The 101,414-nt window shown below is 37.8% G+C and overlaps 2 protein-coding genes across 8 annotated transcripts; one reads left to right on the top strand and one right to left on the bottom strand.

Moving 5' to 3' along the window:
• The first annotated feature begins 2,750 nt into the window (after positions 1 to 2,750).
• On the top strand, positions 2,751 to 29,593 carry ZNF790 (zinc finger protein 790). Of its 7 annotated transcripts, none has more exons than XM_043600624.1 (8): positions 2,752 to 3,392; positions 11,292 to 11,373; positions 12,393 to 12,519; positions 12,816 to 12,911; positions 20,930 to 22,267; positions 25,448 to 25,535; positions 26,431 to 26,465; positions 29,546 to 29,593. In XM_043600624.1, the coding sequence occupies exons 2-7, from the start codon at positions 11,365 to 11,367 to the stop codon at positions 26,435 to 26,437; spliced, it is 1,665 nt and encodes a 554-aa protein (XP_043456559.1). In that variant the 5' UTR covers positions 2,752 to 3,392; positions 11,292 to 11,364; the 3' UTR covers positions 26,438 to 26,465; positions 29,546 to 29,593. The 7 variants fall into 7 exon arrangements, with proteins under 7 accessions (XP_043456554.1, XP_043456559.1, XP_043456558.1 ...); XM_043600623.1 differs by lacking the exon at positions 29,546 to 29,593 and adding an exon at positions 29,325 to 29,515; XM_043600625.1 differs by lacking the exon at positions 29,546 to 29,593 and having other exon boundaries at positions 2,753 to 3,392; positions 12,396 to 12,519; positions 26,431 to 28,025.
• A 16,401-nt stretch (positions 29,594 to 45,994) lies between these two features.
• LOC122494298 (zinc finger protein 729-like) lies at positions 45,995 to 94,576 on the bottom strand. The gene is made up of 8 exons (XM_043599364.1): positions 94,417 to 94,576; positions 93,338 to 93,436; positions 85,267 to 86,633; positions 64,987 to 65,062; positions 57,795 to 57,880; positions 55,392 to 55,518; positions 54,001 to 54,099; positions 45,995 to 48,238 (listed from the first exon to the last, which is right to left on the bottom strand). The coding sequence occupies exons 1-8, from the start codon at positions 94,559 to 94,561 to the stop codon at positions 46,545 to 46,547; spliced, it is 3,693 nt and encodes a 1,230-aa protein (XP_043455299.1). The 5' UTR covers positions 94,562 to 94,576; the 3' UTR covers positions 45,995 to 46,544.
• Positions 94,577 to 101,414: the final 6,838 nt, after the last annotated feature.

The following is a 101,414-nucleotide window of genomic DNA, read 5'->3' on the forward strand; positions in this document are numbered from 1 at the left end:
GCCCCACATGGGGTATAGAGATTACTTAAATAGCTAAAACTTTAAAAACAGAGAGAGAGACCAGGGTGCTGATTAGAGAATACAGTGTAGGGGAACCAAAAAAAAAAAAAAAAAAAAAAAAAGGAAGCAGGGAAACTAGCTAATGAGCTGTTGGAATAATCCAGGTAAGAGATGATGGTAACTTGGTCTTGGGTGATTGCACTGGTAGTCATGAGAGGAGTTGGATTTCAGATATATTTTGAAGATAGAGCTGAAAGAATCAGGTAACAGATTTGATGTTGGAAATGAAAGATAAGAACCTAGGCTCATGCGAGTATTTTCAGCTTGAGTAACTGAAAACCAGAATTGTTATTTACTGAAATAAAACTATGGAATGAGCAAATTTTGAGGGGTAGATGAAGAATTTTGTCTTTGCTCTCCTAAACCACTGAGTCCATGTTAAAGAGAAACATTTATTTGTTGTCAGTATCTAGATGTCATTTATAACAGTAAGAGGATGAGGGGTGCCTGGGTGGCTCAGTCTGTTAAACCTCTGACTCCTGATATTGGCTCAGGTCATGATCTCATGGTTCATGAGTGCGAGCCCCAACATCGGGCTCTCTGCTGTCAGTGCAGAGCCAGCTTCAGATGCTCTGTCTCCCTCTGTCTCTGCCTTCCCCACTCATACGTATGTGCATGTGTGCGCTCTCTCTCAAAAATAAATTAAAAAAAATAATAGTGGGAGGATGAGAATTCTAAGGAAATCTATTAGGGTAAGAATAAACATAGTAACAGATTGCAGTGGGTTAAATTGTGGCCCCCAGAGATATGTCCATATCCTAACCCTGAGACATGTGAATGTGACCTTACTTAGTAAAAGTAATTTTCTTCTCAGGCATAATTAAGAATCCCTAGGTGCGTTCATTCTAGATAATCTGGGTGGGACCTAAATCCAATGACAAGTGTCTTTATAATAGAAGATGAAAAGACATACAAGAGAAGGCCATGTGAAGACAGAGTATAGATTGAAGTTACACGGCAACAAGCTAAGGATACCTGAGTCTAGTTAGGATTTTTTTTTTAATCTCTTGGGAATATCTTGATTTTTTTTTTCCTTGTATTTTCATATGCCTTTTAATTTTTGTTGTTTTGAAAGTCAGACATTTTGTTTAGGACACTGGTGTGCAGAAAAGTCTTAGCATAGCAGACCTGAGAATTCTTATCCCTGGAAATGTCTGCTTGCACAGTTGGCCCTTGGCTTGCACCTAGAACTTAGATTTCCAGAGGGGATTCACACTATCCTATTTGACAAAAATGGCTCACTATGCCTGTTTGTGTAAATCATATAATTTGTTAAATATCTGCTTTCCTTCTGAAATTCTAGTATGTGCCTGGCAGAGGCTCCCTATGTGACCAGCACACAATAAAAACTCTAGGTACTGAGTCTCTAGTGAACTTCCCTGGTTGGCAACATTTCACATGTGTTGTCAAAACTTGTTGCAGGGGAAATTAATGTCCTCTTTGATTTCACTTGGAAAGGATCCTTGGAAACATGTGCTGGTTTTTCCTGGACTTTGTTCCATGCACCTTTTCTCTGCTAATTTCCCTTTGTATTGTTTCATTGTGAGTTCCTCTAGTGAATCGTTCAACCTTGGACAGAGTGTTGATCTTGGGGTCCCATGACACAACAGTAATGAGGAAAATAATTTTCACCCTGAGTGGGCATACATTTTCTTCTGCAAAGTCTTTAGCGTAGAGTTTTGAATTAATTCAGTTAGGATTTTAAGAACTAAGCAAGATAAATTCATACGATATGTGCTTATGTAAGTTTTAAAGATAGATAACTGACAAGCCAAGATATTTGTGGGGTCCCCTGATTCGATGGGAGCCACCAAATGTGGGGTGACAAGATCTGGTAGAAGCTGACAATGGGGATGGTGAAAGAATTCATCCAAGGCAGAACAAAGGAGATAGAAGTTTATCGAATATACCGCAAGAAAGCAGTGGGCACAAAGGCAAAGCAGAGACTGTCTGCAGTGCGGCAGGGGTGGGAAGCTGTAGTTAATTAAAGAGGGGAAGTGAGGAGGTGTGGTAACTAACTATGGCTTCCCACCCCTTAATTTTCCTTTTATGGTCCCCGTGTCCTGATGTAAGTAACCCATTGGTCAGCTGGGGCTTATGGATATTTTGAGGTGGGTCACCTAAAGAGCATGTTTATATTCTGCCAGGGGGTTACTATGGGCCCTTCTACCTTACTCAGGTTTCCATTGTTAAAGTTAATTGCCCAAAAGCAGCCTTCACAATATTATTACCCCACCAGCCAGGCAGGATAGTTAGTGATCAGCTGGGGCCTGGGGATCAGAAATATTATATGCATAGGCTGTTTCTTCTTGAGATACCAAATATACTCTTCATTACTATTGAGTTACACTGAACATACACATTCTATGCACTTGTCTTCAGGTCTTTCCTATTTCACAATAAAAATATTTTAAAGGCAATTATTTTTAAAGGTTGAATTTGAAAGTACTGAAAAAAGTCACTCCATCAGAAAGTTTAGACATACTGTCCATCTACATAATGAGCACAGAGAAAGGGAAGCAAATTTTAAAAGCCCGCAAGTATTAACTTCAGGGGAAAAAAAAGGCTAAGACATGAACAACATTTACAAAATACTAATGTAAGCTTGAATATTAATTTAAACCAAACTCTCTAAGGGTAACTGGAGGATGGGAATAAGGTATTTGAGGATGTAAGGGATACTACACCTCATTAAAGAAGCAGCTCCCATGACTTCGCGGATAGGGGACCCTCCTGGGGCCGGGCCCCTTCATCCTACCCCCAGGTCGAGCCTTGTGGGATAAGAGATATCCACCACACCTGGCCAATGCTCAGACGGAGATAGTAAGGACTCGCTGGTCACCGAACCATTCTGTCACACCATATCTATCAGATGCCCAGATAAAGAACTCAACCTGCAAAGAATTACATCCTTCCTCTGAGCGCTGAACTACGTTTCCCAGGGGCCATCGCGTCCAAAGCTACTTCCGGTGAGAGGCCGCGTTGGTTTATTGTCCAGGTTTCCAGACTGGAGCATCCATTTGTGGGGAAGCAGCGTGGAGGCCTGGGTTGAGTCTTGCATTCTAAACGCGGCCTGGAACTAATAGCTCCTGGCCACGGATGTGAACAACTGAAGGCGATGATTTTTGCCCAGGGAAAGGATGTGGGCCCGGGGCCAAGGCCTGTGAATTGAGATCGTGAGATCTCTGAAAGGCTGTCCATGCTCTGACTGCATTTTCCAATGTCCATCATAGCCGAAGCAGCTTCCTGTCCGCACACTGGCCCTTTCAGGACCATAGGAAGGCTTGCGCCCGAGTCCCTGCGGAACATTTTTGAAGGGACCGCAGGGTCAGGTAAGTCTAAGATCCGGAAGCGGAATGACCCTGAGGAGTGCAGTGAGGGCTTAAATGTTTTCGGAGTCTCAGGCCTTGCTAGCAAGAGAGTTTGGGAAGGCAGACGGTAGGGAGCTGTATTTGTGTGTGTCTGCTTCCGCGCCAGCGATCTCGATGGGATCTGTGGGTGCCTGTGTGAAATTGGTACGAGATCGGGATATGGGTAATCGCTCAGGAGCGGTAGGGGTGGGGTGTGTGTGTGTGTGTGTGTGTGTTTGCGTTTGCATGGGCACGATGGTGACGGGAGCTGTACCGGATAGTAATGACGTATTTACTAAATACGTATTTACACACGTATTTAGGTGTGACTGTGCATGTATATGATTGTGACTATATCACTCTGTGCGTGACCATGTGTGTAAGTGTAGTAACAGCAGCGGTGGAGCCAGAAACAGACTATTGTGTTTAGTAACAGTCATTCGTAAATGTGTGGAGAGCAGTTTCTGTGGTGGCCGTTAGGTGGATTGGGTAGGGTAGTGTAGAACGAGGGGAAAGTAATAGGAGACAGTGTAGAGAACACATTCCAAGAGTTTCTCTGTAAATATGAGCAGAGAAATGGAGCAGCAGCTGATGGGGGCAGAGACCGGGAAATAACGCCTCAGTATGCTGGTGGTAATGAGCCACGAGGGAGGGAAAAAGTTTTAAGGGCAAGTAAGAATGAGTGAGCCAAGCCCAAGAATAAAGCAGGGTACTGTAGGGTTGCAGAGAATGAGCCATGAGCTCACGTTTTCAAAAAACAAGGGGAAATATCCTGAGATGTGGTGAGTTACATGTAATCGCAAGGCGTGAAATTCCAACTTGGAGATTTTCTGGAGGAGGGAGAAAGGTCTGAAAGTAATAAAAGCAAGGAGGATACCTGCCCTGCTTCCATACCCAGTGGCAAGAGTCTGGGGGGGTGGGGGAAGGGGATGTTGAAAGCCTTCAGAGTCCTCTGGGGAGAGCCAGGTTTCCCTTAGACCCAAAGGTGAAGGGAATATTCAAAGTGGTTGGAGATAAAAGAGGAGTTTGTTATTAATGAATTATGAATTCCAGAGAGCTACTAGAAAGTGTCAAGAGTTAGAGAGGGATGGGAAGAGGGGACATTCAGCCAGTGGGAGTGCACTGTCTGAAAAGAGAGATTATCAGGGAATCTAGGGCTTCTTATGATGGACACAGGGACAACATGGACACAGGGGATATTGGTGCTGATATTCTGCTTGGATTCAAGACTGTTGGACAGGAATTGATGGGGTAGGAAGAGGTGGATTTTTGAGTATCCCTCAGAAAGAGGGGAGCCAAGGATAGAAGCTTTAAAGATGGTTGGGGTAGGCAGAGTAATGCCCCTGCATAGGGTATAATCCCTGGAACCTGTGAATACTTTGCTTTACAAGGCAACGAAATTAAGTTAAGAACCTTGAAATGAGGGAGTTATCCTAAATTATCCATGTATACATGATAATATAATCAAAACTGTACAGCTTAAGTGAATTACCACAAAGGGAACACCCATAAAATAAAAGCTCAGATGAAGAAGTAAAACATTACCTGCACCCCAGAAATCTCGCTTGTGTTTCTGTTCAGTCAGGAGCTCCCCAAAGTAACCACCATATATTGTCTGTTTTTTAACTTACACATATGTAGAATCATACAGTATGTAAACTTTTTTGTTGGCTTCCTTTGTTCAACATTTTGTCTGTGAGATTCATCCATATTGTGTGTTCACCTTTCTAGGTGCATGTTCCAGTGCATGAATACACCAACTGTATTTGTCTGTTCAATAATTGTCATAGTATTGATGCACATATGTTTTGTTTCATGAATAATGATGCTAGGAGCATTCTTACACTTGTCATTTGGGGTTCATATGTATCCATTCTTTTGAGTCTATTTCTAGGAGAAAAATTGCTGGGTCATAGTGTAAGCGAATCTATTTAAGCAGATAATCTCAGTTTTCCAAAATAACTGAACTCATCAACAGCGTGTGCAAGTTCCAACTGCTCCCCTTTCTCATTAACACATAGTATTGTCAGACTATAAAATTTTTGTCAGTATGGTGGCTATATACTGGCATTGCAGTGTGGTTTTCTTAGACTAATGAAGTTGAATGCTTTTGTTTTAATGTCCATGGACCATTTGGATATCTTGGGGAATGCTTGTTCATGTCCTTTGCCTTTCCTTTTGGGGAGCTCTTCAAATTTGGGGGAGCTTATCTGTCCTTTTATTGTCGATTCGTGCAAGTTCTTTATTTAGCTTGGATGTGAATCCTTTGTCAGCCATTGTATTGCAAATATCCTCTAATCCATGGTTTGATTTTCACTAGTTCTTTTCTGATTAACAGAAATTGCTTTTTAAAATGTAGTTTTATTTAAAAAATAAATAAATACAAATCAAGAAGTAAATTGTAGTTTTATTTATTATCTTTCCCTTTGTGGTTTGTACTCTCTGTACCCCATTTAAGAAATCTTTCCTGGGGCACCTGGGTGGCTCATTCGGTTAAGTGTCTGACTTCGGCTCAGGTCAGGATCTCACAGTTTGTGAGTTTGAGCTCTGCGTCATGCTCTGTGCTGACAGCTCAGAGCCTGGAACCTGCTTCAGATTCTGTGTCTCTTTCTGTCTCTGCCCTCCCCTGCTCATGGGCACTCTCTCTCTCAAAAATAAAATACACATTAAAAAAAAAAAAAAAAAGAAATCTTTGCCTATCCCAGAGGCATGAAGATATTTGTATCTTCTATATTAATATCTTTCACATTTAGGTGTACAAACCTTCTAGAATTGATTTTTGTGTATGTTGTAAGGTAAAGATCAATTCATTTCCCCCTTATAGATATTCAATTGACTTGGCATCATTTGTTGAAAAGTCTATCTTTCCTCCCTGATAATCTCTGCTCTGAAATCTACCTTGTCTCATATTAATGTAGCCACTCTAGCATCCTTTTGATTATGATTTCCATGGTATATCTTTTGCCATCCTTTTACTTTTAACCTTTTTATACCATTATATTGCAGATAAACTGACATCTTGAAAATAATCAGCCTTTCATCTCATAAATGTGATAAATTCCTCCACTCATTTAGATGTTCTGCAATTTCACTCTATTGTTTGTAGTAATTGATGCAGAGGCCTTGTACTTATTTTGTTAAATTTATAAGTATTTGAAAATGTTGTTGCTATTGTAAAAGCTGTTATTTAAAAAAAATTTTTTTTAATGTTTATTTATTTTTGAAGGAGAGAGAGCATGAGTGGGTGAGAGGCAGAGAGAGAGGGAGACAGAATCCAAGGCAGGCTCTAGGCTCTGAGCTGTCAGCACAGAGTCCAACGCGGGGTTTGAACCCATGAGCAATAAGATCATGGCCTGAGCTGAAGTCAGACACTCAACCGACTGAGCCACCCAGGTGCCCCAAAAACTGTCATTTTAAATCTAACTTTTAATTTCCTAATTTTTACTTGTAAGTTGAAATGTAGTTGACATTTTACTCTCTCTGACTTCATGTTTTTGTTCGTAAATATTTCTGTATTTCTACTAATGACTTGGCTGCTTTAAATGATATCCTTTCTCTCTCAGTTATTATAAATGAGGCAATCAGTGAACTTGTCTCTTTTCCATTTTGTAAGCTTTATCCCTATATTAGTTATTGCTGTAAAACATACTACCCTAAAAATCAATAAAACTGTATTATCTTAACACCATTTTTGCAGATCAGGAATTTCGGAGTGGCTTAGCGTGGAGTCTCTGGCTTAGTGTCTCACAAAGTTGCAGCCAAACTCTTGGCCAGGCCACAGTCATCTGAAAGCATGACTGGGGCTGGAGGATCACGTTCTAAGATGATTCCCTCACTTGGCTATTGGCAAAAGACCTCAGTTCCTCTCCATGTGGACCTCTGTAAGGCTGCTGTAGTGTCCTTGTGACATGTCATACAGCTTTCCCCAGAGCAGAAAGACAGCAAGAGTACGTACGGTTGAAGCCATAATGTCCTTTTTGACCTATCCTCCTCCATCGTTCCCACAATATCTTCTTGGTACATAAATCTGCTCTATTCAATGCAGGAGGCAACTACACAGTGTTAATACCAAGTAGTAGATACCGTTGGGGGCCATTCAGCATACTGGTACCATAATCTCCATCTTATTTTTTAATTTAGATTTGCTTTTATTTTAAAAAAAAATTTTTTTTCAACGTTTTTATTTATTTTTGGGACAGAGAGAGACAGAGCATGAACGGGGGAGGGGCAGAGAGAGAGGGAGACACAGAATCGGAAACAGGCTCCAGGCTCTGAGCCATCAGCCCAGAGCCTGACGCGGGGCTCGAACTCACTGACCGTGAGATCGTGACCTGGCTGAAGTCGGACGCTTAACCGACTGCGCCACCCAGGCGCCCCTAGATTTGCTTTTAAATGTGTTCGGCAGTAACGCCGAATATGTCCTCCAGTAATTTAGAAAGCACTCCTGGGAACAATATTCCCTAAGTTCATGCAGCATAAAACTTTTTATATCCTTTATACTTGAAGGACAGGTTGGCTGCATATAAAATCTTTGACTCTGGGGGCCCCTGGGTGACTCTGGAGGCACCTGGGTGGCTCAGTTGGTTAAACGTCCGTTTTTTTGCCTTGGGTCATGATCTCGCAGCTCCATGATCACGCAACTTGTGGGTTCTGGCCCCCTGTGGGGCTCTGTGCTGAGAGCTGGGTGCCTGGAGCCTGCTCCGGATTCTCTCTCTCTCTCTCTCTCTCTCTCTCTCTCTGTCTCCCTCTCTCCCTCTCTCCCTCTCCCCCCCCCCTGCCACTCCCAACTTGCACTCTGCCTTTCTCAAAAATATACATTAAAAAAATTTTTTTTAATTCTTTGATTTTATCATTTATTTTCCCACAAGTATACTGGAGAGACTAACCTCACTATATGGGGAACTGAATTTAGTGGAGAAATCTAATGACAACTGAATTTCCTTTTTCTCATGGGTAACTTGATATTTTTATCTTGATTTCCCATGGGTTTTAGCCTAATAATTTCATTAAGAAATGTTTATTAAGAAATGTTTATTAAGAAATTTTATTAAGACTCAAAATGAACATTTTGAGTCCTTTCTCTCTGCATATGGGGTGTCTTTTCATTATGTATATTCATGCTTTATTTCAGGAAATTATTTTTTAATGTTAAAAATGTAGTTTTTAATATTTGTTCTCTTCCTTGATTTGGATTTCATCTGTAGGGATCTGCTTAGTTACAGGTTGGATTGTCTCTGACTTTCATTGTTTTCTTCCAATAATTGTTATCTCTTTCTTTGTTTCATTTTGTTCCATTCACTAATTTCTGTATTCTTTGTCCATGCTACACTTTCTATATTTGTCATACCTTGTGCTTCTTGTAGTTTATTCTTTGTTCCTAAAGTGGTTTTGCCTGTGTTCTCTTTCATACTTGAATTCTACTAACTCTTGTATATAGTCTATTCATCATTTCTTCCCCATTCCTGAGATCATTGTAACATTTGTGCATGTAGTCTTGCCTCAGAGCTGTGATTGTATCATCAAATATTTTTTTACTCATAGTGGAATGTTAGGTAATACTTCTAATATTCTCTGATTTTTTTTAGGCAGTTTTCTTTATGCTAATGGGAATTCTGGCATTCATTTCAAACTTATATCTAACAATATCTTTGGACACAGTACTTCTAATTTTTTGTGTGTGTTTGTTTGTTTGTTGGAATGTGATAGATTACCTCAGAATAGCTGTCACTGGTACTTTCCCCTGAAAAGGTAGTTTTTAGGTTCTTCTGCTCAAGAGTTCCCTCCTCTGTTACTGCAGTAGAAGACAATTTCTTTAAAATATGGTTCCTCTGAACAACCAGGTTTTCTTTGTTGTTCAGAATGTAACCTGGTTCAGGAGGACTCCTACTATCAGTTCTGAGTTCCCCAGTGCCTTCTCTGCTGCAATTAAAGAATACAGCCAATCCCCCAACTTATTTGATGAGGCCAGTATTACCCAGATACCAAAACTAGGCAAAGCATATCTCATAAGAATGAGTTTAAAAATCCTCAACAAAATACTTGCAAACCAAATCCAGCAACATATAAATGCACTCATACAATATGACCAAGTGGAATATATCCCAGCATTGTCTGAACATCCAAAAATCAATTAATGTGATACATTAAATAAATAGAATAAAACCCAAAAATTACAGGGTCATTTTAATAGATACAGAAAAAACATTGGACAAAAGCCAGTACCTTTTCATTATAAAAATACTCTATAAACTAGGAATTAAAGGGAATTTCCTTGACTTGATATAGGGCACCTACAAAAATTCCATACTTAGTAGTGAGTATCTGAATGTTTTCCCCCTAAGATCAGGAATAAGAAAAAGAATGGCTGCTTTTGCCACTTCTATTCAATATTGTAGAGATTTTACAGGGCAGTTAGACAAGAAAAAAGAAATAAAAAGCATCTATATTGGGAAAGAAATAAAACTCTCTATTTACACATGACATGATTTTTTAAATATAGAAAATCTTAAGGAATCCATATACAGAAAAACCATGAGAACTAATAAAGGAGCTTAGAAAAGTTTTAGGATACAAAGGACGCCTGGGTGGCTCAGCTGGTTAAGCATTCGACTCCTGATTTCGGCTCAGGTCATGATATCACAGTTTCGAGATTGAGGGTCAGGCTCTGTGCTGGTTGCTAAGCCTGTTAAAGATTCTCTCTTTCCCTTAGGGGCGCCTGGGTGGCTCAGTCGGTTAAGCATCCCCCTTCAGCTGGGTCATGATCTCGCGGTTTGTGAGTTCAAGCCCCACGTGGGGCTCTGTGCTGACAGCTCAGAGCCTGGAGCCTGCTTCAGATTCTATGTCTCCCTCTCTCTCTGCCCCTCCCCCACTCATGCTCTGTCTCTCTCTGTCTCTCAATAATAAATAAACGTTAAAAATTAAAAAAAAAATAATTCACTCTTTCCGTCTTCCTCTGCCCCTCCCCTGCCCCTGGGGTAAAAAAAAGGTTTTGGATACAAGATCAATAGATAAAAATCAAGTGTGTATTTATAAACTCGCAATGAAGAATCCAAAAATGAAATTAAGAAAATAGTTCCATTCACAATAGCATCAAAAAGCATAAAATGTTTAGGAATAAATTTAATTGGTGAAGTGTAAATCTCATAGTCTGAAAACCATAAAACAGGCATTCAAACAAAAACTTGTACATGAAAGTTCAGAGCAGCATATTTATAATAGTCAAAAGGTGGAAACAGCCCAAATGTCCATTAACAGATGAATGGGTAAACAAAATGTGATCTAGGTCATACAATGGAATATATTTTTTTTTTAATTTTTTTTTTTCAACGTTTATTTATTTTTGGGACAGAGAGAGACAGAGCATGAACGGGGGAGGGGCAGAGAGAGAGGGAGACACAGAATCGGAAACAGGCTCCAGGCTCTGAGCCATCAGTCCAGAGCCCGACGCGGGGCTCGAACTCACGGACCGCGAGATCGTGACCTGGCTGAAGTCGGACGCTTAACCGACTGCGCCACCCAGGCGCCCCATACAATGGAATATTATTCAGCCACAGAAAGGAATGAAATACTGATACATGCTACAACTTGGATGAACCTTGAAAGCATTATGCTAAATGAAAGACACTAGTCATAGTAAGTTCACATATTATAAGATTCCATTCATATGAAAGTCCAGAATAGAGAAATCTACAGAGACAAAAAGTAGATTAGTGGTTATTTAGGACTGAGAGAGAGGAGGAGGGAGAATGAGGACTTGGATTTTGGTTTGGGCCAGGATTTCTGCAGACTCCCTCTGACCTTTCTTCAGGGAAGAAAATGGAATTCTGAGTCCATTTGAAAGCTCTGAGGAAAACCTGACCTCTCACGATTCCTTCCCTCTAGCTCTGCTTTCTCAAGACTGTGCTTCACCAGGAGAGGAATCTAGAAGACTGATTGAGTCTTAGAATTTTAAGTCATGGCCCATGTGAGTTGGAATTGCCTCTTTCCAAAAATTATAACCATCTATATCACATCATATGAGCATTTTTATTTCTTATCCTTAAACTGCTTGCTTAAGTCACTATTCAGTGTGGTAAGTGATAGCTGGGAAACAGTCCACTGCCTTCCCTAGGTGTCCCTCTTCTGTCCAACATGGCATTCGGCACCTCCTGCATCCTAATACTTTGACAGAGCACTGAAGGAGGAGAAATATTTTGCCTTAAAGGAAATAGTAGAGACTTTCTTTTCAAATCCGTGGCTTGACAAAGTGGAACTGAGTGGCTAAACAGGATACACTACATGAAAGCTTTTATTTACTCTGTAGAATGGGATATATCGATTATTAAAGGTGAGAGTTGGTAATGGTTGGTATTCATTTTAGTATGTGGCACTTTATCATGGCTTTTAAATAGAGGGTATGATGGAAGGTTAATAAGTTCAGAGAGATCAGGGATCTTGCCAGGAAATCAATGAGAGATTAATATTAATAAGACATGTGCTGATTGTCACTACTTAGCCTAGAGCCCAGAGATTTTATACATTCCCACAGAAAATGGTATTCTCCACAGAAAATGATACTCAGTTAGGGAGTGTATTTCTTCCAAGAATCCTTTCAATTTCAGCTAATAGAAAATTCAACTAAAAATAGCCTAAGGAGGAAGGGAAACTTGGCACATAATAAATCTGGAGTTAGTCATTTAAGCCTGGTGTGGCATCCCTGTGGTATCAACAAAGAACTCATGATTCTGGGCTGTCATCCTGTTGTCTGCTATTTGTCACGGAAAGGTCATAAGGATGTTGTGACTAAACAACAGGAGATTTTAAGAACATATAGGCATTCAGCTTCCGTGTCATTTCCCCCCGTCCCCCATACTACAGGCAGCCAACTCCAGTTTTTTGCTCAGTGAGTGTCCCACTTCCTACAGTGCCCTTTTTCATTTGTGTCCCTTCTACCTAAAAGATTTCTTTTAATTTCACCATTGGTGCTTGGGTTTGTTGTTTCAGCAGTTGATGATGTTCAGGGATATAGCTGTAGACTTCTCTCAAGAGGAGTGGGAGTGCCTGGACTTGGAACAGAGACATTTGTACAGAGATGTGATGTTGGAGAACTACAGCAACATGATCTCACTGGGTAAGATTCACAAACTGACCCCAGAACTTTCTGCTTTCTACATTGTGAATTTTTAAATTGTCTTTCAAGTGTCTAGGGGAATGTCTGACTTCTTTTTGGAAAAATGGCTTACACTTTGTAAATTTGGTTCTAGTGACCCTCAGTGGGAACATCCACCCTCTCCATCCTTTGGAAATACTTTATGCTTTTTTCTTGCTCTTCCTATAAATGTTTTTCTTCCTTCATAACTAAGGGACTAGATGCAAACTTTGAAACCTCTACCATTTGGTCATTTCTTGTTTCTTATCTCTAATCAGGACTTTGCATTTATCAGCCAGATGTGTTCTCTTTACTGGAGAAGGGAAAAGAGCCCTGGATATTTTTACAGGATGAGACAAGAGGACATTGCCCAGGTGAGTGATGGTTGAGCCAGCACAGGAACACCATCATTGCAGCTAAGAGCCCAGATGTTTATTGAGGCAGCACCATCTCTGAAATATTGGTCTCAGGTTTCTTCCTCAGGGAATAAAAACCCATGGACAAAAGCCTGAGACTTAGAGCCAAAAGTAACCTTTTCAGCATGAATTTCCAAATGACCCTTCTCTTCACCTCCAAATTCCACTCCCAATTCAGTCCTCTTCATTTTCTTTTCCTCATATTATAAAAAGGTGTCATTCTTTTTCTCCAGTAGTCAACTTATTAATGCTTTAATTGAATTTCTTTCTTTTTTTTTCATTTAGATATTTGTAAATGTCTTCATTTAGATATTTGTAAATTTCTAAAAAAAAAAATTTTTTTTTTAAATTTTCCCTACTCAATCTTGTATTTTTCTTACTCTGCCTAAATTCTCCTTGGTTCTGTATTTCTTGCACTCATTAATTCATTCTTCTAACTAACATCTATTAATTTTCCAGTTTCATTTTAGGATAAGAAAGGTTAACAAAGAGTATATAATCTGTTAAGAAATTTGTATTTTTTTTTTTGACTGGAATATGTCCATAAATTTAAGCAAAATAGGCTCTAAATTAAGAGAAGATGTAATAGGCTGCTTAGTTGAAAATCAGGAATGTAGGGGAAAATGGCTTCTGGCTATAGTGAATAGGAAGTGGCAGAAGAGAGGTTAAGGCTAATGGAGGACAACAAAGAGAATGCAATGTCATAAAAGTCCTAGCAGTCAAGAGGAAACAAGGGGTATATTTGACAAGTTGAGGTTAATTAATGAATTTTCTATTATGAGCAAGACTCAGATTGAAATAACATACTCTTGGAGCTTCTTTTTTATTTGAAATACCGAGGAAAGAAAATAAATTTTATTTCCTTACTGGACTCATGTTTGTAAATTCCAGAAACTATATTTTGTGTTTTAAAATTGTTCTTTTTCTGAACTATTGATACTGCAACAACTTGAATGAATCTCAAGGACATTGTGCTGAATGAAAAATGCCAACTCCAAAGGTCACCTGCCAAATGAATCCATTTATAGAACGTTCTGGAAATCACTAAATTATAACCATTGAAAACATATTAGTGGTTGCTAGTGGTTAGGGATGAGCATGGGAGAGTGATGGTGGTGATTATGGCTATAAAGAGGGAGCACAAGAGGTAAAATCGGTGTAGTAATGGTCTTGGTCTGTGTCTTGATTGTGGTGGTGTTTACAGGAATCCACATATGTGATGAAATGATATAACTATACATATGCGTTGTGCCAATATCAGTTTCATGGTTTTGATATTGTGCGTTATGTAAGATGTATTCGTTGGACAAAACTGGGTAAAGGGTACTCTTGCAACTTCTTGTGAACTTATAATTACAGTTGACCTTTAAACAACTCAGGGTGTTTCGGGGCACCGACCCTTGCACTGTCAAAAATTCATGTATAAATTTTGACTTTCCAAAAACTTAACTACTAGCAGCTTACTGTTGACTGGAAGTCTTACCAATAGCATAAATCAACACATACTTTATATGTTACATGTGTTATATAATGCTTCCTTAAAGTAAGCTAGAGAAAAGAATATGTTATTAAGAAAATCATATGCGGGGCGCCTGGGTGGCGCAGTCGGTTAAGCGTCCGACTTCAGCCAGGTCACGATTTCGCGGTCCGTGAGTTCGAGCCCCGCGTCAGGCTCTGGGCTGATGGCTCAGAGCCTGGAGCCTGTTTCCGATTCTGTGTCTCCCTCTCTCTCTGCCCCTCCCCTGTTCATGCTCTGTCTCTCTCTGTCCCAAAAATAAATAAAAAACGTTGAAAAAAAAAAAGTTAAAAAAAAAAAAAAAGAAAGTCATATGCAAGAAAAGTTAATTTAGAGTACTGGAAAAAAATCTACATATAAGTGGATCCATGCAGTTTAAACCTGCATTGTTCAAGGGTCAACCATATATCACAATAAAAGCTTTTGTAACATATTCTGGTCCCTAAGATCTATGCAATTTTATTTTATATTTTTATTTCCTAAACACTGTTATATGCTTTTAAAATTTTGGTTAAATTATAAAATTTTCCATACTATAAATGTAAAATTTTCACATACTATAAATGTACTATTATATATTAAGGTTATTCTGTATTTCTTGTTACTAAAGTTATAATTCTTAGTACACATCAATTATTCATGGGTTTTTTTCCACCTTGGATGATGGTTGTGTCTCAGATATGAAATTCCTTGGCCAAAGGATTTAAAGTTAGAATACAATGTGCTCAATTAATTTAAGATAGTTAATTGATTTGTCATTGAAAAAGTTACTTTAAATCATAGAAAATTATGTGAATACCTTAAACTATATTTATTTACAACCCATAACCATTTTACCCGTGTTTCATTATAGGGCCAGGGCATGCTCTCCCTAATTGGAGTTCTGCCTATTCTTATATTAACCACACTAGTAATTCATTCTCCTAATTTTTTGGTTTCTGTTTTGAATAAGAATTTAGTTAATCTGACTGTGGAATCTTTTCCCCCCAGTCTTTATAATTGACTCCAAACTACTAATATAAAATTTGTAGCCTTCTTAAATGAGTTTTTTTTAGAGTATTCACTTAATTTTCATAAAAAACAATCTTTCTTTCATATTTCTTTATATAATGATACTAACATATACAAGTTAAAATGTCAAAAACAGTTGGTATAAACAGGTTTGGAAACAAATAGCAGATTCATGGTAAACACATGGGTATCTGGGAGGTAGCTATGACTTGAATGTATTTGTATATTGTGGAAATTAATACTTACGTTTTCAGAAGGATCAGAGGGCATTGGTTCACATGAAGGTCAGGGATGGTATCAGTTTCAACAGTCTCCCTACAAATGAGCTATTTTTATTTTTTTTAATGTTTATTTATTTTTGAGAGAGGCAGAGTGCAAGCAGGGGTAGGGGCAGAGAGAGAGGGAGACACAGAATCTGAAGCAGGCTTCAGGCTCTGAGCTGTTGGCACAGAGCCCGATGTGGGACTCAAACTCACTAACTGTGAGATCATGACCTAAGCCACAGATGGATGCTCAACTGACTGAGCCACTCTGGTGCCTCCAAGTGAGTGATTTTTAAGTAGAGACTTCTAATAATTTAATAGTTTAAAGGCTATTGATTTCTAGGGAGGATGGATATTTCTTGTTTACTGAATTACTGGTTGTATTTATTTGATAAATGTCTGCTGTGTGCTTGATCTATCCTTACCATTTGTTGGCTTAATATTTTGTATTTTTGGTGTGAGTGGGCATTCACATAAAAGAAACACTAATACACTAATGCCTAGTTAGGGTGGCCAGAAGAATATTTATCTTTATTTTCTTTAAGACTTTAGTTTTATTTTGGTCCTAAAATTTTTGCTTTACAACTTAAGATAAAACTGAAAAATAATAAACTGCATATATTTGAAATCTGCAGTTTGGTCTATTCTGACATTATGTTATATACATGAAATAATCACCATAATCAAGAAAAATATATTTCAGTTATTGCCAGATTTTCCTTGTGCCCCTTTGCCATTCATTCCCCTTTCTACTCCCATCTTTGAGAGATCACTACCTGCTTTTTGTAACTCTAGATTAGTTTATATGCTCTAGAGTGTTACATAAATTGTTATACAATGTATACTTTTTTCCTTTTTGCTAGCCTTGTGTCCTTTGCTAGCATGATTTTGAAATTCATCTGTGTGGTTGCATGTATCAATAGCTTATTTGTTATTTCTCTGTAGTGTTCCATGTATGGTTATACTTTATTCATTCATTCACCTGTTCATGGAATTTGTTCTGAAAATTCTCAGCCATTATCTTTTCAAATATTGCTGCTTCTCCCATTCTTCCTCTCTTCTCCCTTTAAGCTTCCATTTACATTTACATTTAATCTTCTAACTGAATCTGTCATAATGCTTCTGTTAGGACTTTTCCAACCTTTTTCTCTTGGAGTTTTTCTTTTGACTTGTATTGGTTTCTTTTTTTTTTTTTTTTTTTTTTACTTGTATTGGTTTCTTGTTCTCTGCTAAAATGATTAATTTTGTTTTTAGCTTTTTGAGCATAGTTACTTTTAAACCCTGTCTCATAACTCCAATATCTAGAGTGCTTTTAGGTGTATTGTTTCTGTGGTCTGTTTACATTCATATTGTCTGGTTATTTATTTAATTTGGTGCCAGACTGTTTTCAAAATGGTAAAACTAATGCCCAGGATACCTTCCTTTATAGAGGATTTCTATTTGCTTCTCTCAAGTACCTAAAGGCATTAACATTTTGGTTGATATCTTAATCCATCACCCTCCTTAGATAGTTTGAAACTGAACTATAGTTCCTGTGTAGGTCTGCCTCTGTTTTACTCAAGTTTCTTATTTCTAGCCTTTCAGTTATAACAGCATGAGGAATGCAGACATACCCTGGATACTAATCTCTGCCACCTTAGCCCTGAGATGTCATAAATTCTATCAGTCTCTAAGCCAAATGCTAGTGCCAGTACAATCTGAATAGTAAAAATTGGCTGAGCCTTTTCAGTATATCATATAATGTCATAATATTTTCTTATTTTGTTCATCTAAAATATTTTACCAGTAAGTTTGACAACACATAGAGATTTGGTTAGAGATGTTTGTTTTCTTGTATAAGTTTTAAAGTTTTTTTTGCCATTGATGTCTTTAATTTACTTGTAGTTTTTGTTTGTATATAGTATAAAGAAGAGTTATAATTTTTTCCCCACACAGTTATAGTGAAACACCACTTGTGGAATAATCGTATTCCTTCTGTCATAATCTTAAGTTTCTGCGTTGTTTCTGAGTCCTTGATTGTCTTCCTCTGGGTTATATGTAGAGATACTATTTCACCAGAAATATGTAAAAATTCTTGACACGGCTGAGAACCTACTCATGGGTGGTTTTTTTTTTTTTTTCTTTTTTTTTTTCCAACGTTTATTTATTTTTTTTGGGACAGAGAGAGACAGAGCTTCAACGGGGGAGGGGCAGAGAGAGAGGGAGACACAGAATCGGAAACAGGTTCCAGGCTCTGAGCCATCAGCCCAGAGCCTGACGCGGGGCTCGAAATCACGGACCGCAAGATCGTGACCTGGCTGAAGTCAGACGCTTAACCGACTGCGCCACCCAGGCGCCCCCTTTTTTTTCTTTTTAATATAAATTAAAAGTGATTCTAGTAGGCACTATTTTATTTTTTCCAGCTATGTTCACTTGTTTAGTTCAGGCTCAGGATAAGCAGCAAGTTAGGTTTCACCAAGAAGAGATGTATAAAGAGTCATAATTAAGGACCTGGAATGTAAATGGAAGTGAGAAAAATCGGAGGGTGATACAGAGTAAAAATGTAGTAGGATCATTATTTCTAACTTTCATGTTTGTGCTGTGTTTGGGGTGTCCCATAGCTTGTTTATTAAATTAAGAATATGCAGATCGTGACCTGCTTAATGAGGAGGCACAAGCCACCCACACAGGGTTGGCAGGTAGCTCCCTCAGCATCCAAGCTTCTACTTTGGAGAAGTGAAAATGCTGGAGTCATTGTGATTGAAGGCACAGGTTTAATACATTTACACAAGGGAAGTTAAATCACAAGATTTATTACTTATGAATTGTAGAAATTGGGGCAGGGGCACACAGTGAGCTGTGGGAAGGACAGTCCTCCATCCCAGGTCATGAGCAAGTGGGAGATAAGAAAGCAGAGTAGCAAGCACCTTACTTAGAAGGTAGTTGGGGTAATTTCCCAACATTTCCCAACATTTCACTAACTTTTTGTGGGCTTAATGCTATGTGGCTATTTTTAAAGTGACTGGGAAAAACCACGCAGGAACTCATGGTGGGAATCCTAAACTCAGATCTTTATCTAAATGCTGAGGTTCTGGGTGTGGGCAGGATTGTCATACTGTAAGATGCCTAGGCAGCATCTCAGATCTTTATCTAAATGCTGAGGTTCTGGGTGTGGGCAGGGTTGTCATACTGTAAGATGCCTAGGCAGCATCTCAAAGTAACTTTTCTCATCACATTCTATTATGTGAGGAATTTATTTTAATGTCTTTGATTTATAATCATTTGATATTTCATTTATCTTAAATGCCTTGCCTGTAATAATTAACACAGTAATAATAATCATTTTCTAGTAGTTGTTTATGTGTGGGATACTGTTAAACCATTTCCAGTCCCCTCCGTTTTTCTTCTCTAATCGTTAATCATCATCATCATTGTCATCATCATCGTCATCATCATCATCATCATCATGTACTACTTGTGTGGTGCTTTTTCTGTGTTAGGCACTTTATAAAAATAGTATGTTTTCCCAACCCTCTCAATAAATCTCTTTTAAAAATATATTAATGTCCCTATTTATCATATGGAAAAATAAGAGCTCAGTGAAGCTCAGTAATTTTCTCATAACCTAAAGATGGTGTTAGTGAACAGAACTGAGCCTGAAACTGTGGTCTGTCCTTTTTCCACTACAATACACTACTACTTATACATGTAACTGAACTGCCTCTCAACTTCTTCAGTCACTGCTAGAGTACTTGCTCAGTTCTCACCTCTCTCCTCCCAAGAAAAATTTGTAGCATAACCACATGACAATTTCATCAAATCCTAGCACATATCAAAAATGAGTCACACAGGGGTCCTACTTATTCTTAGCTCATGCCAGACTCCTTGCCCTTGACAAAACTTCTCAAAGTATTTTCCTTTTTGAACTATTACCCATAATTCTGTCCTTTAACCTAAATACAACATACCTGTGTTACTGAGTTCCTGCTCTTCTGTTAACTCTAGACCAGACAACTTCCCACATATAAGACTGATACTCTTATTTCCCAACATTACTGTTTTTAAGCTCGGAATTATGTAAGCTATTCATTGTAGTATCTTGCATAGTATTTGAAATTTGTAAATATTTTGTGAAATATTTTCAGTGGCCTTGGATAGAAGGGAAAGGAAGAGAAGACCTGTTGGAAGGGCCTGAAAGCATAAAGCAGGATGGTTGAGCAATACTATAAACTCAAGAATAAAGAAAACAAAAGCACCTTGGTTGAAGTCATGTGACAAAAAGATGGCTTGGTTATATACAGTGGAGGAAATGAGCAGGGTGAAGTCTTTAAGTGTGCAAAGGCAAATTGAAGCATAATTAAGTAGCTGTAATTACATTTCTGCATATTTGTCTTTGAGTTAGTTTAGATATGCTCTTGTTTCATCCTATTTGTACAGAAAGTAATATGGAAGCAGGATATTCAGTAAACATGGAAGGGATTAGACAGTGCGATGTGTTATGTTGTTCTCACATGACTAAATGATCCCAGTTGTGCTTCCTGGTACCTGGTTTTTGTAATATTATCCTTTATTCCATCCTAAATTCCCCCTACTCAACTTTTTTTGTTTGTTTTATAGTGTATTTTTTACAGAATTATTTTTTTAATGCCTGACATATGCTGAGGGTTGATTTATCATACTGAGTGAAACAGTTTTATCTTTACATTGGCTTTCCATGATTGGGTGGTACCCGAATAATTATTTTCTTAAATTGAATTGCTCAGGTGAATTTGACCAAAACAAAGGTTTTGGTTTTGTTTTTGTTTTTTTTCCTTGAGAGAGAGAGTAGGGGAAGGACAGAGGGGGAGAGAATCTTAAGCAGGTTCCACCCCCATCATGGAGCCCAATGCAGGACTCAGTCTCACAACCATGAGATCATGACCTGAGCTGAAATCAAAAGTTGGAGGACGCTCAACCAAATGAACCACCCAGGTGCCCCTAAAACAAAGCTTTTATATATCAAAACACCCACCTCAACTTTTATTAGTTCTCTTAAATTTCAATTTTTTTCCACCTTTTTTTCATATCACCCAGAATTTGAGAATTTCTTAAGCCATTCACTTCTTGTGTGCTTTATGTATTTTAAGATTTACTTCTTATATCTACATTGGAGGTTTTATTTCTTTTTGAACAGTAAAACAGTAGGAATTTACCTTCTTATCTTTCAGACATGCCAGTCAGATGTCAAACCAAGGAGTTATCACAAAAAAGTGTTACTTTTGAGAGAGAATTATCTCAATTGGAAATCTGTAAAAAACACAACCTTGAATATTCATGTTTTAGGGCTGATTGGGAAAGCAAAGGTCAGTTTGAAACACAACAGGAAAATCAGGAAGAATGTTTAAAGCAAGTTATACTCACCAATGAAAAAATGTCCACTTTTAACCATCACACAGCTCACAGACTTGATACAGGAAAGAAACTGAATGAATTTAAAGAGTGTGCGAAAGCCTTTTGTTCTGGCTCGGACTGTGATCAACATCAATTAATTCACACTGGTGAGAGATTTTGTGAAGATAAAGAATATGAGAAGACCTTTCTTTCTGATTCAGAACTTACTCGATATCAGACAGTACACTCTGCCAAGAAAACATATGAATGTAAAGAATGTGGGAAGGCTTTTAGTTTGCGTTCAAGTCTTACTGGTCACAGGAGGATTCATACTGGTGAAAAACCTTTTAAATGTAAGGAATGTGGGAAGTCCTTTAGATTTCATTCACAACTTAGTGTTCATAAGCGTATTCATACTGGTGAGAAATCTTATGAATGTAAACAATGTGGGAAAGCCTTTAGTTGTGGCTCAGATCTTACACGACATCAGAGAATTCATACCGGTGAAAAACCTTATGAATGTAATGAATGTAGAAAGGCCTTTAGTCAGCGATCACATCTTACTAAACATCAGAGAATTCACACTGGTGAAAAACCTTATGAATGTAAGCAGTGTGGAAAAGCGTTTACTCGTGGTTCACACCTAACTCAACATCAGAGAACTCATACTAGTGAGAAATCTCATGAATGTAAGGAATGTGGAAAAGCCTTTATTCGTGGTTCAAATCTTGCTCAACATCAGAATGTTCATGTTGGTAGGAAACCCTATGAATGTGAGAAATGTGGAAAAGCCTATATCTGGAGTTCGCACCTTGCTAGACATCAACGAATTCATAATGGTAGGAAACCTTATGAATGTAAGCAATGTGGGAAGACATTTATTTGGGCCTCCTATCTTGCTCAACATGAGAAAATTCATAATGAGAGGAAACTCTATGAATGTAAGGAATGTAGAAAGACCTTTCGTCATGGCTCAGAGTTTAATCGGCATCAAAAAATTCATACTGGTGAAAGAAACTATGAATGTAAGCAATGTGGAAAGACCTTTTTTCGTGGTTCAGAACTTAATCGACATCAGAAAATCCACACTGGAAAGAGACCATATGAATGTGAAGAATGTGGAAAAGCCTTTCTCTGGGGTTCACAACTTACTCGACATCAGAGAATACATACTGGTGAGGAACCTTATGTATGTAAAGAATGTGGGAAATCTTTTATCTGGGGTTCACAGCTTACACGACATAAGAAAATTCATACTGATACAGAATCATATGAATGTAAAGAAAGTAGCCAGATCTTTAGTCCCCATCCATATTTTACTGAACAGAAAATTCACAATGGTGAGAATCTCTATCAATGGAAAGACTATAGGAACACCTTTAGTCAGGACTCAGACTTTGCTCAACATCAGGATATTTACACTTTTGAGAAATCCTATGAATGTAAAAATTTTGAGACATTTTCTCCAAGCTCTCATCTTATTTCACTCTTGTGAGGTCTTATAATATAAAAATATAGGAAGTCTTTATTCATAACTCCTTAATTGATGTCAGTTAATTCCTTCTTTTGAGGAACTCACAAGTATAAGTAATATTGGAAGAACATTTGACAGAGCACACAACACACTAAATAGCAGAGAATTCATAATGCAATCTATATTAATATAGGAAAGCATTTACTGATTGGTTTTCCATTTGGAATATCAGGGTAAAACCCTATGAAAAAGATGACGCTGTGATTCTCTTGAATCATTCTTAAAAGCATTCTCCACATCATTGATACTACTCTGCATAGAATTTAAATCTAACTCACATAGGGAAACCTTCCATTCCTATTAAATTTTGTTATAGTTCCACAAAATTATACCAAAGGTGAATTTCTGTTACGTAATTAATCTTGGAAAGCTTTGAGCTGTGTCATGCAGTTTATTTGGCATGTCTTAGTTTCAACACCTCTTATCTTTGTATTTTTTGGAAAGTAACTTGAATCTGTGTTTCCTTATTTGATTACAAGGGTTAAATGAACTTGATTACTTCAATGACTTAATAACCATCATTAATATTAGTGTTAGACAACTTCTATGAGAGGAAGACCTTAACAATATAATGAATGTAGACAAATATGCCATTTATATGTGTGTCTTATTGAATAGCAGGATGCTAATTCTGAAGAAAAACCAGTCAAACGGAAGGGAAGAAAGCTTTGAATCAGTATTAAATTCATTTGCTGCATAAAAAAATTCATACTATAAAGAAAGCCTTATGGTTTTAATGAAAGTGGAGTTGTTGAATGCTCACCAGTGGTTTTTTTTTTTTTTTTTGGTTTTGTTTTTAAAGGCATTTAGAAATGATTTGTCCCTAACAGATTTCTAAAGCCAAATATCACATCCATTTTATCACCACAATGACAATTTTTTTTTTTAAGTTTATTTCGAGAGAGAAAGCATGAGCAGGGTAGGGGCAGAGAGAGAGAGAGAGAGAGAGAGAGAGAGAATCTCAAGCAGGCTCCCCACTGTCAGCAAGAGCCCAATGTGGGGCTCAATCTCATGAACTGTGAGATCATGACCTGAGTGAAAATCAAGAGTCAGATGCTTAACTGACTAAGCCACCCAGGTGCCCCTGAAATTCAGAAATTAGAAAATAGCCAAATGAATTCTGATCTCTTGGAAATTTAACACTACATTTATAAATTATCAAAGTAACGAGCAAATCAAAAGTGAAATTACAGGCTTATTTAGATGTGAATGATAACAAAACTCCTATATGTCAAATCCTATGAACATGACCATGGCAGCTCTTGATGGAAATTACTCTTGTGTATATAACAAAGAAAATTGAGGGAAGTTTACTTCTTGTCACCACTGTATTTCCAGCACTTATAACAATGCCTGTCATATTGTAGAGTATAAGTATTTGTCAAATTAAATAATGATTACTTAACAAGCTAAAGTAAGAGCTGATGCCCCAATGGGCATTTGAATTGATAGAAATGTGTTTTTTTCTTATTTTTTTTAATGTTTATTTATTTTGAGAGAGTGTGTGTGAGCAGGGGAGGGGCAGAGAGAGTAGGAGAGAGAAAGAATCCCGAGCAGTCTCTGCACTGCCAGAGCAGAGCCTAAGGTGGGGCTTAAACTCACGAACCATGAGATCATGTCCTGAACCAAGATCAAGAGTCGGATGTTTAACCGACTGAGCCACCCAGGTGCCTATGATTTGATGGAAAGCTTTATTTAACAAAAATAAAGAAAAATTCATGGAATAAATAACAATACAGAAGGTTTTTTATTTTAAGTCAAAATGTTTCTTGGTAGCAATGCCTTAACATTATCATAAGAAAGGAGAAATGTGGTACATGTTTTAGAGGGTATTTTTAATGACAATATGAAGAGATATAAACCTTACTAGAAACAAATTTTAAATAGAATATAGTTTGTTTTCTAGGAAAATAAATTATTAAATTTCAAGAGTAACTAAAAGGGGCCAAAAAATTTAAGTTAGAAAAAAATAATCTTTATAACTCATGTAGGAGTACAGGCTGCTCCCTGAAGAAACAAAATCCTATGGAAAAATTGCTAGCAGATGCTAAAAGACTAACGTAATTCTGATAACAAACTTAGATGTGGGGTAGCCCTTGAACAACAAATTCCAGAAGAATTTTACTCATGAACATACATGACAAAAACTAATACAGGGGCACCTGGGTGGCTCAGTCAGTTAAGCATCTGTCTTTGGCTCAGGTCATGATCTCACAGTTCAGAAGTTCAAGCCCCACATCAAGCTCTGTGCAGAAAGTGCGATGCCTGTTTGGGATTCTCTTCTCCCTGTCTTTCTGCCTCTTCCCCACTTGTGCTCACTCCCTCTTTCTCTCTAAAAACAAAAAAAAAAACTAATACAATAGTCAAATGATGTTTACCCAGAATGTTTAAACTCTGACCTGGATAGGTGATAATTCTGTAGTTTATGCATAACAGCAAGGTATATCATTGATGAAGATGTACTTTACCAGTTCAGCACTTAATTTATTCTGAGAGTATTGTCTTGATACCTTTTAGTATTACATAAGTTAAAGAATATTGAGTTTATGTACATGTATGTAGCACATAATTCAGTTCTTTAACAGTAGTTAAACAGTATTAGGGAACATACTTCCCTCTGAAATTATTGTCTTCTGTGGAATTTCTCAACTCATGTGGGGAAAGTGAAATTTTTTTGTTACATTACTTTATTGTAATAAACCAGCCATTTTCATTCATGCTGACTATTTTTGTTAAGGTGATGATTACACTGAGAAATGTAACAGCTTTCTGGACGTCCATATACAGATAACTATGGCCATTCCTTTTTCTTTTGGCCTAGACTTCTGTGTTGAGTTTAGTATCAGTGTGCATATCTGGTGCTCTTGTCTCCTTCATTGTGAATTCCTGGATCTCCTTGAATGCCTGAGGTACGTGTTTCTTGCACCCCTTTCCATTGGTATGTTTGTGAATTTTGATAATGTCTTCTCTAGTCTACCATAGAGATAACAGAAATTCTTTAGTCATTCCCTAACCACCTTTCTTTGCAGGAACCATTCTGCTAGATTCATTTTGGGAAAGAATTTTTTAATCATTAGTATTAGCACAATTGGATGAAATTTATGGGAAAAAAAATCAGTTTCCTCTCTGACAGTGTAAAGTAGGATGAATTCCCAATAAATCCAGATATCTAAATGTAAAAACTAAAAATAAAACAGAAAGAAACTTTACAAATACTACATGGGTGAATTTCTTTATAACCCTGGAATGGAGATATTAAGAAGTATGACTCAAAAATCCAAGTAGAAATAAAGAAAAAAGTAAATAATTTTTATAGGACTCCATGTTAAAGATAAAGGACAATGAAAAATTGGAGATATTTGCAAGTATATCACAGACTAATATCCTTAAAGATTCTAAAATTTGAGATGAGAATGCAAGTTACACTACATTGAGATACCACTTCATCCCTACCAGATGCACAGAAATCCCAAAGGGTATTAATATACTTTATTGTCAAGACTGAAAAAACAAGAACTCTGAAATTGCTGATGAAAATGAAAAAATATAGTACAGTCCATATAGGAGGGAATTAAGCAATGTCCAGGTGTAGTCTCATGCATTTACCATAAGACCAGCACCCTTATTTCTATCCCAAAGATACACTCATAAAATTACAAAATATGGTATACACTAAGGAATTTTTTAAAAACATGATTTGTAAATGCAGCAAATTGGAAACAACCTTGATGTCCAGCAATAGACTGGGTGAATTAACTATCATATGAATGTACACTGGAGTATTGTGCATCTGTGTTTTTCTAGGGAGTGATCTTCAGAGTATCTTAAATGAAAAAGAGGTAAGTGCAGAATATGTTTATTATACTAATATTTGTGAAAGAAGAGGGGGATACTATATATACCTGTACTTTAAAAAAGAAATCTCGGGGCGCCTGGGTGGCTCAGTAGATTAAGTGTCCGACTTCAGCTCAGGTCATGATCTCATGGTTCATGAGTTTGAGCCCCACATCAGACTCTGTGCTGACAGCTCAGAGCCTGGAGCCTGCTTCAGATTCTGTGTCTCCCTCTCTCTTTGCCCCTCCCCTGTTCACACTCTGTCTCTGTCTCTCAAAAATAAATAAACATTGAGAAAAAAAAAAGGAATCTCAAGATGAAACAACAGGGGAGGGCAAGGATGAAAGGTTTATCTTTGGTTATACCTTGTTTTTTGTTTTGACTTTGGATCCATGTAGATATTTTACATATCAGCTTTTATTTTAAAAATTAAGTCAAAAAGGAAAATAAACCTATTTCAAAACCAGTAGATTTGATTCTACATCATGTTCTGGTATAACAACATAAAGAATAATAATTTCAAACGGTGTTAAAATATTTTGACTTACCATTAGGAGAATATCTCAAAGATATTCTGTATCTCAAGCACAAAGAGAAATATGAAGAAATCTAAACTGCCTTTATTAGTCTTTTGTTAGTGGTAATATTGGTATTATTTTTCTACCTAAGGGGTTTATTTATTTTTTTAAGTAGGCTCCATGCCCTATGTGGGGCTTGAACTCATGATCCTGAGATTGAGAGTTGCATGCTCTACCAACTTAGTCAGCCAGGCACCCCTACTAAGGGGTTTAAAAACATTAGTGACCTAGAAGCTATGAGTTGCCCATGTATCCAGACTGTAGTTTTCAAATTCCATTTTCTATAAAAAGAAAAAGTTCTCCTTAGAGAAATGGCATAAGACAGGTCAACAGTAGAAAATGTATATATAATTATCATAAAATGTCTTATTGTACCTAAAAGCAATAAAGCTATCAAAGACTACAGGATCATTAACCTAAAGGAACTGACCAAAGATAGGATCAGTTAAGCATCATAAACTATTGCAATTGGTTGAAACTGTGTAGGTAAAACTGCCTAAATTCAAAATGAAAAAAAAAGGGGGGGGGGCTTTATGGAGTTTACCAGAGTACTAGCATATTCTGAAATTTTGGTAAGGAACAGAACAGAATTTTGGTAAGGAACCAAATTTCCTTTGGTAAGGAACAGAACCAAGTATTTATCATGATTTTTCTGTACAAGCTGTAATCAAATAGTTGGCAAGAGGAGGTTCAGAAATGACAGACTTAGAAAGTTACATTTGGCATCATTTAATAAAATAATGGAATTGGCAACAATTCATCATAAATGGGTTATTGGGAATTTCAGAAGATAACAATAAGGTTGACAACACTTCAGTTGGCCAATCTTAACACTAAATTGGAACAACATGGTATTAATATGCCTCGTGTGATGCCATAGGAAGTAGGAAGTACTACCTAAGTTATATTTCCCAACACTGAATCTTAATCTAATTTAACCTCCAGATCTAATTACCAATTTATAGGAAATAAAATGAATAAAAACTTGTGAGTGGTATATGAAGGTCACGAATTGGCCAAATCAGAATGTGGAAAATTCTATGGGACAAATTACCAAGTTTCTTCAGTAAATGAGTGGCATGGTAAGGAGGGAGAAAAATGAACTGCCTTAGTTCAAAAGAGACTTAAAGGTAACTTATCAACCAGATTCAGAGTGTGGAACATTCTTGAGTCCAGACTTGGAACAAATAACTGAACAGATATTTTGAGGAAATCATGAAAAATTGAACATGGATTGGGTATTAGATACTAATTAATTTTGTTAATTTGGTTGGATGTGGTAAAGAGACTGCATATGTCCTGGTGCACATGCCTGGGGCGGGAGGGGGAGGGGAGCCAACCCCAGGCTTGGTAGCATTCTCAGGGGTGCGCTTTGAGAAAGCCCCCTCCCTTGAGCACTATGGGAAGAAGGTTTATTGCCCCTGCAAAGACAAAAGACCCTGAAGGCGCCAGCCAGAGGCCCTTTGTCAACTGAGCAGAGTGCTGTTTCAGAACTGGGTGTCCACATGGAGCAGGATCCTTTAAGACATTGGGTTTTGGATCCCAGTCGAGCACTGGGGAGTCAGGGGAGACTGTAGAGCAGGGCAAATCGGCCACTGAAGTCTGTGCTGCTCTGTCAGGGCAGCATAAACAGTGTGGTTTGGGACACCTGGTAGGAGGAGGAGAGATTGGGGTGTCGCCATTTTCCTCCCCATCACTAACACAGTGGGGCTTCAGGGAGCAGCACAGCCACCTCCAGTGGAGGTGGGACCCACTTACACCAAACGTTGCCCTTCCGAGGCCAGGAACTGCTTATTTACCAGGGTGAGATTGACATTCACTGAACTAGTTGGTCCCTCCTCCAGACCAGCACAACCACTGCTTCCAAGGCACCAACAGACAACTGTCCTGCAGTTTTGTATGTTAGTCTGGTTTTTTTTTCCTTTTTAAATTATTATTATTATTTCTTCTCTTTTCCCTGCATTACCTTTCTACTCTCCTTCCCCCCCATCCCTACCTTAGAATCAGCCTTATAGTTTCTGATTTGATTTTTGGTCAATACTTATATATTTTTCTTTTTTCCTTTTTTTATTTTTTAATTTCTGCTCTGGTTGTTTAATCCGGCATTTTTACTCTATCCTTTTTTTACCTTTTCTGTATCTCCTTTATTTTCCTCTCTGTCTTTCTGGATTAAGCCCAATAGTTTCTTTGATTCTCTCTGCCTGGTCTTCTTTCCCTCCCCTATCATTTTTCTCTTTGTTTAGGATAAGGTTCCCCACCCCCCCGCCAACTCCTCCTCTTTTCCAGGGTTACCTCAATGAACAAATCAAAGCACACCTGGTGGACAGTCCAATCCACCACTATGAGGAGTTAGATAAAGCAGCCAAGACACAATAATAGAGTGCATGTAACACACTCCAAAAACACCTCCTAAAGTGCCAGGCCCTGAACAGTGTATGACCCCCCCCCCTTTTTTTTTAAAGATTAAAAAAAAAAATTTTTTTAACATTTATTTATTTTTGAGACAGAGAGAGAGCATGAACAGGGGAGGGTCAGAGAAAGAAGGAGACACAGAATCGGAAGCAGGCTGCAGGCTCTGAGCTGTCAGCACAGAGCCCAACACGGGGCTCGAACCCACAGAGCGCGAGATCATGACCTGAGCCGAAGTCGGACACTTAACCAACTGAGCCACTCAGGCGCCCCACTCCTTTTTAATATAGTAGTACTTGCAGGTGCAGGACACATGACAAGCTATTAGAAGATGTAAAGGACAGAAAACTAGCCAAAATGATGCAACAGAAGAATTATCCTCGAAGGGAATCCCAGGAAGAAATGACAGAGAATTGCTCAGAACAGATATAAACAATATATCTGATCAGGAATTTAGAATAATAGTTATGAGACAAATAACTGGGCTTGAAAAATAGCATAGAAGACAGCAGAGAATCTGCAGAGATCAAGGACCTAAGAAATAGTCACAGTGAACTAATAAATGCTGTAAATGAGCTGCAAAATAAGCTAGATGCAATAACAGCAAAGATAGGTGAAATAGAAGATAAAGTATGGAAAATGATGAAGCTGAGAAAAGTAGAGAAAGGAAGTTACTAGATCATGAAGGAACAATTAGAGACTTAAGTGATTCAATGAAATAATATCCATATCATAGGAGTTCCAGAAGGGGGAAGAGAGAAAGGGGAAGAAGATTTATTTGAACAAATTATAGCGAGATGTTACCTAATCTGGGGTAGGAAACAGGCATCCAAGTCCAGGAGGCACAGAGAACTCCCAGATCAACAAAAATAGGTCAACACCATGACATATCATAGTGAAACTGGCAAAATACAAAGATAAAGAGAAAATTCTGAAAGCAGCTAGGGACAAATGGCCCTTAGCATACAAGAGTAGACAGATCTGTCCACTGAAATTTGTCAGGGCAGAAGGGAGCGGCAAGAAATATTCAATGTGCTGAATAGGGAAAATATGCAGCCAAGAATCCTATATCCAGCAAGGCTGTCATTTAGAGTAGAAGAAGAGATAAATGTTTTTCCCAGACAAAAACTAAAGGAGTTCATAAACCAGCCCTGCAGGAGATCTTAAGGGGGTCTGTGTGAATGGAAAGCAGAAAAGACTACAAAGGACCAGAGACATCACCACAAGCGTGAAACCTACAGATAACACAATGACGCTAAATCCTTATCTTTTAATAATCTGAATGTAAATGGACTAAATGCCCCAATCAAAAGACATGGGGTATCAGAATGAACAAAAAACCAAGATCCATCTATATGCTGCCTACAAGAGACTCATTTTAGACCTGAGGACACCGGCAGATTGAAAGTGAAGGGATAGAGAACCATCTATCATTCTATGGGATGTAAAAAGAAAGCCAGAGTAGCCATACTTCTATCAGACAAACTAGATTTTAACGAAAGACTGTAACAAAAGATGAAGAAGGTCATTATAATTGAGGGGTCTATCCATCAAGAAGCGCTAACAATGGGCACCTGGGTGGCGCAGTCGGTTAAGCTTCCGACTTCAGCCAGGTCACGATCTCGCGGTCTGTGAGTTCGAGCCCCGCGTCGGGCTCTGGGCTGATGGCTCAGAGCCTGGAGCCTGTTTCTGATTCTGTGTCTCCCTCTCTCTCTGCCCCTCCCCCGTTCATGCTCTGTCTCTCTCTGTCCCAAAAATAAATAAAGAATAAACGTTGGAAAAAAAATTAAAAAAAAAAAAAAAGAAGCGCTAACAATTATAAATGTTTATGCCCCAACTTGGAAGCACCCAAATATATATATCAGTTAATCACGAACATAAATAAATGTATAGATAAAAATACTGTGATTGTAGAGGACTTTAATACTCCACTTACAACAATAGACAGATCATCTAGGCAGAAAATCAGTAAAGAAACAATAGCTCTGAATGACACATTGGACCAGATGGGCTTAACAGATACATTCAGATCTTTTCATCCAAAAGCAGCAGAATGCACATTCTTCTCGAGTGCACATGGGACATTCTCAAAATGGGTCACAAAACAGACTTCAACAAATATAAAAGGATTGAAATCAGGCCATGCACCTATTTTCAGATCACAATGCTATGAAACTTGAAATCAACCACAAAAATAAATTTGGAAAGCCTCTAAATACATGGAGGTTAAAGAATATCCTAAGGAATGAATGGGTCAACCAGGAAATTAAGGAAGAACTTTAAAAGTATATGGAAGCAAATGAAAATGAAAACATAACAGTCCAAACCTTTTGGGATGCAGCAAAGGCAGTCCTAAGGTGAAAATACAGCGTGATCCAGGCTTATCTCAAGAAACAAGAAAAATCCCAAATACAGAATCTAACCTTACAGCTAAAGCAATTAGAAACAGAGCAGGAAAGAAGCCTCAAAACCAGCAGAAGAAAAGAAATAAAGATTAGAGTAGAAATAATATAAAATAATAATTTAAAAAAGAACAGAACAGTTCAGTGAGTCTAAGATCTGGTTTTTTGAAAGGATAAACAAAATTGGTAAACCCTTAGCCAGACTTCTCAAAAAGAAAAGAGAGAACCCAAAGAGATACAATCACAAATGAAAGAGATCACAACACCACAGAAATACAAACAATTATTATAGAAAACTATGAAAAATTATATGCCGACAAACTGGATAATCTGGAAGAAATGGACAAATTCCTAGATACCCATTCACTACCAAAACTCAAATGGGAAGAAATAGAAAACTTGAACAGACCCATAAGCAGTGAAGAAACTGAAGCAGTTATTTTAAAATCTCCCAACAAATAAGAGTCTTGGATCAGATGGCTTCCCAAGGGAATTTTATCAGACGTTTAAATCAGAAAGAGTTAATTCCTATTCTTCTCAAGCTGTTCCAAAAATAGAATGGAAGGAAGGCTTCCAGACTCATTCTATGAAGCCAGCATCACCTTGATTCCCAAACCAGACAAAGACCCCACTAAAAAGGAAAATTACAGGCCAGTATCTCTGATGAACATGGATGTGAGAAATCTCAACAGGACACTAGCAAATTGAATTCAACAGTATATTAAAAGAATTATTCACCATGATCAAGTGGGATTCATTCCTGGGTTGCAGGGCTGGTTCAATATCTGCAAATCAATCAACGTGATACATCACATTAATGGAAGAAAAGATAAGAACCATATGATCTTGTCAATAGATGTGGAAAAAGATTTTGACAAAATACAACATCTTTTCTTAATAAAAACCCTCAATAAAGTCGGAATAGAAGGAACATACCTTAACATCATAAAAGCCATATATGAAAGGCCCATAGCTAATATCACCCTCAATCAGGAAAAACTTTCCCCCTGATATCAGGAACATGACAGGGATGTCCACTCTCACCACTGTTGTTTAACATAGTGTTGGAAGTCCTAGCCTCAGCAATCAGACAACAAAACAAAATAAAAGGCATCCAAATCGACAAAGAAGTCAAACTTTCACTTTGATACTCTACATGGAAAACCTGAAAGACTCCCCCGCAAAAACCTGCTAGAGCTGATACATGAATTCAGCTCTGAGCCTGGAGCCTGCTTTGGATTTTGTGTGTCTCTCTGCGCCTCCCCCACTCACACTCTGTTGCTCTCTCAAAAATAAATACACATTAAAATTAAAAAAATATATATTACAAAGAAAGAATTGAAATCATACTGTGTTCTTTGATTGCAAAGGAATTAAACTAGAAATTGTTTAGCAGAAAGATAACATGAAACTAAACAATACACTTTAACTCTTGGGTCAAAGAGGAAATCTCAAGGGATGTTTTTTAAAAAGGTTACACTGAGTGAAAATGAAAATAGAACATAGGAAAACTTGTAGAATACAATTAAATCTGAATTTACAGAAAAATTTATAGTACTAAATGCTCATCAAAAATGGGGTAAAGTTTTCAAAAAAAAAATACCGCTCAAATTCCTTCCATAAGAAACTAGAAAAAGAGCAAAACAATGCAAAGTAAACAGAAGGAAGGAAATAAATATAAAGAGCTTAAAATCAATAAATTGTAAACAGAAAAACAATACAGAAAAATAAACCAAAATCTCATCTTTTGAAAAGATCAATGAAACTGATAAACTTCTAGCAAGATTGTCATCAGAAATGTAAGAGAATATTAGTAAAAATCCAGCAAACAATGATAGGATAATAAGGGAGCATTATGAGCAATTCTACTAGCAGAAACTCAACAACTTAGAAGAAATGGACCATTTCTTATAAACCATGAACTAACTAATGCATCCAAGATTAAATAAATAATATGAATAGTAAAGTACAACTACTTAAGTTAAATTCATAGTTCGTTTCTAACTTTGAAATAGCTTTATTGAGATATAATTTACATTCCACATACTTTACCCTTTTAAAATGTGTAATTTTGTGTAAATATTTATGTAAATAATTATGTAATAATTTTTGGTAGGTTACATTACCAACTTTTTACAAGTTGTAAAATATATACAACATAAGATTGCCATTTTCACCATTTTTAAATGTACAATTCAGCAACATTAGTTATATCACATTGTTGTGCAACTATCACTGCTATCTAATTCTAACCTTTTCGTCACCTCAAACAGAAACTGTAGCCATTAGGCAATAACTCCTAATAACTTCTAATCTACTTTCTATGAAAATCTATTAATTTGCCTATTCTTGATATTTCATATAAGTGGAAACATACAATACTTGTTCTTTTGTGTCTGGCTTATTTTACTTAATGTAATGTTTTCAACACTAATCCATGTTGTAGCATGTGCAAGAATTTCATTTCTTTTTGTGCCTGAATATTATTCCATTGTGCATATATGCCACATTTTGTTTATTCTGTTGATGGATACTTGAGTTGTTTCTACATTTTGGCTATTACGTATAATGCTGCAATAAACATTTGTATACAAGTATCTATTCAAGTCATTGCTTTCAATTCTTTTAATACCTGAGTGGAATTGTTGGGTCATATGGAAATTCTATATTTAGCTTTTGAGGAACCACCAAGTTATTTTTATAGGAACCGCACAATTTCTAGCAATATCTGAGCATCCCAATTGTTCCATATCCTCATCAACAGTTGTTATTTTTTAATTTTTAAAATAGGGATCCTAGGGGGCCCCTAAAAGCCTCCAACTTCAGCTCAGGTTGTGAGATTGAGTTTTGAGTTCATGAGTTCGAGCCCTGCATTGAGCTCTCTGCTGTCAGCACAGAGCCTGCTTTGGATTCTCTGTCTCCCATTCTTTCTGCCCTTTCCCCCCACCCCCTCAAACATAAATAAAAACATTTAAAAATAAATTTAAAATAGGCATCCTAGTAGGTGTTTAGTGTATTTTTCATTTCAGTTATTGTACTTTTAAGTTCCACAACTTCTTTCAGCTTTTTCAGCATATTTAGGACAGTTGATTTTGTTTCTTCATTCATCTGGTGATGGACATTTGGGATGTTGGCTCAGGTGCATATATCCTTATGATTGTTATGTCTTCTTGATGGATTAGCCCTTTTTGATGATAAAGTGTACCTCTTTGTCTCTGGTAATTTTGTCTTAATACCTGTTTGATCTGATAGTATAGCCACTCCATTTCTCTTATGATTGCAGTTTGCATGGTGTATCTTTTTCTGTCCTTTTGTTTTGAAATTTGATATTTGAATCTAAAACGTATATCCAGTATATAGTTGAATCATATTTTTAAATTCTCTGCCAATCTCCACCTTTCCCTGGGGACCTGTATATACTCTTTCTCACCTCCAGGATAAGTAGGCAGCCTCTTATTTTTGCTCACTCAGTCTGTGCTGAGCTGGGAATGGGGGATTGTGGCATCTATCAGTTGAAACCATTGGTTCTGTTTTCCCAAAGGTGGATAGACTGTGCCAGACCTCTCAGAGCTGTAAGACTAAGTCAAATGCCAAGTCGTTGAATGGCCCTAGCAACACTGGAGTGTTGGACACACAGATCAACTCTTTTCTTCCCCATGGGAAAGCTGAGGGCTGAGGGCTTGCTTTGTGTTGAATAGAGGTAAGGATTAATGGTATCTACCAGCCCAACCCACCATCTCTGTTATCTACCCAGTGGCTAGATTTTACTGGACCTGTCAGAACTCCACAACTGGCAAGACCTAAGTCAGTGTTCTGGGAGCTCCCAGGAAATTTAAGGTACAGAATATGTAAAATATCCCCTTCCCCACCCCACCCCACCCCCAGGTGAAGCTGGTAGCCAGGAGTCTCTCACTAATCATATGATGTTGTACCATGTGCCTGGACTCTGGCGGAAGGGTGTCCCATATCTCCCTGTGGGTTTTGATGAGTCTGGCTTTGCATTCTCCCTAGGTGCAGAGGCTTTCACTCATTTTTTGGATTTCTCACAAAGGGAATTTTTCCATGAATTGCTGTATCAGTGTGTTTGTTAGAGGAGAGAGGGCCTAGGACATCCAATTCTACCATCTTGCGGACATCTCATTTACACAGAACCTGCTTTAATTTGTCCACAGGTCATTGAGGCTCTTTTCTTTCAGTCTTTTTCTCTCTGTGCTTCATTTTTCCAAACATATTTTCAAGTTCACTGAATTTTTCCTTCCTCTATGTTTAATCTCCAATAAAACTTTCTTCTCAGATATTTTTCTTTTATAGAAGTTCCATTTGTATCCTCTATATCTGTCCTCATTATGTTGTGGATTTTAAAAAATTCTTAAGCAGAGGCACCTGGGTGGCTTGCTCAGTTAAGCATTTGACTTTGGCTCAGGTCATGTTCTCGTGGTTCATGGGTTTGAGCCCTGCACTGGGCTCTGTGCTGACAGCTCAGAGCCTGGAGCCTGCTTCAGATTCCGTGTCTCCCTCTCTCTACTCCTCCCCCATTTGTGCTCTGTCTCTCTCTCAAAAATAAACATTAAAAAAACTAAAAATTCTTAAACATATTAAGCATAATAGCTTCTTTAGTAATTTTGTACTGATACCATTTCCCCTGCCATTTTATTTGACCAACCAATTGATTTTTTTCTGGTTTTGTGTCACGTGGTGGAGGGCTTCTTTATACAGATAATGAACATTACGCAATTTACATTGTTGAATGTGGCTATTGTTACATTTATTTTAGAGGGTGAAGCTTTGCTCTGTAGGCAGCTGGGTTACTTGCTTGATTCTTTTAAAACTTTAAAACAGTTTAGGACAAGTCTAAAGTGCTTTAGAGATGGTTGACCTCTGTTCGTTATGTGTGACTCTTCTGGGCTATCTACTAAATGGTATGGGTGATCATCAGGGTCAGAATTAGAAACACCTCTGCCCTGTGTCAGCGCTGGGCATTTTACAACTTGCAGCTCTCTGATTACACTTTGCTCAGACTTGTAGCATCACAACCTACACATGTACTACTTAATGTTAGGAAAGACCGAAGAGGACCCTTTCACACATTTCTGAAATTCTCTGCACAGCTTCCTTCTCTCTGGAACTGCTCTGCAACTTCCAGGAACATCAGTCTCTTTGATCTCAATCTTCTCAACATAGACCAGCATGCTCAGTGTGCGATAAACCTTTTTCATTATCTAGAATGTATCTCCAGGTAGGAAGTTGGTGTGATCATACTGCTCACTTAATTTGTATCTTTCTTGTTGAGGATCACAGTTGCTGTTTAAACCTGTTATTCCATCATGGCTCCTTTTGGCTTTATTTTTTGTTCCTGGTGATGGTATAGGGAATGAGCACTCTCATACTTTAATGATGAGAATGTAAACTGGCTGTTTCAAAACAGCATAATCTATTAAAACAAATGTAAAATGTATACATATTTTGACTTAGCAGTCTAATCTGTAGGAATATATTCTGTAGAAATAAAAACACAAATATGCAAGAATAAGCATATAAAGACATTTATTGCCTGGTTTGCAGCAACAAAGAAATAACCTGAATATTCAATCTGGAGAAAATAGGGAGGATATATCATGGCATTGCTGTTACCATGTTTCTGTTTTGTTCTGTAGGCATTTTTAAAAAGACAAAAGCAAGTGTACAAGAGACACAGCAACCAAATGTAATGAGCAGATGTCTTTTAAATCCTGACTCAAATAATCCAACTATAATCAGTAATATCTCAAAAATTACTAGATATTAATTAAGTCCTTATCTGTTCAAGATACATACTGAAATATGTAGAGGGGAGATGATAAAATATACTTGTTTGGGTACAATAGGGAAGATGGTGGCATAGGAGGACGCTGGGCTCACCTCGTCCTGCTGATCACTTAGATACCACCCACACCTGCCTAAATAACCCAGAAAACCGCCAGAAGACTAGCTTGGCTCTGCGGAGCCAAACGTAGACAAGAGGCCCACGGAAGAGGGTAGGAAGGGCGGAGAGGCAGTGCATGCTACATGGACTGGCGGGAGGGAACCAGGGCAGAGGGGCAGCCTGCCGGCAAAGCAGAGCCCCCGAGTCTGGCTTGCAAAAGCAGAGGGGCTGGACGGAGTATATTCTGACAGCAAGCGGGACTTAATATCTGGGAGGTTATAAATTAACAGCTCTGCTCAGAGAGTGGGAGGGCTGGAGGACAACGCGAGGGAGAGTTGTTGAGCCCCGGATGACAGAGCACAACTTGGCAGGGAACAAAGGCGCTCACCAGCGCCATCTCCCTCGCCCATCCCCCAGCCAAAATCCCAAAGGGAACCAGTTCCTGTCAGGGAACTTGTGTGCACCGTGCAAACACCCAATGCTGTGTTTCTACAGACCCATCCCTCTGGCGGTGGGTCTGACTCCCTCCCGGTGCTGCAGGGCCCCTCCTGAAGCGGATCACCAAAGGATAAGCAAGCTGAGCCTACTCCTCCTGTCCCTGTGCACCTTGAGGATCCACCCCAGCAAATATGCCAGATCCCCAGCACCACAAGCCTGGCAGTGTGCAAGTAGCCCAGATGGGCCACCACCCCACAGTGAGTCCCGCCCCTAGGAGAGGGGAAGAGAAGGTACACACCAGTCCGAGTATGGCCCCAGCAGTGGGCTGGGGGCAGACATCAGGTCTGACTGCGGCCCGCCCACCAACGCAAGTTATTCAAGACAGCACAGGGGAAGTGCCCTGCAGTTCCACACCACTCCAGGGACTATCCAAAATGACGAAACAGAAGAATTGCCCTCAAAAGAATCTCCAGGAAATAGCGACAGCTAACGAACTGATCAAAAACGATTTAAAGAATATAACAGAAAGTGAATTTAGAATAATAGTCATAAAATTAATCGCTGGGCTTGAAAACAGTATAGAGAACAGCAGAGAATCTATTGCTACAGAGATCAAGACACTAAGGAACAGCCAGGAGGAGCTAAAAAATGCTATCAATGAGCTGCAAATAAAATGGAGTCGACCACAGCTCGGATTGAAGAGGCAGAGGAGAGAATAGGTGAACTAGAAGATAAAATTATGGAAAAAGAAGAAGCTGAGAAAAAGATTTAAAAAATCCAGGAGTATGAAGGGAAAATCAGAGAACTAAGTGATGCACTAAAGAGAAATAATCTATGCATAATTGGTATTCCAGAGGAGGAAGAGAGAGGGAAAGGTGCTGAAGGTGTATTTGGAGAAATAATGTCTGAGAACGTCCCTGATCTGGGGAAGGAAAAAGGCATTGAAATCCAAGAGGCACAGAGAACTCCCTTCAGACGTAACTTGAATCGATCATCTGCACAACATATCATAGGGAAACTGGCAAAATACAAGGATAAAGAGAAAATTCTGAAAGCAGCTAGGGATAAACGTGCTCTAACATATAAAGGGAGACCGATAAGACTCATAACCGATCTCTCTACTGAAACTTGGCAGGCCAGAAAGGAATGGCAGGAAATCTTCAATGTGATGAACAGAAAAAATATGCAGGCGAGAATCCTTTATCCAGCAAGTCTGTCATTTAGAATATAAGGAGAGATAAAGGTCTTCCCAAACAAACAAAAACTGAAGGAATTCGTCACCACTAAACCAGCCCTACAAGAGATCCTAAGGGGCATCCTGTGAGACAAAGTACCAGAGACATCGCTACAAGCATGAAACCTACAGACATCACAATGACTCTAAAGCCATATCTTTCTATAATAACACTGAATGTAAATGGACTAAATGCACCAACCAAAAGACATAGGGTATCAGAATGGGTTAAAAAACACAAGACCCGGGGCGCCTGGGTGGCGCAGTCGGTTAATCGTCCAACTTCAGCCAGGTCACGATCTCGCGGTCCGGGAGTTCGAGCCCCGCGTCAGGCTCTGGACGGATGGCTTGGAGCCTGGAGCCTGTTTCCAATTCTGTGTCTCCCTCTCTCTCTGCCCCGCCCCTGTTCATGCTCTGTCTCTCTCTGTCCCAAAAATAAATAAATGTTGAAAAAAAATTAAAAAAAAATTTTTTTTAAAAAAAACACAAGACCCATCTATTTGCTGTCTACAAGAGACTCATTTTAGACCTGAGGACACCTTCAGATTGAAAGTGAGGGGATGGAGAACTATTTATCACGCTACTGGAACTCAAAAGAAAGCTGGAGTAGCCATACTTATATCAGACAAAGTAGACTTTAAACTAAAGGCTGTAACAAGAGATGAAGAAGGACATTATATAATAATTACGGGGTCTATCCATCAAGAAGAACTAACAATTATAAATGTCTATGCGCTGAATACAGGAGCCCCCAAATATATAAAACAATTACTCACAAACATAGGCAACCTTATTGATAAGAATGTGGTAATTGCAGGGAACTTTAATAGCCCACTTACAACAATGGATAGATCATCTAGACACATGGTCAATAAAGAAACAAGGGCCCTGAATGATACATTGGATCAGATGGACTTGACAGATATATTTAGAACTATGCATCCCAAAGCAACAGAATATACTTTCTTCTCGAGTGCACATGGAACATTCTCCAAGATAGATCACAAACTGGGTCACAAAACAGCCCTTCATAAGTATACAAGAATTGAAATCATACTATGCATACTTTCAGACCACAATGCTATGAAGCTTGAAATCAACCACAGGAAAAAGTCTGGAAAACCTCCAAAAGCATGGAGGTTAAAGAATACCCTACTAAAGAACGAATGGGTCAACCAGGCAATTAGAGAAGAAATTAAAAAATATATGGAAACAAACGAAAATGAAAATACAACAATCCAAATGCTTTGGGATGCAGCGAAGGCAGTCCTGAGTGGAAAATATATTGCAATACTGGCCTATCTCAAGAAACAAGAAAAATCCCAAATACAAAATCTAACAGCACACCTAAAGGAAATAGAAGCAGAACAGCAAAGACACCCTAAACCCAGCAGAAGAAGAGAAATAATAAAGATCAGAGCAGAAATAAACAATATAGAATCTAAAAAAACTGTAGAGCAGATCAGTGAAACCAAGAGTTGGTTTTTTGAAAAAATAAACAAAATTGATAAACCTCTAGCCAGGCTTCTCAAAAAGAAAAGGGAGATGACCCAAATAGATAAAATCATGAATGAAAATGGAATTATTACGACCAATCCCTCAGAAATACAAGCAATTATCAGGGAATACTATGAAAAATTATATGCCAACAAACTGGACAACCTGGAAGAAATGGACAAATTTCTAAACACCCACACACTTCCAAAACTCAAACAGGAGGAAATAGAAAGCTTGAACAGACCCATAGCCAGCGAAGAAATTGAATCAGTTATCAAAAATCTCCCAACAAATAAGAGTCCAGGACCAGATGGCTTCCTAGGGGAGTTCTACCAGACGTTTAAAGCAGAAATAATACCTATCCTTCTCAAGCTATTCGAAAAAATAGAAAGGGAAGGAAAACTTCCAGACTCATTCTATGAAGCCAGTATTACTTTGATTCCTAAACCAGACAGAGACCCAGTAAAAAAAGAGAACTACAGGCCAATATCCCTGATGAATATGGATGCAAACATTCTCAATAAGATACTAGCAAATCGAATTCAACAGCATAGAAAAAGAATTACTCGCCATGATCAAGTGGGATTCATTCCTGGGATGCAGGGCTGGTTCAACATTCGCAAATCAATCAATGTGATACATCACATTAATAAAAGAAAATATAAGAACCATATGATCCTGTCAATTGATGCAGAAAAGGGATTTGACAAAATTCAGCAAGATTTCTTAATAAAAACCCTCGAGAAAGTAGGGACAGAAGGAACATACTTAAACATCATAAAAGCCATTTATGAAAAGCCCACAGCTAACATCATCCTCAATGGGGAAAAACTGAGAGCTTTTTCCCTGAGATCAGGAACACGACAGGGATGTCCACTCTCACCGCTGTTGTTTAACATAGTGTTGGAAGTTCTAGCATCAGCAATCAGACAACAAAAGGAAATCAAAGGCATCAAAATTGGCAAAGATGAAGTCAAGCTTTCACTTTTTGCAGATGACATGATAATATACATGGAAAATCCGATAGACGCCACCAAAAGTCTGCTAGAACTGATACATGAATTCAGCAAAGTTGCAGGATACAAAATCAATGTACAGAAATCAGTTGCATTCTTATACACTAATAATGAAGCAACACAAAGACAAATAAAGAAACTGATCCCATTCACAATTGCACCAAGAAGCATAAAATACCTAGGAATAAATCTAACCAAAGATGTCAAAGATCTGTATGCTGAAAACTATAGAAAGCTTATGAAGGAAATTGAAGAAGATATAAAGAAATGGAAAAACATTCCGTGCTCATGGGTTGGAAGAATAAATATTGTCAAAATGTCAATACTACCCAAAGCTATCTACACATTCAATGCAATCCCAATCAAAATTGCACCAGCATTCTTCTCGAAGCTAGAACAAGCAATCCTAAAATTTATATGGAACCACAAAAGGCCCCGAATCGCCAAAGTAATTTTGAAGAAGAAGACCAAAGCAGGAGGCATCACAATCCCAGACTTTAGCCTCTACTACAAAGCTGTCATCATCAAGACAGCATGGTATTGGCACAAAAACAGACACATAGACCAATGGAATAGAATAGAAACCCCAGAACTAGACCCACAAAAGTATGGCCAACCAATCTTTGACAAAGCAGGAAAGAATATCCAATAGAAAAAAGACAGTCTCTTTAACAAATGGTGCTGGGAGAACTGGACAGCAACATGCAGAAGGTTGGAACTAGACCACTTTCTCACACCATTCACAAAAATAAACTCAAAATGGATGAAGGACCTGAATGTGAGACAGGAAACCATCAAAACCCTCTAGGAGAAAGCAGGAAAAGACCTCTCTGACCTCAGCCGTAGCAATCTCTTACTCGACACATCCCCAAAGGCAAGGGAATTAAAAGCAAAATGAACTATTGGGACCTCATGAAGATAAAAAGCTTCTGCACAGCAAAGGAAACAATCAACAAAACTAAAAGGCAACCAACGGAATGGGAAAAGATATTTGCAAATGACATATCGGACAAAGGGCTAGTATCCAAAATCTATAAAGAGCTCACCAAACTCCACACCCGAAAAACAAATAATCCAGTGAAGAAATGGGCAGAAAACATGAAGAGACACTTCTCTAAAGAAGACATCTGGATGGCTAACAGGCACATTAAAAGATGCTCAATGTCGCTCCTCATCAGGGAAATACAAATCAAAACCACACTCAGATATCATCTCACGCCAGTCGGAGTGGCCAAAATGAGCAAATCAGGAAACTATAGATGCAGGAGAGGATGTGAAGAAACAGGAACCCTCTTGCACTGTTGGTGGGAATGCAAACTGGTGCAGCCACTCTGGAAAACAGTGTGGAGGTTCCTCAAAACATTAAAAATAGACCTACCCTATGACCCAGCAGTAGCACTGCTAGGAATTTACCCAAGGGATACAGGAGTACTGATGCATAGGGGCACTTGTACCCCAATGTTTATAGCAGGACTCTCAACAATAGCCAAATTATGGAAAGAGCCTAAATGTCCATCAACTGATGAGTGGATAAAGAAATTGTGGTTTATATACATGATGGAGTACTACGTGGCAATGAGAAAGGATGAAATATGGCCCTTTGTAGCAACGTGGATGGAACTGGAGAGTGTGATGCTAAGTGAAATAAGCCATACAGAGAAAGACAGATACCATATGTTTTCACTCTTATGTGGATCCTGAGAAACTTAACAGAAACCCATGGGGGAGGGAAGGAAAAAAAAAAAAAAAAAAGAGGTTAGAGTGGGAGAGAGCCAAAGCATAAGAGACTCTTAAAAACTGAGAACAAACTGAGGGTTGGTGGGGGGTGGGAGGGAGGAGAGGGTGGGTGATGGGTATTGAAGAGGGCATCTTTTGGGATGAGCACTGAGTGTTGTATGGAAACCAATTTGACAATAAATTTCATAAAAATAAAATAAAGTATCTTAAAAGATTAAAAATAATAATTATAAAATAAAATAAAATATACTGCTTGGCTTTAAAATATTCCAGCAAAAAATATTTGGAAGATTAACAAGAAAGGTAAAATAGAAGTGATTATTAAAAATATGTGATGCTTGGTGCCTGGATGGCTCAGTCAGTTAAGCGTGTGACTCTTGATTTCAGCTCAGGTCATGATCTCACAGTGTGAGATTGAGCCCTGTGTTGGGCTCTATTGCTAAGTGTGGAGCCTACTTGGGATTCTCTCTCTCTCTCTCTCTCTCTCTCTCCCTCTGCCCCTCCCTGCTCACTCACTCTCTCTCTCTCTCTCTCAAAATAAATAAACATTTAAAAAGCGATGTTGTATGTTATCTATACTTGAGTTAAAAAATAAAAATAAAAACGTAATGGGTACATGTCTGTTCATTTTACTATTCTATTTTTGTTACATTTGTTATGTTCTACAATAAAAAGTTAAAATAAAACAAGTTACAGATGAGTGGGTAGCTATCTCATTAAAACATACTTTTCTTAGACTCAAATGTGGACCATATTTGAGAACAGAAGGAAACATCACAAGATGAAAACCAAAGTTTTAACAGTAGATGGGTGAGCAATAGTGAATGTGATTCTTTTTAATTTACACTGTAACTTTGGTATGGGGTAAACTTTGTTACATAACTTTGTAAGGGGAATGTAGTGACCTTTGAAAAGAATTGTATGCATGTAGGGAAAATAAAGCTTAATTTGAACAGATATGATGGTATCAGTATACCTTAAAGTAGCAACTAAGGCAGTATAGCAACCACAACCTGTTTGTCTTTATGAATTCTTTGATTAGTGTACATTCCTATCCCCTCACCATTACCTCAATAGGGAAACTCTTAGTTTCAAAATGATTTATGAAATAAAGTACTGAGATAATATTCATTCAAGTTTCATATTAAACCATCTTTTTTTTAAAGTTTTTTATTTATTTTGAGAGAGACAGAGATAGCGCAAGTCGGGGAGGGACAGGGAGAAAGGGAGACAAAGAATCCCAAGCAGCCTTCCCGTGTGGGACGTGGGGCTCAAACTCCTGAAACTGGGAGATCACCTGAGCCAATACCAAGAGTCTGATGCTTAACTGCCTGGGCCACCCAGGCTCAACAGTCGTATAACAACAGCATCAAGAATAAAAATCTAATTAAGTCAAACTAGATGATGAGAGAATGGGGAAAGGGTTGTGAAAACTTGAGCTAGAGGGACTCTTCTTGTATAGTGTACTGATTAATTTTAGAACACAAAAGTACTGCACCACCCACTAAATTTAACTAACTTCCATAATGCGTTAAATTTTCTCTTATAATTATTCTTTTTGGTCAGCAATGGATTTCTCAAAGTGTGTTCATAACCCAAAGATAGTAAATATTATGGAGGGGAAAGAATTCATGGTCAGGACTGGGAAACAGTGTGTTGAATAATGGTAATATTTTCTTTATTGCAGGTCTTCTTACAACCTTTTAATTCGGCTTGCTCAAAGTGTAATTCATTGGCAATAAGGGAATTTGGTTATGTACCACAATATGCAATGAGACAGAGTCCTCTCCTCCAATGGTATTTTGGAGATTATTATCTCTTGAACATATTTTGGAGAGTCTGGTTCAGAGTATTTTCTAATATGCAAATATGGTATATGCCAAATATATGTCAATGAATTATGATCAATGTAGCAAATAATATTTTAGGAGTGCCTGGCTGGCTCAGTCAGTTGAGCGTCCAGCTTCAGCTCAGGTCATGATCTCACAGTTCGTGAGTTTGAGCCCTGCATTGGACTCTGTGCTGACAGCTCAGAATCTGGAGCCTGCTTCGGATTCTGTGTCTCCCTCTCTCTCTGCTCCTCCCCAGCTTGCACTCTGTCTCTCCCTCTCTCAAAAACAAATAATAAACATTTATTCAAAAAATGTTCAAAAAAGGATAGATGGTAAAACCAGACCAAACCCAAACAAGAAACAGAAAGGGATAGATGGTAATAGAATGCTTATGTCTTACTGTATTCAAAAATATTCCTACCCTTTGACTTCTCTAATAGCATATAATAATGATAATACCAGTGATAATAATAGATACTGAGTATCAGATGCTGTCCAAAGGGAGTTACATGTGTTTAATCATCTATAATTCAATCCATGTAATATCATTACATTATTTTACACAAAGAAGCTGAGGCACAGAGAGGTTAAGTAACTTTTCAAATTTCACAGGAAATGGTGAAATAGAGATGGTACTCAATAAAGGATATATTTCAGATTACATTCCAAGGCTATAGAGATTGTTAAAATTGTTTAATAGGGGGTGCCTGGGTGGCTTAGTTGGTTAAGTGTCTGACTCTTGATCTCAGCTAAGGTCTTGATCTCAGGGTCGTGAGTTCAAGCCCTAAGTTGGACTCTGTGCTGGGCATGAAGCCTACTTTAAAAATAAAAAATAAAAAAATGAAAATGAAAATAAATGTTTACTGTGTTTCAGAAGTTATTTCTGCATTAATATAGGCTTTCTAAAAATGAGTTCATTATGAGCACAAGGAAAAGGATGTCCTACATTCATTATGAACATAATATGGGTTCTCTAATATTCCAGAGGTGTTGAATACAGTTGAAGCCTTTCTTATATTAAATCATATTCAAAGCTTTTTCAATTATGAAGCCTCATATGTTGAGTAAGTTGTGAATGACGTCTAAAGTCTTTACCACATTGGACACATGCATAAGGTTTCTCACCAGTATGGATCCTTTGATGTAGAGTAAGTTCTGAGCCACGACTAAAGGCCTTCCCACATTCCTTACATTCATAGGGTTTCTCACCAGAATGAGTTCTTAGATGTTCAGTAAGATGTGAACCACGAATAAAGGCCTTCCCACACTGCTTACATTCATAGGGTTTTTCACCTCTATGAATTCTCTGGTGCTCACTAAGTTGTGAGCCATAAATAAAAGCCTTGTCACATTCCTTACATTTGTAGGGTTTCTCACCTGTATGAATTCTCTGGTGATATGTAAGTTGTGTGGCACGAAAAAAGGTCTTCCCACATTCCTTACATTCATAATGTTTCTCACCATGAATTTTCTCATGTTGAGTAAGATATGCACCACGAATAAAAGCCTTTCCACACTCCTTACATTCAAAGGGTTTCTCACCTGTATGAATTCTCTGATGTTCACTAAGCTGTTTGCCACAAATGAAGGCCTTCTCACATTCTTTACATTTGTAGGGTTTTTCACCTGTATGAATTCTCTGATGTTGAGTAAGATTAGAATTAGAAATAAAGGCTTTTCCACATTCTTTACATTTATAGGGTCTCTCACCTGTATGAACTCTCAAATGGTAAGTAAGTTGTGAGCCACGAAAAAAGGCCTTCCCACATTCTTTACATTCATAGGGTTTCTCACCTGTATGGATTCGCTGATGTTCATTAAGTTGGGAGGCACATAAAAAGGCCTTCCCACATTCTTCACATCTGTAAGGCTTTTCACCAGTATGAACTCTTTGATGATAAGTAAGGTGTGAACCAAGAATAAAGGCCTTTCCACATTCCTTACACTCATAGGGTTTCTCACCACTATGAATTCTCTGATGGTAAGTAAGTTGAGAACCAAGAATAAAGGACTTCCCACATTCCTTGCATTCATAGGGTTTTTCACCACTGTGAATTCTCTGATGGAGAGTATATTGTGAACAATAACTAAAGGCTTTTCCACATTTCTTACATTCATATGGTTTCTCTCCTGTATGAACTCTCTGATGTTCAGTGAGCTGTGAACCACGAATAAAAGCTTTCCCACATGCCTTACACTGATAAGGTTTTTCATTAGTATGAATTTTCTGATGTTGAATCAGATCAGAACTACGACCAAAGGCCTTCCCACATTCCATACACTCATAAGGCTTTTCACCATTCTGAATCCTCTGATGTTGAATATATGTTGGCTTTTTGCTGAAGGTCTTCCTACGTTTCTTAACTTCAGAGTGTTTTTCTTTATTATGGCTTTTCTCATGTTGAGTAAGGCATGACAGGTAGCTGAAAGCTTGTTCATATTCCTTACATTTGTACAATTTTTCCCTGGTAGGATTTAGCGGATGAAGAGTAGGTGACACAGAATGGCTTTGGGTGGCCTTTTCTCCATAGGTAATTTTCATGTGCATGTAAAGTCCTTCCTGACTTCCCTGTTGATCCTCAAATTTGCCTTTGCCCTCCATATTATCTCTAAGACCACTGTAATCAAAATTATGGCTGATAGGTTTCCTCCTATTTTCCCATTGCAGTGATTCCATTTCATAAGCTCCCTTTTCTGGAGATGACTTTTTGGTCTCACAACTGGATTCCAAGTCTGTAAGATAACAAGAGAGCAAATTCCTTCTTTTTTTTTTTTTTTTTTTTTTTTTTTAACAAGGGGAAATGAAACTTCTAAAATAAAAATGATAGGTAAAATAAAAATTCTGATAAGAACAAATGGCTTAAACAGTGCTGAAATATTTTGTGCAATTAAAACAAAAGGCACAAGGAGAAAACATAGAATGAGGGGAGTTTATAGGGAGCAAAGTAATTAGGAAAACAGTTTAAGTGTGTGGTTCTCAAACTTTGGAGTAGATTAGAATCCAACCAAAGAAGCTTATAAAACAACAAAAACACTCCCCTATAAACATTCAATCAAATGTTTAGTTAGATATCCAATCTACCAACAAGACCTACTACCTGTCCTATTAAAAGTTTATCAAGGGACGCCTGGGTGGCTCAGTTGGTTAAGTGTCTGATGTTGGCTCAGGTCATGATCTCACCTGGCTTTGAGCCCCACATTGGGCTCAGGGGTGACAGCTCAGGGCCTGGATCCTGCTTCAGATTCTGTGTCTCCCCCTCTCCGTGCCCCTCCCCTGCTCACACTCTGTCTCTCTCTCTCTCAAAAATAAATAAACATCAAAAAAAATTTTTTTAAGTTTATCAAGTACGACCACATCCACTACTATCACTCTAGGCCAAGCCACTTGCAATTGTCCCTGCAATCTGTTCTTCACACAGCAGCCAGAGGAATTCATTTACAATGTAATTCATATCACCTTATTCCCGTATAAAAATCTTCTTAGTTTACCATCTTAGAATAATATCCTAAGTTCTTACTTATTATGGCTCACAAGACCTTACTATGGTCCACAGACTCTACATGAGTTTGCCCTTGGCCACTTTTCTGATGTCATTTCTTGCCACTCCTAATTATTCATTTTGTTCTCACCACAATGGCTTCCTTGCTGCTCAAAAATACCAAGTGTATACCTCCGTGTTTACCTTTTGGAATGCTCTTTTCCCAGATACCTGCATGGTTTGCTCTCTCATTTCAGTTTTCCATTCAAATGACACATTATCAAAACACCCAATATAGAAATGCACCTATATTGCATTTATCACTAATGGATATACTAGTTTTAAAGTTTGTGCCTTGTCTGTCTGCCCATGCTTAATCAAAGCAATGACTTTGTTTCATTCTCTGCTTTATTTCTAGTACCTAGAGCCATTACTGGACACTCAGTATTTGTCAGCAACTTTAAAAATACAAATTTTCTTTCATTTTTCATTTCCCCAGATGCTTCTGATATAAAAAAAAAATTGAGAATACTGCTTAAAACCTTTCAATGGTTTACCCCTTTGTACTTCAAATAAAATCCAAATTCCTGTTCAAAGCCTAAAAGCCCCTGCATGATCCATTTCTTGATTACTTTTTTCACCTCATTTTGAACCACCACTATCTTCAGGAGCAATGCTCTAGCCTTACTGGCTTTATTGAAGTTCCTGGAACGTATCAAATCCTTTCCCATTTCACACTCTCACATGCTCTTCTATCTGCCAGGAATGCTCTCTGCATGGTCAGTTCCTTTTTGTCTGAAATGTCCTAACTAAAATGGCAGCTGCTCAGAAAGACTATCCCTGAAAACTCGAATTGGGTTCATGCTTTATCTTATTCTCTCATTTATCTTATTGTCTATACTTGCCATATAACTTTAATATGTAGAAGAACACTATCTAGTGTGACTATGGTGTTGAGAAAGGAAATAAACATAAATCAATAAATTGAAGATTGAACAGTCTTTAGAAATGAGTCAGAAATCCAAGGAAAACATGCTTTTGTTGAAAAGCAGAAAGAAATTGTAAACAACAACAAAAACAAAAAAACCCCACACAGCTCAGTTTAACATCAACTCATGTCAGCAAAATGTACTGGGATGAGAGTACCTGGCTTTTTACTTTGTCAGAGAAGCACAATATCATTTATAAAACATTAGGTAAGAACCCAACTGGAATATGGTGATCAAGGGAACAGTGTAAGGAACCAAATGAATCCAGTTTAGGTCCCAAACTGCTCTCCATGTCACATATAGTAACATGATTAAATAGTTCTTTTTTGATGTTTATTTATTTTTGAGAGAGAGAGACAGAGCACGAGCAGGGGAGGGGCAGAGAGAGAGGGAGACACAGAATCTGTAACAGGCTCCAGGCTCTGAACTGTCAGCACAGAACTTGACGTGGGGCTTGAACTCACGAACTGAAAGATCATGACCTGAGCCAAAGTTGGACGCCTAACCGACTGAGCCACCCGGGTGCCTCTAAACAGTTCTTTTTATTGTCGTTAAATTAATGGAAGAAAAAAATGAGAAAATACAAAAGGGGTGATGGCTGAAAATGACAAAATGGCGTCTGAAAAGCAGAAGTCATTTCGGGAGGCCTCTTTCATACTTGCCCCCCTCAACAACTCTGGCTGAATTGATCCTCTAAATCTCTCTTGAATCTGTTTCCTTATCCCCAATGCCATTACCAACACACAGAAAGCCCAGAGAGCACCACACATTTGAAGCAGAACAATAATCCCCTCAGTCGTGTCCTGAGATCCTTTCTTCTAATCTCCATCTGGCAGTCAAGAGTAATATATTAAATATGTAACTCACATTATGTCACTGTCCTACTTAAGATTCTTCATTAGCTTGCAAATGCTTTGGGGACAAAATTCAATGAGAGATAAGAAATACATGTTATTTTATGGTCAAATACACACCCACAACATAAAACAAACAAGTCATGAAATAATCTTTACCTCTGCTACATGTGATGCATTCTGATATTTTTAAAAATTTTCTGCTCTATGTTATTGTATTTAAGAATCAAAACAAAACTGGGGTGCCTGCGTGGCTCATTCAGTTGCACATCCAACTTTGGTTCAGGGCATGATCTCGATGTTCGTGAGTTTGAGCCCTGCTTTGGGCTCTGTGCTGACAGCTCAGAGCCTGGAGCCTGTTTCAGATTGTGTCTCCCTCTCTCTCTCTGCCCTTTCCCACTCACACTCTGTCTCTCTCTCTCTCTCTCTCAAAAATAAATATTCTTTAAAAAAAGAAAAAGAAACAAAACAAAACAAAAACAAAAACAAAAACAAATGCTGTTCACAACCTATCAGGTCATTTTTATAATCCCTAAGGTTCTGCCTGGCCTAGACCCTGGCAGACTCCAAACTCACACCTGGCACCCTTCCCTCACTAGGCTCCAACTATAAGGGCCTTCTTTGAATACCTCCTATTACACCAAGCTGCATTGCTCTATGGCCTTCAGGACACCGTTTCCTCTGCCAAGAATGTTTTTCTCTCTACCCTCGGCCTCCCTACTGCTTTACATCCTTTCAGGGCTCATCCTTTCACATACCTTTGCTTTTCCTCAAAAGTCCTTCCCAATCTCAGACTCCAGCAATGCCGCACCTGCAATTCTCTCTTATAGTAAGACAGCCACAGCTCATGGGCTCATGATAGTGAAACTGAGCCCCACATTGGGCTCTGCACTGAGCATGGAACCTGCTTGGGATTCTATCTCTCTCCCCCTCTCTCTGCTTCTCCTACCTTCCCCCCCCCCCCACCTCTCCACACTCTCTTGCTCTCTCAATAAATAAATAAATAAATAAATAAACAAACAAACAAACTAAACATAAACATAAACATAAACATAAAAAAAAGATAGCTACTCTACCCACTGTAGCCTACAAGGGAGGCCCCCCATAGCTTTGGATGCTGGTAAGACTGCCACATCCTGCTCTTAATGCTGGATTCTCCTAGGAGGTCTTGACTTCCATAAACTCTCAATGTGACAGTCCCACTACCTTTAGTTTATGACAGGAATAAGTACTCACCCTCCCCAAAGAAACTACTCCAAGACCTATCCTGTAATGCTTGGCATCTCTGGGTATCCCAATACTCCTGAAAAGCCCTGGCTTTCTGTATCCTTGTTCATCACTCTCATCCCATTCCAGGTCTAGACATCTTTTATTGTGACTCAGTGTTCTATTACTCTCTGACCACTAGAGCTCCAGGAACTCACTATATACTTTCCGCAACCTCAGCCTCCTTCCCTCTGTGTATTCTCTTCACCTCTTGCTCTGATTGCAACCTTGAGCACCCTGCTTCCCAGAAGCACTGTTTTCCTCCACCTCACTCCACCTACCGTCCCCTGAAGTAGACATAACAGACCTTGCTATTTCTAATTAGGACAGTACCTCCCAAAACTCAATTTCAAGTAACCATCCTTACTGACCACTACCACCCATATTTCCAGATCACTTACTCTTGTACCATCTCTCCAATATTTATCTCCACCTTAAAGACTCTCCTTCAAAATCAAAACAAAACAACTCCTTTGATTCTATGGTTCACCCTGTAGCTCCTATCCATTTACTGTACTCCTTCCTGGTAAAACTTCTCAAAAGAGATGTCTGTATTTCCTGTCAATACTTTTTCCCCCTTTGTCTCCTACCCTTATAACTAACATTTTTCCCATATTTGCTTCCAGGATTTTTTTTCTTGCACTTTTATACAGTTGAAATAATTCTACATATATAAACTTAAACCATACTTCTTTGTCCTAATTATTAGGGCACTATTATAAAAAACTTCTAATACATTTAAAAACTCTATTTGTACTTTGGAGAATTCCTCAAATGGGTCCTCAACACTGCTTGGTGAGTTAAGTCATTACCCCACAACAGTTTTTATTGTTGGCTTATTTCTTCCCTAGTCTCTCATCTCGCCCCATCATCCAGAGATTTACCTTATATTTATCCCTCAGTCCTGACTACCATCTTGCAGGCTTTCAAATGCTTATCTAACTTCTCTGTCAAGAATATCTAATGGCCATCTCCAGTGCATAACTCTTGACTTCCTTCTGCAGGCTTCCAAACTCTGATGCTTCTTTCTATTTCCAATCCTTCAGCAAATCCTATTAATTGTACCATCAGATATAACCCATTCTCATTTTCTTCACATATTAGACCCCATTCCAAGACACTATCATCTCTAAAGTGGACTCCTGAACTAGTGTCCTCTAACTGGCCTTCTTGCTTTCATTCTTAACCTCATTCTACATAAGCACCCAGAGTGATGTGTAAACAAAGACCCCTTACTCATCTGCACAAAACCCTTCAACAGCTCCTTATACTTAGAATAAAATCACATTCCTTGCAATGGCCTACATGGTCTTATGTGATCTGTTCTCTGCCTATTTCTCTGACCTCATCACTAATTTCCACTTTCACTCTCCTTGTTCTAGCCATGCTGACTTTGTTCTAGCCACGCAGCCAGAAGGCTGATCCTCAAATAAGTGAAGTTCAGCATCTCAGGGCCTCTACACTTCTGTCCCATGTGACTGAACACACACTTCCCTTTTTTTGCATGGCTAATTTCATTCAGGCCTCAGTTCAAAATTACTTCCTCTGGGAGATCATCCCTGATTATCCTAATCTAAGAACACAGCAAGCTCTCCATAAACATTTGCTGGCTAGAGACACCAACTCAATTAAAAATAAATAAAAGGATTATCTTTGGAAGAAATGAAAAGTAACTTCCTCATTAAAACAAAAGGGGAATATAAGAGAAGAAGTATGGTAAATGGGAGTTGGAAAGGAAGTTCCTTTGGCAACTCATATTGATATCACCTTCCTGCTGAGACCTTAGGCTTCTTTCCACAGGCCTGTGAAGAGAGCTTCATGCAAACATCTCCAAGTGTTGCCACCTCACAGACCAGCTGTATTATTATGAGCAATAGCTGCTCCTATGTGACTTGCTCTTTATTCACCTGAGCTCCATCTTCTTGTCATGGCTCTTGTCACCATCCAGGGGTCCTTCCCTTGCTCCAATAAAGAAAACACATCTGGTTTAGGGATCGCACATCCAGCTTAAAAGAAAAGAAATGGGATATGGTCATGGTATAAGAGTCCCAGATTCAAATCCAGTCCACTGGTCATCAAAGACACTGAAGGAAGTGACAGAGGAATATGTGAAGGTCTGAAGGATGAGAAATAAGAAGGTACACAGTGGAGGGGCTCCTGGGTGGCTCAATTGGTTGAGCATCCAACTTCAGCTCAGGTCATGATCTCGCAGTTTGTGAGTTTGAGCCCTGTGTGGGACTCTCTGCGGACAGCTCAGACCCTGGTACCTGCTTTGGATTCTGTGTCTCTCGCACTCTCTCTGCCCCTCCCCCGCTCACACTCTGTCTCTCTCAAAAATAAATAAACATTAAAAACAATTATATAATGAGCACTGGGTATTGTATGGAAACCAATTTGACAATAAATTTCATATATTGAAAAAAAATTATATAAAACAAAAGAAGGTACACAGTGGAGCTGTCTACTTCTGTTAGCTAGAATGAAAGGGGAAGTTATTCCAATAAGAGGGCCTAAAGCTATCAGCAGAAGGGAGGAGGGGAAAAGACAAAAGCAGAATCAATAATTGTTTTGCAGAATTGTTTTCCAGAATCAATGTTTCCAGCCAAGGAGACACCTAAATAGGTGTTTCACCTGACAGTTCCTTGCTAAGTATGTCTAGCCCATTAGCTCCTTATGTGAGCCAGTCTGAGCCAGAATAGAGCCGAGGACCTGCACAGAAGCCCCCCTGAGCTGACCTGAAGTTACCTTAGCTCATTATAATAATAAGATGTCCTCTAGGGTGCCTGGGTGGCTCAGTCAGTTAAGCATCTGTCTTGATTTCAGCTAAGGTCATGATCTTGCAGTCGTGAGATCAAGTTCCATGTCAGGCTCCATGCTGATCATGCAGCCTGCTTGGGAGTCTCTCTCTCCCTCTCTCACTGTCCCTCTCTCCTCCTCAAAATAAATAAATAAACATTAAAAAAAAATAAGATCTCTTATCATGGGTAGAGTTTTCCACCATTTTTTGAACATATGATGTACATACTGGCATGTTGACATGCTGGACATGCTAATTGAACCAAAAGTGCTTACTTACACAAACTCCCTGCCCCCACCCTGATACACTGCATAAAAATTTCCTGTAATAATCCCACAGGGAGACAGTGCATTCAGACCAATCTCCCTGTCTCTGTAGCAAGTAATACAAAGTTCTTTGCTTTCAACATTTCCTTGGCTTGTGTGCAATTTAGTGCACCTTGAGTTCGGTTACATTTCTACCTCCAAAACACTCAAACCTTTCTGTACAAGATGATCTTACCTAGTGAGATCAGGTTGCTGTAGTTCTCCAACATCACATCCCTGTACAAATCCCTCTGAGTGGAGTTAAGGCATTCCCACTCCTCCTGAGAGAAGTTGATGGCCACATCCCTGAAAGTCACCAACCACTGAAACAACAAATCCATTTATTGTTGGTGAAAATATGGCAATGACTTCGAGGTAAAATGAGGAAAGAAAGAGGAGGGTGTGAAGGAAGGGGATGACAATAAATAGGCCATGGCTGAACACACTGTAACAGTAAAAGAAATTAGGTGCCTGAACAAAGACAAAACTTCCAATGTATAGTAAGACAATTCTATTATCCAGAAAAGTCCAGGAATACAAAAGGCCAGATGAATGCAGTTCTCCAATTAAATGAAATATTATATGTAATCACACAGTATATTAAGCTTTTCAGATTCTCAAAAAATAATAAATTATCAACAAATATGAGTTCTTTCCTTTTCTTCTCCCCTTAAAGAAAAATATAAACAAATTTAATGAAATCTTTCCAAACAATTTTTAACAAATCTCTAGTCTAAAACATAGAATTTGGATATAACTTAAGAATTTTTTGAAGATTAAGGCACATGGGTGGTTCAGTCAGTTAAGCATCTGACTCTTGATTTTGGCTCAGGTTATGCTCTCACAGTTCGTGAGATTTAATCCTGAGTCAGGCTCTGTGTAGAGCCTGCTTGGAATTCTCTCTCTCCCTCTGTCTCTGTCCCTCCCTGGCTTGTACATACATACACACTCTCTCTCTCAAAATAAATAAATATTTTTTTAAAAAGAATGTTTTGAAGATTTGAATTCTTCAAGTCACAATATTATGATGTTTCCATTTTATGTATGAAATGATCTGCTTATTTGGGAGTATTTCATTTAATTCTCCAACGTCTTTGAGCTCTAAGAATCTACAGTTCTCAAGAGAGTAGGCATTTGGCAGGTTTTATTTCTACTTTCTGTGTTCCTAGGCTACAGCTAGCTTATGGATGCCAATCTAGGTGCCTCGGGTATCACTGACACATTCTGGCCAACTCCAAGGTAAACCTGACTGCTGGTCATCCTCTCATTGGTTCCTGGGTAAGAGGACTGTGATACATAGAATAACACCCTCCCCAAGATGTCCACATCTGAATCTCTGGAACCTGTGAGTATGTAACCTTATAATGCAAATGGAACTTTGTAGATGTGATTAAGGATCTTTAAAAGGGAAGATTATCCTGGATTATCTGCTTGGGACCAATGTAATCTTAAGAGTATTTTAAATGGTAGAGGGAGGGGTGCCTGGGTGGCTCAGTAGGTTGAGCCTCAGACTTCGGCTCAGGGCATGATCTCACGGTCTGTGAGTTCTAGCCCCATGTCGGGCTCTGTGCTGACAGCTCAGAGCCTGGAGCCTGCTTCTGATTCTGTGTCTCCCTCTCTCTCTGCCCCTCCCCACTCATGCTCTGTCTCAGAAATAAATAAACATTAAATGGTAGAGGGAGGCCGAGAAGGAGATGTGATAATGAAAGCAGAGGTCAGAATGATGACTGCTGGCTGTAAAAATGGAAGGGAGCCACAAGCCAAGGAACATGGCAGCCTCTAACAGCTGGAAAAATGCAAGGAAATAGATTCGCCTCCAGAAGAACACAGACCTACCAACACCTTAAATTTAGCCTGTAAAACTAATTTCAGACACTGACCTCCAGAAATATAAGATAATAAACTTATGTTGTTTTAAGTCACTGAGTTTATAGTAATTTGTCATGGCATCAACAGGAAACTGCAAGAGGCAAGATCTCTTCCTTTTCGGGACTCAGTTCCTCACCCAATCTTAAAAGCCTTGCAGAAAATCTTATCATACACTGAGACTTGGAACACCCAGCAGAAATGCTGTCACTTCCAAGTGGGAAACCCAGGTCTATAGAGAAGATCAGTTTGCCATATGTCCCATGTAACTACCTCACCAAACCATTATACTAATACTGCTCTTAAGTATTAGTATTAGGAATACTGCTCTTAATACTGCTTCCTTAGGACTCCTGGCAGAAGACTTTGCATGTAAAATATGTAGAATGATCTGAAAAAATACTTAAACACTCTCTGGTGAGGGGAAAAGCATTTAGAGAAGAATGGAGCTCTTTGCTAGGATTAGCCACTGGAATGGGAGAAATTTGGGAGTGGTTCCTTCAGGCAGCTAAGCAAGGCAGAAAATTTGGGGATAAATAAATCTGGTGTTCACATCACACAACACATCACTTCAAGAAGGAAAAATGAGGGGCCCCTGGCTGGCTCAGTCGGTAGAGCATGCAATTCAATCTTGGGGTTGTGAGTTTGAGCCTCACATTTGGTGCAGAGATTACGAAAAAATTTTTTTAAAAAATCTAAAAAAAAAAAAAGGAAAAATGAAATAGTAACTCACATGGGGCATGTTTTCTAGAACTATCGGGACTGATTGGTTTTCTGGGTTCTTTTCCTGGTGATGTGCAGAGTTCAGAGAACGCCGGGCTGGAGAGAGAAACAGAAGCCATGAGATAAACCTTGCCTCAGAGCCCACAAAATAAGCACCTTGACACTAACTTTATTTCACCTCTTTTTTTTTTAATTTTTAATGTTTATTTATTTTTAAGAGAGAGAGAGAGAGCGAGAGAGAGAGAGAGTGTGTGTGTGAGCCTGCCTGAAACAGGCTCCAGGCTCTGAACTGTCAGCACAGAGCCCGACGTGGGGCTCAAACCCACGAGCTGCAAGATAACGACCTGCACTGAAGTCAGATACTTAACCAACTAAGCCACTCAGCCACCCCTGTTTTACCTCTTTGAGGGAGTTTGGAAAAATCTTAGCTTTCCTGCAAATCCAATGGAATATAGGTACAGCAGAAAGAATTCAGGCCAAACTTCTCCTGAATCCCCCTGATGCTGAATAGGACCTCACAGGGTACTAGTTTTCCAGGGCATCTCACATCTTTAGGATAGGGGCATACCTAGGGAGCCCTGAGATCAGCTTCCCCAGATACCTCCCCTCTCCCCCTCCCCCCGTATATACACACAAAGTGAGATGCTTTGCTCCCACAGCTTAAGGGCTCAATCCTACAAGACTGCTCCTGATTCCAGAAGTCAGTCTGAAATCCCTGGCCACCAGTACTTCTGATCACTCAGCTATAAATTGGGGGCTCCCACAGTCCCTTCCTAGGTTTGATACTTTGCTAGGATGGCTCACAGAACTTAGGAAGCCACAAAAAGGATGAAGTATCTAGGCCTAAGGTTGACAAGAAATGCATAAAACCTGTAGGAAGAAAAACTTGAAATACTTCCTGAAAGACATAAAAATAGATTTGTGCAAATGGCTAAAACAGTATTTCCCAACCTTGTTTTCTATCATTGCCCCGCTGAGGAGCCATTTTAGACATTATTTCCTAGTTGTCCCCCTCCAGCATGAAATTTTAATAGGTCAGATACACTGTAATATATGTATTTATGTAAGTATATATAAGTTATATATAAGTTTATATAAATATATATAAGTTTATATAATATAGAGGAGCCTGGGTGGCTCAGTTGGTTAAGCGTCCAACTTCAGTTCAGGTCACAATCTCAGTTTGTGAGAGTTTGAGCTCAGTTTGAGCTCTACATTGGGTTCTGTGCTGACAGCTCCAAGCCTGGAGCTTGCTTCAGATTCTGTGTCTTCTGCTCTCTCTGCTCCTTACCTGCTTGTGCTCTGTCCCTCACTCTCTCTCCAAAAATAAAAAAAACATTTAAAAAATCAAAAAAAAGTGTATAATATAAACAGTGTAATTAAAATTTTAATATATCATTCAAAACCATTCTTTTCCAACAAAAGGTAAAACAATTGAAAAATTAATTTCTTAAAAATTCTTTTTAGGGGCGCCTGGGTGGCGCAGTCGGTTAAGCGTCCGACTTCAGCCAGGTCACGATCTCGCGGTCCGTGAGTTCGAGCCCCGCGTCGGGCTCTGGGCTGATGGCTCAGAGCCTGGAGCCTGTTTCCGATTCTGTGTCTCCCTCTCTCTCTGCCCCTCCCCCATTCATGCTCTGTCTCTCTCTGTCCCAAAAATAAATAAACGTTGAAAAAAAAAATTCTTTTTAGTGAACTTCATTTCTACTAGATAGAAGAAACTTTTAACTGGTCGCTTGATCTTCATTCACATATTGTCAACATTTTAACTTCTCAGCCCTTGACATAATTGGTGGGTTTCACAATGTTAAACTCTATCCAAGAACTATGATCCTGAAAAATAGCCATAGCCACAATGAGAGATACCCCCTCATCCTTTATACACTAGGAAACAGCTGAATGAAATGAACCTCCCTTCCCTCTATGACTTAGATAAGACTTGAGGATGACCCTTCCCCCCTTTTATAACCTATGAGAAGGCCAGGCGGAACCTCCAAATGGCCATTCTTTGTCTCATAAATGACTAGCTGAGCTGTTTGACCCCACTCACTAATCTGGACAAAAATGCCCAATAACTTTACTTGACCAAACTTTAGTCAGGCTTCTCTCCTTCTCTCAGGCCTTTGAACTTTGGCCTACCCTGTATTCTGAGCCAGCAAAGGATGCAAACAACCCTCTTAACAATGATACAAGCTTCAGAGAACAAAATCTACACTTCTGACTCCCCACTTGTCCCAGTAATTTCTGGCTTTATCTTCCTTATAAAAAAAAATTATTTTCGGGGCGCCTGGGTGGCGCAGTCGGTTAAGCGTCCGACTTCAGCCAGGTCACGATCTCGCGGTCCGTGAGTTCGAGCCCCGCGTCAGGCTCTGGGCTGATGGCTCAGAGCCTGGATCCTGTTTCCAATTCTGTGTCTCCCTCTCTCTCTGCCCCTCCCCCGTTCATGCTCTGTCTCTCTCTGTCCCAAAAATAAATAAACGTTGAAAAAAAAATTATTTTCTGCCTGACCTTTTAGATGCCTGCAGATCTTATGGTTAGAGTGTTCTCCCAATTACAAGTCTTCCTTCCCTCACTGCAGTGATTCTTTAAATAAAGTCATTCCCAGGGGTGACTTCAGCTCAGGTCATGATCTCACAGCTCGTGGGTTCAAGCCCCACGTCTGGCTCTGTGCTAACAAGCTCAGAGTCTGGAGCCTGCTTCTGATTCTGTGTCTTTCTCTCTGACCCTCCTCCGCTTACACGGTCTCTGTCTCTCAAAAAATGAATAAATGTCAAAAAAAATTTTTTAAATAAATAAATAAAGTCATTCGTTAGCTAAGTCCAAATTTGTCTTTTATGAGACATGGTGAATAACTTTTGTAGAATAAAACATTACTTTTATTTAATCCTCAAATCCCAAGTCAAATAAAAAAGCATGATCAAATACAAACAACATTCACAAGGCAGCCAATGGGCATACACAAGGAATTATTTCAGATTAAATAAGACTAAAGAGATGCGATAACTAAATGAAGTATTTGATCCTAGATGTGATTCTGGAATGGATCCCAGATCAAGGGAAAAAAGGCTATAAAGGGCAGTACTGGGATAACTAGTGAAATTTTTCTATGAATTCTGAATTAAATAATTATTATATCTATGCTACATTTCCTGATTTTAATAAATGAATGATAGTGGTAGTCCTTGTACTTAGAAAAATACACTGATGTATTTTTATGGATAAAGGAACATGATATCTGAAAATTACTACCGACTGGTTCAGAAAAAAAGAACATATGTAGAAGGAAAGAGCAAATGAAAAGCTAATGTTAACAATTTAATAAAACTATAAGGGCATATGAGAATTCATTCTACTATTTTGGGGGTGTAATATTATATCAAAACAAAAATGTTTTGAATAAATGTTATGAGAACATTTATACTTGATTAAGATATTAAGAGACATAACCAAATGTAACACATGGACCTTAAATATAGGGAATAACCAAAATAAATTTACAAACATTCCCTATTTTGATAGTTGTAATGTTGCTATTGTTGTTTTGACACCATTATAAGTACATTTTCAGGTAAAACAGACTAATTATATTAACGTTGTTAGCAACCAAGAATGTCAGTATAAAAGGAGAGACAAAGTTATAAAATCAAATAGAAAAAAACCTTGTTATCATTGGTCTAAATGGAAATATGATTATGAATTCATGATTATGGTTTATACATTAAAAACAAGTTATTAGCTTTGTCCTCTGAAAAGCCTTAGAAGAAATAACAGCCCTATGACAATGAATATTCCTAATATCCAAACTGTAGTCTCTATATGCCATGATCCATAAGAGGAACCAGAACTCCTTAGAGAGATGGCTCATTTTGGATCTGGCACAGGAAATGTACAAGGTGAACTTGGGACAGCTTGTGCCAGAAAGTAAATAAGCTATCAATTCTTGTATGATCATGTCAAAAGACATAGGAACTGACCAGAAGGGACTCCCACTGGCTAAAGAGAGTACCTGGGGGGCTCAGTCGGTTAAGTGTCTGACTCTTGATTTCGGCTCAGGTCATAATCTCACAGTTGGTGAGTTTGAACCCTGTGTCTGACTGCATGCTGACAGCACAGAACCGGCTTGGGATTCTCTCTCTCTCTCTCCTCTCTCTCTCTCTCTCTCTCTCTCTCTCTCTCAAAATAAATAAATAAATTTTAAAAAGTAATAAATACATAGAGGGCAGTTTGAGATAAAAAGGAATAATGAGGGGTACCTGGGTGACTCAGTTGGTTAAGTGACTGACTCTTGATTTCAGCTCAGGTCCTCATCTCACAGTCATGAGATCAAGCCCTGCATTGAGCCCTGAGCCCTGATATTCTTTCTCTGCCCCACCAGCTCATGTGCACATGTGTCCTCTCTCTCTCTCTCTCTCTCTCTCTCAAAAAAAAAAAAAAAAAAAAAAAAAGATTACAGTGGTTGGAAACCTATCAAATGTATTTCCAAAACCCATGAATACTCAAAATAAACTGACTCACTTACTTTTGGGACTCTTTAGGAGGTTGTAGGATGCCAACTAATTTCTCTGAAAACTAATATATAAAGGGAAAGAATCAAATAGACTATTGTCTTTCTATATGAACTGAATTTGAGGATAACCAAATAGTTTTGAAGAAAATTTCTTATTTATAGAACTCCAACTAAGAAATGCAGAAGGAAGTGAGAGAATTTTTAAAAATCACTATATGTAGGGGCACATGGGTGGCTCAGTCAGTTAAGCATCCGACTTTGGCCCAGGTCTTGATCTTGCCGTTCATGAGTTTGAGCCCTATGTGGGGCTCTGTGCTGACAGCTCAGAGCCTGGAGCCTGCTTCGGAATATCTCTCTCTCTCTCTCTCTCTCTCTCTCTCTCTCTCTCTCTCTCTCTCCTTCCCTCTGCCCCTCCCCTGCTCATACGCTCTCTAAAATGAATAATAAAACAATTAAATTTTTAAAAATCACTGTATGTAATCTTTAATGAAATAACAGATCTCACCATCAATCATAAATGGATGTTACAAACTTTAGGTGTTTCTTGACCTTTTTTCCCCTTGTTTCCCCTAAAAAGGCTGAAAGAGCCTTTTTAGACACCTTTTTTTCCCCTAACCACTATTCAACTATAAAATTTTAATGCCATGGTTATACTGTATATGTGTTTATGTACTGTGTGGCTCCAAGGGCCACAAACCATTGCAATATCTTAAGAGTTTGCCCTGCTAAGAACCAAGTTTTATCCCCCAGGGGGGAGGAGGGTGGGTGGGTGGACAATACCTTCCTCTATTAATAGGTGAAAAAAGAAAGGAGAGCCTTGTAAAAAGGTTAAGTGGACAGCCCTTGAACACTGATCAATATGGCATCACCAGAAGTGGGACACCAGACTTTAAAAGCCTCAGGATGTGATGTAATAGGAAGTACAAGGCACCAACTATGAATTATTTTTGCCTGAAAATGGGATTTATGTAAAATATGATCTGGATTTGATCAAGTTTCTAGATCTAACTACTCATTTACAGAAATACAGGGCATAGGAGAACAAATTATATGACACCCTAAGGAAGCAATTAGCCAAAAGCAGAATGTAGAATATTCTATAAACCTAGTTTTTTAAAAAAACAAATCAGTAATACCAATTAAAATAAAACAAAAGCAAAAAATAGAAGGGAAATTTACAGATTAAAGAAATTTAAGATGTTTGGCAACCTTATGCACTGTGTAGACCTTATCTGGATCATGATTTGAACAAACCAATTGTAAAAATCTATCTTTGAAAAAATTGGGGAAACAAATATGTATGTATTGCATATATGATATTATGGAATTACTGTTAGTTTTTCAAGTTGGAGTAACATCACTGTGGTTATCTAAAAATATGTTTTTTGGTTCTATATGTATACATATGGATAAAATTATACAATGTTTGAAATGCTACAGAAAAAAAGGAGGAAGGATGTAAGGATATTTGCAAACGTTTTAAATTATAGGTGGGTATTGAGCACATTGGGTTTATATTACTTTCTATCCTGCTTGAAATTTTCCATAATAAAGTTAAAATAAAAATCTTCAAATTTCCTCCGGAGGGTGTAGTTCTCTCTCATCAAAAATCTTAGAAATGGCTGATTTGCCATTGGGTGGAGAGAACAGGTGTAGTGTGGTTGGGGGTGGAGTTAGCCTAGTGAGCTCATCCCTGGAGCGCCATCATTTATGGGGATAGCTAATGCCTAAGGACAAGTCACTGAATGGCTGGTTCTTCCTTAAGATGTTGCAGAACGTACTGCAACATCTTGAAAAGTAAGAAACTTGAGGGGAGGAAGAAAATGGTAACTCATTTTAGGCAAGTCTTTTAGATGTGCAACATTCTTTTCCTTTCCTGTGTGGCTCTGTTAGAAAAAGTAGAAGGGACTAAACAATCATAGGCTACCAAGCCTTTCTCACAGCCAACAAAATATTTAGGATCATCTCCCACAACTTCAGGCCAGAGAAAGGGATTGATTTCCCCCACAGGGCTCTCAAAGTAGAATGGGGCATCCTATTATGGTGGTCTTCTCCCTTCCTAGGGCGCTTCAGGTGTAAATCCTCATTATACAGCTTCAAAATAGTCACGTTCTCAGCACAGTAAAGTGAGGAAACTGCAGCACCTGGAACCGCGCGATTCTCAACGGACTCTGTCCGTGTCATACGGGGGTAAAGTACACAGGTGCGAAGTATCCCTGGCCGCCAAAAGCATTAGAAGACCGCAGGCGAGCCCATCGCGCCGCCACAGAAAGGGACACACACATCCAGCACGGTGGAACGTTAAAGGTAACATATTCCCTATCCCGTCCTACCGGAACCAAAGATAAGGTGCGGAGTTTGCCAGCCGGGAGGGGCGCTAAGTGCACGCCCACATCACAGGGGCTGAGGGAAAAAGCTAATAGCACCACGCCCCTGCCGGTCTGAACCGAAGTGACGGTGCAGATATTGCCGGAGAAGAAGGTCACAGCTACTCCCCAGGCAAGGCCGACTTCCGTAAGGAATCAACCTGGAGCTCTATGACCTAAAGGAAACGTAGTCCAGAGCCGGGATCGTCCCGATTCCTCACAGCACCGAGCCCCAGCTGGCATACCGGTATTCCCAGCACCATATGAGAACTTCTTTCTGGATGCTCCAAATTAAATGCAGCGTGCGGGTCCCAGTGAGACGGTCCACTCACCTGACCGCTGCAGACTGGATCCCTGCATCAAGACGTAACGGAATAAGTGTACGAAATGGCGCAGGGACGCGGTGGCCTCCGGGAAATGTAGTCAAAAATGTGACCACCCTCCCCCAACCCCCACCTCCCGCCGCTCGATCCAACAGAATGCAGAGGCAGTGGCCACATTCTGCGGCCCGGAATGGGCCCGAGCCTTGAGTCTCCCTTGCTCGAATGCGGGATCTCAGGCTACTACTACGTGTGTGCCGACCTATCTCATTTGACTCAAGTGACTCCTCCAGAAAATCCCAAAAAGATTACCAGAGTTTGGGTCTTGTAGTGAAGCCTTCAGACAAATGTAGTCCAGGGCTGAAAAAGCTGCAGAAGGCCAGGAGGTAGGGTCCAGATTTCTCAGACAAGAGCTGTGGCTCAGATGCAGTAGCTGTGACCACCCGGGTTTCCGCTCAAGAAGCATCAGAGGTTTGACACACTTCACGGACATGTGTTTGTTATCCAAATGTCTTCTGCAGGGGAAGAGAGGTCTGTGGGGAATGTGCTGTGTATCAGATTGTGTTTGAGACTGTAAGAGGCATGTTAGTGGATATGCGTGTGATCCATTTGGGATTGTGAGAGTGTCTCGGGAACGGTGTGACTATAAGGGTGATGCCTGGGATTAATTAGACAATCTAAGTATTTTATGACTTACAAAATGCTTTTTATTTGCATGGTTATGAATTTAGAGGGGCGCCTGGGTGGCGCAGTCGGTTAGGCGTCCGACTTCGGCCAGGTCACGATCTCGCGGTCCGGGAGTTCGAGCCCCGCGTCGGGCTCTGGGCTGATGGCTCAGAGCCTGGAGCCTGTTTCAGATTCTGTGTCTCCCTCTCTCTCTGCCCCTCCCCCGTTCATGCTCTGTCTCTCTCTGTCCCAAAAATAAATAAACGTTGAAAAAAAAAATTTAGAATAGATTCCTATATAATTATAGAAATGTTAAATGAATGATACATTGAGAGTTCATCTGTAGCAGTGAATATGGGAAAAGACGTGAATGCAGCACTGTGTATCTCAAAACTTCAGTTTTCTCACCTTTAAAATGAACTTTTATGTAAGTTTTTGGAGTACAGCTGCCCAATAGAACTTTCTGTAAAACTCAATTCTGTGTTTTGTATCTGCACTGTCCAGTATAGTAGCCACTAGCCACATATGACTATTCAAGCCCCTTAAGTGTGGTTAGTTTGACCAAGGAATGAATGTTTAATTTTGTTTAATTTTAATAAACTTAAATTTAAACAGTTACCAGTGGTTACCTAAATTGGAGAAACAAGAATTTCATCTGGCAAATAATTTGAAAAATGAGTTTTATATTGAAATGAAGAGAGATGGGAAAAAGTGTAATTTCAGCCTTAGTCTTTTTTTTTTAGAGGAATAATTTACATAAAGTCTACAAATATTATATATACACCTCCATGATTTTTGCATACACAGGCAATCACCACACACAGATCAAGATAAAGAACATTGATTTCCAAAATGCCAGAATGTTCCCTTGTGCCCCATCCTGGTCAACTGTGACTCTACTTAGAAGGGACCATTATTTGGACTTCTAACACCACAGATTACTTTTGTGTATTCTTGAACTTCATTTGAATACAATCAATGTAATGACATGTGCCTGGCATGTTTTTGTCAACATTAAGACTCCGAGATGAGTCCTTTAACCAGCAAATAAATATTTTTGGTTTTATGTGCCAGATGTTGTCTGTCACACCTACTCAACTCTGCTATTCTAGCATGAAAGCAACCATAGATAACATGTAAACAAATTAGTGTGGCTGTATTCCAAGAAAACTTTATTTATGGACGCTGAAATTTGGATTTCATATAATTTTTTACATATTGCAAAATACTACTCTTATTTTTTCAACCATTTAAAAATGTAAAACCTTTCTTAGGTCATTGGCCATACCAAAATAGGTGACGGGCCATATTTTGCCTGCAGGCTGCCATAGTCTAAATCTTGATACAATATATTCATTCTGTATTGATACACATTTGTGTGGGTTTCAGTTTTTTCTTTTCTTTCGTTTTTTTTTTAAAGTTTATTTATTTATTTTTGAGAGAGAGAGAGAAAGCATGAATTGGGGAGGGGCAGAGAGAGAGGGAAAGAGAGAGAATGCCACGCAGGCTCCACACTGTTAGTGCAGGGCCTGATGCAGGGTTCAAACCCACAAACTGTGAGATCATGACCTGAGCTGAAGTCGGGCACTTAACTGACTGAGCCACCCAGGTGTCCCTCCAGTTTTTCTCATTAATAAATCTCTGGTCAATCTTACATATTTTGGGAGACATAGCATTCATTTCTATTAGGAATCCAAGAGTGGAATAGCTGGATCGTAAAGTAGATTTGTATGTACCTGTGGAGATACTGCCAAATCATTTTCCAAAGTTGTGTCAATTTACACTTCTATCAACAATGCAAAGGGTTCCAGTTGCTTCATATCCTTTTAGGCACCTGGTATTATCAGTCTTTTTAATTTTTACAATACTAGAAGGTGGGTAGTGGTATCTCAGTGTGATTTTAATTTGCATTTCCCTGATGAATACTCACTTTAGCATCCTTTCATATACCAGTCACTTGGATAACTTCTATGTTGAGTTGCCTGTTTAACTTTTGACCATTTTATTAAAATGAGTTTGTGTTTTTTCTATTTATTCACAGGTATTTGTATATACTAGGATATGAGGTCTTTGTAGGACGTTTGCGTTATATCTTGTCCAGGCTCTGGCTTGCCTTTTCACTCTAATAATGAAGTCTTTTGAAGAACAGCTGCTTTTAATTTAAATGAAGTTCAATTTATTAATATTTTATTTATAGCTGATGTCTCATTCTGTTTAAAAGCTTCTGCCTACCATAGGACCTGAAGATATTCTATTTTTCTTCTAGAGATCTTATTGTTTCACCTTTCACATTTATAGTTATGATTCATCTCTAATTGTTTTGTTTCTTTCTTTTGAGGTGAGGATCAAGAGATTTTTCCCCCATACGTATAACCAGTTGCTCCATCACTATTTATTGAATTGCAATGGTGCCTTTGTAATAAGTCAAGTGACTTTATATCTGTGAGCCTATTTCTGTACTATATTTTCTCATTGGTATATTTAGCTATCTTGCACTAATACCAAGCTGTCTTTAGAGTAAGTATTGAAATATCATGGTATACATTTTAAACTTTATTCTTTTTCATTATATTGGGCATTCTAGGTCCTATGCAATTCCATATATATTTCAAGAATCAGCTGGTTGATTTACACAAAGAAACCTGGAGGGACTTAACTGGCTTTCTTTGACCCTGTAAATGTAGGATGAATTGATATCTTAATACTAAGTCTTGCAATTCACAAATATTGGCATATCTCTCCATTTCTTTGAGTCCTCATTAATTTATCTCAGCAACGTTTTATAATTTTCATTGGAAAGCATTTATGTCTTTATAAAAAACAGCTTTATTGAGATACAATTAACATAAAATTCTCCCATTTGAAGTGTTCACTTCATGGGTGGCTCAGTTGGTTGAGCATCTGACTCTTGATTTTGGCTCAAGTCATGAACTCATGGTTCGTGAATTTGAGCCCTGCAAATTGTTCACTTCAGTGGTTTTTAGTATATTTACAGTTATACACCCAATTACCCCACAGTCAATGATTTTACATTTTCATCGCCTGAAAAAGGAATCCCACACCCCTTAGCAGTAATTCCCAATTCCTGTCTCCTGTCCCCCAGTCACAGGCAACCATTTATCTTCTATCTGTATCTATAGAATTGCCTATTCAGGATAGTGCATATAAATGGAATCCTACAATATTTGTTTTTTTTGTGACTGGCTTCTTTCACTTAACATAATTTTATCAAGATTTATCTTTGTTGTAGCATGTAACATTACTTTATTACTCTTTATTGCTGAATACTCTTCTATTGTATGGATTTTCCACATACCTTGGGGGAAATCATTGTCTTAGTTAATTATGATGTTAGCTGTCGATTTTTCATAAATTCCCTTTACTAGAATGAGGAAGTTTTCCTCTATTCTGACTGTGTTGAGTGTTTTTATCGTGAAAGGATAGTAGATATTGTTAAATTTTTTTTTCCTTGTCAGACATCATGTGCTTTCTGTCCTTTATTCTATTGATATATTACATTGATTTTTTGCATGCTACACCACCAACCTTGCATTCCTGGCATAAATCTCACTTGGTCCTGGTGTATAAATTATTTTTTTATTTGTTACTAGATTCAATTTGTTAGTACTTTGTTGAGAATTTTTGTGCCTTTTTGTTATTTTCGTGTTTTGTTGCTATGAGAAATACTTTTGTTTTTTATTTTACTGTTTAATTTAAGCTGGTATATAGAGACACAAATTATGTTTTTATATGTACTTAAATCCAGTGATTATGCTAAATTTGCTTATTTATTAAGAGTTTTAGAATTCTAGGGGTGCCTGGGTGGTTCATTTGGTTAAACTTCCGACTCTTGATTTCAGCTCAGGTCATGATCTCTAAGTTCTGTGGGATTGAATCCCATGGCATAGCCTGCTTGGGATTCTCTCTCATCCTCTTTCTCTACCCCTCCCCTGCTCACATTTTCTCTCTCTTTCTCTCTCTCACTCAAAATAAACATTAAAAAAAAAAGTTTTAGAATTCTTTTTTGGATTTTCTACATACAAATTATGTTATTGACAGATACTGTTATATTTCTTCTTTTTCCAATCTTTATACTTTTTCCTTTTTTCCTGTTTATTGCACTGGCTTGGGTCTCCAGTATGATAATAAATGCAAGTATCAAATGTAGATATCCTTGTTTTAGTCCCTTGAGGAATCCATTAGGTTTGTTATCTGAGATTATTTAAAGATGTTCTTTATCAGATTGAGGCAATTTTCTTTCCTGCCACTTTTGTTGAGAATTGTTTTAATGGATGTTGAATTTTTTTAATGGATAGCCTGCACATTAAATGATCATAAGATTTTTCTCCTTTATTCTGTTAATGTGGTAAGTTACACTGATTATTTTTTGTATGTGAAACCATCTAGCATTCCTAGAATACTCATTTGGTCATGATTTATTATCTTCTTTATCATTCACTGAATTTGCCTAGCTATATTTTGTTTAGGGCTTTGCTTTTATGTTTTTCTTGTCCTGAAATTTCCAGGGTTAATATAAATATGTTTTTGGCTTCATAGAGGAAATTGGGAAGTCATTCCCCTTTTTCTTTTCTTTGTAAGAATTTGTACATGACTGATATTTTCTGTTCCATCAAATATTGGGAAGAATTCACCAGTAAAAACATCCGGAACTGGAATTTTCCTTGTGGGAGATTTATAAATGAAGATTTATTTTTTTTTAACAATTACTCAAATTTATATTTTTTCTCATGTCATTTTTGCAAGTTGTATTTTTTAAGAAATGTTATATTTCTTTGAAGATCAAATTTATTGGTGTAAAGTTGTCCATAATGCCTTCTTGTTTACCCTTTAATATCTATAAAATCTTTTTCCATACCTGATATTTGTGGGATTGTTTTCTTTTTTGGTCAGTCTTGCTATGGCTTATCAATTCTGTTGATCTTTCAAAGAACTAGCTTTTGGCTCAGTTTATTTTCTCTATTACAAGTTTGCTTTCTATTTTAGTGATGTCCATACATATTTATTTCTTCTTTCCTTTTACTTTCTTTTGGTTTAATTTGATATTCTTTCTTTTAGTTTCTTATGATGGAGGCTTACATTATTCATATTCAGTATTTGCTCCTTTCTAATATATGCATTTAGAGCTACAAACATGCCCTCAAATTACTGCTTTTACTGCATCCCAGTAAAAGCAAAAATCCCTTTTTGATTTTCACGATCAAAAAGTTCAAAATATCTTTTAAATTCCATTGTCATTATTTGATCCACTGCTTTTGTAGAGTTATGTTCCTTAAGTTTGGATAACTTGGGAAGTTTTCAATGTTTTGTTTTGTAATGGTTTTTGGTTTTTGGTTTTTAGTTTAATTCCATTGTGGTCAGACACGAGACTATACATGATTTCAATCCTATGAAATATATTAGATTTGCTATATGGCCCAGTGTATGGTTTATTTTGCCACACAGTCCACATTCACTTGAAAAGAATATATATTCCAGGGCACCTGGGTTGCTCAGTCAGTTGAGCATCAGACTCTTCATTCTGGCTCAGGTTATGATCCCAGGGTCATGGGATTGTGCCCCACATTGGGCTCCATGCTGAGCTTGGAGCCTGTTTGGAATTCTCTCTCTCTCTCTTTCTCTCTCTCTCTCTCTCTTCCTCTGCCCCTCTCCCCTGCACTCTCTCTCTCTCTCTCTCTCTCTCTCTCTCTCTCTCTGTCAAATTAAAAAAAGAGAGACAATAAAATTTAGAATTAGTTTTTCTGTTGAATTGCTCCTTTTATCATTATGTTCCTATTTATTTTTAGAAATATCTATTTCCTCAAAGTCTATCAGCTATTAAAATAGCTACCCCAGCATTTTTTTGGTTAGCATTTGCATGTTGTTCCCTCCACCATCTTTTTACTTTCAACCGTTCTCTGTCATATGTAATGTATGTCTTGTAGATCTTTTTACATAAAATCTAGTCTGATAGTCTCAATTTTTTTTAGAGAGCCAACTTGCCAAAGCAGGGGAGAAGGAAGGGGTGAGAAAGAGAGAGAGAGACAGAAGAGAGAGAGAAAGGATCTCCAGCAGGCTCTACACTCAGCACAGAGCCTGATGTGGGGCTCAATTCCATGACCCTGGCTGGGATCATGACCTGAACCAAAATTAAGAGTCTGATGCTCAACCGGCTGAGCCACCCAGGCACCCTGGTAGTCTTTACCTTTTAATTGAAATACTTAGATCATTTTTATTTAAGATATTTACAGACATAGTTGGTGTGGTTAACTATAAAAACAGTCACAATAATTTATGCCATTCTATATTCACTTCGTAATGTGACTTTGCTGCTCCTTCCATCCTCCATTAAACACTGCAAAATGAAGCAGTCTTTATTTCTCCATCTCCTGAATCTGGGCTTAACCACATGCTTTTGCTATTGGGACATCAATAAATGTGATATAAGCAGTGACTTGACGAATGGAATTTGCCCATTTTTGTGTGTGAATGGTGTGAATGAACCTGGTGTGAATGAATCTGTTGTAGCATGCTAGAATAGTCATCTAGTAAAGAACCAAGATACACTGGTAGCCAACTTGCCAACCACCGGTGAAACTATCCTAGACTAACCAGCCCCAGCCAAACTGCCTAGAGCTTCATGGATGTGTGAAACTGAGACTCTCCTTGCCATAGTTTTTTCTTTAAAAAAAATTTTTAAGACTTTATTATGGAGCAGCTTTAGGTTTACAACAAAATTGAGAGGAAGGTACACAGATTTCCCATTTACCCCCTGCCTGACACATATGTAGTTTCCTCCATTATCAATATCCCTGGGGAACCTGGGTGGCTCAGGTTCCCCTTTTCCAGATTTGCCTTTTCCAGAATATCATATACTCAGAATCAGACCATCTGTAACCTTTTCCAAGATTGATTTCTTTTACTTAGTAATATGAATTTAAATTTCCTTCATGTCTTTTTTTTTTCACGTTTATTTATTTTGATAGAGCACATGCCCAAGTGAGTGGGGGAGGGGCATAGGGAGAATCCCAAGCAGGCTCCATGCTGGTAGCTCGGAGCCCAACATGGGGCTCCATCTCACAAACTGCAAGTTCATGACCTGAGCCAAAATCAAGAGTTGGATGCTTAACCAACTGAGTCACCCAGACACCTCTCCTTCATGTCTTTTGGTGGCTTGGTAGCTCATTTCTTTTTAGCACTGAGTAACTATCCCCAAGAGGTACCATAGTTTATCCATTCACCTACTGAAGATCATCTTGCTTTCTTCTGAGTTATGGCAATTAAGAATAAAGCTGCTATAAATATAAACATCAGTGTGCAGGTTTTTATGCAGACATAAGTTTACAACTATTATGGGTAAATACAAAGGAATTCCATTGCTGGACTATATGGTAAGAGTATATTTAGTTTTGTAAGAAACCATCAAACTGTCTTCCAAGGTGTCTTTGCCATCATTTCTTAACTGTAAAATAGGATTACCCACTTCATAACATTATTAGGAGTGGAGGATAAGGTAATAGTGTCAATTCCTTAGACCAGCCCCTGGCACATACTAAAAGCTCAGAAAATTTTACCTGTTACTATGATGTGTTAATTCTTAGCCAGTCCCCCTCAGGTTTCTGTAGATCAACAACAATGACAATGTAAACTTAAATTTATTGGCACTTGTAGGTAAGAAAATGAAGCAAATGCTAAAGTCATATAGAATACCATTTAACTCTATGCCATTTGCCTTCATTTGTGGACTTCCAGGGAACAATTGATTCATTAATTTTCCCCCTCACCTTTATTGAGATATGTTTGACATATAACATTATATAAGTTTATGATGTACAATGTGAAGATTTGGTATATGTAAATATTGTGAAATTATTACTACATAAGGATAGTCATTACCCTTAACACATCATTACCTCACACTACCACATCACCTAACACACATTAACAGATAATTATCTCACAATTAGCTCTTTATGTGTATTCATGTGTGAAAGAACATTTAAGATCCACTCTCTTAGCAACTTTCAAGTATACAAGTATATGGTTGACTCTAGTCACCAAGCTGGACAGAAGATCCCTAGAGCTTATTCATCTTCTAACTGGAAGTTTATACCCTTTAACCAACATTTCCCCATTTTCTCAATATCCTAGACCCTGGCAGACACTAATCTACTCTTTGTTTCAGTGAGTTCAGTTTTTTAAGGCCCCACACATAAGTGAGAAGATACAATATTTGTCTTTATCTGATTTATTTCACTTAGAATAATACCCTCAAAGTTCATTCATGTTGTCTCAAATGACAGGATTTCCTTCCTTTTTATAGCTGAGTAACATTCCAGTGTGTGTGTGTGTGTGTGTGTGTGTGTGTGTGTGTATGCATCTATATCTTTATATACACTAAATGTGTTATATATATACATACGATAACATGTACATATGTTAGGTACATGTATATATAACATTTTCTTTATCCACGTGTTGGTTGGCAAACAGGTTTGTTGCCTTCCCTTGGCTATTGTGAATAATGTTGCAATGAACATAGAGGTACAGACATATCTTTGATATAGAGATAGGAGATAGTAATTTCATTTCCTTTAGACATATACCTAGATGTGGTATTGCTAGATCATATGATAGTTCTATTCTTAAGTTTTTGAGGAACCTCTATACAGTTTTCCATAATGGCTGTACCAATTTATATTCCCACCAACAGTGTGCAAGGGCTCCCTTTTCTCTGCATCCTGGACACCACTTGTTATCTCGTCTTCTTAAGGATAGCCATTCTAATAGATGTGAGGTGATATCTCCTTGTGTTTTTGATTTGCATTTCCCTGATGATTAGTGATGTCAAGCATCTTTTCATATAACTGTTGACCATTTGTATGTATTCCTTAGAAAAATGTCTATTCAAGTACTCTGCCCATTTTTAAATCTGATTGATTGCTTTTTTTTTCCTTGTGAGTTGTATGAGTTCCTTACACATTTGGGATATCAAATATATGGTTTGCAGCTATTTAGTTTGCAAATATTTTCCCCCATTCCAAAAAGGCTGCCTTTTCATTTTGTTGATTCCTTTTGCTGCACAGAAGCTTTTTAGTCTGATGTAGTCCCACTTGTTTACTTTTGCTATTGTTGCCTGTGCTTGTGGTGTCATATCCAAAATATCATTGCCAGGACCAGTTTTCCAGTGTTTTCCTCTAGAAGTTTTATGACTTCAGGTTTTATATTTAAGTATTTAGTCAATTTCAACTTAATTTTTGTTAATGGTTATGTTTTTTATTTACTTTTTTAATGTTAATGTTACTTTTTGTTTATGTTAATGATGTAAGATACAGGTCCAATTTCATTCTTTTACATTTGAATATCCACTTTTCCCAGCACCATTTATTGATTATCCTTTCCTCATTGAGTATTCTTGACTCCTTTATCAAATATCAGCTGGATGAATATATGTGATTTTATCTCAGGGCTCTTGGTTCTGTTCCATCAGTCTAGGTGTCTATTTTTATGCCAGTATCATATTGTTTTGCTTACTATAGCTTTGTAGTATAGTTTGAAACCAGGAAATGTGACATCTCCATCTTTGTTCTTTCTCAAGATGGCATTTGGATATTCAGGGTCTTTTCTGGTTTCATAATTATTTTAGGATTGTTTTTTCTATTTCTGTGAGAAATGTCAGTGGAATTTTGATAGATATTGCATTGAATCTGTACATGGCTTTGGTAGTATTAATTGGTAGTATTAACATTTTAACAATATTATTCTTCTGATCCATAAATAGGATTGTTTTTTCTATTTCTGTGAGAAATGTCAGTGGAATTTTGATAGATATTGCATTGAATCTGTACATGGCTTTGGTAGTATTAATTGGTAGTATTAACATTTTAACAATATTATTCTTCTGATCCATAAATACAGAATACCTTTCCATTAATTTGTGTCTTCTTCAATTTCTTTCATCAGTGTTTAATAGTTTTCAGTGTACAGATCTTTTACTTCCTTGGTGAAATTTATTCCTGAGTATTTTATTATTTTTTACGCTATTTTTTTTGTAATTTTTAAGTTTATTTATTTATTTTGAGAGACAGCAAGCAGGAGAGGGGCAGAGAGAGAGAGAGAGAAACCCAAGCAGGCTCTGCACTATCAAGTGAAGCCCAATGTGGGGCTTGAACTCACAAACCATGAAATCATGACCTGAGCCAAAATCAAGAGATGGATGCTTAACCAATGGAGCCACCCAGGTGCCCCTATGCTATTTTCAATGGGATTGTTTTATTTCTTTTTCAGAGAGTTCAGTGTTAGTATATAGAAACATAACTGATTTTTGTATGTTGATTTTATATCCTGTTAACTTTACTCAACTTGTGTGTTAGTTCTAACAGTTTTATGGTGGCATCTTTAGGATTTTCTATATGTAAGGTCATGTCATTAACAAACAGAGACAGTTTTACTTTCTGATTAGGATGTATTTTATTTTTACTGTATTGTATTTTTTATTTTATTTTATTTTATTTTATTTTATTTATTGTATTAATGGGTCTGGGTAGAACTTCCAGTACTATATGAATAGGTGGTGAGCATGGATGGGCACTCTGTGTTGTTCTTGATCTTAGAGGGAAAACATTCAGCCTTTCAGTGTCAAATAGGATGTTAGCTGTGAGTCTGTCAAATATGGCCTTTATTATTTTGATATATATTTCTTTCATACCCAGTTTTTTTCAAGTTCTCAATATGAAAGGATGTTAAACTTTATCAAACACTTTTTCTTCATATAAGGTGATCATATTTTTAACTTTCATTCAATTAATGTGGTATAACACATTTATTGATTTGCAAGTTAATCCATTCTTTTTTTGTAATTTTTTTAAATGTTTATTAATTTTTATATGAAATTTATTGTCAAATTGGTTTCCATACAACACCCAGTGCTCATCCCAACACGTGCCCTCTTCAATGCCCATCACCCACTTTCCCCTCCCCCCCCCCCCCCCATCAACCCTCAGTTTATTCTCAGTTTTTAAGAGTCTCTTATGGTTTGGCTCCCTCCCTTTTTTTTCCCCTTCCCCATGGTCTTCTGTTAAGTTTCTCAGGATCCACATAAGAGTGAAAACTTACGGTATCTGTCTCTCTGTATGACTTATTTCACTTAGCATAACACTTTCCAGTTCCATCCACGTTGCTACAGAAGGCCATATTTCATTCTTTCTCATTGCCAAATAGTATTCCATTGTATATACAAACCATAATTTCTTTATCCATTCATCAGTTGATGGACATTTAGGCTCATCCATTCTTGCATCCCAAGGAGAAATCCCACTTGATAGTGGTGTATGATCCTTTCAACATGCTGTTGAATTTCGTTTGTTAATATTTTGCTAAGAATATTTGCATCTATATTCATCAGGAATATTAGCCTATAGTTTTTGTATTAACTGTAGTATTTTTTTTAATTTTTTTTCAACATTTATTTATTTTTGGGACAGAGAGAGACAGAGCATGAGCGGGGGAGGGGCAGAGAGAGAGGGAGACACAGAATCGGAAACAGGCTCCAGGCTCTGAGCCATCAGCCCAGAGCCCGACGCGGGGCTCGAACTCACAGACCACGAGATCATGACCTGGCTGAAGTCGGACGCTCAACCGACTGCGCCACCCAGGCGCCCCTTAACTGTAGTATTTTAAAAATTTATTAAAAATACTTCTTAATGTTTATTTTTGAGAGAGAGAGAGAGGCAGATGGAGTGTGGGCGGGGAGGGGCAGAGACAGAGAGAGGGAGACACAGAACCTGAAGCAGGTTCCAGGCTCTGAGTTGTCAGCACAGAGCCCTATACGGGGCTTGAACTCACAAATCACGAGATCATGACCTGAGCTGAAGTCAGACGCTTAACTGACTGAGCCACCTAGCCGCCCCTTAAATTTATTTAAAGTTAGTTAACATACAGTGTAGTATTGGTTTCAGGAGTAGAACCCAGTGATTCATCACTTCTCTATAACACCTAGGGCTCATCCCAACAAGTGCTCTCCTTAATGCTCATCACCTATTTAGCCCACCCTCCCACCCCAGCAAACCTGTTTGTTCTCTGTATTTAAGTCTCTTATGGTTTACTTCCCTCTCTCTTTTTACTTTTTTTCCCTTCCCCTGTGTTCATCTGTTTTGTTTTTTAAATTCCACATGAGTGAAATCATATTTGTCTTTCTCTGATTTGTTTTGCTTAGCATAATACACTCTAGTTTCATCGTTGTTGCAAATGGCAAGATTTCATTCTTTTTTTAAAAAAATGTTTAAATGTTTATTTTTGAGAGGCAGTGAGAGGGACAGAGCGTGAGCTGGAGAGGGGCAGAGAGACAGAGACACAGAATCCAAAGCAGGCTCCAGGCTCTGAGCTATCAGCATTTAAAAAGGAACAAACTGGGGCGCCTGGGTGGCTCAGTCGGTTGAGCGTCCGACTTCGGCTCAGGTCATGATCTCTCAGTTTGTGGGTTCAAGCCCCGCATCAGGCTCTGTGCTGACTGCTTGCTCAGAGCCTGGAGCCTGCTTCAGATTCTGTCTCCTTCTCTCTCTGCCCCTCCCCCGTTCACGCTTTGTCTCACTCTGTTTCTCAAAAATAAATAAAATGTAAAAATAAAAAAATAAAATAAAAAGGAACAAACTATTGATAGATGTGACAACTTTGATCTCAAAAACATTGAGTTCTGAAAGCCAGTCTCAAAAGGTCACATACTGTATGATTCTATTTATGTAACTTCAACAAAAAATTATAGAGATCTAAAACAGATTAATGATTTCCAGGGATTAGTGATGGTAGGTGAAGTGCAGGTGTGATTATAAAGGGGCAGCATAAGAGAGATCTTTGTATTGGAATAGTTCTGTATCTTTAGTGCAGTAGTGATTACATGAATCTATACTTATACTCATGATGACATGTAACTACATATATATGTCATATTAATGCCAAATTCTATGTTTTGATATTGTACTTTATGTAAGATGTGACCACTGATGGAAACTTGGTAAAATGTACCATTTCTGTAGATTCCTGTGTACCTATAATTATTTTCAAGTAAAAAAGTTAAAAAAAAAAACTTAATGGACTGAAAAACAGAATGCATACAGCTGAATTGTGAATTAGGAAGCCAGATTTCATTACTATACAGGTCAGAGGAACCGAATGTAACAAAGTGATGCAAAGTATTAGAATAAAACTTGATATAAAAGATTGAAGTAGAAATTCCACCATCCATTTAAAAGAAGCCCCAGAAGATAATAGAAATAATTGAGGAGAGGTAATGTTTGAACTAGTAATCAATGAAAGTAACCTCAAAACCAAGAAGGATGTTAAGTACTCAATTTGAGAGAGCCCTAGCAAGTTAATAAAATTCCAATTATCATTAATTCTGGTACACATTTTGATTTTAACATCTGTGAGACCAGAATGCATCTTAATATCAGTGACATAGCATAGTTTAATTCAGTGTTTTCTTTCCTTTAAAATGGTAAATAAAATAACTGGTTCTAAAAGTGATGGCTTTGAAAAAATTAAGTAAAATAGTAATACCTGAAATACCAAAAATAAGTTTTAAAAAATACTGAAAGTTTCAAGAAAGATTTCAAAAACAGTTTACATACATAAGAATAAGAAATACATTAACATTATACTTTCACAGATTATACTCATGTAGGAAGACAATAGAGTAAATCATCAAATTCAGAGAGAAAAACAATTCGTACCAATTTCCAGACTGTGCCAAACTCTCATTTAAGCATCAATGAAATAAATTAGGCATTTAAGAAACCTTCTCTGAATGTATTCCTGGAAGCTATAATCCAACAAAAAGACAAAATAACCAAACAACAGAAATAAGGTGACAAGGTTGCAATCTTCATACAAAAATCAATAGCTTTCTTATATATCAATAATGATCAATTAGATACTGTAACAAAACATTTCCAGTCATGAAATCAACAAAATGTATAATGCATCTATGATTGAACAAAGCAAGGAATTTGTAAGCTCTTTATCTAAAAGTGTAACGACTAGGGGCGCCTGGGTGGCTCAGTTGGTTAAGTGTCCGACTCTGGCTCAGGTCGTGATCTCACAGTTCCTGAGTTTGAGCCCCGCATCAGGCTCTGTGCTGACAGCTCTATGCTAACAGAGTTAAATTAGTTTTAATGCATGGAAGATCTAACATTGTAAAGATTTCAATTTTTATTTTCCTTTTTAAGTACCCTGTCTGAATAGGATACAGTATAACACCTTGCAGCTTAACAGATTTTCTTTGGTAGAAAGGAAAATAGAAGTGATCTTGATTTTTTTTTCATTATGTTTCTGTATATTTTCTCAATTTTTATAGAAAGTTATTTATAAAGAGCAAAGGTAAAAATGTTTAGAAGGATACAATACTAATATATATTAAAGGACATTAAAACAGCAACAATAAAAAAATTATAATGGATATTCTATGCCATTTTCCTGTCTCTGCAATGCTATATTTACATATATACAAATATATATTATACATATACATACACACACACACACACACACACACACGTATTTCAGAAGCAGACAACAGGACACAATAAGGGAAGAAATTATTCACTAAATAAGAGTGTAAAAATTGAAAAATTTTCCAGCCTCAGTTAATTATTCCCCTTCACAAGTCAGGATGATATAAAAATTACATGCCAAGCACCAGTCTATCATCAAATTAGTAGTAACTGATGAGAAGTAATGCCAGGAGGAATACTATGACAGTGGATAAGGCATTCTCTAAGTCCATGGATGGTAGTTTTATCAGAAGCTTGGCATGCAGGGCAAGTAAATCCATATTGAGTTAAGTTTCTAGTCCAGTAAGGTCAAAACGCTGCCTCTTCTATGATGGAAGTGATCGAAGGTAACCAACCTGCTTCCAGTAGCTAGCTGAACACCTCAAGGAATAGGGTTATGTTGGGGGGCTCAGTATTGTCTCTGCTTCTGGCAGATTGAGCACTCAGCAATGGTCATAGCCAGGTCAGCCTTGGTGAGTGGAAGTCCATGTTGCTGATCACATGCATTACCTCCATCCCTGCCACCATGGCCACTTTGTTCATGGGTCCACTGGATGACAAGGGTGGCTGGGGAAAGAAACTATTAACCACAGAAAGGGCCATCCTGTCCACTTGATTATTAAAATCCTCCTTTGCTGAGGTCACTCATTTACATGGGACACACGTATCTTCAATTTTTTTGCCCTAATTCAGAGAGGTCTACCCACCTACCTCTCCCCCAGATTTCATTGTCCAAATTTCCAATCATGTTCCTTCCACTACAATGCCACACACTTAGTATCCATTTCCACACTTGTTCCCTGGATTTCTAAGTTAGAAAACTCAGGTAGTTCTTTTGGACTGTAGCACCCCTCCTCATGGGTCACACTTTGCACTGCACTTTTAGGAGTCTGCTGGGACAGAGTCTAGTGATAGGTCTAGAAACAAAAGGGGGTGGTTGTGGGGGTTTCTGAGAAGTAGCATTGTCTTGCATGGCCACTACCTCAAGGGAGGTCATTAGTTTCCTCAAGCAATGCATAGTTAATTCCATCAGATGGAAATGGAAAGGCTGATGTCACTGTGGGTGGGGATGCCACTGCCACTAGGGATGGAAAGGCCACCTCTGCTGATGAGGCTGCTTCTACTGGGAAGAAGACTCAATATAGGAGCTCAATGTCACAGCTACGTCAGAGCCTTCCCACTTGTCCCCATACCATCTTACAGGATCCCATTCTTTCCCAATCAATACTCTCACTGTAACATTACTTAACTATTCAGCTGAGAATTTCCCAAATCTCGTTTGAAAAATTCCATTGTTAAGTAATTTCTCTCTACTTGCATTTTTTTTGTAATCAGCCAGGAGCCAAGCCACACCTTCAACTTCATTATTGTTCACAAGTTCTACTTTCCACAAAACACTAGAATGGAATGCAATTTCACCAAGTTCCTTGTCACTTTATAAAAAGAACTGCCTTCCTCCAGTTTCCAATATGTTCCTCACTTCCACCTGAGGCTTCATCTGTACTGCCTTTACCATTCATTTCTACAAACATTCTGTCGATAATGTATTCTCTAAGGTTGAAGTTTTCTCTTCAGCTCTTTTCTGAGATATCACCAAAATCACCATTAATGTCTCTATTTTTTGCATGCATCTAAAAACTCTTCCAGCTTTTACCTATTATTCAATTCCAAAGCCACTTCTACATTTTTAGCTATTTGTTACATTAGCACCCCACTTCTGGTACCAATATCTGTCTCATTCATTTCAGTCTGCTATAACACAGTACAATAGACGGGGTGGTTTATAAACAACAGCAATTTATTTCTCACAATCCTTGAGGCTGAAGTCTGACATCAGTGTGCCAGCATGGTTAGTTTCTGGCAAGAACTGTCTTCCAGAGTAAAGACTGCCATTTTCTTGTATCCTCAGATGGCACAAAAATGTAAGAGAGCTCTCTGGGATCCCTTTTACAAGGGGACTAATCTCAATCAGGAGGGATCCACCATTGTAACTTAATTTCCTCCAAAAGGCTCCACTTCCTAATGTCATTATATTGGGGGTTAGGATGTGAACACATGAATTTCAAGGCCCAAATGGCTTCACTGGAGAATCCTACCAAACATTTGAAGAATAATTAACAATTCAACACTACCTCTACCAGAAATGAAAAGGAAGCAATTCTGTGAAACTCATTTTATGAGGCCATAATCACCTTGATAGCAAAATGAGGCAAAGACAGTAGAATGCAAGAAAACTACAAACTAGTATTTCTCATGAATATAGATACAAAGATCCTAAAAAAAAAAAAAATCCTCAAAATATTAGCACATCATAGCAATCTCAGCAAATCCAGCAATGTATTTATGTACTACATACAAAATGTACACTACAAACAAATGGAGCTTATTCCAGTGATGTAAGCCTTGATCGATATTTGAAAATTCATAAATGTAATCCATCATAACATAGCAAAAGAGAAAAATCACATTTTACTCCTATCAATTGCTGCATATTTCAAATAAATTTCAAGGAAACACAGAGGGTTCCATGGCAGTGTTTCCAGAGAGCAAAGGGTTTTCAAAGTTATAATGGGCCTGGGGTGGGGGTGGGAATCAAATATATAGTGCTGTCCTGAAAATATGTCCTCCAAATAATGATGAACCCAACTTTTATCTTTCCTGTGAAATACTAGGGCTTCTAACAATTTCAAACTCATTTTTCTACAGCAGCCTCATAGGGAACCTAATAGAGAAGAGCCTGTTGATTCTTTGAGTGAACCCTAATAAAATTCATAGAAAATACAGTTTTTAGGGGTGCCTGGGTGGCTCAGTTGAAGATTGACACCACATCTTGATTTCAGCTCAGGTCATGATCTTAGTGTTGAGATGGAGCCTGGTGATGGTCTCCATGCTGATAGCACAGAGCGTGCTTGTTATTCTCTCTCCTTCTCTCTCTGCCCGTCCCCTGCTTGTGTGCATGCTCTCAAAATAATAATTTTGTAAAATTAAAAAAAAAAGAAAATATGTTTTTTAAGACAATGGTACTACTTGAAGCACTGCAAGCTTGAACCTAATGGGACAGAAATAGTACAAAGTGAAAGGGCCTTGGGATCCCAAGACACCTACAGGCTAAAAACAGTCTGAGAAAACTATTCACCTATAAACACAGGCTACCTTTCATGAAGGGGAGGAAAACAAAGGATGATTCAGGGTAAAACCAAGATCTCAGTATGCAAACATGCCACTTGGAAGCAGAAAGACACTTAAATTGGGTTCTGAATATCCCACTGAATATCACAGCAGAGAAACACTGTGAGAAACAATATACATTACATTCTTTTAAAAACCAAATCTTCAAAACCTCATGTGTATTTTACACCTAACACCATTTTAGTTTGAACTAGCCACAATTCAAGTGCTCAATTTTGAGTGCTCAACATGTTGCTGGCAACTATCTTATTTGACAATGAAGGTCTAGTCCATTAATTTCCACATTTAGTTGTAGTAACTGCTTTTTAAACTCATTCTTTAAACATATGAAGTACTGTGGGACAGGCATGGTAACAGAGGTAGCAATAGGTGAACTAGATAAAATTTGGATCTTCCATCTGTATTTCCCAAATACAGTACAACGTATTTAATATCCCAATGTGCAGAACTTCGACAACACCCAGAAATTTTGATATGCAGTCATTTAAAAAAATCATTTACTTCAATTTGGTTAAAATTCCAGAGCTAATTTTATCTTCAAAATAATTTTATAGAAAAACTCAAATACATAAAAGTAAAGAAAATAGCAAGAACAAAATAAACAAAAACTATGTACTCAAGACTTACCATCACTTTAACAAGCTTATCCTTTTCTTTTGCATGAGCACTTTTTTTTAAATTTTTTTTAACGTTTATTTATTATTGAGAGAGCACGAGCAGAGGAGGAGCAGAGAGAGAGGGAGACACAGAATCTGAAGCAGGCTCCAGGCTCCGAGCTGTCAGCAAAGAGCCCGACATGGGGCTCGAACTCATGAACTGTGAGATCATGACCTGAGCCAAAGTTGGTTGCTCAACCGACTGAGCCACCCAGGTGCCCCACATGAGCACTTTTAAAAAGTTCCAGACATCATACCATCTTATGTGTATAAACTTATCTCTAACATTCTTATATAACTACAATGCTACCTAACAAAAACATAATTTCTTAGTATTATCTGTCAATATTCCCATTTCCCCAACTGTCATAAAAATGTCCTTTTTACATATTTGTTCAACTTGTGATCTAGTTCACTGCATTTGATTGATATACATTTCTTCAGACTCTTAATATTTAAGAGTTCCACCTCCCTTTTTTCAATGCTATTTTATTGAATTTGAAGGCAGGTCATTTCTCTTGTGGAATTACCCACATTTTAAATTCGTTTCATTGCTTCTTCTTGTGTCATGTTCTTGTGTTCTGTGATTCTTCCCTAAACTGGGAGTTCGATCTTGATGCTTAGATTCAGTTCAATATTTTTTGGCAACATGTGTATGTCTTACTGTAACTTATTAGGGGGCACAAAATGTGCCCCCTAATCTCTTAATTTTGAGATTAAAATTGATCAGTGGGTATCTACTGGTCTTAACCTCCACTGAGAATTGTACCTAGATCCATTATTTCATTATGTGCTGCAAAATTCTCTAATAAAGAACTTTAGCTCATCAACTTCTAGTTACTCTAAAATACAGTTCAACAGGTAATGCAGGCTAAATGATTTTCCTTTCAATTATCAGTTTTTGGAATGAGATAGTGCCCTAGCAACCTTCATAGATATATTATACAGATGGGAAAAAGAGGCAATGATAGGTAAGATTAAAAGCTCTTCTATATTCACTCCTTTTAAAAAGTTTCTTTCTAGAACACATTTCCCAAAGTTTAACATAGTTTTTAATGATGAGAAAAGGCTTCTAAAAATTCATGAAATTTATCCTTTCCTTCAAAGAAAACCTAACTATTTAGGTTAGCTGTAAGCACGAAGCAAAAGGGATTCCTATATTCAAAAACTTTTCCCCTAGAATTTATTTTCTAATGCCCCTTAACACAAAATTCACAGTGGAAGGCTTTCCTAAATTATTTAGTTACATTATGAATTCGCTGATGGTAAGTAAGATGTGAATGTTGTCTAAATGCCTTTTTACATTCCTTACATTTGTATGGTTTTTCACCAGAATGAATTCTCTGATGTTGAATAAGTGATGAATGAAGTCTAAAGGCCTTTCCACATTCCTTACAGTCATAGGGTTTCTCACCAGTATGAATACTCTGATGTTGAGTAAGTTGTGATAGCAGTCTAAAAGTCTTCTCACATTCCTTACATTTATAAGGTTTCTCACCAAAATGAATACTCTGATGTTGGGTAAGTTGTGAGAACAGTCTAAAGGTCTTCCCACATTCCTTACAATCATAGGGTTTCTCTCCAATATGAATACCCTGATGTGAAATAAGTTCTGAGTAACGACGGAAGAACTTCCGACATTCCTTACATTCGTAAGGTTTCTCACCAGTATGAATTCTCTGATGGAGAGTGAGATGATAGCCACGACTAAAGGTCTTTCCACATTCTTTACAATCATAGGGTTTCTCACCAGTATGAATTCTCTGATGGAGAGTGAGTTGTTGCCGCACCCTGAAGGCCTTTCCACATTCCTTACATTCATAGGGTTTTTCACCAGTATGAAGTTTGTGATGTACTCTAAGGCCTGTACTACACAAAAAAGCCTGTCCACAGTCCTTACATTCATAACACTTCTCAGCAATATTAAGTCTCTGATGTCGTGTAAGGTGTGCATACTGTCTAAAGGTCTTCCCACATTCCTTACATTCATAGGGTTTCTCACCAGTATGAATCCTTTGATGAAGATTAAGTTGTCCTCTTACTCTAAAGGCCTTCCCACATTCCTTACATTCATAGGGCTTCTCACCAATATGAGTTCTCTGATGTACTCGAAGATCTGCACCACATGTAAAGATCTTTCCACATTTTTTACATTCAAGGAGTTTGTCAGAAGTATGAATTCTCTGATGTCGACTAAGGTGGGCACACTGTCTAAAGGCTTTTCCACATTCTTTACATTCATAGGGTTTTTCGCCAGTGTGAATTCTCTGATGGAAAGTAAGTTGTTGGCGTACTCTAAAGGCCTTCCCGCAATCCCCACATTCATAGGGTTTCTCTCTATTATGGATACTCTGATACAGAGTAAGAGAAGTGAGTTTTCTGTAAGTGGGCATTTTTTCAGAGGTGGTTTTTTTCACTTGCCGGAAATATCCCTCTTGAAGGTGTTCTTGTCCCTCAAACTTCTCATATTTATAGTCTTTTCTGATAAAGGAGTTTTCAAGGCCACAACTTCTAATTCTTCCCATTATCTCCCACTGAGATAAATTCATTTCACAAATATCCTTTTCTTGAAATAACTTTTTAGTGTCATATCTGGATTCTAAATCTGAAAGAAAACAAGATAAATACATGCTATCTTCTTAGTCTAGAAAAAGTGAACAAGCATATAAAAAAACTTTATAATAGAAAATAAAGCTCAGTTTCAAGTAAACGAGCTAAAAACCTCATCAAAGTTTGAGAATCTTTAAATTTTTTAATGATTACTTTTTAATTAGAATAATGCACAAACATCTTACCATGAATAACATGGCCTTTGTTTACAATAAGATATCATCTCAAGCCACTGCCTGGTTTGCTCCCTATATTCCTATCCCACTAGCCTCCTTTCAGTTCCTAGAATATGTCACAATCTTTCCATTTCTTAGAGCTTTTCACTGACAATTTAAATTCATAGGAATTTCAACTTGCATTTTCTACATAGTTGGGTTCCTTTCATCCTTTAGATACCATGTTAAAAATCAGACCCATTCTGGGGCACCTGGGTGGCTCAGTCGGTTAGGCGACCGACTTCAGCTCAGGTCATGATCTCGCAGTCCGTGAGTTTGAACCCTGCGTTGGGCTCTGTGCTGACAGCTCAGAGCCTGGAGCCTGCTTCTGTTTCTGTGTCTCCCTCTCTCTCTGCCCCACCCCCATTTGTGCTCTGTCTCTCTCTGCCTTTCAAAAATGAATAAATGTTAAAAAAAAAAAATCAGACCCATGCTGACTTCATCTAATTTATATACTTTATTTTCTATCCCAGTAACTTGTTCCATGCCTCTTAACACTTTTTTGATTTTGTTGTTACATATTCATTACTTTTCCCATTTTTAAATTCTCTTTATTTTCTTACCTTAAACCTTCCCAAGGGCAGAAGCAACCTTTCATTTATCATTGAATAACAAACTCATAGCATATAGTAACTATTAATTATGAAATCTCATAATTGGTTAACAGTTATTGCCTATGTTCCCTTGCCTCTAATCTTATACCTTATTACAGATTAAATATTTTTTATTACTTCCTATAGAGATAGGAAACAAAAGCACATCTAAGCTATCTCAGTCAAATATATAAATGAAAAATGGTGATGTCTTCACATCCGATCATCTTCCCAATTGTCTACTTTCACTTAGGTATCTCCACTACATCTGATTTTCTACCTTGCGTAGTCATGAGTAAACTTTGCCTGTTTTCACAAGGTAACAAGAAGCTCATCTTTATTTCAGTTTATATATCTACACACATCTATGTTACAAACAGCCTGTTTAGTTCCTTCATGCCCTTCCCTATACTCTCCCCAGAGTCCTCAAAGCCAATGCCATTTAGATTCTACCTAGAGAGTATTTTCGTGATTTTTCAGGCATAAGAACAGTTTTATACCATACAAGCATGCTAATAAAATTCTGAGCAAAGAGATGTTTTTCTCAAATGTGTATTTCCTCAAAAAAATTCCAATTAAGAGTTCACTACTTTTCAAAATGAAAATGGTATTTTTAAAAACTGAGAATACAGGAACATTAGTTTTAATATGCCCAAACTGGAAAGAATCCATCAGAATGGCTATGCAAATTAAAACATACTGAAACAACACAATACTGTATACCAAGGAGAATGAATAATATACAAGTACATGCAACAACATGGATCAATCTCACAAACATAATGGTGAGTAAAAAAGCCAGACATAAAAGAACATATACTGTATGGTTCCATTTTTATAAGTTTCAAAAAAAGTAAAATTAATCTATGGAGTTGCTAACAGTCAGGATAGTGGTTAATTTCAGTGGGGAGGAATGACTGGAAGGAGTTAGGAGGGAGCCGCTACTTCTCTCTCTTTCTCTCTTTTTTTTGTTTGAGTTTTTTATTTATTTAAGAACTCTCTACACAGAATGTGGGGCTCAAACTCAGGACCTTGAGATCAAGAATCACATGCTCTTCCAACTGAGCCAGCCAGGCACCCCAGGAGGGAGCTTCTAATATCCCAGCAAATCTCTATTTTGCTGCCGGTCAGATGGGTGTGATCACTTCGTGAAAATTCAGTAAGCTGTTTCCTTATGATTTCTGGATTTTTTTTTTTTTTTTGGTATACATTTATGTTTCAGTAAGTTTGCTTAGAAAAGGATTACCGAAAACATTAAAAAGTAACAATGATTTAAATAGTGTAGATAAAATATAAGCAGAGACAGGTAAATGATGACAGAAAATATCACTATCGGGGGGCACCTGGGTGGCTTAGTAGGTTAAGCGTCTGACTTTGGTTCAGGTAATGATCTCACGGTTCATGAGTTTGAGCCCTGCGTCAGGCTCTGTGCTGACAGCTCAGAGCCTGGAGTCTGCTTTGGGTTTTGTGTCTCCCTCTCTCTCTGCCCCTCCCCGACACATACTCTGTCTCTCTCTAAAAAATAAATAAAACATAAAATTAAAAAAAATATATATCACTATGAAATCTGTGTGTTTTCCTCCCTCCCTCTCCCCTTAGTTCCTTCCATTCTCCCGCTTTCCCTCTTCCCCTTCTCTCTGTCTCCATCTCCCTACCCCAAAAAAGCAATAAAAAATTATGGCAACTTTGTAAAAATCTTTAGGAAAAAGTCAATTTAAGTCTTCATTAAGATAAATAAGATATAAATGACATAGTAAATGACTAGTAATTAGCTAAGTAACAGTAGTAAATAAGTAGGAGGCTATAAAGGTATGACAAATGTTATAAATGGTAATTTATAAATAATTTATAAATTTATAAAATTTATAAAAAATTTATAAAATTTATAAAAAATTTATAAATAAATTTAAAAAGTAAAAACCAGCAATGGAAAAGGAAAGTCATAAAAAAATTTAAAAACAGGAAAGTCATAGTTAAAATAAAAGTAAGCCAAAATATTTGTAAGAAAATGAGAAAGTGTTCACAGCATAAATGCTCACACAAATTGACATAAGAAACATTAAACAATGGAATGGAAAAATAGAATAAAGGAGATGAGCAGACAGTACACAAAATATATATAAATATACACGAACTTAAGACAAAATGTCCATATTCTCTCTCTCTCTCTCTCTCTCTCTCTCACACACACACACACACACACACACACACACACACACACACCACAAAGTAGAACAAGTTATAAAATTTATCCTATAGAGGTGCCTGGCTGGCTCAGTTGTTGGAGCATGCAACACTTATCTCAGGGCTGTAAGTTCAAGCCCCACATTAGGTATAGAGATTACTTAATAAAATCTAAAACACACACACACACACACACACACACACACACACACACACAATCCTATAAATTTAAAGGTTTTCATTAAAAAAAAATTCTGAAAGTGGATATAGTGAACCTGAGACTCTCATATATGCCCCCACCCGTTATAAGACATGCCAGATTAAGACCCTGGCATGTTGAAAATTCTCACCTAGGAGACTACGCTATAGTATGAACACTGAACTGTAATCTTATGATTTCTGTAAACAAAAAGTCAGCCATATTTGTTTATGCCAGTTCTTATCCTTGCAAGCTACTAAGACAATCATTTCTATAAAAACAAAGCTGAATATTTTAGGTTCTTGTTCTACTTTAAATTGAAACTAGAAATAATAGCCTATGTAATATATATATGATCTAAACAAGAAAAAATTGGCTAGACCTACAATGAAACCAAAGGCCAAACTAAACATCCAAAGACTGGCCTATGGTAAGGAATTTTAATGTTTTGATTTTTAAGATATATGTAAAATATTTAACTATTTAAAATTAATAAACCAAACACTACTTTGGATTCTACTGAATCAAGAACTTTAGTAAACAATGCTAATATGAAAACACAGTGTTAGCCCATCTTAGATCAATATGAAAGGAGAAATGTTCTTTCCTTTTGCAGAGTATCAGCTTAAATTAAAAAGAAAACGAGGATCATGTTACCTGGTCACAGAATTAATTTGTTTTCTGAGGTATGATGTCTTTCATTACCTTTCTTTGTTGTTACTGATACAAGATAATATGGAATACAGAATATTTATGACAGAGGCAGTATTGGTTATATTAACACCAGGGTTAATGTATCAAGAAGTCTGTAAATATTAAAACCCTATGACCACAGAATTGTACTTCTGAGAATCAATACTTACTAAATACTAAATAATCCATAATGAATCCTAATAAAATACTAAATAATACTCACATTCTGCTGATAATCTTACTGCTTAATTAAACAAGGAATCAGAAGCAACTGAAAGAAAAATACGTATTCTCCCCTTCACATTATTCAACCAACCTGTGTCTGTACCATTGTCATAAGCATGGGTTTTCTTCATAAATTGGCTCCTATTCTTTACCATCTACTGAAGGCCATTCCGTACAATATTATCTATCTTTCTACTCCATCAATTTTCATTTCTTTGAAATCATTCCCTTCAACATTTAATATGTTCTAATACCTCACATCGTAGAAGACATTTCCTGTATCCTATGTGTCTACTTTTATGGCAGAATTCCTTCAAAGAGTTGTATATATTTTTAACACGGTCTCATCTCTCATTTTCTTTTTATTTCCCAAAAACTTTAAAAGTTTACCACAGAGCACCTTTAACATACACAAAAGTAGAATAGTTTAATAAATGTCTACACATCTATGACCCAGCCTGAACAACCATCAACCCCTGACCAACCCAGGCCAATGCACACCCCAATCTACTCTTCTCATATTATTTGACACAAATACCATATATTCATTTTTTCTACTTACAGGATTTATTTCTAATAATACCATTATCCAAACCTAAAAAAATGGACACTAATTCTTTAAGAATATCAAAAATGAGTGTTCATACTTCCAACTGTCTCAAAGATAAAATTTTAAGTAATTTAAAAATAGTAAATTTATCCCCCCAAAAAGTCCACAGAATACAACTGGTTGACAGGTCTTTTACATGTCTTTTAATCTATAGGTTGGTTCTCCTGCAATCTTTCAATTTCCCTTGTAATTTATTTGTTGAAGAAACGGTTTTGACCCCATAGTGTTTCCCATTTCTTAATTTTGCGGACTATATTCCTATGGGGCAGTAGAACATGTTCCTCTATCTTCTTCCCATAAATTGGTAGTTGGCTTTAGAAACTTGATCAGACTTAGGACCAATTTTATTGGCAAAGTTACTTCATAGGTGATATTGTGTCCTTTCATTAGAAGAAGTATGTCCAGGGGCGCCTGGGTGGCGCAGTCGGTTAAGCGTCCGACTTCAGCCAGGTCACGATCTCGCGGTCCATGAGTTCGAGCCCTGCGTCAGGCTCTGGGCTGATGGTTCAGAGCCTGGAGCCTGTTTCCGATTCTGTGTCTCCCTCTCTCTCTGCCCCTCCCCCATTCATGCTCTGTCTCTCTCTGTCCCAAAAATAAATAAACGTTGAAAAAAAAAATTTAAAAAAAAAAAAAAAAGAAGAAGTATGTCTGATTTTCTCTATTTCTGTGACATTATCAGTATTGATGTTCAATGCCTAGATTCAGTTGTTCATTATGGGTTCCAAAATAGTAATACTCTAATTCTGTCATCTTTCATTTATTCACTGAATACTTTTAAGAAAAACATCCATCTAATACCTATTGGTACAGTTCTTATAAGGAATGCAGAATACTTCTTTTCCTTTATATTTATATTTTCTAAAATCTCTAGTAGTTTCCAATGGTGAACAATTTACTACTAGTAACACTAAGAATGTATGGAATTAAGCATATTTTATGTATTATAACATATTGCAGTTATGTGTATAGTCAAATAGTTCCATCTTTGACCAGCTAGAGCCTCTTCAAACTACTTCCTGTTCTCTGACCACCCTATTTAAAGTTACCCAACTCACCCATCATAATTCTCCATATTCTTACCCTACCTTTCTTTTTTTTTAATATGAAATTTATTGTCCAACTGGTTTCCATACAACACCCAGTGCTCATCCCAACAGGTGCCCTCCTCAATACCCATCACCCACCCTCCCCTCCCTCCCACCCCCCATCAACCCTCAGATCGTTCTCAATTTTTAAGTGTCTCTTATGGTTTGGCTCCCTCTCTTTTTTTTTTCCTTGCCCTCCCCCATGGTCTTCTGTTAAGTTTCTCAGGATCCACATAAGATACTTTTCTTCATAATACTTAATCACTTATGATATTTGGTAACCCATTTGTTTGTTTATTGTATGACTTCCCTACTACAATGTAAACTTTATGAAAAGAGCAATGAAGAAATACATATACAAAAAATGGATTGGAAACAAATTAGATCCAAAGTACAGGTAAAATGGTTGTCATTACAGGGGTACCTGGGTGGCTCATTCCATTAAGCACCCAACTCTTGATACCAGCTGAGGCCGTCATTTCACATTCGTGAGATGGAACCCACCATGCTCAGGGCTAAGCATGGAGCCTGCTTGGGATTTTCACTCTCCCTGTCTCTCTGCCCCTCTCCTGCCCATGCTCTCTCCCTTTCCCACTCTCTCAAAATAAATAAATAAACATTTAAAAAATTTTCCTTATTTAAAAAAAAGGTTGTCATTATGGAAGAAAGCTTTCCCCCACTGAAATGACAGGGAAATAGAAGTGAAGAAACAAGTAGCAAGCCATAGTACAGATGAAATTTCCTTGGTGGCTCATGCTGAGATCTAAGTTTTCTTCCCAGGTTTCAGGTCTTTTCTTCATTACCAGTATCTATGGTGTGTGTTTCCTTCCCAACCAGTAGGCCATGCCATGCCATGCCATAACCATGTATCTCTGCCTGATTAGCACTTACTCACCTAGGCTCCTTCTTCTTCTCTCATCCCTCACAACCATCCAGGGTTCTTTCCCTTGCTCTAGTAGGGTAATCACATCTGGCTTAGAAATGGTACACCCTGCTTGAAAAAAACATAAGGGTATGTAATAAAGAATTTATTTGATCAAGCCTGCAGAATGAAATAGAGTAATGGGATTGAAAAAAACATTCATAATAGTGTTACTTCAGGATCACAAGGAATAACAAGAACAGAAGTAGGAACATTGTCTTATTTAAACTCATACAAACTCTGTCTCTTAAGAGGAAGGAATGATTTTTTTTTTTTTAAAGAAGAAATAACGATTTGAGAACACTGGTTTTCAAATCCTGGCTCTGCTACCTGGGTCACTATGGCCTTATTTTTCTGTTGTAAAAAGGAAATACTGTATCTAGCCAAAGGACTGTTGTGAGGTTTGATTTAATAAATGTAAAGTGTTTGGATGAGTGTTTAGTACACAGTACACGCTATGCATACTTATTAGGGACTTTTATTAGATATTTTTGCTATTTTTTGTTCTTTTGCTAAGAGGAAAATAATTAGTTTCTTGCCAGAATATTCATCCAATATCAAATGCAAAATTCATGTATTTTAAACTTTTACACATAAATCACTTAAAAGGTAATATGTCTGTTGTGGTAAATTCAATGGTCCACTTGAGTTTTAATAAACTTGATTCAACCCAGCAACACATATGTTGTATAAGCTTTTTAAATAGATATGCGGAGCCAGATACCTCTGGTTTTCCTACTCACATTCAGGTGAAGTAACAGATAATAGACCATTTATAGCAATAAGAAACCAGATTTCTTTGATAACTGGTTTTTCTATAAGTGTCTCAGAATTTATATCTAGCTGTCATTAAAGAGAAGTAATTATGGAGAAGGCAAAGAAAGACATAAAGGTCACTAAATTATCGGGGAAGCTGAAGGAGCTATTTAAATGCTTAATGGCTGCAGGTGCCTATTCCTAAATACAAAGAAAATATTCAGCTAGCTTCTAGAAAGACAGCCGTGAAATTCAGTCCTATGAATTTCTAAATTATATGACACAGATAAGCTTACCCACTGACACCAAGTTGCTATAGTTCTCTAATATCACATCTCTGTACAAATTCCTCTGATATGAGTTCAGGCATTCCCACTCTTCCTGAGAAAAGTCTACAGCCACATCTCTGAACATCACCAAATGCTGAAATGACAAACCCATGTATTATTTCTAAAATTATTTATTTCTGTAAAGGGCCAATATTTTAAGCTTTGCATGCCACATATGGTCTGTTCCACATCCTTTCCTTTTCCCTTCTTTTTTAAAACAATTCCTTCAAAACATAATTAGCTCAAAGGCTGTATGAAAACAGGCCAAGGGGGGCACATGGGTGGCTCAGTCGGTTAAGTCGGTCTGACTTCGGCTCAGGTCATGATCCTGTGGTTCATGTGTTTGAGCCCTGCATCAGGCTTTGTGCTGACAGTTCAGAGCCTGGAGACTGCTTCAGATTCTGTGTCTCCCTCCCCTCTGCCCTTCCCCTACTCATGCTACATTTAATGTAAATAAACATTAAAGAATTTTTTAAAAATTTTTAAAAATAAAAATAAAAACAGGCCAAGGGACGAATCTGGCTCATGAGCTGTAGTTTGCCAACCACTGCTAGAGACAAAACTTCCTGTGGGAAGGGGGATAATTCCCTTAATTAAGCACTGTGGGATACTTAATTTTATTTACTTCTAGATATGTTCACATAGATTAATCAGAATTTCCCAATTAACTGGAATAGTGATCATAAAAACACTGCTTGCAATGGGCTTAAATGGGCCTAAAAAAATTCTCAATAAATGTGTTTCATTTTAACTCCTTTTCCTTTAAGGATTAGAAAAAAAATTGATGGATTTTTTTCCCCTTCCAAATGAACCATAAAATTTCTATTTTTAAAAAGTAGAGTTTGGGGGTGCCTGAGTGGCTCAGTCGCTTGAGTGTCTGACTCTTGATTTCGACTCAAGTCAAGATTCCAGGGTCGTAGAATAGAGCCCGTGTTGAGCCCTGCTTTGAGCCATGCTCAGCATGGAGCCTGCTTAAGATTCTTTCTCTCTGTCTCTCTCTTTCTTCCCTCTGCCCTTCTCCCCCACTTGCACTCTCTCTCTCTCAAAAACATAAAAAAATAAATTTAAAAAGTAGAGTTTGTATAAAACTAAAAATTTCTTCCAGACCTCTCTTCATCATTGTATCATTAGCATTTTTTGTTATAACAAATACTTTACTGAATATTTTTAATTTACTAAACAATAGTCCATTTGTGTTAGACTTAGTAATGATTATATTCACGTTTCTATACTTTTAAATGTATTAAGTCATATTTAAAATTTAAGTTATACAAAATCTCTGAAGCTGCAATGTCCAGTATTCTAACGTGGATACATGTAGTTATTGAGCACTTAAATTGTGGCTAGTCCAAATTTAGATGTGCTATAATTATAAAATACATACCTGATATTAAAGACTTTAGAAAGAAAAAAATGTAAAATATAATTTCCATACTGATTACACTTTAAATGATAACATTTTGACTATATGTACTGAATTAAATAAAACATTAACTGTACATGTTACTTTTTACTTTTTTTTAATGAGACTACTAAAAAGTTCAAGATGACATAAGTGCCTTGCATATTATTCTATACTCTTTATGAGATGTTATGCTGCCTACTGCATTTAAGGCACTAATTCTTTGGGGTGCCTGGGTGGCTCAGTCAGTTGAGTGTCCAACTCTTGGTTTCAGCTGAAGTCATGATCCCAGGGTTGTGGGATCGAGCCCCACATCAGGCTCCACTCTGAGCATAGAACCTGCTTAAGATTCTCGCTTTCTCCCTCTGTCCTTATCCCCAACTAGTGTGCGCTCTCTCTTTGTATATCTCTAAAATTTTTAAAACGACACTAATTCTATACTTTTAATATGTGACTACTAGACAATTTTAAATTACATAGGTAACTCATATTATAATTCCTTTAGATGGAGCTGCTCTAAAGTGATCTCCAGTACTGAGTCGCAGATCAAACAATTTCCTCTATGGACTTCACTTCTATTTTATCTCTGCTCTAGGCAAAGACTGAACATTTAGGAGATGCTGAATAATTTGGTCAATATACACATGGACATGGATGGAGAAGAGAGAGGCAAACAGAAGGGGCTTGGGCTGCCTGATTCCATCCCTTGCTAGAATGGAAGACTAGGAAAAAGCTGTTGGGTGGGGCTCTGTTAAGAAGTTTCAGGATATCTAATGAGAATGTTCACATAACCTGAAAAAAATTACCGTACTTTAAATAGAAACACCAACTTACATGAGCCATGATTTTAGAGTTGCAAGAACTGGTTAGTTTTCCTCAAAGGTCACTTGCTGGAGAAGCTGAGTCCATAGAAGCTAGAGCTGGGGGAAGAAGGTGAAGCAATAAGAACAAAATTGCCTCAGAGCTCCCAAATTTTAAAAAGTCATACTACTACTCCCTTCCTACAACCCTCTCCCCCCAGCAACACACAGACGAGTTATAAGAGGTAGGATGTAGTTTAGACAAACAGATGTCCTCAAATCCACAGGAAAATCAGTTGCACAAGGACAGACACAGAGCAGAGACTCTCTTGCAATGGAAGCACATATTCATATACTTTAGCAGGAGTGTTTCCAGTTAGTCTCCTGCCCCAGGGAGGCTGATCTGGACCTGAGAATGGATTGTCTAGGACTGTCCTGAGCAGATCCATTTCCCTCCATTCCCACCTTCCCAGCCAAGAAGTGGTTACATCATCTAACCCAGAACTTCTTTCTAAGACTCAGGAATGTGGCTGGGCTCCCTAAACCTAAACATAGGAAATACTATGGACAAGAATTTCCTAAACTTTGCTAGACATTGGAATTACCTGCAGGTCTTTAAAATATACTGATGTCTGGCTCACATCTCTCATTTTTATTTAATTAGTACAGAGTGTGACCTGGGAATCAGGATTTTTAAATTCCCCTCAGATTTTATAAAATTTCTGCCAGGTTATCACAATGAGCAACAAAGTTTGGTATTCAAACTTTGTGTGCATCAGATTCCCCTGGAGGGCTTATTAAAACACAGTTTGCAGGGCCTCACTCTTAGAGTTTGGAATTTAGTAGGTGTTTGGGCTTGGGCTTGAGAATTTGCAGTTGTAACAAGTTCCCAAGTGATACTTGATGTTGCTCGTCCAAATGTCACAATTTGAGAAAAACTTGCATAGCCCATGCTAGCGGTCTTTATCATGACAAAACTATACTTGCACACTGGGATCCCTTCCCAGGGGGAGGATGAACTACCATTCGCAGGCCCTCAGAGCTCACCAGTCACTACATATCTGTTCAGAATCATCAATACTACCTGCATGATCTCATTTATCAACCCATCTCTCTTGGAACCCAGGCTGGGGAAAAGTGAACTTGTGAAACCTGACCATGGCTAATTCTCTAGAAAGTAGAAATAACTCATTCGTTAAAACTAACTAATAACTAAGGAAATCCAAATTAAAGGAATTGGACTAGATTTGAAAAATTGATTATACTACTTACTACTAAAGTTGTGGGGAAATGGACACTTAAGGTATGATGTAGAATGATGTATGGGAAGTGTTTATAAAGGGACCAAAAAAGCTGGAAAGAACCTAAATATCTTTTAGCAGGTTAAATAAATTATTGTGCATTCACACAATGGCACTAAAAACCCATGAAAAATGAGGGTGCCAGGTTAGCTCAGTGAAGAGTGTGCAACTCTTGATCTCAGGGTCATGAGTTCAAGCCCCATGTTGGGTGTAGAAATTACTAAAAAAATAAGTAAGTAAACTTTAAAAAAGTAAAATAAATTTTAATTAAAAAAATACTAAAAATGAAGGTAAAATTCTTATTTGATATAATGGAAAGATGGTAACTACAAATTGCTGGTAGAAGGTAGGTTAGGAAATAGTTTTATAGTATAATTGTATATTTGGCAGGAAAACTACTTACATAAACATACATGTATATGATGAGGGAGCATAAGGCAAGCTAATACCTCACAAACCCCCCCCCCCCCAGGTGGGATATGTGTGATATTCCTCAGACCCTTCTGGCTGCCCAAGAACAAAGGAAAGGGAAGAAAACAAATGGTTAACTGATAGAGATCACAGTCATGCAGGACATGAGTCTCCATCAGTTTACATATGTCTTAGTAAATGACAAAAAAAAAAAAAAAAAGAGGGCAATCTTATCAATAACCCAATCTCCAGAAACCTATAGACTCAGTTTCCTGGAGCCCTAACATCACCTTCCTCTCCATAGTGATGTGGGGGACAAAGGCCAAGAAGGAAATGGCAGGTAAAATTAAATTTTATGGTCTACTTCATACTGTAAAGAATCCTTCAGAAATTCAGCCAAACAATTCACAGAGTGTCACCTATATCCCACTTGGTAAAAAGTGTTCCTGTCTCTGAAATGACCATGAAGTGAAAAGTTGGGTAAGTAATAGCACATAGAAAGCCTGTTGAAAGAATTGCTCGGGCAGTTTGAACATTACCACCCAATAACTGATTTCTTAAATAATTTATAAAACATTCATAAAATGGAATACTAAAGTAATCATTAAATGCTAAGTTTTAGAAAACAGTTAAGGAATAGAAAGTATTTTCAAGATATACTGAAAGAAAAAAAATCAGTTTACAAAACAAGATATGATTAGTTATTTTATTTATTTAATTTTTATTATTTTTTAACATTTATTTATTTTTGAGAGACAGAGCACCAGGTAGGGAGGGGCAGAGAGAGAGGGAGACATAGAATCCAAAGCAGGCTGCAGGCTCTGAGCTGTTAGCACAGGGCCTGACATGGCTCGAACTCGCGAACCATGAGATCATGACTTGAGCCAAAGTCGGACGCTTAACCAACTGAGTAACCCAAGCGCCCCAATATGATTAGTTATTTTAAATCATCAATATGAAACAGATATCAATAGATGGGGGAAAAATCTCTGTATTTCAATTCTGACATTTTAAAATTAATTTTAATTAAGTCTCTCAATTTAATTTCCATTTCTATCTTAAGAATTGTAATTGCTTGGAAGATTTCTCAAACAAGAAGGGGACTACTGGGATTTTACCTTTCCCCATAGATCCATGATTCAAAAATCCATGAGGACACTGAATGTCTCTTTTAAACTAAGAACTAGAGGGAGACTCCTGGGTGGCTCAGTCAGTTAAGGGCCCAACTCTTAGTTTTGGTTCAGGTCATGATCTCACGGTTTGTGAGACCAAGTTCCACAACAGGGTTCTGTGCTGACAGCAGGGAGCCTGCTTGGGATTCTCCCTCTCCCTCTCTCTCTGCCCCTCCCTCACTAGCACTGTGTCTCTGTCTCTCTCAAAATAAATAAATAAACTTTAAAAAATTAAACTAAGAACTAGAGGTCTTGATTTCTTTTAAATTTTTAATTAGGGTTATACCATTATTCAGAAATAAAATCGTACACAAAAATACATGCTTGTAGAAATATTTTGGGAAAATATGCTCTAAATATTAATAGTGATTATTTCTGGATGTTGGGACCATGGATAATTTTATTTCACAAGCCTGCATTAATTCCATCAGAAATATCGTTTTAAAAAGCTACTCTCATTGGAGCGCCTGGGTGGCTCAGTGGATTAAGTGTCTGACTCTTGATTTTGGCTCAGGTCATGATCTCATGGTTTGTTTGGGGCTCTGCATTGACAGCACAAAGCCTCCTTTCTCCTCCTCCCTCTCTCTGCCCCTCCCCTACTCATGCGCTCTCTCTCTCTCTCTCTCTCTCTCTCTCTCACACACACAAAGTATTTTTCAAAGCTAAAAATAAATAAATAAAAATTTATAAAAAGCTATTCTCACTAAAAATAATTTTTTAATGATTTGGGAGAATGGGATACCTTATAGTCATTAAGAAAACTGTGATTAGGGGTGTCTGGCTGGCTCAGTCCACAGAGTGAGTGACTCTTGATCTCGGGGCTGTGGGTTCCAACCCTACACTAGATATAGAGATTACTTAGAAAAATAAAATGTTTTTAAAAATTTGTGATTAAATTGGCCTATGTAAGTGGTAAAAACAGGGAAATGAGAGAGAGAGAGAATCCCAAGCAGGCTCTACACTGTCAGTCCAGAGCCCAATGAGGAGCTAGAACCCATGAACCATGAGCCTCCACGCTACCAATTCTTCAATATTGTATTTCGTCAACACCTGAGATCCTTGTGAAGGATCACAATGCTTTTGCAAACTAAAGACAGGGGAAAAAATGCTTATTTCATAGCATCTGCTCAAATATTTGAGCTTAGCTCTACTGAGCTCCAGTTAATACACTAGTTATTAAACCCTTGTAATGTATCTTATAAATTGTTATCTTAGTGTTCAAGATACATATATAACTTAATTTCTTAAAGATTTTTATTCAGAATAAATACTTCTCAATGTTACATTATATACATATATATTTTTCTAATGACTAACTAAATTACTAATAAATAGAATTTTTAGTATCGTATAACATCGCATCACATGGATGGAGTGTGAGTTACTTAACCATTTCCATATTGCTGGATGCTACTTTTATAAAAGATTATAACAAAGTCATTCCCAGTTATCCCAAACTTCGATTCTACACCAGTAAGAATCAACCTTGTTGGGTCTTATACAACTTTGATTAGTATCATGAAATGACAGACTTCCTCCCCACCAAATTACCAACAAGTATATACAACAATCCTGTACATAATCTTAGATTTTTGTTGGCCTGAAAACCCATACACACAGTCCAAAGACTTCATGTTAAGAACTCCTCTTTTGGTCCATTTGAGCATGTGATTCATTTTCCTGCTAGCAAGCATCCATCCTAATTAAGCTCACATTTTCATTACTCTTGGGAATACAGAAAACTGATAGAGAATGACTAACAATCATCATTAAATACCAATAGCTAATATTAGTTAAGCATATCTTCTAATGTGCGGGTACTCCTCTAAGAGCTTTACAGGTACTAATTCAGGTAATCTTCAAAACCACTCTGTGACAT

The sequence above is a fragment of the Prionailurus bengalensis genome, chromosome E2 (assembly GCF_016509475.1).
Source record: "Prionailurus bengalensis isolate Pbe53 chromosome E2, Fcat_Pben_1.1_paternal_pri, whole genome shotgun sequence".
Classification (NCBI taxonomy): Eukaryota; Metazoa; Chordata; class Mammalia; order Carnivora; family Felidae; genus Prionailurus; species Prionailurus bengalensis.

Bases quoted from the DNA above. Each gene is read 5' to 3' on its own strand.
- ZNF790 (XM_043600618.1), top strand. The intron at 12,520-12,815 runs GTAAGATTCACA...ATCTCTAATCAG, and splicing joins CAGCAACATGATCTCACTGG to GACTTTGCATTTATCAGCCA. The intron at 12,912-20,929 runs GTGAGTGATGGT...CTTATCTTTCAG, and splicing joins GACAAGAGGACATTGCCCAG to ACATGCCAGTCAGATGTCAA.
- LOC122494298 (XM_043599364.1), bottom strand. From the start codon at position 94,561: ATGGGTTTGTCATTTCAGCATTTGGTGATGTTCAGAGATGTGGCTGTA. The intron at 65,063-85,266 runs TAATTTAGGAAA...CATTTCCCGGAG, and splicing joins GAATTCATAATGTAACTAAA to GCCACCGCGTCCCTGCGCCA. The intron at 48,239-54,000 runs GTGAATAAAGAG...GTTATCTTACAG, and splicing joins GACAAGAAGATGGAGCTCAG to ACTTGGAATCCAGTTGTGAG.